The sequence below is a fragment of the Phyllobates terribilis genome, unplaced genomic scaffold (genome assembly GCF_046119375.1).
Source record: "Phyllobates terribilis strain yellow unplaced genomic scaffold, ASM4611937v1 Scaffold_2__4_contigs__length_985480577, whole genome shotgun sequence".
Lineage (NCBI taxonomy): Eukaryota > Metazoa > Chordata > Amphibia > Anura > Dendrobatidae > Phyllobates > Phyllobates terribilis.
In genome coordinates, this window is record NW_027362762.1 from 794,133,151 (window position 1) to 794,277,329 (window position 144,179).

The 144,179-nt window shown below is 44.7% G+C and overlaps 1 protein-coding gene across 1 annotated transcript; it reads right to left on the reverse strand.

Moving 5' to 3' along the window:
- Positions 1 to 12,515: 12,515 nt before the first annotated feature.
- LOC141229129 (organic solute transporter subunit alpha-like) lies at positions 12,516 to 80,736 on the reverse strand. Its single transcript, XM_073667412.1, has 8 exons — positions 80,315 to 80,736; positions 58,386 to 58,537; positions 56,999 to 57,072; positions 55,015 to 55,173; positions 53,972 to 54,083; positions 43,994 to 44,140; positions 30,324 to 30,429; positions 12,516 to 18,102 (listed from the first exon to the last, which is right to left on the reverse strand). The coding sequence occupies exons 1-8, from the start codon at positions 80,433 to 80,435 to the stop codon at positions 17,918 to 17,920; spliced, it is 1,056 nt and encodes a 351-aa protein (XP_073523513.1). The 5' UTR covers positions 80,436 to 80,736; the 3' UTR covers positions 12,516 to 17,917.
- Positions 80,737 to 144,179: the final 63,443 nt, after the last annotated feature.

Genomic DNA, 144,179 nt, shown 5'->3' on the forward strand with positions numbered 1-144,179 from the left:
GGTGGCGTAGTCGACATAAAGAACTTTAGTAACATCAGTAAGGACTGCCACACACTGAGCTTGACACCCTGGGCACGGACCGGGTCACAGCCACTCGGAGACTACAACCCCCATCTGATCCGGCTCCGGGTATCCCCAACAACACTGGCCCAGGGGGCGCGTCATACACCCATGTCTGGGTGTGAAAAGGTGCATGGGAATACACCTCCCAAAAAAAGACACTGGATTTGAGTTTATGTTACGCTGCTATCATTCGGTGGTGTTGAGAAGTCTGGCCCAATCCAGGCGGATGCCCTTATCAGTTATAATTCCACCAACGGCACTAAAAACCCGCTCTGATAAAACTCTAGTGGCAGGGCAGGCCAGGACCTCCAAGGCGTAGAGAGCCAGTTCATTCCACGTGTCCAGCTTGGATACCCAATAATTAAAAGGCACAGAGGAATCACGGAGGACATTGGTACGGTCGGCAAGGTACTCCGTCAGCATCTTCGCAAACTTTGCACAAATTGTGAGAGTACCCCACGCCTCAGGGCCTGTGCAATGGAAGGGGCTGAGAAAACTCTCCCAGAAGTTTGAGAAGTCCAACCAACTGTGACCTCTGCTGCCAACTTTTTTGATGGGAATTTTTTTAATAGTTCCACAACAAGGGCCTTTTGGTACTGCCCCATTTTTGTAGACCTGTCCGCCTCAGGAATAAGAGATATAAAGTTCTCCTTGTAGCTTGGGTCTAGAAGTGTCACTAACCAGTAATGACTGTCACCCAAAATTTTGAGAATGCGAGGGTCACGGGAAAGGTAGCGTAACATAAACTCAACTATGTGTGCCAGACTGCTAACAGGCAAGACTTCCGTGTCCTCACCAAGAGGATGACTGACCATGCTCTCCTCCTCCTTCCTGTCCTCAGGCCATCCACGCTGAACAGACGGTGTGACAGTTGTGCAGGTAGTACCGTCTATAGCGCACAAAACTATCTCCTGTTCCTCCTCCTCTTCCTCATTGTCACCCAATCCACGTTAAAATGAGATGAGGCTGGCCTGTGTGTAATCACCCTGTATGGTTCCTTGCTCCATCTCATCGTGCTACGCCTGCAATACATCCTCTTTGATTGTGAGCAGAGAGCATTTCAGAAGACAAAGAAGCGGGATGGTGACGCTAATTATGGCGTCATCGCCGCTCACCATCTTGGTGGAGTCCTCAAAGTTTTGGAGGATGGTACAGATGTCTGACATCCATGCCCACTCCTGAGGAATTATGTGTGGAGTATGTGTTATGATCTGCTACAAACACTAAGGAAAGAAAGGAGATCTGTCCCTACAATAGAACTAAGCTAGATCCCTACGATGTAACGGGGAACCTGATCCTGCAATCAGACCCGCTAAAGTCCTCGGCTAGTCTGTACGAAGACCTATAGATGCAAGGGAGGGATCCCTACAAGAACTAGAGACTGGGATAAAGTTGGACACCTCCTAGCAGAAATTGTGGCAGAAAAAGACAAACATACAACATAGAACATAAAGGTCCGAAGACCTAGCTAAACTGACTGAGAAAGGTAACTAAGCACCAGGCTAACTTAAGAGTAGAAATTACAATGAAGTCCAGCAAAGCCAGGAGGGCGGAGCAGGATTAAATAGGCAAACAAGGTCATGTGACCAGCAAGATAGAAAAAACCTAACAGGAGAGTTCTAACAGTACCCCCTCTTCTATGGGGATCCTCCGGATCCCCTAGGCCCAGGCTTATCAGGAAACCTCTTGTGAAACGCTCTGACAAGTCTGGAAGCAGAAACATCATCCGCCCTCACCCATATGCAACAAATTGTATGCCCCCCGGAGATCAATTTTAGAGAACCACTTGGCACCCACTAACTGGTTAAACAAATCAGAAATCAATGGCAGTGGGTAAGGATTGCGTACAGTAATTTTATTAATCTCACGAAAAATCCAGACAAGGACGTAAACCGCTGTCCTTTTTTTTAACAAAAAAAAATCCAACAGCCACAGGAGACTTGGAAGGCCTAATGTGACCGGCGGCCAAGCTTGTCTGTATGTATTCCTCCAAAGCCTTTCTCTCAGGAATAGTAAGATTAAATAAACGACTTTTAGGAAGAGTCGCTCCAGGGACAAATTTAATGGTACAATCATAGTCTCTATGGGGAGGCAAGATTTGTGACTCCTCCTCAGAAAAAAACTCTCCAAAAATCCTGAATAGGTACAGGTAATTCCCCTTTTTCCACCGCAGCAATACGTCCGTTACAACACTTGTCATAACACTTAGGGCTCCAGGACTTAATTTCATTGGTAGACCAATCCAGTACAGGATTGTGCAATTTTAACCAGGGTAACCCCAATATTACTGGAGAAGGCAAATTATTTAATACCACCAAATCCAAATTTTCTTGGTGAATACCATTAATAGTGAGGGGAAATTCACAGACCTTGTGAGTAACACTCTTCAAGGGGGAGCCATCGACAGAAACCACAGCAATAGGGGATGACAAAGGTTTGGGTTTTAATTTAAGTTTTTCCAAGAATCCCCCATCAATCACATTCAGAGTAGAACCACAATCCACAAATATCCGAAATTCAATTAATTCTTCCTGAGCAGCAGTAGTAGCAGAAAGAAATACCCCCTTAGAATTTAAACAGGCAATACGGGCGTAACTGACTTTTTTTTTTTCTTTGTTCATACGAAGCACACAGTTCTTAATAAAATGGTCAGATTTCCCGCAATAAAAGCACAAACCTTCAGAAGATCTGCGGTCTTTTTCCTGAGAGCGGGGTGTCATCGCCCCAATCTCCATCTGCTCTCCAATGTCAGTACAGACCCTCTCAAGACTCGGAGCTGACATGGCAGAGGATTTACTATCATTAACCCTTGCACGCAGTCTCCTGTCCACCCGTATAGCTAATTGCATTGCCTCCTGCAAGTTTCCAGGTGTGGGATAAGCAATCAGCAAATCCTTAACCCTTTCACCTAGCCCCGCAAGAATCAAACTTTTCAAAGCTGAATCGTTCCACCCCACCTGGGCAGACCACCGACGGAAGTGAGAACAATATTTTTCCACATTACCTGATCCCTGCCTCAAACGTCTCAATTCAGTCTCAGCTGTTGAGACACGATCAGGATCATCATACAACAAACCCAAAGCAGAAAAAAAAACTATCCACTGATCTAAAGCATGGATCACTAGGTTGGAGAGAAAAGGCCCATCCCTGAGGTTCTTTGCGCAAAAGTGACATTATGAACCCTATGCGCTGTGATTCATCACCAGAGGATCTGGGTCTCAAACGAAAATACAACAAACAAGCATTTTTAAAGGAAAAAAATTCTTCTTGATCACCAAAAAATAAATCAGGCAAACGTACCTTTGGCTCCACAAAATGTGCTCCAGAACAGCTACTCATATGTGTTGTTGGAGCTCGGCCACCTCCAGAGAGAGTCCCTGCAGGCGTTGAGCCAAATCCTGAACCGACACCATGATGGGAACTGGAAGTCTTTCCTTAGAGATATTTTTGGGCTGGACTTACTGTTATGATCTGCTACAAGCACTAAGGAAAGAAAGGAGATCTGTCCCTACAATAGAACTAAGCTAGATCCCTACGATGTAACGGGGAACCTGATCCTGCGATCAGACCCGCTAAAGTCCTCGGCTAGTCTGTACGAAGACCTATAGATGCAAGGGAGGGATCCCTACAAGAACTAGGGACTGGGATACAGTTGGACACCTCCTAGCAGAAATTATAGCAGAAAAAGACAAACACACAACATAAAACATAAAGGTCCGAAGACCTAGCTAAACTGACTGAGAAAGGTAACTAAGCACCAGGCTAACTTAAGAGTAGAAATTACAATGAAGTCCAGCAAGGCCAGGAGGGTGGAGCAGGATTAAATAGGCAAACAAGGTCATGTGACCAGCAAGATAGAAAAAACCTAACAGGAGAGTTCTAACAGTATGAATTGAATACCGAAAGCCTTGTTGATGCTGGTACTCAACAACTGCCCTCTTCTGCTCACAAATTCTTTCCAACATCTGCAGTGTAGAGTTCCAACATGTGGGGACATCACACACCAGTCGGTGAGCCAGAAGCTGCAAACGCTGCTGAAGCACGGCAAGGGTGGAAAAAACTGTAGCTGACTTTCTAAAATGGGCACACAGGCGGCGTATTTTGACAAGCAGATCCGGCAGCTCCAGGTAGGTTTTAAGAAGCCGCTGAACCACGAGGTTAAGCACATGGGCCAGGCATGGTACGTGTGTGAGCTCGCCTCAGAGCCGCCACCAGGTTCCGGCCATTGTCACACACGACCATGCCTGGCTGTAGGTTCAGCGGTGTCAGCCACAGATCTGCCTGCTCTTTCTGAGCTGTCCACAACTCTTCAGCATTGTGCGGGTTGTCACCTAAGCATATTATCTTAGGCACAGCCTGTTGCCACTTGGCTGAGGCTGTGCTGAAGTGCTTCCAGCTTGTGACTGATGTTGTCATTTCGGAGATGGAGGCTGAAGAGGAGGAGGAGGCTGAGGAGGATGAGGTGCAGGAGCTGTAGACTGTGGGGGCAACCCTGATTGACCTAGGGCCCACAATCCTTGGCGTTGGGAGGATGTGTTCTGTCCCAAGGTCCGACTGGGCCCCGGCTTCCACTATGTTACCCCAGTGTGCCGTCAGTGAGATGTACCGTCCGTGCCCACAAGCACTTGTTAGGTGGACTTTCCCTGTAACTGCATTGTTGAGGGACACGTGCTTGTGTTATGTGGGGACGGCACACCTGGAGAAATAGTGGCGTCTGGGGACCGAGTACCGAGGGATGGCTGCCGCCATCAGGTTGTGGAAAGCTTCCATCTCCACGAGCCTAAAAGGCAACATTTCGAGCGCAAGCAGTCGCGAAATGTGGGAATTTAGTAGTGTGGCCTGTGGGGTGTTGGCTGCGTATTTGCGCTTGCGTTCCAATGACTGGGGTATGGACAAGTGAACGCTGCGCTGGGACAAGTACGTGCTTGCTGATGGTGTTAGTTGAGAGTGTGCAATGACAGGTGCAGGGCAGGAGGCATCTTCGCATGCACTATGGACAGGGGATTGGCTTTCACGCACAACAGCGGAAGAAGCAGTGGTGTCGCCCGCAGACACTGTTCCTGGACCCTGGGGTTCGGCCCACAAAGTCGGGTGCTTTGCTGCCATGTGTCTGACCATGCTGGTGGTGGTCAGGTTGGTAGTTTTGCTACCCCTGCTGATGCTGGCCTGGCAGGTGGTGCAAATGGCCTTTTAGGGGTTATCAGCAGAATATTTAACAAACAACCAGACTCGGGAAGACCTAACAGTTGTACTGGCAACTTCTGTTGTGTTGGTGTTATGGGGAATGGTTGCCCGCTCTTGTCTGCGGCCACTACACTGCTTCTTCCTGCCTGTTGGGGTGCTCTGCCTCCCTCCTCATGTGTGCTGCTGTCCTCGCTCTGCATGTCCTCCTGCCAGGTTGGGTCAGTTACTATATCATCCACCACTTCATCTTCCACTTCCGCACCCTGGTCCTCCTCCTGACTTTCTGGCAATTGTGTCTCATCATCGTCCACCTATTGTGACACTTTACCACCGTCGCCTTCTTATGACCGTGGCTGCTCAAATATTTGGACCAGGAGAGAGGCCCGAATCTATAAATGGAAAAGTGAACAGCTCTTTGGAGTGTCCAAGTGTAGAACCAGTTGTCTCTGGGCACTCGGCATGGTGGGAGGAAGGAGGACCAGGGTGAGGAATATGCGGTCCAGACTCACGGCTACTAAGACTTGACCGTGTGGAAGACAGGGTGGTGGTGGTGGTGGCTAAGTGACTGGAAGCAGTATCTGGTATTCAACCAATAACCTTTTCACACTGCTCTGTGTTCAATAGTGGAGTTCTGCGGTCCCCTATTAATTGGGACAGGAAGGTCGAGCTAGAAGATGTGGGTGTTTGTTGTGGCACAATTTCAGCTTGCCCACAGCCTCGGCCTCTGCATGCACCATCACCATCACGTCCAGTTCCCCGTCCCTTGCCACATGCCTTGCCCATTTCAAATGGAGGACAATATCTTCCACACTCACTACAAATGGCTGAATTTGGAGCGAACTTATATGGGATCCGTGTGATGGACAAACCACAGTTTTAAATAGCTGGCCTGAGGGTAACTATTTTTAACAGCAAACTGTCAATAACTTCACTAACACACTGAAACAAAATTTTAACGGAGGCCAGAAATGGCAGAATTTTCATCGCAATTATATGTGATCCGTGTGATGGACAAACCACAGTTTTAAATAGCTGGTCTGTAGGTAACTATTTTTAACAGCACCGACCTCGTGTCAATGAGTTCGCTGACACACTGCAACAAAATTTTAATGGAGGCCAGAAATGGCAATATTTTCAGCACAATTATATGTGATCCGTGTGACGGACAAACCACAGTATTAAATAGCTGGATTTTTAGCTCTATAATATGGAAAGGACCTGGCTGTATTCTGCAGTGCCAACAAGCAAATGGTGCAGAAAAATGGTTTTCTCTGGATTGCTTTTTAAGCAAATAATCCGGATTAAGATAAAAAAAATATTCCTGGCCCCTGATACCTGGATTATTTCTACAAATATCTGTAAAAGCACCAACAGACAGAACTGGAATGGACCCTCTTGCTATGTGCACTGCAGTCTGCTATATACCCTGCCTGCCTACCTAGCACTGATATCTCTGCAGCTGGATTAGTCCTCAGAAGGACTGTTAGTTGAGATGGATATGTGTAGAATATGTTGTGGTATACCTACAGTAACTAGAAACAAGCAAATATCTCCCTAGCTCAGCAGCAGCTCTCCCTACACTGATTCCAGAGTGACTGTGACGAGCATGGCGGCGCCAGGTCTGATATAGACCTAATGACACTGTGCGGCCAGCCAATCATTGTAATGTCACAACAAACATGGCTGCGGCATTACAGTGTGTGGCTGACAATCCCTGCATGTTGATTGGCGATCTAAAGAGGGAGGGGACCCGAGCTCCCGCCGAGCAACACTGGAAATACTCGGCGAGCGCCGAGCATCTCGAGCAGTGAGATGCTCGGGCGAGCACCGAGCACTTGCGAGCATGCTCGCTCATCATAAGTGTTGTACCTTCAATGAACACCATCATGTGAGAGCAATCATTCCCTCAGTGGTGTTCTCTTTAAACAGGTCTGCCCTATTCTGTGTGCTCTGCCCCTCTCTAGAGTTTTTATATCAAAGTATTTGGCACCTAATGAGCTAACCTTTGTTAAGTCCAAGTGGGTGTTATCAGATAGCAACTCATACAGGAAGAAGAAACACTCACCCACAGTGAACTCGGTGAAGTTAACTCATTAGGTGCTAAATACTTTTATTGCTAATATCTCTGCAATGGTGGAGGCAATAGAAAAGGAAACATGTTTTATTCTGCTCTGCAGCCACTAATACGTTGTGTGTCCATCTCAATATGAAAAATTTGGTGAAAGGTTCTGCAACTTGTGGTCATTTAATTACTCAAAACGCCTTCACAATTACATTCTGAATCCACGTGTCTTTCCTGGTGGAGTCAGTGCAATATTTTTGTGGTGACCATGAAATCTTGATGTAGACGCTGGAATTACACTTATCAAACTGTTTATTGCCCTTATATAATAATTGACTAAAATTTGTGTGATCTGAGTGTACTTTGTGTTCTTGGAAGATATCCTTTGAGTCAGCCCCTTCTAAGATTGGCTCTTGGTCACGACTGCTTTTATTATACTTTCCTGGCTCATATTCCTATGTGCTTTTATTTCTTGAATCTTGCACTACATCATTGTTCAGATCAGTCCGTAACAATATCATTACTAAATCCACTGACAAATTTCTAGATTTCAAAAAAAAATATCATAAAAGGAATCCGTCACATTAAACATGCAAAAATTTGAACCTATTAAAAGAAATGGAAATTATGAATTTATATTGAAATTTTTAATTTATATTTAAACATATGTTTCTTAGGTGATGTTCCTAGAAATGTGATAAGTGGGTCACATTATTAAAATAATTCTAACTAAAAGAGATTCATTAAGCAGATTTTTTATTACTCTTTGACAGTTTAGACAGCTTAAAATTAGACTGGATGTGCCACATTTATCACAGTGTCTCATGATGATGATAAATTTGGTGCATCTTTGTGAGTTGTTTTTATACACATATGTATGTGGTTAGTTTATTGGCCACTGGGCCTTTTATCTTTATTATATACAGTGGGTAAGGAAAGTATTCAGACTCCTTTAAATTTTTCACTCTTTGTTTCATTGCAGCCATTTGGTAAATTCTAAAAAGTTAATTTTTTTCTCATTAAAGTACACTCTGCAACCCATCTTGACTGAAAAAAAAACAGAAATGTAGAAATTTTTGCAAATTTATTAAAAAATTCTATTTCAGGCTCACTAAGCCATACATTCATTCTTGTTGAGCAAAGAGCAAAAAAGTGTCTAAAACACTTAATAAATGTGGTTCACTGCATGAACGTCTGAATTCTGGTTTGACATGAGCCACCATTCAAGTATATTTTACATAGTACATTTGATCTGTGATTCTTCTTACTAACTTACCTTATGGACAAACAATACTTTTTCAAATTGTATTCCTGAAAGCTGAGATCATAATTTCTTCTATATGGTCATATTCTGCCTTCTAATATGGAGATTTTGTGGATTCACATAACTATCCAAATCAATGTCCACTTCTGAACAGCCTTGAACAGCACTTGTGTTAACCCCTTCTCCCCCAGCCTGTTTTCAACTTCATGACCAGGCGAAATTTTACAATTCTGACCGGTGTCACTTTATGGCCACGGTCTCACTATCAGTATTTGGTCAGTATTTTTTCTCAGGAATGGGAGCCAAAACCAAGAGTGAGTGATAAATGTAGAATTGGTGACTTGTTTCTATTATACCTTTTCTCTGATTGTTCCTCACCTGGTTTGGCTCCCACTCCTGAGAAAATACTGACCAAATACTTGTAATGCAGGTGCCGGAATGCAACGCACAGAGACACAAGGCAAGGACAGTCGGGGATGATTATAAACAATTTATATATACAGTTATATGAAAAAGTTTGGGCACCCCTATTAATCTTAAGCTTAATGTTTTATAAAAATTGGTGTTTTTGCAACAGCTATTTCAGTTTGATATATGTAATAACTGTTGGACACAGTAATGTTTCTGCCTTGAAATGAGGTTTATTGTACTAACAGAAAATGTGCAATCTGCATTCAAACAAAATTTGACAGGTGCATAAGTATGGGCACCCTTATCATTTTCTTGTTTTAAATACTCCTACCTACTTTTTACTGACTTACTAAAGCACTTTTTTTGGTTTTGTAACCTCATTGAGCTTTGAACTTCATAGCCAGGTGTATGCAATCATGAGAAAAGCTACTTAAAGTGGCCACTTGCAAGTTGTTCTCCTGTTTGAATCTCCTCTGAAGAGTGGCATCATGGGCTTCTCAAAACAACTGTCAAATGATCTGAAAACAAAGATTATCCAACATAGTTGTTCAGGGGAAGGATACAAAAAGCTGTCTCAGCGATTTAACCTGTCAGTTTCCACTGTGAGGAACATAGTAAGGAAATGGAAGAACACAGGGACAGTTCTTGTTAAGGCCAGAAGTGGCAGGCCAAGAAAAACATCAGAAAGGCAGAGAAGAAGAATGGTGAGATCAGTCAAGGACAATCCTCAGACCACCTCCAGAGAGCTGCAGCATCAACTTGCTGCAGATGGTGTCACTGTGCATCGGTCAACGCACTTTGCACAAGGAGAAGCTGTATGGGAGAGTAATGCGAAAGAAGCCGTTTCTGCAAGTACCCACAAACAGAGTCGGCTGAGGTATGCAAAAGCACATTTGGAGAAGCCAATTTCTATTTGGAAGAAGGTCCTGTGGACTGATGAAACCAAGATTGAGTTGTTTGGTCATACAAAAAGGCGTTATTCATGGCGGCAAAAAAACACAGCATTCCAAGAAAAACACTTGCTACCCACAGTAAAATTTGGTGGGGAATCTTGTTAAAGTTGAGGGACGCATGGATTCCACTCAGTATCAGCAGATTCTTGACAATAATGTTCAAGAATCAGTGACAAAGTTGAAGTTACGCAGGGGATGGATCTTTCAGCAAGACAATGATCCAAAACACCGCTCCAAATCTACTCAGGCATTCATGCAGAGGAACAATTGCAATGTTCTGGAATGGCCATCCCAGTCCCCAGACCTGAATATCATTGAACATCTGTGGGATCATTTGAAGAGGGCTGTCCATGCTCGGCGACCATCAAACTTAACTGAACTGGAATTGTTTTGTAAAGAGGAATGGTCAAAAATCCCTTCATCCAGGATCCAGGAAATCATTAAAAGCTACAGGAAGCAACTAGAGGCTGTTATTTTTGCAAAAGGAGGATCTACTAAATATTAATGTCACTTTTCTGGTGAGGTGCCCATACTTATGCACCTGTCAAATTTTGTTTGAATGCAGATTGCACATTTTCTGTTAGTACAATAAACCTCATTTCAAGGGAGAAACATTACTGTGTCCAACAGTTATTACATATATCAAACTGAAATAGCTGTTGCAAAAACACCAACTTTTATAAAACATTAAGCTTAAGATTAATAGGGGTGCCCAAACTTTTTCATATAACTGTATAACAGGTTTTCTGAACAAGGGGATAACAACAAGGGTATTGAACGGCAATTTGAAATATTAGCAAAATACGAAGTCTCTCAAAGTAATGTGGTGCACCCAGCCAGGGAGTCACCGAGTCAGTTCTTTATCTCTGTATATGGCCCTAGCGGGGGTCACCGGTTATTCCCGCTAGGCCAAAAGTCTTTTCCAGACAAAATCAATTAAAGCAAGTTTAGCTTCTTCCACCACAACTGTTCCCCTCCCAACCTGAGTATTTAAACCCAACTGGCCCCGGTACCATGAGTGAACAGTAGAAGTGACGGCCCTGTTCACGTATGCAGCTCTTCTGCTTCCACTGGCGTGACTTTCCTGGCTCAGCAGTCTCCCAACTCCTCTCTTCCTGGCCGTTGGAGGCAGTCTCTCAAGCCATGGATAGGGGGGTCCAGACCTCGTCTGTCGGCGGGCGACGTCGGGTTCCGCGAACTCACTCAGCACCGCAAGCAGGTTCCGGCTCTCCTCAGTAGGCACAGCACTCGGGTCACATCTGTGAGGGATCCGGCGCTCATCCACCGGCGCCCGGCTGTGGCACCTCGCAGGCCTCCGGCTTAGGCCTGCCACGCGGGGCTTCTCAGCACGCAGGGAGCACGTCTGCTCCTCTCTGCTGCTTGGCGCCAACAACTCCTCAGGCTTGGCGCGCTGGCCTCTTATCTCCAGGAACTCCTTCCTGGAAGTCACCTGACCGGGTCCAGCGTCTAAATCTGCTCTCCCTTCAACTTCTCTTGTATATCTTGGTTCCGCTTGACTGTGTCTGGCCAGCAGATGGCAGTCTCTCTCCATCTTTGAAGCATCATGTAAGAGTTCTCTTAAAGGCTCTCTCGCCTCTACTACATACTGACCAATACTGGTAGTGGGGCCGTGGCCTAGGATGTAATAACTCTGGAACGCTTCAACGTATCCCAGTGACTCTGAGAATGTTTTTTCGTGATATATTGTACTGCATGTTAGTGGTAAACTTAGGCCGATATTTTTTGCGATGTTTATTTGTGAAAATATCGGAATTTTGGTGAAAATTTCTCAATTTTCAAACTTTTAATTTTGATGACCTTCAACCAAATGGTTATATCACACAAAATAGTTAATAAATAACATTTACTACATGTTTACTTTACGTCAGAATCATTTTTGAAACATAACTTTTTATTGTTAGGAATTTAGAAGGGTTAAAAGTTGATAAGCATTTCTCAATTTTTCAACAAAATTTACAAAACCAATTTTTGTAGGAACCACAGCACATTTGAAGTGACTGTGAGGAGTCTATATGACAGAAAATACCCAAAACTGACACCATTTTAAAAACAGCAACCCTCAAAGTACTTAAAGCCACATTCAATAAGTTTATTAACCCTTCAGGTGCTTCACAGGAATTAAAGCAATATGGAAGGAAAAAATTAAAATTTTATTTTTTCACTCAAAAATGTTGACTTAGACCCAAATTTTGCATTTTCACAATGGTAAAAGGAAAATGTTAAAAATGGTAATTGTTGTGCAATTTCTCCTGAGTATACCAATACCCTATATGAGGTTGAAAACCACTGTTTGGGCGCATTGCAAGGCTTGGAAGGGAAGGAGCAGACTTTTAAAACGCAAAATTGGCTGGAATAAATAGTGGATGACATGTCACGTTTGCAGAGCCCCTGATGTGCTTAAACAGTGGAAGCCCTCAATAAGTGACCCCATTTTGAAAACTACACCCCTCAAATAATTTATCTAGATGTGTGGTGAGCACCTTGAACCCACAGGTGCTTAACAGAATTTTATAATGTTGAGCTGTGAAAATTAAAAAAATGTTTTCCCGCAAAATAGTTGGTTTTGCCCCAAATTTTTAATTTTCACAATAGTAGCAGGATAAATTGGACCATACAGTTTGTTGTACAATTCCTCCTGAGTACACTGATACCCCATATGTGGTGGAAAACAACTGTAAAGACGTACGGCAGGGCTTGAAAGGGAAGGAGCGTCAACTGAATTCTGGAAAACAATTTTGGCTGGAATAGATTGCAGATGCCATGTCACATTTGAAGAGCCCCTGACATGCCAAAATCGAAGAAAACCCCACAAGTGACCTCATTTTGGAAACTACACCTCTTGAGGAATTCATCTAGGGGTGTAGTGAGCATTTTTAACCTTCAGGCGATTCACAAAATTGCATAACATTAGGCTGAATAAATGGAAAATTATCATTTTTTTCACTAAAATTTTGTTTTGGCCCCAGTTTTTAATTTTCAAAGGGGTTAGTAGGAGAAAATAAACAATACAATTTATTGCACAATTTTTCTTTAGTATGCCAATACTCCATATGTGATCGAAATCTACTTTTAAGGCACAGTGCAAAGCACAGAAGGGAAGAAGCGCCATATTGGAGTTCATATTTTGATGGAATGGTTTGAGGGTGCCATGTCACATTGGCAGAGCCCCTGAGGTGCCAGAACAGCAGAACCCCCCCATAAGTGACCCCATTTTACAAAACTATGCCTCTCAATGAATTCATCTAGGGGTATAGTGATCATAATGACACCACGAGTGTGTTACAGAAACTTATACTGTACCATTGGGCAGTGAAGAAAAAATAATTACATTTTTACTACAAAAAATTATCTAAGCCCCAGATTTTACATTTTCACACAGGAAAATGGGTAAAAATGGCACTAAAATTTCTGCTGAATGTAGAAATACCGCATATGTGGATGTACAGTACTGCTTAGCCACACAGCGAGACTCGGGAGGGATGGAGCGCTATTTGCCTCTAGTAACGCAGATTTTTCTAGAATAGTTTGCAGACTGTATATACAGAGCCGCTAAGTGCCAGAAGAGCAGAATCCCCCCTCAAGTGACCCCATTTTGGAAATTATACCCCTTTGGGAATTTATCTAGAGGTGTAGTGATGATTTGACTCCATGAGTGTTCTCCAGAAACAAGCAGCAGTGGATGTTGCTGAGTGAAAATTGCAAACTGCCGTTGTAGTGCCTGTACATTGTAGTGCCCAGTAAATTGTAGTACCTGTACATTATGCCCAGCTTATGCTTCTAGAGACATGACCCCGTAAATTAAGTGGGCTATCATCGCTACAGAAATACCAAACATGTGGACACTAAATGTGATTTAGGCACACTGTGGGACTCAGAAGAGGGAAAGGGGCATTTGGATTTGGTGGTGCAGAATTTGCTGAATTTCTTTTGGGGACGAGAAGCCATTTCACTTTTCCAGAGCCTTTGTGCTACCAGTAATGTGGAAGCCCCCTATATTTCCGTTAACAGATGACGGACTTGTGGGGGTAGCTTTTTTTGTGGATTGAGTTGAAGCTTTTATTGGGAACATTTGACATAACATTTTGGATCACCTTTATCCTGCTCTACGCTGAGCACTTAGATCGGGGTTTCCATCTATATCTCCGAATGACATGATTCAAATGAAACCCCCAAGGGATCCATTCACTATAATGAGGCAGCAGAGTTACTCTGGACTCCGTCTGGCCTCTGTTCAGCATTGTCCTTTTCAGAAGTGCACAAAACTGTGGCCGACGGCACTTTTAATCATGTTTAAACAGACAGCCACAGTGCCTCCATCTGCTTCGTTATAGGGAATCTTCCACTGGGGGTTCTGTGTGAATCATGTATTTCAGAGATTTACACGGGAACCCAGGTGTAAGCGTTCAGCATAGAGTGCAGGATAAATGTAAGCCAAGCCTTACTGCGATCTTTGGGAGGCAGAATGAACAAATCAACAGCAGGTCAAGAATTGGTTTTATTTCTTTTTTACGCCTTTCCTCTTGCAGTATAAGTGATTAAACATCTTTTTTCTTCGGGTCAGTGCGATTACAGCAATACCAGATTTATATTGTTTTTTTTATGCTTGGCTGATGCCACACACTAAAAGATGTTCCTTTTTTTTTGCAAAAACAACTTTTTGCATCGCTATATTTGAGAGCTGTAATTCTTCTATAGTTCTGCTGACAGAATCATGCGAGACCTTGTTTTTTGCAGGATGAGTTGACGTTTTTATTGGTACCATTTTCGGGCACATACCATTTTTTTATCGCTTTCTATTCCGATTTTTGACAGGCAGAATGAACAAAAACCAGCAATTCAGGAACTGTTTTTTTTTATACCATACCGTGTTTGGTAATATTGATAAAGCAACTTTATTCTTTGGGTCAGTACGCTAACATACCACATTTATATCATTTTTTTATGTTTTACTGCTATTACACAATAAAAACTATTTTATAGAAAAAAGAATTATTTTTGCAACACTGTATTCTGAGAACTATAGCTTTCTCATTTCTCCGCTGATAGAGCTGTAGCGGATTGTTTTTTTCCGACAAGGGATGTTCTAAGTGGCCCCCTTTCAGTGATGCCTCTTTTGCCTGTGGCTTCACTTCAATGCCATGAGCGGTCGCCTCAAGCCACCGTCAATGTCACACAGATGGATTACGGCATGGGACACTATAGATTCTTTCAACTTCGGACAGGTGAGGGGATATTGTTTTGTTGTTTTATTCTTAATTTTACACTTGTAGACAGCAGGGGCTGAATACAACTCTCAACATTGTCCCCTTCTGGCGTTGATCTCAGCGCCAGCAGGGGACAATGATGATAGTTGCGGGGAACAGCGCAAACTGTCATTTGACTGGGTCTACGTGTGTGTCTCCAGTACATGTGAAAACTGTCACCACACGTACTAGAGACACTGACGTGTGAAGGAGGCCTAAGGCAGTTCAAAGAGCTAACATGTGCACAACAATGTCGTTTTTACATTGCTGTGCACTATGTTCATTTTGTTGCAGAAATTTTGTGGCGCTTTTTCAGGCAGGTTCCAGACAGAATCCGCCTGAAAAAGACATCATGTGCACATACCCTTAAATTGTTTTGGAATAGTATATTTCAGAAGCTTTTCTGCAGCCTTTTGATTGAACAGTCTCTAGTTTGGAGAGGATTCCATTAGGAACTGTCAAAGAAGTTTCATGCACTTTCGATTTTTCCACCAGACGTTTTTCAAAATTTAAAGCAGAAAAAAAATGCACAAAACATTGAACATCTGAACGGCAAAGTAGTTTTACAACAGTAATAAAGCATTTTTAAACAGATCTGTTCCAAAACTAAAAATAAATTCATTCTTGTGCACAAGGAAATAGTAAATATTATTTAACCTTTGCCAGAGTCATTATTTAAGGGGGTGATTCTGCTTTAATGTGAATTTATGGAGGGGGTCCTTTTTTTCTTTGTATAGAGTGGGAATAAAGATCATCTTTCACTTTGGAGGACCTGACATGTCCTGAATTGCACAGACAGCCTACTGATTTATAGAAGTACAGTGTCATGCTTCATTTTTCTAGTGATGGAGCTGTACTGAAATTGTACCGGTTTCCTCGCAAATTACATCTGCTCACTGCTGATCACATCACTTGGTAATCATAGAATGTTAGAGTCTGAAGGGACCTCCAGGGTCATCGTGTCCAACCCCCTGCTCAATGCAGGATTCACTAAACCATCTCCGACAGATGTCTGTCCATCCTCTGTTTCAAAACTTCCATTGAAGGAGAACTCGCCACCTCTCGTGGCAGCCTGTTCCACTCATTGATTACCCTCACTGTCATTAAGCTTTTTCTAATATCTTCTCCCTTTCAGTTTCATCCCATTGCTTCTCGTGTTTCCATGGGCAAATGAGAATAAGGCTGCATTCACACATTGCGTATTTCCCTGCGTTTTTTTACGCTGCGTATTTTCCTGCTTTTTTTACCTGCGTTTTTTTAAGCAGGTAAAAAAAGCACCTCCATTCACACACTGCGTAAAAAAGCGCAGCAAAAACGCAGTGTGAAAATGAAGGGTGACATGTGTAATGTCACACTTCATTTCAGTGTGACATGTGTACTGTCTGTGTCTATGTGTCCTGTGTGTCTATGTGTCGTGTGTGTGTCCCTAGCAGTGTATGTACAGACTATGGATACTCACCTACCCGATGGATGAGAGACTCGTCTGCTCCGTCCCGCGCTTGCAGCATCTGCCGTGAAGCGATCAGCAGACTGTCAGCTGACCGGCTTGTAATCAGCTGACCGGCCGGTTACAAGCCGGTTAGCTAACAGCTGATCGGCTCACCGGCAGATGCTGGAAGTGCGGGATTGGAGCGGACCGGACCGGACCCCTCTCCCCTGACATCGAGTAGGTGAGTATCCATCCTGCGCCTCCGTAAAAAAGCGATGGAATTACGCAGTTTGTGAACACCGCTGCGTAATTCCATCGCTTATCATGGGCACAATAGGAGAAAGCGCGGGGCGCAGCTGCGTAGAGAATTGACATGCCAATTCTTTACGCAGCTGCGCTTTCCCGCTGCGTAAAATTACACAGTGTCTGAACGGCAAAGTGAATTTCCCATTCACTTTGCTGGCAGACACAAAGCACATTGCGTATTTTCAAAATGCGCGCGAAAATACGCAATGTGTGAACGCAGCCTTAGGATGTTCCCTCTACACTGTGACATCCCTTCAGATATTTGTAGACAGCTATTAAGTCTCCTCTTAGCCTTCTTTTATGCAAACTAAACATTCTCTTGCGGCAAGGTAGATCTGGTAGATTCTCACCATCCTAATCTTTTATACTAACCTCATTAAAACATTAACATGCTTGATATGAAACCTTAGAATTGAGAAATCAAAACCACAGCACCTATGTTCTAGGTAGAACCTGTTCATATAGTATAGGGTTGAGATAGAAGCATTTGAAATTTAATTAATCTATCTATCTATCTATTTCATATCTATCAAATAGATGACAGATAGAAATGAGATGATAGATAGATAGATAGATAGATAGATAGATAGATATTTGTTTAATGATTCCCGTATAAAAGACAAAAAGACAAAGAATATGAAGTAAAAAGGGTTTGGGATATTAGTAGCTCAAGCTGATGTTATAAATTAATTCAATATATTTATATTACTCTAAATGGGGCCACTAAAACAGAACCAAAAACTGAAATGCACAATTTCGCTTTACAATCTTTAGATTTGATAATGATTATTAGCAGACTATACATAATATATCAAACCTTAATACTATATACACAAATATAAAGTTATGTAAAGGTATTTCCATTAGTCCAACAAAAGTTCAACATAATGAATCATCTGTCTGTACAAGGAGATGACGAAATTCCACAGAATTTCTATGCTTTATTCTGTTAAAAATCCCGTAATTGTTTTGGGGTATCTTTTAAACCTTTTGAAATCCTTCATCAATTGCCTTTCCATTTAGACAAAGTGTACTATTCTGCAGATTATCCTTGGTCCCCTCATCTTCACTAAGTGCAGGTCTCTCGTCGTATCTCCTCCGATAGAGCATTCGGCAGATCACTGTGGTCAGGAACATTTCAATGATTAGAAGTTGCTGATTCATGTCTGAAATAAAAATGACATTCGCACAATATAAGATTTAGGGTGATTTATAGTCAATAGAGGTTTTACTTCTATTTACTGGAACTTAAATTTACGGTAATTTAGCTGCAAATTTAAGTTTAAAACTAACAATTACATTTGCAAACATATTATAAAAAACAAATTCATAATCATTCTCGAGGCAGCTGTAGATATATCTTATATTTAAGATACAAGAAATTGTATGCTTAATCACAATTTCAGGTTGGATAGGCTCACAGGAATGGCCTCCAGGTGACCCCTGTGAGGTGTGGATACCATAGATAAGGAGTGTGTACACCATCTATATTAATGGTACTTGCCCGGGGTAAATCTAAAAAAAGGCTTGGCCCCATAACAAAGTTTTCAAAGGTTGAAGTAAAATCTCCACTAAGGACTAAAAGAATAGGTAAGCGTATGCTGGGCATGCCGAAAAATGGCCTCTGAAGGGAGTGTCGATCATAAGGGTCCCTGGGTCCTCAAGAGGGTAGAGGCCACAAGCTTTCAACCTTATGCCCGCCCTATAATCTAGTGCTGACTCACTGGCCCACCTCCTGCCTTCCACTCTCCTTCTGCAGCTCACCACTCTGCCCCTGCCGGTTCCTGACATTTTAAACAAAAATCGCTAATTGCCCCAGACTCAGGCCAATGGCCATTGCCCAAGACTTCACAACAGTCCTGTTCTGGCCTGAAGCGATGACGTAAATTTAGTTTGTGAGCCTGTTATGATGTGTATGTGTAAGAGTGAGCTATGTGGACATTGCTGCTTTATCAGCCTTCGGCCACCAGAGGTCCCTGTTGCCTCTAAAAGAAAGGAACTTTTTGGTGAACTTGCTGGAGTGAGTCAGCAAAAAGAGGAGCTAGAGAAGAGAGAGGAGAGAGATGGTGGAGCTGCACTCCAAGAGCTTGGTGTGTGCAGCATGCAGAGATTGTGATAGAGCTTTGCCTGAAGGAGAAGCTCTTCCTGTGACTCTGGCCAGAGAAAAGGAGCTACCTTGAAGGGACAACCGTTATTGGATGCAGAGCTGGACACCTGCCCCCGGACATTTGAGAGACCTGAAAGACCCTCTGCTAGCCTTACAGGCTGAAAATGCGCTCCTGTGACAAGTGCAGGACCCTTTCCTCAGACTCCAGCTTCATCAGAGAGCAGTTACCGGCCGAAAGATCTGAGCTCAGATATCACCACAGGATCCTGTTGGTACATGCAAATAGCAGGAAACGTTTGGCACCAAACACCAGTTCTCAAAGACATTGGTTGTAGGCAGGTCTTTGGCAAACCTTAGTTAGAGACTCCCCCCTGTGGTGAGATGGTGTATAGTTAGTATAACTGTATAGTAAACATAGAGATTGGTTAAGTTTGTTAACTCTTGCGCTACACCACTGTACAGGCCGCCTTGTGCACCCATCTGTTTACATCATTCCTCTGGGTAACGCTCGGTTACTGCATTAGGCGGAACCACTGGGTAGGCAAATTATAGTTCTGTTGTTAGTACATCCTGGGCCTGCCGGATGTGTAGCGCAAGGGTCCTAGCTATATTCAGCTAGGCGTGTGTGAGATTTATTGTTGCTCCTTATTTGCATTGCCGGGTCAACCCAGTTCCAGTCTTTAGTAAAAAGGAGTTACCCCAACAAATTGACTCTAGTATCCTTTGTCCTCGGTCCGCTGTGCTCTGTGAGAGACCCCCTCGGTACGTGGCTTATGTATGTACCAACTCAAAATAGTTAAGACCTGGCTTATGTTCTTGACTTCACTAATCTGCTGCTCTCCCTGCCCTCTGCTTGGTCTTCACTAATGACTGATCTGTGCTCCATCTGACTATGATTCCTGCCCTCTGCTATGTAACTGCGGCTTGAAAATGTATTTTTTCTCTGTTCCGCTATCAACCTGGGAATTCCCTGAGTAGGAAAGCCGACACTACCTTGCAGGGATTAAAAGTAAAGAACGCAGAATGCCTTAGACTCCCCTCTCAGGTTAATCTCTAAGCCAAATCTGTTAGTGACTCAGTGGGTAAATGTTTCCAGTTAGACACATTCATTTAGATTGAGATTGGACAATGCTGAGTGGCTGGAGAATAAGGCTTGAAGTGTTGTCATGTGGCCTATTCACATCTTTAAAACATTGTGTAAAAGGCCTGAGAGTTCCTATTTAAGTTTCAATACATGTACTAGCATTGTACCACATGCTCCATATCATCTGCAGTGTGTAGGTAAACTAAAAATTTGAATATATTTAAAGCTAGTCAAAAATGTATTAGAAAATTGTACTTTTATATAGATTTATTATTCTCCCTGTTTCTTTCTTTCTTCCTTCCTTCCTACCTCTCTTCCTACCTCCATCCCTTCCTTTCTACCTTCCCACCTCCATCACTTCCTTCCTTCCTCTGTTCCGTCCTTTCCTTCTTTTCTTTCTTCCTTTCTTTCTACCTCTCTTCCTCCCTCACCTCCCTCCCTACCTCCATCCCTTCCTTTCTACCTTTCCATCTCCATCCCTTCCTTCCTCTCTCCTATTCTTTCTTTCTCTTTCTTTCTTTCTCTAAATTATGCAGACTGTAGCAATTGCTGTAATCCCAGGTCAACATAGTTGTCTTATCACCTCACTCCCATGTTTTGTTGAGGTGATAACTAATCATCGATCACACTTCCAAAGTGCATAGTAGCCCTGTCTGGCTAACCCGCCCACTAATGTCCTGTGTCGGAATGAGTTGATAATAGAGAAAGGACAAGAGCTATACAACAAGTTTGATTGTGTGTCTGACGGCATATTACATGTTTTATAGCTATTGAGGATGGTGTTAAACAAACAATCAACCTCTTCTGTAGTTCCTATTATTAGTATTGTTACACAATGAAACATTTTCCAATTCTCTTTGTTACAAAATATACTGTAGCCTTAATAATAGGTCAACATAATGATACCGCAGACTATCACCTGTGTCTAGGTGACATTTTCCATTTATATTGCCAGACAAATGTTATTTTATTTCTATTTAATTATGTAATTTGCTATTTCTTGGGATTCACTTCTAATTTTTGGTGTATTATCTACACGCTGTATGCATTGTTGTTAGTGAACACAATGAGACGTTAGCAGAACCTGTCTTCTGTGTTATTTGGTTCTGGTTTTGAACGCACAAAGGTTTGAAACTGTGAAATAAACTTAAAAGGGGGGAAGGCACTTAAAAGGGTTGTCTCATTTTGGTGAATGGGTAAATTTTCTTAGTACTTGCAAAAGCAAGGCCCTCTGCAATTTACTTCTTGTTAAAAATTCTCTCCAGTCTCAAGAATGTAGGAATTTTTAATTGTATAGTTTACAACTTGTTGCCTGCTAGTGGCCAGCCTGCCAGGCAAGGAAAGCATGCTTGCTAGCTCTTTGCTGTAGGAGCTTACAACCTCGGCACTGTGATGCAGAGGCAAGGCTGCATTTGGTAGAAGCATTAAAGTGCGGCAGTTCGTGCCGCAGCTCAGCCATTCCACCAGCCTGAAAAGTCAATCTTCAGCAATTCACTGCCCTAGGTAGCAGGGAAGTGGAGGACACTGGCACCATCATTTTTAACTATAGGCACCATGCATTTAGAAAAATTAATCTAGAAAAATGCATGGTACCTACAGTGAAACATGGTGGTGGCAGTGCCCTTATGTGATGCTGCATGAGTGCTGCTGGTGCTACATCATGAATTCACAGATGTACTGCTATGTATTGAGAGAGAAGATGCTGGCATCACTCCGTGTGCTTGGTAGATGTGCACTTTTCCACCATGACAATGATCTAAAATACACATCTATGTATTGAAAGAGAAGATGCTGCCATCAGTGCTTGGTAGACATGAACTTTTCCAACATGACAATGATCCAAAAAACACATCTAAGGCCACTGTTGCATTTTTGAAGGAGAACAGGTTGAAAGACTCGGTGGCCAAATGTGTCTCCTATAATAATAATAATAATATTTTTATTTATATAGCGGCAACATATTCCACTTTACAATTCAGACAATTTACAGACATTATTGGCACTGTCCCCATTGGGGCTCACAATCTACATTCCCTATCAGTATGTCTCTGGAGTGTGGGAGGAAACCGGAGAACCCGGAGGAAACCCATGTAAACCTGTGGAGAACATACAAACTCCTTGCAGATGTTGTCCTTGGTGGGATTTGAACCCAGGACCCCAGTGCTGCAAGGCTGCAGTCCTAACCACTGAGCCACCGTGCTGTCTCCTGATCTGAATGCAATCATACACCTATGGGGAATTCAGAAGAATCAAGTTGAGCATAATATTTAAAGGGGCATATTATCTATATTATCTTATGAATATTAAATATAGATTTCTTAAATAAAACAAAATAGCATCAGGCGATATAAGGAGACTAAGGGAGAAATAGCTAGGATATATATGTGTGTGTGTGTGTGTGTGTGTGTGTATATATATATATATATATATATATATATATATATATATATATATATATATATATATATATATATATATATATATATATATATATATATAGTGCTCAGTGCAAATAGTTTTAATCAATATCTCACTGAACACAGGAATAATTTCCAAAATTTGACAAGACTGAGTTTCATTAACATTTTTAACCCATGACATGAAAGTAAGCTTGAAAATACAGCTTTCAGTACAGAAACTTCAGTTTTACTCAAATTAGTTGATGCAAAAATAAAACTACTACATCTAGGATTTTGTATGACCTCCATGATTTTTAAGGACAGCATTGTCTTCTAGGCATGCAAGGAACAAGTTGGTGACATATTGGAACATCTATCTTTTTCCATTCTTCAAGAATGACTTCTTTTTTGGGTCTGGATGCTGGATGGAGAGCGATGCTCAACTTGTCTCTTCTGAATTCCCCATAGGTGTATGATTGGGTTCAGATCAGGAGACATATACTTTGCCACCGAATCTTTCACCCTGTTCTCTTTCAGGAATTTAATAGTGGTCTTAGATGTGTGTTTAGGGTCATTGTCAAGTTGGAAAAGTGCACATCTACCAAGTGCACATCTATCTTTAATCCATGCTGAGATAAAGCCTTTTAAAGGGACTCTGTCAGCACAGAATGACTGTTTAAAATAAGTCCCGCCGCTCAGTGCTTCATGGCGGAGCCAATCCTTTACATACACCTTCCCATCTGCATGCTTTCCCTCCATCTCCACCCTCCTCTTCTTTAATTGACAAAGTAAAAAAAAAAGTTTAGAAAAATAAACTTTTTTCTATTAAGTCTTTTATTTTTGTAAAAAATGCACATACTTGGCATCATTGCACCTGTAATGTCCCGAACTATAAAAATAAATTGTTTATTAGCTGTCCCAGTGAACACTGTACAAAAAAGTGATAGAAATCCTTTTTTTTTTTTTCTTTTTGTCACGTCGCCTCAAATTTTTTAGAAAAAAATTATCAATAAGTCAAAAGTCCAAAAAATATGCCAACATTTTTATCTTGTAAAAAGCAAACTTTTATACACCCTTATCGGCGAAAAATAGTTATGGCTATCAGAATATGAGGAGTCACAATTTTTTTTTTTTTTTTAAATAGGATTTTATTGTGAGAAGGTAATGAAGGATTTTGTATACTTCTAGTCAAAAGTTTGGACACACCTGTTGATCCAATGGTTTTTCTTGTTCTTATTGGAATATTGTAGAATAAATAAAAATAATTCCTCATTTACTCTGATTGAATGCCAAGGGCTTGTAAAGCGGTCATCAAAGAGGTTCATCAGGTAGTCAGTCGCCTGAACTGAGTTCTAGTGAACAGCTCTGCCTCTTCAAGATTTTGTGGAATCACCGGCCTCCAGAAAGTGTTTGTGACCCTCATTTGTGCTTTGTTGTGGCAGAGTAATACAATGTTCCATACAGTGTTGAGCACTGTTCCACATCTGTTCTATGACAGAATATGGCAAGAACTTCTCCATAAAGTAAAGTGAAATGCCAGTCCTTTATTACTTTAAGACATGAAGATCTGTCAATCTTGAAAATTTATAAAATTTTGACTGTATCCTCTAGTGAAGTCTTGAAAAAGCATCAAAAACCATAACTTTTTGAGATGCAGAAATAGTGAGCAGATGGTTTCTGCATCAGTGGTGCCCATCAGGAGGCAATTGTGGGGGAGGAGTGATGGTCTCAGTGCGCTTTGCTGTTGACACTATTGGTTCTTTATTTCAAATTTCAAGGCACACTTACCCAGCATGGCTACCACAGCATTCTGCCGTGACATGCCATCCCATCTGGTTTGTATTTAGTGGGACCATCATTTGTGTTGACACAGGACAATGATGCAAAACACACCTCCAGGTTATGCTAGGGCTATATTGACCAAAAAAAGACAGGGATGGAGTGTTATATCAGATGGCACTGTCCCCACAATCACCCAAACCTGATAGATTCTTGTTAGCGGAATTGGCTTTTCCTGTTAGGTGTTCTTTGATCCACTTTCTTAGCTTGCAGGTTGTGCAGTCTGCGTATTGTAGGCTGCACCTCCTGCACCAGAGGACGTGCATTTCATATCTGAGTGAAATTGCAATTTATAACTTTCCTTATTTAGTTTATGTATGAACTATAAGTCACCACTACCCTTTTTCTCCCGCTGTATATAGGAACATATTCGCCATTTGGCATACAAACCTTTGTATAAACTCCAGCTAACTAGCCAGGTCTTGGGTGGGTTACTGGTGACAAAAGAATATGAGGATAATATATTACCCAATATTTTGCCCTTTCTATGGAAAAATCTACAACACTGTTTAAGGATATTTCTTGTACTACGACCCTGTTCAAGAATAGGCATATACTTCTGTATTATAACAATTATTTCATTAAAAATAATGAAAATTCTGTCACTGATGTTACTTTAGAACTATTATCTGTCTTGACTTTTGATATACTGTTTTTATTTATTTATTTATTTTTTTTAAAGTCAACTAATTCCCTGCCTAGTTTAGGTGTTAGGAACGCGTTACGTTTGTGCCCAATGTCAGGCGCATATGTGGCGCCCAGCTGCGCTTGGTACCACAGATCCTAGAAGGGTGTATTGATGGAATCCTCCACAAAAGGCCCCCATAAACATTCACACATCTCCACCTTCCACCTCAGACCAGCAGAGGGAGCCCGTTAGGGATATAAATAGGGAAGGTGGAGCTAGGCAGTCTAGTCTAGTCGAGCAGTTCCTCTGAAGAGTTCCTGCAGTAGAGAAGCCTGAGAGAGGTTAGTCTGCAGTGGAGCTCAGTCTAGTTTAGAGAACTCAGCTAATAGTTCAGCAGTGGAGCACGAGGCTCCTGCTAGCTAGATTCAGGGAGCTCAGTTAGAGCTTAGGGTGTGCCGGCGCCATAAGATCGGTGAAGAGCGGCAAGCTGCCGTTAGTGTGAGTAGCCTAGTGAGGGCCCGAGCATGGTCGAAGGCGAGTGGAAAGTGAGTAGCAGTGGGGGCAGAGGAGCTTACACAGCTCACCCCGGAACATATACCGGACACCGGGTCTGAGCTTACCGGGATCTCTACGACCCAGTAAGGCATAACTGGAATCCCTGGAGAACTACAGGTCCCAGGTTCACCAGAAAGCTGATAAGTAACAGAGCCAGGAGACACATAGGCCCCGTAAGCTGAGAGCGTGCACTCCAAGAGAAGGCCCTACCACAACGTCAGCCGGTGCAGGACAGAGATAAAGTTAGGCCTAGCTTCAGGCAGGTCAGAAACTTACTACGCAGAGGCAAGAAACAGGAGGCCCTACACCCGCTCATTGGGGAGGATCCTGATATGCACCCTTCACCCTACAGTGCTCCGGGATGTGCCTGAACTACCACCAGTAAAAGGTACTGAAGTGACTACCGTGTCCGTCCCCGTTCTTGCTCTGACCCGGTTGGGTCTCGCCTGTCCTGCACCTGTGGGGAGCTATACCATCGAGCTGCCTTATCACTGGCCTCAGTGGACTGCCGCAGCGCTGGTGATTCTCACCAGAAAACACAGGTGGCGTCACAAACTTTCATAGAGTTAACAAATAATCCCCTTTTAAAAGCTGACCCCAGGGTACGGGCGCGGGAGCAGACCACCGCGGCATCCCCAAAGGCCAGACAAAGGCCCGGGTACCGAGTCATCCCCATCCCCCTGGGCGTGTCACATACACTCAAAAAGTAAGTAAGTCTGCATGCCAAGGCTTCCATCCACCATTGAGACCCATTGTAAAGGAATGTATACCGTGCCGTACAGCTGAGGAGGTCGCTTTGTGCAACCCCAGTCTGAGTTAGCGCTCTCTGGCTGTGGACTGAAGTTATGTAAATTTCCTGAGCTTCTGGACTCCCCGACAGGACGTTTGATTCACCAGCCTGGCGTGACGTTGTTCATGTGGCACAGGTGACATCTCACCAGCCAGGTTAATCATAAACGGAGCCTGGAATCAAGGAGAGTAAGGAAATTCACGCAGCTCCTGTCCATTGCCAGAGAGCCCTGACCTGGACCATGGACTGGAGATCCACAAGGTTATCTGCTCATTTCTACGGTGTTGTATAGGATTCTTTGCATTCTCCTATATGGATGGCCTCTGCAGTCATCTGTGCTTTCTTGTGCGGTTAATCAGCATGTACACTCGTACCTTTCAGACAGAGGCCAAAAGAACACACTTTTGGACTCTGCCTGATGAATATTCGCCAAAGGCAACGTTAAAGTATGTGTTGGCAGCTTTCACTGTAGGCTGAAGCTTGTTATGCCTATACATATAGCCTAAAACATAACTTTACAGGAACTATCCTCCTCAGGCACAGTCTTGGAAAATAGTGCTTTTCCAAGTTGGTAGAAGGCTCAGTTCAGACTTGCATTACCCACATATTGCATGATAAACCCAGTAACTTATAGAACATGAAGTGTTTTTGCCATTAACCATAATGGAATCTTAAACATATATCAACACAGCCTGAATAAGAAACATTTACATTTAGGGATGCTCTCCTGATGGCATTCTCAAAAATATAAAAATGGAGATAAAATTGTTGTGTACCCTGCAGTCAGTGTATACCCAAGCTTGATAACCTTGAATAATTGCATCCCACTGCACAATAAATGAAGACTCCATTCGATGAGCAAGGTCGTAGAGTTCTTCAGATAGCTGATGTCAGAGATAATAAAATATTATTCTGTATATGAGAGAATAATTTGATTTTTGCAATGACATGTGTATGACCTATGTAATATAGAAATCATCATAACCCTTGGATGCAATAAATAGAACACTATAATATACCACAGGCAGATTAGGGCACAATAGTCAAATCCCTCATGCAAGAAGTATATAATAAAGCCTGTATCACTCAGTTAATTAGTTAATTCAAAGTGTCCAGCTTTAAGTGTGCCCTAAAAACACTCCCTTTTAGGGAGTCCTATCACCTCACCTTGCCAATCTAACTGTTCCTCCATAATCTGGTCCCTTCTATCATCTCTTCTCACCCACCCACTAATCGTTACTCAGACGCTTCCGCTCTGTGCCAGTCATTGCACTGGCTGCCCATGAATTATAGGATCCGATTTAAATTGCTTGTTCTCACCCACAAAGCTCTCCACAGTGTGACACCCCCCTACATCTCTTCCCTCATCTCTGTTTATCGGCCTACCCGTTCTCTACGCTCCGCAAGCGACTTTCGACTAACATCCGCACTAATCCGTACCTCCCACTCCCGGCTTCAAGACTTCTCCCGAGCTGCACCTATTCTTTGGAATGCTTTACCCCAAGAAATTAGGATGAACCACAACTTACACAGTTTTAGGCGCTCCCTAAAAACACATCTGTTTAGGGCGGCCTATCATGTTCCCTAATCAAAGTCCTTTTATATTCTTATAGCCCATTCCTTATTTCTCCAAACACAAGTCTCCACCGAACCAAAAAGCACTACAGATACTGGCTGATGATAAGCTCATGCAGCCTTTATCTATCCCTCATCCCCTCAAGATGGCTGGACCATCCTTGTAAATAAGCCATTGTACTTTGTGTCACCCCCACCTCATTGTAGATTGTAAGCTCTTACGAGCAGGGTCGTCATTATTTTTGCTGTAATTATTGTATTATCTTTAGCTATGTTACTTATGACTGTTGTACATGAACCTGTGAATTGTTAAGCGCTGCGGAATATGTTGGCGCTATATAAATAAAGATTATTATTATTATTATTATCTACCAAAGGCACGGAGTGATGGCAGCATCTTCTCTTTCAGTAAATATACGACCCTAAGACTTGATGGTTCAGACAAGAATGCTTTATATCTCTCTTCTCCACTTAAATAATATGCAGGTTTCACCATGTCCAATGTGAATTTATTGGGAGCAGCAGACTAGTAGGCAGGCAGATAATCTTGCAGCAGATTGCTAACCCAGGTCTATGACCAGCTCTATCTTTTAGTGCCTACTAGAGATTTCAGATCAGATATCCCACATATCTGATCATCTTGTCGCCATAAATGTATGGTTAACAGTTACAAATGTATCTTACCTTTTCTTATCTTATCTATGGTTATCTCAGTCTCTAGGTCAAATCCGCTGTATTCTTGGCACCACTGTATGTACAGTGAATAGTGCAAATACTCAGATGCAGCATTTTGTAAGAGTGTCATATACATGGTGTGTTTTGGTGGAGAAAGTGTCCTTTCTCTTTGGTGTGAAGACAGAAGAGATTTCACTCCATCTTCAGGACAGTCTAGAGCAGCTGTAAGAGCTCCTTAAAGGGGTTGTCCAGTACTTTATAGTGATGGTCTATCCTTAGGAAAGCTCATCAATATTAGATTGGAGCATAGTCAACTGCATAGTGACCGCATCGGTGTATTGCAGATCCACTCATATTTAAATGATAAGACGTGGATCTGCAGTACCCCGCTGTGGCCACTGTACAGTGGATGGAGCTGTGTAGTTCCACTCAGCAACTGAGCACAAGTGGCCGCCGCAGGCACCAGGAACAGATGATCAGCCCATTGATCTGATATTGATGATCTATCCTAAGGGAAAGCCATCAATATAAAGTACTTGACAACCCCTTTAAATAAGTTGTGAGCAATTGCTGGAACTATTGCAAGACTTCTAGAATGGATAATGTGTTTGTTTTGAGGTTTTTAGAACCCCACCCCAACTTCTGATTGGCAGTTTACAGAAAGCTGTAAATCAGTGGTGCGGACAGGGTTATACAGAGCTCAGCATTCAGAGAACTGCTAGATCTGCAGCAGAGAAAACTGTGATTTTATCAGAACTGCAACAAACAGGCCAATAAGTGACAAATCATTGGAATTAGGGCATCTCCCTCTACATTATGCTGCTCTCAGATGGGGTTGCAAAAATCTACTTACAGATTCCCTTTAATATTATTTGCATTGCTTTGCTATGAATGAGTAAATTACGTCCAGTTATTAACAAAAATCCTCTATGTAGCTATGATTCAATGAACCATCAAACCCAGAATCCAAGAGCTATGGAAAGTATATGACTAGATTTATTCTTACCTTTAGTATTTAGTGCACGCTATGATGGCACTGCCCTGCTAATGCTCTTCCCAAGTTAGAACATATGGAATTATAAGTTAGTGAGCGATATCTATAATACAGCTGTAGATCATTGAATGTGTGGGATTTGTGTTTGCTCGTCATTGAAATGCACGGAATAGCAGTAAAAGCCACTACAGTAAATACTTTTATTACAGGTTCCATTTGCATAAGACATTTTAATGGGAAGTGCAGGGAAAAAAAAGGAATAAAAGGAGTGCTGCCATTAAGAGTAACCAGAGGGTCACAAAAAACAAATCGAATTAAAACATGCTATGCATTTCCAAACCGATCCCGTTTCTTTACCAGGTAAGTTCTTTTGCTGCCGAGAACCATGATAGCCTATGTCACTGAGCGAACTGTTATAGATCACTCAGCATGCATCGGTTACTCTGGTCTGCCTGTGTAAACGACCGCCGATCAATACAAATTTACTGATCAGCGATCATATCACGCCGTGGTCGATCCGAGTAAACAGACCTTAAGCCCTATTCAGTTCCAGCAGTCGGATCCCAGAGATTAGCAAGTTGTGGCTAATCTTTTGGATCGGTGATCATTTTCTCAGTTGGGAATATCTATTTATGTAAGTAAAATTCCTTAGTTTAATGTTCCCTTGTATAATCCAAACTTAGAACGTTTATATATTGCTTTAATATGTACAAATATACATATTGACTCATATTTACTCACATGATGCCCTGGATGGACCGGGAAGTGGTGGAACGCAGGAAATAACACGTGTGGAACCAAGAATATTGATGATTGACGTCTGAAGTTGGCTCAAAATAACAATGAACTAAAACAATGGAAATGAAACCGTTACATCAGTTGCCTAAAAGCGGAAAATAATTACACATCATGGCTCGCCTCCTAGAATGTACTAGAACGTGATTGTCATGGGTATATTAGGTGATAGAAATGGAATATAGACATAAACATCTCTCTGGCCTAAATGTGGTTGGTCGTTATTGCATTTATTATTATTATTATTATTATTATTATTTATTATTATAGCGCCATTTATTCCATGGCGCTTTACATGTGATAGGGATATACATAACAAAAGCATTTACATAATCTTAACAAAACGAGTCAGCGACTGGTACAGGAGGAGCGAGGACCCTGCCCGCGAGGGCTCACAGTCTACGAGGGATGGGTGAGGATACAGTAGGTGAGGGTAGAGCTGGTCGTGCAGTGGTGTTTACTGCAGGTTGTAGGCTTGTCGGAAGAGGTGGGTCTTCAGGTTCCTTTACATATAAATCCCAGCATTGTCAGACTGAGGTGCCACGGGCCCACCAGTAACATTGATTCTAGGGGTCCATTCTACAGCTACATGCAAATATTACACAATTTTCCAGCCAACACAGTCACTTTAAACTTACATGGAAAGATGTAGGGAGCCTGGGGGGTCACTATGGGATTCAAATTGGGGGCCAATCCAGACCCGAATCACAGACATTGCTGATTGATCAGGTGTTTCCTATATTTTTTTTCTAGTCAATGTCAGGAAGAAACTGTTAGCTGATGATTGTTCCTTATGGGATTTGTATGTATTACTTTGTAAGAGATAAGCATTGAGTAAAAGAAAGTCTAAAGGTTTGTTGCAAGGTAGGAATATTAGTGCCTTGGTTATGATTTAGTCATGCCAGTTATTGATACAAGAAATAAGTTAATGTCTTAAGGTATTGAATAAAGTTAGAAGATCATCATGGACATGTTATGGTTTATGCATTATTGCATAAATTGAAAGTTGAAGCATCTTTTCTTAGAACTATTTTTTTGTCGTCCTGTGTTATTCCTCCTTAACAGGAACTAACTAAATTCCTCCTGGAACATGAATGAATATGAATTAATAAAACGTACAAACTGCGAATTCTTATCCTCTTTGTCAATATTGTATGATATTGACAGCACTGATTAGATCGTTGCAGACAGTACACTGACATGTCATTGAGAAGGAGAATGGTTAACACCCAGCTGTTAAATTATTCTTATGTTTCCAGGAGGAATATCAGAGTTCCAAGAACAGATGCTATAAAATTGTTATGAATGTTATTAAAATTGTTGATGAAAGTATTTAGGAAAACAGAAAGACCAGAGGAGGTGCCAGGTCCTGTTTAAAGGGAACCACAAGCTCTATGAATCAGATGCTAGATGCATGTTGCAGCCAGGTATATTTTACTCTGAAAGGCTATGGAGTTTCAAAATAGTTTGAAAAGCCAGTCAGCTATATGTCTCAGATGATGAGTCCAAGAGGCGAGTGCCTGGTGGCTTGTCCCTGCCCCCACTCCAGTTGACTAACGGGTCTCCCCCTATGTGTGTTATAGGGAAATATCTGTCAGTCAATGGGATCATGGCTGGGAGAAGCAGCCAATGACCAACCATGTCAGCTGAGACACATAGACCCAGATATATTAAATTATATTTACGCCAGTTTCTCATAAAAAAAATCAAAAAGTCACTGTCACGATTCCGCCACTCGCTGTGTCCTAGGAACTCAGTGACTGACACCGCAGCCACACTATGGATAGCAGGGGCATATCGGGCTGTGAGTGACAGCTGAGTCATCTTATGTATAGCAGGGTGTGTCAGGTTGTCAGTATTGTCTTTCCATTTCCTACAGGTGTTTTCCTTTCCAGATAATTGCCAAGCTATTTAACTGGCTAGCAAAATTAGATCATTGCCAATTGTAGCTTCATCTCAGTGGTGCGCTTACTCTCTGCTCTGTATTTTGATATTTTGATCTTTTGTTGCCGGACCTTGGATTTGCCTTTCGACTACCCGTTTGTATAACCCCTTTTGCCGTTGGCGTATTCTGACTTTAGTTACCAGACCCCGGACATTGCTCCTGACCCTCCATTTGTCTTATCCCTCTGTCTTTGATGTATCTTCCTGGCTTTTGCCCTTGGACCTCTTGACTTCTCTGCCTCACGGCTAGTCCGTGAGTATTGACTAGTGTCACAGCCTCCAAATGTTTTTTGCACAATGCAGAGTTGTGCAAAAATTCAATACATTTTGGCGTCTTCATGCCAGTTTTGTGCAGCTCCATCAAATGGGGTGATGCTGGTGAGGAGCTGGGATAGGTCGTAGTTATTCCCACCCATCAAATTCATCAATATTGGTAGCATTTTTTTTTTGCCAGAAATGTTATTCTATTACCTGACTAGAGTAGCATTTCGGTTGAGGTGCAAGGAGGCCCACGCCTCTGAGAAGATGCGCAATATTCATTAAATGGTGTTCTCCTTTTAATGAATTTGGTGCATCCTTCTCCAAAATACCCACTAATTAAGACTGGTCTCCGCTTATTCCCCACCCGGCTTTTCAAAGTATAATTACTCTCAAAAGCTGCAGTATTTCAGAGTAAAACATTGACGGCCGCATTTGCACAAAAAGTGTGGTTCCCTTTTTGAATGTTTTAGGTCTTTTGAATGTTTTCCCCAGTCAGATGGCTAATTTTGTATATTTTACGAAAATTTTCTTGTGATGTTCCAGAAACTGATTGGCATTCGTGTTTTCTCTCTCAGCTGTAAAATCTCATGAGATCCCTTGTGGGACTTTCCTTTTTTCTTAAGAAATGTGTTTTATTGTTGTTGTTTTTTTTTTACAAAACTCTTAATCAGGGATTCTGGGAAGTGGGTTTGGCACCATGACATATATTATTATCAGTAAGTATTATTTCTGGAAATAGTATTTTCATTTTAGCATGTGTTGTTTAAAGGAACTTGTGAACATTGTAGAATGCATGTTCAGACGCAAAATATATCTGACTGTAGATGGGAATTCAGAGACATGATCAAATGTTAACACATAGTAATAAACATCAAATATTATAAATCCAATTACTTTATTAATAAAATATACAAAAACACAAATTATTGTCCCCTGATAATGTAGCACACGAAATGTGCATTCGGGTTCTGTCCAATGTAATGTTTGGCAGATACGGCTTATGGTTGGCATGGGCCTATATTTTAGAAGGTCAGTTGGTTTAAGGGGTCTGTTTCTATTCATTTATGAATTTGGATTGTCTTGTATGTATAATTTTTTATGAAGTCATCCTGTTGATCTCTCTTACACTTGATACCTTCCATAATATTTACTACCTTCAGAAACTTTATTATTCAAATTGTGTTAAGCCTGTAAACTGATAACTGCACTCTTCAATAAGTTTTAATGGGGTTTTATTTAGCTTTTTTTCTTGACAATTTGTATTTTTCGCATATTGGATTAATAAAATAATTTGACTTATGCTATTTTCATGCTTATTTGTATATGTTTGCAGCCGGAGTATATATAGTTTTTAATTTGCTTTTGTGACTCTTAATTGCTTTTAATTACAAACAAGTGTTTATGATAAGGAATCAGATTCATTTTTTATGTGATTAAATGTTAAGCCTACATATTGCAAGTGCCCAAATTTCCACTGTGTCCACACCAAGTTTCATAGCCTCAGTTGAATATGTACTTTAACCCCTTTCCGACATGATACGTACTAATATGTATCCGCGCCCTGGGCCTTATGGACCTGATACGTATTAGTACGCGCGATCTTTAATGCGCACCGCGATGATCACATTCAATTTCTGGCTCCATCTTACCTCAGGGTAAATGGCGTCAGCATCCCGGGGGGGGTGTCGCCACCCCCCCAAAACCACAATCGCTGCGATTGGTTGTTCAATTCTGAACAGCCAATCACAGCATTTCTCACTATTTCCGGCAATCAGATTTTCGGAAACAGTGATGTGCAGCCTAGGATCGGTGCTCCTAAGAGCACCGATCTTAGGCTGTTACCTAGCAATGCCAGCCCTCTCCCCAACCCGCTCTGATTGGTACAATCGCCGAATACATTGATCGCACCAATCAGAGCGCTGACTGCGAGGTGACCCGTCACCTCCCTGTGACCCCCCTGTAGTGTCTATCCAGGTCCCAGCCAGCTCTGATTGGAACGATCGATGATGACATCGATCGCTCCAATCGGAATGCCTGACCGGGAGGTGACCGGGTGGTGACCGGCCTGTGACCTGGCTGTCACCACCCTATCACCCCCCTGTGACCGCCCTGCAGCTCCTCACACTTGGTGAGGATTAGTACAGCGCGGTCACACTTTTGATGGCTGGTGTGCTGGGCCTTCTGGTGCCACAGAAGCCTCTGTGACACCACAAGACCATCTCTTACCTGCTCCGGTCACTGCTCCTGCTGGGCCTGCTGCAGCTCCGGTCTCCTGCTGCTGCTCCCATCGCTGATCGACTGCTCCGGTCTCCTGCTGCTGGGCTCCTGCTGGTTAGCTGCTCCCGCTGCTGACCCTGCTACAGAGCCTGCTCCTTCTGCTGATCCTGCTCCAAAACCTGAAAGAAGAACAGAGAAGACTTTGGTAAGTCCATCTCTGATCTCCCCTCATCTACCCCCTCTCCCTCCTCTTCTTACCCCCCCATCACCACCTTTTTACACCCCTTCCCACCCCCCAGTTTTTTTTTTCGTGCGGCCAAGCGCTGAACAGTGACTACGTCACTGATCAATGTCCGTGCTCGCTGTTTTCCAGGACTTTTTTTGTCACTGTCCATTTTTCTACCCCCACTCCCCCACACTGTGCACCACCTCCGTGCGCGCATCTAGCAGCCGCCGAGACTTGATCGGTGACGCAAATCACCGATCAGCACTCGCGCACGATACTTTAGACTTTTTTTTCCACTAACCTTTTTTCTTTTGTAGAGGGCGATCACGCTGTCTGATTGTGTGCCATGCTGGGCCTTGAGGAGCCACAGAAGCCTGTGACACCACAATCGCCACTCCTGCTCCAGAAGACATCTTACAGAAAACATCTGACAGACAACAACGGTAAGTAGAATTTTTTGATCCCTCCTCATCCACCCCAATCCCTCTCCCTCTTCCCCGTCCGCCTTTCTGCCACCAAGTGCTGATCATTACTTGATCAGTACTTGATCGCTCGACTTTTGTCCGTTTTTTTTTTCGTGCTTCCTGCAGAGGCCGAGCGCTGATCAGTAACCACAGATCACTGATCCGCACTCGTGTTCGCTATTTTACACTCCCGCCACCTTTGCACCACATCTGTGAGCACATCCAGCAGCCGTCGAGCGCTGATCGGTGACATAGTTCACTGATCTGCACTCGTGCTCGCTGTTTGCACCACCTACGAATTTTCCTTTTTTTTCAGAAAAAAAAAGTTCACACCAAGCACACTGACAGACACACACACACTCTAAATAAAGTACTGACACACTCGTACCACATACATAACAAAAAATGTTCCGCTCATCACAAACTCGCTATTCAGCGGAGGAGGCATACGCTTTTCTTGCCTCCGACACTGACAGCGAGGGCAAGCATCCCACTTTTCTTTATTTTTCCGACTCCTCGTGGTCTTCATCCTCCTCCTCCTCTTCCTCCTCAGGTGCTGCTGGACCACCACACAGTCGCCCCAGAAGAGAAGATGAACCAGCGCCCCCCACTACTGACCCCATATGGACCTCACCCCCCAAAAAAATTATGAGCCATTGATTCCTGATTTCGTGGCAGAATCAGGAATCAAGTTTGACACCATCAGCCTCACAGAACTAGACTTTTTCAAAGTCTTTTTGTCTGAGGATTTTGTAAACCTCATGGTGGGCCAAACTAATTTGTACCCTCATCAATATTTGGAACAAAACCCCTTTTCATCATTTTCTAACTGGTCTCCTGTAGACGTGTAGCGCCCCGAGGGTTTGGCCGCTACAGGGGTATTGCACCTCTGCCAGAGGTGTGGTATTCCACTCCCGGGTAAGGATGGAGTATGGACCAGGGCCCAGTTAGCTGCATACATCACACACACCCCATTTCTGGGGGACAGCTCAACGGTGCTCCCATTAGTACAGTAATGCAGGCACGACAGACCATGTCCCTGGCTGAAGGGGGGAGGAATACCCAGTGATGTAGGAGCAGGAGGGGGCGGTTTCTGAGCATAGGCAGGAGCTCATTGGTTGCTGGTCACCTGAGCTCCCACACTAGGGGAAGGTATATAAGGTGGGCACCATCTTAGTTCTGTGTGCAGAAGGAGAAGTTCAGTCAGTGGAGTGAGAGAAGGAGTTCAGCCAGAGAGGGCTGACAGGGAGCTGTGGCTCAGTCTGGGCCCAGCTCCACGAGGCAGGCCTAGAGTGAAGGCCGGAGCCAGAAGAAAGGAACAGAAACAGAAAGGAACAGCAAAGAAAAGAGAAGTACCCAAAGTGTAGAAGGGCTCAGAAACAAGAAGGCAGAAGGGACCCTGAGAGCCCATTAGAATACCGGGTGAAGGGTCAGGCACATTAAGGGTACCGGATCCCAAGTTGGTGGAGGAGAAACTACACTCAGCCAAAGACCGGAGGTCGTGATCATTTATTGGTGCGACACCTCACCAAACCTGCTAGGAAGGCACCATATAGGACAGCGGGGAACTGTTAGAACTCTCCTGTTAGTTTTTTTCTAGTTTGCTGGTCACATGACCTTTTTTGCCTATTTAATCCGTCTCCGCCCTCCTGGCCTTGCTGGACTTCATTGTAATTTCTACTCTTGAGCTAGCTTGGTGCTCTGTTTCCTTTCTCAATCAGTTTTGCTAGGTCTTCGGACCTCTATGTTCTATGTTGTTTGTTTGTCTTATTTCTGCTACAATTTCTGCTAGGAGGTGTCCATCTTTCTCCCAGTCCCTAGTTCTTGTAGGGATCCCTTCCTCACATCTATAGGTCTTCGTTCAGACTAGCCGAGGACTTTAGCGAGTCTGATCGCAGGATCAGGTTCCCCGTTACATCGTAGGGATCCAGCTTAGTTCTATTGTAGGGACAGATCTCCTGTCTTTCCTTATTGCTTGTAGCAGATCATAACAGGAACGGGGCCCACGTTTACCCGCGCAGATCCGCGGTAGCTGGACAAAATTTGGTCACTGGTGGGGCAGGCCAGAAAAAGGATAGAAGGGGGTCCTGTGCCATATTCCTGAACTGCCTGGGGGTTGACCGAGCCCCTCACCTGGTGGACGCAGCACGGCTCGGGCGGTCATTGCTGACAGAAGTGACTGGGAATATACGAACTGTGAGTAAAAGACCCTGGACTGCAACACGTTGTCTTTGTGCTTTTTGCTTCACCAGCACTAACGGTACTGGGACTGCCTGCACCATCACCCCCACCATCCACTACACTGCCCTGGGGCTGCACTCTTCACGTGGGGAGTTACACTACCTCAGCTGCATACACCATCAGCCTCAGCGGTCTGCCTTGCAGCGGCGGTTCATAATAGCCGCAATCCACGGGTGGCGTAGTCGGACATTACCTACAGCACATAGCGGACTACCACTGGTCTGACCACCCTGAGCCACGGAACCGGGTCGCCACCACTACCCCCCAGCGTCTCCCTACTGCCCGGCTCCGAGTGCCCCACGGCCCAGGGGGCGAGTCAGACGCAGTAGAAATAATGAAGTTTTGGGGAGTGTTGACGATTTGTATAATACTCCAGTGTTCCACATGGATCCGGACACGTTTTGCGGCCATCCACAAGTTCTTGCATTACAACAATAATGCAAGGTGTCCTGCACGTGATGACCTGAACTTTGATTGTCTTTTCAAAGTTCAGCTGGTCATCAAGCTCTTCAGCAATAAGTTTGCTGAAGTGTATGTGCCCCAAAGGGACACCTGCGTGGATGAGTCCTTAATCGATTTTAAGGGGCGGCTTGGCTTCCGGCAGTACCTGCCCCGTAAGAGGGCCAGGTATGGAATCAAGCTGTATAAACTTTGTGAGAGTACCTCAGGGTTTAGAGTTTACGAAGGGAAGGACTCCCGGATTGAACCCCCTAAATGCCCCCCTATTCTAGGAGTGAGAGGGAAAATTGTGTGGGATTTGGTGCACCCACTGCTGGATAAATGTTATCACCTCTACGTGGATAACTTTTATACAAGTATCCCTCTCTTCAAGTCTCCCTCTGCGCGAGGTACGGCAGCCTGCGGTACGGTTTGCAAAAATCAGAGCGTCCTCCCAAAGACGCTAATTGGGCAGCTGCTCAGAAGAGGTGAGAGCCGAGCCCAATGTAGCGACCACCTGCTGGTGATCAAGTACCAGGACAAGAGGGATGTCCTTTTCTTGACCGCCATACTTGGTGATGGCAGCACCCTCAGCACTGTACGAGGTTCCACTACACAGGTCGTCAAACCAGACTGTGTAGTGGGGTACAACAAGTACATGGGGGGAGTTGATTTCTCTGATCAAATCTTCCAGCCGTACAGTGCTTTGAGAAAGGCCAAGGTATGCTATAAGAAGCAAGCCGTGAACATCGTACAGATGGCAATGCACAACGCTTTCCTTCTGTCACAATGTGCAGACCAGACTTCTACGTCGTACCTTCACTTCCAGGAGGTAGTTATCAAGGCCCTGATATTTGGAAGTGGCGACGGAGCGGGCCCCAGTACTTCCGGAACTGAAGGACCTTGAATTGTACCAGGCCAGCATTTCCCTGGGGTGGTCCCTCACAGCGGAAAAAAAGGTAAGTCACAAAAGAGGTGCCGAGTGTGTTATAAAAGGGGAATACGCAAGGACACCATTTATCAATGTGACACCTGCCCCGACAAACCTGGCCTGTGCATGAAAGAATGCTTCAAAAGGTACCATACTTCCATGCACTACTAAATAAATTTCTGACGTATGACAACCTGACGAACACTACACAACTGACGTAGTGTTCGTCAGGTTGTCATACGTCAGCTGTGTAGTGTTCGTCAGGTTGTCCTACACAACAGACATATGACACTACATTATAAAATTCACAAATCGGGTATCAGTTCCAAAAAGGGGGCACTTGTTGGGCATTTGTGTTTAGGCACATCATGGGCTCTGAGAACGTGACATGACGCCCGCTGACCATTCCATCAAAGTCTGCATTCCAAAGCATCACTCCTTCCCTTCCGAGCAATGACGCGCGCCCAAACAGTAGTTTCTCCAACACATGGGGTATCAGCATACTCAGGAGAAATTGCACAACAACTTTTGGAGTCCAATTTCTCCTGTTCCCCTCATGAAAATAAAAAAATTGTGGCTAGAAAATCGTTTTTGTGGAAAAAAAGTGATTTTTTTTTCTCACTCCTCTACGTTATAAATTTTGTGAAACACTTGGGGGTTCAAAGTGCTCATCACACAACTATATAAGTTCCTTAAGGGGTTTAGTTTCCAAAATGGGGTCACTTGTGGGGTGTTTCTACTGTTTAGGCATATCAGGGGCTCTCCAAACGCGACATGGGGTCCGCGGTAAATTCCAGCAAGTTTTGCCTTGAAAACGTCAAAGGGTGCTCCTTTTCTTCCGAGCCCTACCGTGCGCCCAAAAAATGGCTTCCCCCCCACATATGGGATATCAGCGTACTCAGGAGAAATTGTACAACAACTTTTGGAGCCCAATTTCTCCTGTTCACCTCGTGAAAATAAAAAAATTGCGGCTAGAAAATTGTTTTTGTGGAAAAAAAGTGATTTTTTTTTCCACACCTCTGTGTTATAAACTTTTGCGAAACACTTGGGGGTTCAAATTGCTCACCACATATCTAAATAAGTTCCTTAAGGGGTCTAGTTTCCAAAATGGGGTCACTTGTGGGGGGTTTCCACTGTTTAGGCACATCAGGGGCTCTCCAAATGCGACATGGCGTCCGCGGTAAATTCAAGCGAGTTTTGCCTTGAAAACGTCAAAGGGTGCTTCTTCCCTTCCAAGCCCTGCCGTGTGCCCAAACAATGGCTTTCCCCCACATATGGGGTATCAGCATACTCAGGTGAAATTGCACAACAACTTTTGGGTCCAATTTCTCCTGTTACCCTTGTAAAAATAAAAAAATTGGGGTCTAAAGTAAAATTTTAGTGAAAAAAGTTAAATGTTCATTTTTTCCTTTCACATTCGATTAATTCCTGTGAAGCACCTGAAGGGTTAATGAACTTCTTGAATGTGGTTTTGAGCACCTTTAGGGGTGCAGTTTTTAGTATGGTGTCACATTTGGGTATTTTCTGTCATAAAGGCCAAGCAAAGTGACTTCAAATGTGATGTGGTCCCTAAAAAAATGGTTTTGTAAATTTTGTTGTAAAAATGAGAAATTTCTGGTCAACTTTTAACCCTTATAGCTCCCTAATAAAAAAAAATTGGGGTTCCAAAATTGTGCTGATGTAAAGTAGACATGTGGGAAATGTTATTTATTAACTATTTTGTGTGACATACAGTACAGACCAAAAGTTTGGACACACCTTCTCATTTAAAGATTTTTCTGTATTTTCATGACTATGAAAATTGTACATTCTCACTGAAGGCATCAAAACTATGAATTAACACATGTGGAATTATATACTTAACAAAAAAGTGTGAAACAACTGAAAATATGTCTTATATTCTAGGTTCTTCAAAGTAGTCACCTTTTCCTTTGATGACTGCTTTGCACACTCTTGGCATTCTCTTGATGAGCTTCAAGAGGTAGTCACCGGAAATGGTCTTCCAACAATCTTGAAGGAGTTCCCAGAGATGCTTAGCACTTATTGGCCCTTTTGCCTCTGCGGTCCAGCTCACCCCAAATCTCGATTGGGTTCAGGTCTGGTGACTGTGGAGGTCAGTTCATCTGGCGTAGCACCCCATCACTCTCCCTCTTGGTCAAATAGCCCTTACACAGCCTGGAGGTGTGTTTGGGGTCATTGTCCTGTTGGAAAATAAATGATGGTCCAACTAAACGCAAACCGGATGGAATAGCATGACGCTGCAAGATGCTGTGGTAGCCATGCTGGTGCAGTATGCCTTCAATTTTGAATAAATCCCCAACAGTGTCACCAGCAAAGCACCCCCACACCATCACACCTCCTCCTCCATGCTTCATGGTGGGAACCAGGCATGTAGAGTCCATCATTTCACCTTTTCTGCGTCGCACAAAGACACGGTGGTTGGAACCAAAGATCTCAAATTTGGATTTCCACTGGTCTAATGTCCATTCCTTGTGTTCTTTAGCCCAAACAAGTCTTTTCTGCTTGTTGCCTGTCCTTAGCAGTGGTTTCCTAGCAGCTATTTTACCATGAAGGCCTGCTGCACAAAGTCTCCTCTTAACAGTTGTTGAAGAGATGTGTGCTGCTAGAACTCTGTGTGGCATTGACCTGGTCTCTAATCTGAGCTGCTGTTAACCTGCGATTTCTGAGGCTGGTGACTTGGATAAACTTATCCTCAGAAGCAGAGGTGACTCTTGGTCTTGCTTTCCTGGGGCGGTCCTCATGTGAGCCAGTTTCTTTGTAGCGCTTGATGGTTTTTGCAACTGCACTTGGGGACACTTTCAAAGTTTTCCCAATTTTTTCGGACTGACTGACCTTCATTTCTTAAAGTAATGATGGCCACTCGTTTTTCTTTACTTAGCTGCTTTTTTCTTGCCATAATACAAATTCTAACAGTCTATTCAGTAGGACTATCAGCTGTGTACCCACCAGACTTCTGCACAACACAACTGATGGTCCCAACCGCATTTATAAAGCAAGAAATCCCACTTATTAAACCTGACAGGGCACACCTGTGAAGTGAAAACCATTTCCTTTGACTACCTCTTGAAGCTCACAAGAGAATGCCAAGAGTGTGCAAAGCAGTCATCAAAGCAAAAGGTGGCTACTTTGAATAACCTAGAATATAAGACATATTTTCAGTTGTTTCACACTTTTTTGTTAAGTATATAATTCCACATGTGTTAATTCATAGCTTTGATGCCTTCAGTGTGAATGTACAATTTTCATAGTCATTAAAATACAGAAAAATCTTTAAATGAGAAGGTGTGTCCAAACTTTTGGTCTGTACTGTAGCTCTCTGATTTAAGGGCATAACAATTAAAATTTTGAAAATTGCAAAATTTTTAACATTTTCACCAAATTTCATTTCTTTTTCACAAATAAACGCAAGTGATATCGAAGAAACTTTACCACTATCATGAAGTACAATAAGTCATGAAAAAACAGTCTCTGAATCAGTGGGATTCATTGAAGCGTTCCAGAGTAATTGCCTCATAAAGTGACAGTGGTCCGAATAGAATAGTAAAAATTGGCCTGGTCATTAACGTGCATACCACCCTCGGGGGTAAATGGGTTTAAGGACTCATTCAGACATTTGTAGATCTTGATCTCGGAGCACAATGCTTGGACTGCCTGTGAAAGGACTAAGCAGTCTCATAGAAATATATATCCGGTTGGGAGATTCGCGGCCAGTTTGTGCATTGCGGTCTGAGATCAGACCGAGATCTACGGGTGTCTGAATGAGCACTTGGAAAAGCTCCTGATTTATGTGTTAAAAGAAAACTCTTACAGTGGCATCCATCAAACATAGAATTACAAGTAAAAAAAGTATTCATTTAATGTATACTTTTTCTTATTGAGGGATGGGAAATTTAGTCTACAACAGTATTCTATTTTTTTTTTTTTTTTAGAAAATTAACACGTACCAGCTAGACAAAAGCCAATATTTTATTACATCGGGCACGAAAACCCTTTATACACATTTAATGTGTTTGGTGGGAGCTTTACTGGCGTGGACACTAAACGTAAGAAAACGTGTGGTGTGAACATAGCCTTCATCACTCGTAGTATAATCTCGAATGGCATAGTGTTATCAAGCCAAACTCATAGGTCTTTTTTTTTCCATAGGATATTTTAGTATGGCCACATATTAGGTTGCCAATACAGTTTATTAAGGGTTGTCCACTATTCACTTAGGCTAAATTGTCAAGTTTCTCCTAGATTAATTGTAGAATTTAAATAGGTTGGATATTACAATTAACACAAATAGCTAAATAAATACATAGAATGAAAGGGGCTTTTATTTGCATCATGTACCATATTTTGCGAACTGTAAGATGCACCAGACCATAAGATGCACCCCAAATTTTGGAGATGTAAATAGGAAAAAAAAGTTTTAATAAAATGGAGGTCTGTCTAATAGTCCAAATTTACAATAGCTTTCCGGGGGGCGACGGCGGTGGAGCGGGGAGGGACTACCCAGATATCCCTAGAATTGTGCTCTGGAACCCAGGAGTTCTGCAATATGGAGCGGAGGTGGCTTACACTACTCTGCTATTTTCATTGTCTATGGGACTGCTGGAAACAGTCAAGTGCTGTGCTTGGCTTTCTCTGGCAGTCCCATAGTAGATAAATAAAGAGGAGATCGAACATGTGCATCCTTGCTCCATTCAAGGCGGGGCTTTGAAAAACCTGATGCCCATTTCTCAAGATTGCTGCAGGCCCCAGCAGTCGGACCTTCAGTGATCAGTAAATTAAGGGATAGCTAAATATCTTGGAATCAAACCAAATTCAATGTAAGTCTTATGGTCATAGTTTTACAAGTTAAAAAAAGTATAATAATTTGATATCTCACCTGGTAACAAGCAAATTTTGGAATAATATTTCTGTCCACTAAGGAAGGTCTGACAAGATTAAACATGATTCCCACAGCCCAGAGTGCAACAATGGTGATCACACCAACAATCACATTGATATAAATTGTAGAAGATTCTGCGCGTGCCTGCAAAAGACCAGAGAAAAGTTATTTACAGAGTCATGTCGTCCTACATTATCGCATGCTGATATCACATTGATTAAAGTGAATCTGTCAGTAGGTTTTTGCTACCTCATCTGAGAGCTGCATAAGGTAGAGAAAGAGATCCTGATTCCAGCAATGTGTCACTTAGTTTATTGGGTGCAACAGTTGTGAGACAACCAGAGTTTTTAGATATTGCATGTAGCACAGCTCAGAAAGCTAACCTCGCCCATAGCCCTGATTAGCAGCTTCCTGTCCACAATGTATAGTGATAGTAAGCTGCTAATCAGTGCTGGGGGCATGGTTGGACCGGGATGCACCTGACCACCTAGTCCAGCAGTGATAATCTCCTGCTGAGAGAAACCAACCTAATAAGTGACACATCGCTGAAATCAGTGTCTCAGCACCTAACTCATGCTGCCCTAAGATTACATAGAAAAAACCTGGGAGTCTGGACTGAAAAGTAATTTGGTGTGCATGCAAAATGTAAATGCATATTCACATAGGCCATTAGACAGAAAAAAAAAGACAAAAGCACAATACACAAATACCCAAAAGGTAAATGGATAAATCGCAAAGTGCATAAAAAATGCACAATTTTATGCACTTTGCGATTTATCCATTTACCTTTTGGGTATTTGTGTATAGTGCTTTTGTCTTTTGTTTTTTCCTAAGATTACATAGCAAAATCTGCTGACAGATTCCCTTTAAGCTACATCTTTTCTAGAAGGAGCAGTATGCATTGTATAAGTCCATATTAGAGTGCTAATTCAACTATCCATAGACTGAAATAATATGGGTTAGTTTTTTTTTATTGTTTTTTAATAACAGACTGTTATTCTATGATGGGAATTTTAGCGTCTAGTGTGACATTCATGCCGTATTTAATAGAAAAACAATTTTCGAGCATCTCTGAAGAAATCTTAGACAGAGAGTGCAGAGTATGATCATTTAAGAATGCGCTCAATCATCCTAAAGAGGAAATTAAGTTAAAAAAAAAGGAATTAATATATTATAGGTATATCACATTCTCATTACTGAACTTTATTCTCGAACCACCACTGATTTTTAAAATAAAAACTAACCGATCCCGTAATGAGCTAATTAGTGACAGTCAGTACAGAATGACTGCTCAAACCAAGCACAGGCATTTTTAGCACACCTGGCATGGCCAAACAGTTTAGTGCATCTTTCCACCTACTTGTTTTGCATCTATCGCCATCCCCTCTTCCTTAATTGATAGCTCTGTCTGTACAGGAGCCAGAGAACAGCAAAGAAAGATGAAAGACATGAAAGTGGAAGTTGCAATTGACGCGCCCCCTGGGCCGTGGGTGGGGGGATACCCGGAGCCGGGTCTCTGTGTAATGTCAGGGGTTGTAGTCTCCGTGGCGGCGACCCGGTCCCGTGGCTCAGGGTGGTCAAACCAGTGGCGGATCTGTTTACTTGGTTTTTAATGTTTAAATGTCCGACTACGCCACCCGTGGATTGCAGTAACTGAGAACCGCCGCTGCGGGGCAGACCGCTGAGGCTGATGTTGGGTGCGCAGCAGAGGGTAGTATAACTCTCCACAGGAGGAGTATAGCCTCAGGGCAGCGTGTGTAGATGGTGAGGGTTGTGATGCACGGGCGCAGCAGAAATGACTCCGAGTCCGTGCAGTGCGGTTCAGGATCTTTACTGTTGGTAATGAAGAAGGCCCTGCCGGGAGTACTGGCTAACATTAGAGGCCTGGTCAGTCTGTGAGCGAACAAGAGTCCCCTTGGCCCTGTGGAGGTGTAGGCCTTCCCGTCTGACTGCACTCTTCCTGGCTACCCTGCTGTAGTCGTGTAGTAGCCCACGTCCCTGAGTGTACCGTGTGGTGCTCACCCATATGGCTGGTGACTTGGGGCCTTTGGTACCTTCCGCTCCTTGATGGCGGTGCCGGTCCCTTGCGTGTGACTGAGCCTCCGGACTTTCTATGGCCAGAGGACCTGAAATCCCCTGCCAGGTGGTTTCTGCTGCTGGATGTGGATATCCTCACAGCCTCGGACTTTGGTGTCCGGTTCTCTGCGTCTTCGGCCAGGACAAGCTCTGCTAGCTCCAGTCCCTGGCGTTCAGCTCCTGTCTCCTACAGAGCTCCTTGCTGCTCTGTCCCTCTCTCTGGAACTGTTCGACTCGACTTCACTAACCCCGCCCCAGATCCAGTTTATAAAGGGCAGGTTCCTCCCCTCTCTTGACTGGGGCAGGAGGCATTGCATGCAACAGTGCTCCTGACCAGGAAAACCCATGCTCGCTCTCAGACATGGTATTTCTACCACTGTGGCAACCAGACCCCCTGGGGTGCCACACAATGAACTGCTTGGCTAAGTCGCTGGTGCATTTAGTGTATGTTTGAACAGCATTTTTGTGCTGGCAGATTCCTTGTAAGGCCATGTGCCCACGTAACATTTTTGTAGCGTTTTTACAGCTGCGAAAACGCTTGTAAAACAGTCTGCCATGCAAAGCAATGTGAATTCAGTTGTGCTGTGCACATGATGCACTAATTTGCGCACCGAATTTGCATTGCGCTGCAAAACGCAGCATGACCATTTCTATCGCGATTACGCTGCAAATTCGCGGCCATTGAGGAACATTGAAAAGCAGCAAACCCGCAGGTATATGTGGATTTGCTGCATTTCAATTAAATTCAATGGCCGCGAATTTTCAGTGTAATCGCGGTGCGTGTGGTACCCGGGATGAAGAGGAGACTACAACTCCTCTTCATCCTGGCTACCACGTGGTGAAAAAAAGAAATAAAAAAGTTAAAAATAAGCAAAACCTGTATATTCACCTCTCCGGCGGCCCCCCTTCTGCTCCCGGCCACGTCCTCTCTCCTTGGCGTCCCGCGGTGTACTGTCAGGACCTGCGGTGATGTCATTTAGTCACACGATGGTCACGCGACTGCTGACGTCGGCGGTCAGGTGATGGTCGCGTGACCATCAGCTGACTAAATGACGTCACCGCGGGTCCTGACAGTACACTGCAGGACGTCGAAGAGAGATGACGTGGCCGGGAGCAGACTGGAGGAGACCGGAGAGGTGAGTATACAGGTTTTTTTTTATTTTTAACGTTTTAATTCTCTTTTTTTACTATAGATGCAGCATTTAAAGCATCAGTTGTTCACACATTATAAATCCATGCCGGTTGCAGGGATTTATATTGTGTGACCAACTTGTCAAGCACTTTTCCAAGTGATGCTCAAAATCGCTTGGAAAACTGCTTGAAAAAACGCATGCGAAAACGCATGTGTAGCACCCTGAGGATTCGGCTGCTACAGGGGTATTGCACCTCGACCCAGAGGTGTGGTATTCCACTCCCGGGTAAGGATGGAGTGTGGGACTGAGCTCAGTAGGCTGCATGCACTACATACATCCCATTTCCGGGGGACAGAACTACGGTACTCCCACCAGTATATGTGCAGGTACGACAGCGTCTGTCCCTGGCTGGAGTGGGAGGGGGGTGGAACATCCCAGTAGTGTAGGGGCAGATAGGGGGAGTAGTCTGGGTAAAGCTAGGAGCTCATTGGGTGCTAGTCACCTGGGCTCACACATAGAGGGAGTATATATGGTGGGCACCATCTTAGGACAGGGTCTTTTTAGCCTGAGGAGCAGTGCAGAGGAGTTCAGCCAGGAGGGCTGACAGGGAGCTGTGGCTCCGGCTGGGCCCAGCTCCAGAGCCAAGCCTGCAGAGGAGAGAGGAGAAAGAAGGACCCAGAGAGAAAGACAGAGGGAACCCCAAGAACCCAGAAACAGACCAGAAAGGGTGAAGGGTTGGCGGACACGGGTACCGGAACCCGAACTGGTGGAGGCCACTTATCCTCAGCCAGGAACCGGAGGTCGTGGTCAAGATTTGCCACGACCCTCACCAAATCCACCAGAAAGGCACACCAAGTATAGGGTCAGGGAGCCCAGAGGAGGTTTGACCACTAAGAGACCCGAGGGAGCCGGCCAAAGGTGGATCCCTGGTGGGAACGGCCAGAGACAGAGAGAGAGAAGGGAGCTCAGGACCACGCTTCAGAACTGCCTGGGGGTTAGCCGAGTCCAGGACCTGGTGGACGCAGCACAGCTCGGGTGGTCACTCAAGGCCAGAGTGACTGAGAGAACACTTGTGAGTAAAACCCCTGAAACTGCATCTCCTGACTCTGACTCTTCTTACTGACCGTCACAACCCCCATCATCTTCACCTGCTGCCCTGAGGCCATACCCCTCCCGTTGGGGGTTATACCATCATCGCTGCACCCATACCACCGGCCTCAGCGGACTGTTCTGCAGCGGTGGCTGCAAAGCCGTACTCAACGGGTGGCGTAGTCGACATCCAAGTTAACATCTACTGCCATAGACTGCCACTTAGTTTGACACCCTGGGCGCGGACCGGGTCACCGCCACAAGGACTACTACCCCTATCCAGATCCAGCTCCGGGTATCCCCTGAACATGGCCCAGGGGGTGCGTCACATGTAAAAACACTGAAAAAACGCTTCTCTCTGGCAGAAAAAACACATGTAAATCTGCAAAAACGCTCTGCATCAAATCTGCTAAAGTTTTTTTTTAAAGTTATGTAAAACAATTAATACAAAAGAGGACAGTGCAGACCTACAGAGGGATTTGGATAAGCTGGGTAGGTGGAGCATTAAATGGCAAATGAGGTTTAACGAGGAGAAATGTAAGGTCATACATATGGGAAGGAAAAATGGAAGTCACCAGTACTCACTGAATGGGAAATCATTGGGGAATTCAGAGATGGAGAAGGACTTGGGCATCTTGATTGATAGCAAACTAAATTGGAGTGCCCAAAGTCAGGCCGCTGCTGTAAGGGCAAACAGGGTAATGGGATGTATCAGAAGAGGTATAGCTGCAAAGGATGAGAACATTGTTCTTCCACTGTACAAAGCACTGGTCAGACCACACTTGGAATACTGTGCTCAGTTATGGGCCCCAATATATAGAAAGGATATAAATGAGCTTGAAAAGGTACAAAGGAGGGCAACAAAATTAATAAAGGGAATGGAGGGACTGCAATACCCAGAGAGGTTGGCAAAACTAGGACTATTCAGCCTGGAAAAGAGAAGGTTGAGGGGGGACATAATAAATGTGTACAAATATGTTAGGGGACAGTATAGAGATCTTGCCCGGGATTTGTTCAAAAGGAGGGATATTACGGTAACAAGAGGGCATTCACTAAGACTGGAAGAGAAAAGGTTTCAGCACCAGCATAGGAAGGGGTTCTTTACGGTAAGAGCAGTGAGAATATGGAATTCACTGAGTGAGGAGACGGTAATGTCAGATTCACTACACCAGTTCAAGCGGGGACTGGATGCATTTCTAGATACCAGGCAGATTTCAGCATATACTTAAAAATAAAATAAAATAGTAGGTTGATACAGGGATTTATTCTGACTGCTGGTTTCAGAGTCGGGAGGGAATTTTTCCTCAGGTGAAGATTGGCCAAATCATTTGGGGTTTTTGCCCTCCTCTGGATCAACTTTAGCAATTACAGAACTAACAGGTCGAACTTGATGGACGCAAGTCTTTATTCGGCTTTATAAACTATGTTACTATGTTACTATGCTACGTGGGCACATAGCCTAAGAAGTCATTAGCAGGGAAAGCGCATAACAAAGGCCTCATTTGTAAAATCTATCTAAAAGTTAAAGTATTTGTTGCCCATAGCAACCAATCAAACTTGTTGCTATGGGCAACAAAGATGGTCTTACTATTCGCTAGTTTTGATAAATGAGGTCTGATGACTGTCATTGGATTGAATGTTGTGACAGATATTAAAACCCCTTAATAATGGCCCAGGGCGTATTAGTATGCCCCAGTCCATCACCCCCGGTTCAGGGAGGACTCCGGCGCTGAGCCCGCACTGAACCGGGCACATGTCAGCTGATTGTTACAGCTCACATGTGTCCGCAACAGCCGTGGGTGGAATCGCGATCCACCCGCAGCTGTTAACATGTTAAATGCCGCTGTCAATCTCTGACAGCGGCATTTAACTTCACTGCACTGGAAGCACGTCACTTACCCCGCCCATCGGTGATCCCGTCACGTGATCGCAGGTCACCGATGGATGGGCATGACAACCCTGGGTCTGCAGCAGTCTCCAGTGGCTGTCATGTAAAGATTACTATGATCGCCACCTAGTGGTCGGCGCTCATAGCACAGGAGCATTTCTGCTACATAGAAGTGATCTGCTCATCACCTTTATGAAGCTGAGGCGATCAGACAACTGCTGCTTCTAGTCTCCTATGGAGACGATAGAAGCAAGCAAAAAGTTTAAAAAAAAATGTTTTTAAAAATATTTAAAAAATCAAAATATAGAAGTTTAAATCACCCCCCTTTTGCCCAATTCAAAATAAAATAATAAAAAATAAAACCCACATTCACATATTTGGTACCGCCGCGTTCAGAATCGCCCGATCTATCAATATAAAAAAATAATTAATCCGATCGGTAAACGGTGTGACGAGAAAAAGATTCCAAACGCCACAATTATGTTTTTTTGGTCGCTGCAACATTACAATAAAATGCAATAACGGGCGATCAAAACATTGTATCTACCCCAAAATGGTATCAATAAAAACGTCAGCCTGGCGCGCAAAAAATAAGCCCTCACCCGGCCCCAGATCCCAAAAAATGGAGACGCTACGGGGCTTGGAAAATGGCGCCATTTTTTTAGCAAATTTTGGATTTTTTTTTCACCACTTAAATAAAAAGGAACCTATATATGTTTGGTGTCTACGAACTCGTAATGACCTGGAGAATAATCATGGCAGCTCAGTTTTAGCATCCAGTGAACGTGGAAAGAAAAAAAAAAAAACTGTGGAATTGCATTTTTTTTGCAATTTCATCGCACTTGGAATTTTTTTCCCGTCTTCCAGTACACGATATGGTAAAACTAGTAATGGCGTTTAAAAGTACAACTCGTCCCGCAAAAAATAAGCCCTCACACGGCCATATTATTGCCCAAAGAATAAAAACGCTATGGCTCTGGGAACAAGGAGAGCAAAAAACGAAAATGCAAAAACGGAAAATCCCAGGGTTGCGAAGGGGTTAAGCAGCAATAACTGTGCAAAGGCAATTTTCGTTCTTAAAAAAGAGTAGCTTTAGGTCACAGACTCACAAATCTCATCTTTTCAGGTGTATTTGTAATATATGAGAACATTACTTTGTCTGGATTTCTCTTTTATGTGTAATGGCCGACACACGAAAAACATGTTCTGTAGTTTGCAAATGGAAAAGAAAAAAACCTAAATCTTATATCCAAATGTAACTGCTTATTGCACCATAGAAATAGAGCACAATTTGAAGAAAATGTGCTGGCAAGTAGCGAATTACACTGATGAGCAAAAGTGTAACAATGTTTAGGGCTTTTGACTTTCAGGCTCCATATCGCACCACCCACTACTGCTTTGAACGTGAGAGTACCATCCATCATTTTCTAGACAATATTCTTGGCTATCTCATACATAAATTGACTTGCAACTATTTAGCATATAATTAGTTAAGTAGATTCTTGTCATGTCACTACATTGTTCCTGTTTTGCTCCTAAAAATCTCAATTTGAATTTTTATTATTTTATTAGTATTTTGCAAATCCACCTTTGGCTTTCAACACTGCCTGAATCCTTCTGAGCATGCTCTCAATCAGATTCAAACATTCCCAAAGTTGGTGCATACTGGTCAACTCACTTTGGTAGGTATATAGCTTTTTCTTCAACTCTACCCACAAGTGTTTGATTGGGTTGAGGTCTGGGGACTGTGGAGGCCAATCCAACACCTCTACTTCATTGTCATGGAATCATTTCTTCTCCAATCTCGATGTATGCTTCAGGTCGTTGTCCTGCTGGAACACTATGTTTTCCTCTTCATTCCCATAGTACTCAAGTGTACGAAGTAACTCATCTTGTAGGATACTCACATATACCTCAGCATTGAGACCACCATTGATCCTGGTCAAGTATACAACGCCTTTGGCTATGAAACAACCCCATATCATCAGGCTTTCTTCACCAAACTCGACAGTGCCTTCAATTTCTCGATCCATTAGCCTCTTTTTCCCTTGTTTCTTCCCCATCCATTTACATCCATCACAACCTGGTCTACTGACTTTTGTCTCATCGCTCCAAATCACCCGTTTCCAATCTTCTACTGTCGACTTTTCACAGTTTTTTGCAAACTCGGGCCAACGCTTCTTATGACGATATTGAAGTCGAGGCTTAGTCACTTTTTTTCGGGCCACCATTCCAGACTTATGTAATGTGCGTTGCACAGTGCTTGCATCATCATCTGTGATCTCACTCTTACAAAGCATACGAGCCTCCTCCACTGCCGTGTTTGTTGCTCCAGAACTGATAGACCTTGTAATGAACCGACTTGTTGACTCTGATATTTTGCCTGGATGTCCACTTCTTGGGTTTTTATTGGATGGACGGACTTCATTTTGTATTCTTCCAACTGTCATGGCGCTCACATGATGCAGTTTGACAATTTTCTTGGACGAGAGACCAATATCGATGAGCTGGATGATGCTGTTTCTCTTTTATTGGTAAATCTTCTTCTTGGCTTCTCCTCGATTCAAACCAGTGACCTTTCGCTTGGGAATCAACCTAATAACACACTGAGCTATTAGGGAATGTGAGAACAGGTTATAATTTGTAATATGCAGGAAGAAAAAGATTTTTCCACTACCAGGAGAAAAACAGTAACAATGCAGTGAAATGACAAGAATCTGCATAACTAATCATATGCTAAATATTTGTAAGTCAAATTTATGTATGAGATAGTCAAGATGATGGTCTATAAAATGATGGTAGTCTCACGTTCGAAGCAATAGTGCATGGTGAGGTATGGAGCATGAAAGTCAAAAGTTCAAAACATTGTTACCCCTTTGCTCGTCAGTGAATATTCAGTGGGTTTCCCATCTGTTTTTTTCTGATTTTTTGTGATCTGATGTTTGTTTTTTATATTAATTTTTAAAATATTTTATCTGGTTTTATTATGTATTAGCAAATGTAAAAAGTAACATATGGCTAAAAACAATATTTGTCGGTTCAGCTCAGCCTAAAATTCTGTAACCCAATGGAAGGAAACCCCCCATTTTTTCTCTCACTCTTAGGGAAAATTTAACACTACAAAAATGGCATTCAGAAGTAATCCTTAGATCAGTGAACCATATGTAGTAATCTAGTACATACAATTTTTAATATCATTACATTCAACATGGGCATCCAGCCCCCTTTTAAATCTTTAGTGACTTCATCATGACACCTACAAAATAAAGTGACGACTGTATGCTAATTTTCAAAACATCACAGATTGTCTGATTTCACCCATCACCACCTGGACCTGGACAGTCTACGTTTTATGAAGGAAGGTGAGGTACAAGCAGCTCAAGGAGGGCTGCAACATGATAAACAGACACATTTGTCATTGTTCTCATGCACATGGCTTAATCAGACATGTTTATTGCCTTTTGATGGTGCAGGTAGTTGCAAAGAGTTCCTGTTTTCTCTTTTAGAGAACCGCTGCCAAACTCCTTGGAAAGAAGCTTGACTCCATGGAGAACAAAAAGGAGCAGCTCTGGAATTACAATATACCAGGTTCTTCTCTACCCTGACATCATATGTTGGGGGAAGAAAGTCAAGAGGTCCTCATACTCATTATACTGTCAACCAATCCCACCTTATGTTCCTCCTACTTTAGTCTAATGTGCATCACACTGCTCAGTCATACTCTTATTGTGTCCTTTGTCCTAAAGAAGTAGATGAATGTGTTGTATCCAGTAACAGTACAATACTTACATCACCAATGGCGTATGTTCCATTAGTCCAAAGCACAATTGCCAAAAACATAAGTATTGGCCTCAGCAAGGCAAACTGAAAGGTTCCCAACTTCAGGATAAATAAGGTACGACTGAAAAAATTGAAAATAAATCAGAATATATTGTAATATTTAATTTTTTTGTATTATGATGTTTTTTTTTAAGGCTTTCATATTTTATAATTTTACATTGATATCAAGAGAATTTCTGACACATTAAATTTGAATTATTCTATTCTATTTCTATTATACATTGCACACAATATATATATATATATATATATAAATAATACTAATAAATATATGTATATGTATATACAGTATACATATAAATATATATACATGCATATGTATTTATTTATAAAACAGTTAGATTTTTTTATAGGAAAAATGGAGTACTAAACTTTAAAGTCAGTAAAATCACAAAAAAATTCCCAAATATCAGCGTCATCTGTTCAATTTTTCTTATATTTGTTGATAATATCAAGATTTTAACCTCAGATGATTTCAATAGAAAAATACCATTCCAAATTCTGCAATCTGACTCTACTAACTTGTTTTAAGGTGCCCATACAACTTGGACAATCATGTGGCCTACAACTGTTCCTCCTAACGCTACCCCTTCTTCACCCATGTGCATGTTCGCTCAGTTTAAATGAGCGTGCATGTATTCTCAGTGGATAGAAGGGAAGAAGCAGCTTCCAGACACCTGTAGCAGAAGCTTATCTCCCATTGAAACAAAGGATGGCTAATGTTGAGATGCCTTGCCTTCGGGGTAGGCCAACATTTTTCTAACGTGTTTTAGGTCTCCTGCAGAGGGAAGAGTGGTCTACTGATTCCTATCAATGCTGTAAAGGAATCATTGGCTACTAGAAAAACTACCATGCAAAAGCCATGTACACCGTATCACACTAATCAGATAAGATATCAGAATCTATGTGTGTACAGCAGCCGAGCTGATTATCTCCTGTGATAACAGAGCTGTGGAAGGATAGGCATTCTTTCTAACACCTCGTACACCAACCTGTGAATATTTTTTCTCGGAAAGCACACACAGCAGCAGCACAGCGGCCCGGTGGAAAGCTGAAGCTTGGTGTCGGCATACTTTGCGAGGAACGCTCTGCTACCACCACTTTCACTCACCAGCATCAGCTGAAATTTGTGTATGAGGACAGACAGGAACCTAATAGAGAGGAGATAACACAGAAATTGGTGTCTCATTGGGCCATAGTTATTCTAAGCAAGTGCATGTTCAACATTACATCTAGAAATGGTGGCTGCATTAATAAATCTCAGCTATGCAGGGATGTGTTCTTACTAGTGTTGAGCGAGTATGTTCTATTAACCCTTTCGGCGAGTATGCTCAGGCCGAGCTCCAAGTATTTATAGCTGCTCGGTGATATTGTTGAATCGGCTCCCGTGTGCATGATTTGCGACTGTTTGACAGTTTTAATACATGGGAGGAATGTCTATTTCTTACACATTCCTCACATGTAATAAAGCTGTCAAACAGTTGCAAATCATGCACACGGGAGCGATTCAAACATATCACCGAGCAGCTATAAATACTCGGAGCTCGGCCCGAGCATACTCGGACAGAACATACTCGCTCAACACTAGTTCTTACATGACTTGGCTGCACCAAAGAGAAAAGGTTTATGTTCACATGTTCAGTAATGATCCAGCAGCGATCCATTGGCAAAAAAAGTTCTGCAGACACAACTTTTTAGTCCGGTTTTAAAAAACTGATCGCTGCTGAATCCGTTTTTTTAACATTGAAGTCCATGGAAAACGGATCCGTTAATTAGCCATCCATTTTTCTTTCATTTGTAAGGATCCTTTTTTTGCTTACTGGATCCATTACAAATGGAAGAAAATGGATGGCAATAAAGGGTATTGATTACCTGTGATAAGACAACTAGACTGTTCTTAACTCTATATTTTTTCCAATTATCTGTTGCAGACAAACAGAACAGGGAATCCGCATCTTGTAAAAAAAAAAAGCTTAATTCCACAATTTCTTTGTGTGTTTTGTTTTAAGGCATTTGTTGTGCAGTAAAAATAACCTGACAACATGAGGTCAGGTCAATAGGATTACCGCAATGGCAAACTTATAATTATTATTTTTTATATATTTTAAATGGTAAAAAATAATTTGGTTTGTGTCACCATTTTCTGAGACCTGTAACTTTGTATTTTTGGGGGTATTTTTGCACTTATTGGGGAATTGAGGCAACCAAGAATCACTAATTCTCTATTTTGATTTTTTTTCCATTTGGGGTTCACTGTATGGAATAAATATTTCCATTATTTATTAGTTCAAACAGTTACACATGCAGCAGTACTAAATGTTATTTTTCTTTTAACTTTTTATATTTTGCTGTTTACCTTTGGGGAAAGGGCAGTGATTGAAACTATATATATATATATATATATATATATATATATATATATATATATATATATATATGTATATATATATGTATATATATAATTATTTTGTAGATATACTTTTTAATTATTTTTTTCATTTTGTAATTGGTCTACTTAGGGGATTTGAATCTGCGACTTCTTGTTAGCATACTATCACAGTATATTGATGTGAAAAAACGATGATCTCCTATTAACCCTGGTGTTACACTGGGCTTTATAGGAGATCTCACATATCAGACATGAGAGGCCTTCAGAAGGTCCCCAGCTGCCATAAGAACTGATTGGCACCACAAAATCACAAAAAGTGATAGACACCATTTTGAAACCTGTTAAATGCCGTTGTCACACTTGACAGTGCCATTTGACAGATTAAATGGATATGATTGGAGCTAGCTACCTCCAATAGCATCCACTTAATTTCAGGTGCTGTATATAGCACAGCTGGCATCCTCGCTGTATGGAGCGTGCTCAGTTCCTGAGCCTGCACCACACAATAACAGCACAAAGATACCATGTCTGGCGGGCGTCACTAAGGGTTAATTATTAAAATACGTAATAATACTTCTATCACTTACACCGAGGCAGTAAAATCTGTAAACATTGTACTCCTAGGAATCCACATTCCAACACAGCATGTTATCGCAATTACCTATAAGAGAAGAGAATGTTACTAAAATATTCCTGTATTTCTGTTTATTAGTTAATACTGATTTAATGAATATGTTGTCATGTGGATCACAATAACCTGTCATCACTCTGCGTTTCTTAATAAATTACAATTCTGTAACATCTCTTCCTAGAACTTGTAATTGTATCATTCCTCTGTTAATTTTCCTGGAAATGTCTGGCTAAATATCTGGCTGTGTGTTGCCATTTCTATTGTCAACCTTCCTGCCATTCTGACTCTTATACATTGTTTATATCTTTGCCTCGCTCACAGATATTATAGTAGGATTATGGTGGGATTAAACTTGGTTTAGATGTCACTAATGATTTCACAGGACAGCAGAAACACGTTATTACATCTACATACATTTTAGAATAAATTCATTCATTTTAAGGGGAGAGTTACCCGGCTGTATAACTCGGATGAGGATTGTATTGAAACGCTCGGACTGGCCGTTGGCTGTCCTGGACAGCATGGAGTTATCCCAGCGCTACAAGCTCTGCAATTCCAGTGTCCTCCCTGACAGCTATTTGTGTAGATAAACCTAGATAAAGGCCCTAACAGGCCGAAACGTTGATACATTTTTGCGATTGGGAAATAAATCACCATACCTTGCATCATTCTTTTGTGTGTGCCGAAGAATTTTTTCAGGATTGACAGATATTTTTTCTTCTGGGCACCTATTAAGTCAGCATTATTTTATTAAGCATGTATTTCTATGCAGCTATCACGCTCCTGATGAAAGAGCCGACTACCAGTCCGAGCATTGTGTTGCGATCCTCATCTGAGTTATGCGGCCTAAAAACAGCCCTAAAACAGAAAAGCTCAATCTAACACAAGTGCTTTATTCCACATTTTGATGGAGCCCATAGCACTTTCCTATAGGCAGCATGTCATAGAACAGGAGGAAATGAGCAGATTGATCTGTGGGGAACATATAGTATAACTTACACTTTGGAGTCCAGTGGGCGGTCTTAATGATTGACAGCTATCTATTTACAGTATACACAACATACAGGGAAGGCTGTCAATCACTCATTAGGACCTCCCACTGGACTCCTAAGCAGAGAAAGAGTAGTTTCAATAAATAAATCACAAATAATATTGAATATTTTCCCTCTGCTCAGCTCCTGCTCTATGCCATGCTGCCTTCAGATCAGACTCCATCTTCAATATGACATATTCCTTTAGATAAGCTTGAGTAAAGATTCATTTTTCTGAAGTTTATTATAATTTCCCTTTTTACTTCTGAATGATATTGTACTGTTAATAGCACTGATTGTACAAGTACGTACCGGAGCAGCAGAATTTATCCAGATAATTATTGCCTTTTTGGAGCCGGACATTTTCGTGTACATATAGTGCGCTTCTTCTAAGAATACCAGCAAAGTGACTACTGTCATAAATGTTATCATAGCAAACAGCAGCATTCCCGTCACATCCATCTCTGCAGAAACAAATAATAAAACTGATCGTCAGCACAAAGGTAAAGTGATACAACTTGTATCCAAACTGCACAGTCAGACTTTTTACTAGCTAGAATACGATTGCATACTTACACTTATGAGCTGCGGAGAGGTCATTCACACTGTAATCATTTTAGTACCTTGTAAGAATGATGTTACTGTAACATTTTGTAGGCTGCATAACTTTATAGGCATATTCATACTTGACTGGTCTGTTTTATAGAACTACATGAGAGTGCTGTCAAATGTCTACTATGAGAATGAACAGCATCCAAATGGGAATGTAGCACAGAGGCAACGGGCATTGAAAATGACTTATGGCTATAAGAAACCTCAGGTCACATTGGTGACATCTTCTAACCAGCACATGGACAGTCATTGTAACATTAACCAAGAATGGTGGAATGGAAGGGATTACGTAACCCTCCTGTCCTGGGATTGTGGGCTTGTACCCCCCGCACCCCAACACTGCATCTCTACCACTGTCCCCAGTGTTTGTTGACATGGCTGCAGTATTGATGCCACTGCTGAAGGACAAATGCAGTGCTGTAGCAGTAGGGAGTAAGTAAGGCTGACTCTTATTTTTAATACAGCATGTCTGTGGATAAAAACATGAAAGTTAACAATTTCGTTAAGGCCTCATTCAGACTTCCGATATTCTTGAACTAGTGCTATTCGTGGTTTTCACGGATAGCACTTGTACCTGTGATAGTCTTTGGGTCCATTCAAAGTTTTGTGATTTTTCACAGACTGAGAGGTCTGGGGAAAATCGCGGAGGCATGTCCAATTTTCATCCGAAGGTCGGATCAAAGTAGGCAATGCAAGTCTATGAGTCCGCTAAAAAATTGGACTGCACTCGGATGATTTTTTCGGAGTGCCAGAAAGGAGAAGGTGGATAAACTTTTGCTTTCTCAATATTTGAGAAAAACTGATGACACTTGGACCATACTCTGATCAAAGTCTGATTAAAATACACAGTCCATAAGAAAAATAAATTTCTGAATGAGGCCTAATACTGCAGGTGGTGTACCAGTATCTCTCCATACATATGTCAAGTTGATCAGCTGGGTCCCAAATTTATTAATGACTAGGATGTAGGCTCAAGATGTTACCAGGTTGAACCTGGTGTTGTATTCAATTACAGTTTTCTAAACACAAATTTCTTAAATTCAGTAATCCACATTTGGCATGACTCTAAAACCTTTCTCCCTTTATTAAAAAATACTGAAAAAAGTCATATAAATATAATGCTATAATATGCTAATATATATAAAGTGAAGGAACAGAACAAAAATCTAAAGTTAAATCAATATTTGGAGGGACCACCTTTTGCATTCAAAACAGAATCAATTTTCCCAGGTACACTTGCACAAAGTCAGGGATTTTGTAGGATTATAGTCAGATGTATGAGTAACCAGTTATACCAAACAGGTGATAATGATCATCATTTTCATATGTTGGTTGAAATACAGTTATTAACTGAAACAGTAACAGATGTGTAGCAGGCTTAAAACTGTGTGAGAAACGGCCAAACCCTACTACAGGTCACACACCATGCTAGACTGAGCACAGCAACAAGACACAAGGTAGTGATACTGCATCAGCAAGGTCTCTCCCACACAGAGATTTCAAAGCAGACTGGGGTTTCAAGATTTACTTTTTAAGCTGCAGTAATTGACCAAAAAAAATTAGTGCAGCAGATGAAAGACACATCATGCTTCCCTTCAAAATTGGAAGATGTCCAGCAGTGCCATCAGCACAGAACTGGCAGTAACCAGATGCACACATCAACCATTTGCAGATGTCTTTCAAGAAATGCTTTTTATGGAAGAATTGTAGCTAAAGAGTCACTCCTTTGACTCCTCGATTGATTTCAGGTCTGGTGACTGTGGAGGCCAGGTCATCTGGCGTAGCACCCCATCACTCTCCATCTTGGTCAAATAGCCCTTACACAGCCTGGAGGTGTGTTTGGGGTCATTGTCCTGTTGACAAATAAATGATGGTCCAACTAAACGCAAACCGGATGGAATAGCATGCCGCTGCAAGATGCTGTGGTAGACATGCTGGTTCAGTATGCCTTCAATTTTGAATAAATCCCCAACAGTGTCACCAGCAAAGCACCCCCACACCATCACACCTCCTCCTCCATGCTTCACGATGGGAACCAGGCATGTAGAGTCCATCCGTTCACCTTTTCTGCGTCGCACAAAGACACGGTGGTTGGAACTAAAGATCTCAAATTTGGACTCATCAGACCAAAGCACAGATTTCCACTGGTCTAATGTCCATTCCTTGTGTTCTTTAGCCCAAACAAGTCTCTTCTGCTTCTTGCCTGTCCTTAGCAGTGGTTTCCTAGCAGCTATTTTACCATGAAGGCCTGCTGAACAAAGTTTCCTCTTAACAGTTGTTGAAGAGATGTGTCTGCTGCTAGAACTCTGTGTGGCATTGACCTGGTATCTAATCTGAGCTGCTGTTAACCTGCGATTTCTGAGGCTGATGACTCGGATAAACTTATCCTCAGAAGCAGAGGTGACTCTTGGTCTTGCTTTCCTGGGGCGGTCCTCATGTGAGCCAGTTTCTTTGTAGCGCTTGATGGTTTTTGCAACTGCACTTGGGGACACTTTCAAAGTTTTCCCAATTTTTTGGACTGACTGACCTTAATTTCTTAAAGTAATGATGGCCACTCGTTTTTCTTTACTTAGCTGCTTTTTTCTTGCCATAATACAAATTCTAACAGTCTATTCAGTAGGACTATCAGCTGTGTATCCACCTGACTTCTGCACAACACAACTGATGGTCCCAACCCCATTTATAAGGCAAGAAATCCCACTTATTAAACCTGACAGGGCATACCTGTGAAGTGAAAACCATTTCCGGTGACTACCTCTTGAAGTTCATCAAGAGAATGCCAAGAGTGTGCAAAGCAGTCATCAAAGGTGGCTACTTTGAAGAACCTAGATTATAAGACATATTTTCAGTTGTTTCACACTTTTTTGTTAAGTATATACACTGTGTTCCAAATTTTTATGCAAAAAGTGTTTAGGAGTGATAAGGTAAGAACTTTTTTGTTTGTCAGTTAAACTCATTGATGGTGATGTGTGTCAGGGCTCTTTATATCACTGTAAGCAATTGCAGACACCTGTGCTAAATAGTTTGGCAGGTGTGTCCAATGAAAGACAAGACTACTTAAGAAGGCTGTCCCACATTATTAAGCAGCCTACATTTTCTGGCAAAATGGGAAAGAAAAAGGATGTGTCGGCTGCTGAGAAGCAACAAATTGTGGAGTGTTTAGGTCAAGGCATGACTACAATCAACATTGCCAAGACACTTCATCGTGATCATCGCACAATCAAGAAGTATGTAGCTGATTCACAGTACACACATGTGCGTGCTGATAAGGGAAAATTGAGGACTCTTTCCTACAGGCAATTACGTCAGGTTAAAAGAGCAGCGGCAAAAAAGCCTTGTCATAGCAGCAGACAAGTTTTTGAAGCTGCTTGTGCCTCCAACGTCCCCTGAACAACAAGATGCAGGGTCCTTCAGAGGTTTGCAGCTGTGCGGAAGCCATCCTGTCGACCTCCTCTATCCACTGCACCCAAGCAGAAACTGCTCCAGTGGGCCAAACAATACATGAAGACTGACTTCAAAACTGTTTTGTTCACCGATGAGTGCCGTGCAATGCTCGATGGTCCAGATGGATGGAGTGGAGGATGGCTGGTTGATGGACACCCCGTGCAAAGACGGCTACGGCTCCAACAAGGAGGAGGTGGAGTAATGTTTTGGGCTGGAATCATGGGGAGAGGGTATTCTGTCCTCATGCAAAACAAGCAGAAACCATCCAAAACCTGATAAATTCAATGGACGAGAGAGTTCAGAAGCTCCTTTTGAACAAGGGGTCCTATGTGCAAATGTAACATCACCTAGAATAAAGTTTTGAGTTGAAAACCGTTTAATTTCAGTTTGTAATAACCTGCTAATGCTTATAATTTCAAAAATGACCATGCTGTGCATAATAATTTGGAACATGCATTTTGAGTGCAGTTTGAGTGTTTTATTTTTTAAAAAATATACTGTTATCATAGGCAGTTTGTACAAAAACCTTTCAATTGTACTCTTACAATGACTGCAATTCATATAGGTAATTTGGGAAAATCTGAGAAAATATTATTTGCATAATAATTTGGAACACAGTGTAATTCCACATGTGTTAATTCATAGTTTTGATGCCTTCAGTGTGAATGTACAATTTTCATAGTCATGAAAATACAGAAAAATCTTTAAATGAGAAGGTGTGTCCAAACTTTTGGTCTGTACTGTATTTAAAGAGAACCTGTCACCAGAAATAACGCTATTACCTTGCAGATATGCAGTTAACTTGCAGGTTAACAGCGGTATTATGCTGCCTGGCACCTGCACACAGCTGAATGCAGCGGGGAGAAAATGAACTTTATTCTCCTCGCCAGCATTCGGTTTCAGTCATGGGGGTGGGGGGCGCTGCCGGTTCAGTATCGCTCTGAGTATACAGAGCGGTGGCTGTAACCGCGCCCTCGGTCCTGACTGACAGCCGGCCGCAATGCAGAGGGAGTCTCAGTCAGGGCCGGGGACGCGGTTGCAATGGCCGCTTTGTATTCTCAGAGCGATAACTGAACTCGCAGTGCCCCCACCCCCAGGACTGAAAGCAAATGCTGGCAGGGAGAGTAAAGTTAATTTTCTTCCAGCTGTATTCGGCTGCATGCAGGTGCTGGGCAGCATAATAACGCTATTAACCTGCAGATTAACCGCATATCTGCAGGTTAATAGCATTATTTCTTGTGACCGGTTTCCTTTAAGGCAGAGGGTGGTCACACCAAATATTGATTTGATTTAGATTTCTTCTTGTTCATTGACTTAATTGATTAAAATACATTATTAATTCTGAAATTCTATTTTGAAAGTATTCTTACTGTGCAGCGTTTTTTTCACACCAGTCTATAACTTTTTCACAGTACTGTATATTTATCTATAATTCTTCAGGTCTGTCATTTGTTGTGTAAAAAATAGATTAGATTTAGAAACATATTACTTTAATATGCTTTGAGTCAAGCAATTTCACCTAATATCACAGAGTACTAAGCACATTTCAGCATTACATGTATCGAAAAATCTTTGAATATTTATCATGTGTAATAGCCGGTGATTGACGTTGAGTGAAAAGCCTGAGAAAGGTTAAAGTTGAGTTTTGCATGTGTCAATCACCTTTAATAGAGCTGAGAAACACCATAAAGAGGTGTGACAGTGCGTTCTTCTGTCATCACAGGTTATTTACCTTTCTATCTTTCTCCTTAAGTACAGCTAAGTCAGTGCCAACGCAGAATAAAAAATACATCAATCCATAAATTACTTCTGTACTAAACCTGAATGTGGTGAGAACCTAGTGGTTATAAATCTCACACCTCGAGCTTAAAAAGTAACCGTCATTTTAATTTTGTTTCAGAAATCAATTGTACATGTGAAAATAAGAAACTGTGTTATAAATCTTTAAAAAAAATTGCTTCTTACTCCTACTGGACTGATCACTCAGTTTCGAAATTCTCATTTTATGAATAAAATCAATTTCATTGAATACAGACTTTCCCATTACTGAGATAGGACATGGCAGTTAGTGCTCATAAAGTTCTATGGAGTAGAACTTCCATTTAAGGAGAACTTGAATCAGAATGTCTCCTTCCCCCTACTCTTCCCCCTTCATAGAATTTGTAAAGCACCAACTGCCATCTCGTATCTCAGTAATGGGAAAATAAGTTCACTATATAGAGATTTTACAGATTTTAGCCTTGAATTGAGAGTGAAAGCTCAGTACAGGAGGAGAAAGAATCACATTTTTCTGATATGATATATTACAAAGATACTTATTTTCATGTTTATGATTGATTTATCAAATCAAAATTTGAATGAAGGTTACTTATGAAGGTACATGAATAGTTTAAAAAGTTTAAAAAGTAAAATAAAGAAATTTTCTTTATCAAACAAGCTTTAGCTTTAGAGCTTAGAACGGATTTCATTATGGTGTGAGGCTTAAAGGGAACTTGACATCAGAAAATTACCTATAGTATAAAACAATTTTTTGTATTTTTTTTAAACTTTTTGGCAATGTTTTTTGTACCCATATCACCATGTGTATTAGAAAACAAAATGAGTAATATTTCAATTTTCACACTGAACATTTGGAGCTATTTTAGGTTCATACTTCATTTCAAGAAGCATTTCAGCAGGTTCCTTATCATCAGAGGCAGGATTACAGTGTCAGGTAACACAGTTGACAAAACTAGATTCATCATTCACAATAGGTGATGTTACAGCAGACCCTGCTCCTCCTTCCTTTACAATTTCCTTTACACACGCTCATTAGATGCTTCAATACAAAAGATAGGATCAGAGTTTGTTCATTACTGGTAATGTCTATGTGCATTTCCTGAAACAACAGGAGATATAAGTCTTAAATAGCCTCCAAAAAAGAGCTCCAGACTTTAAAAGCCAGAAGTTGCACTGATAATGTGAGTAGTGCATGATCAGTGCAGTTTCCAAAAAGAGTAGAAGGATCTTTTGTGATATCATGATCATGTGAACAAAGGTCCATTAATCTGCAAGAGTATGGAGGGAGTGAAGAAGCGGAGGAAACCAGGAGGAACTAAAAAAGGAGGCAGCCTGGTATATCTACACTATTTGTATATGTGTTCAGTGTGTGTATACATGCAGTGTACATATCTGTGTAACATACAGTATATGTGTAATATGCAGTGAGTGTGTGTGTCTAACACATGCCATTTATGTATCATGAATTTGCATGTGTATGTGACTCACCCAGGGGGATGGGGATTACTTGGGTACCCGGGCCTTTAGCCTGGCCTTGGGGATGTCGCGGTGGTCGGCTCCCGGGCCCGTACCCTGGGGTCACTCTTTAAAAAGGGATTGGTTTTTTATTAGTTTTATTAAAGTTCGTGATGCCACCTGTGGTTTCTGGTGAGATTCACCAGCGCTGCACAGTCCACTGAGGCCGATGATAAGGCAGCTTGATGGAATAGCTCCCCACAGGTGGAGCTAGGCCGCAGGGCAGCGTACTGAAAAGGGGATGCAGGACAGGCGTGACCCAGCCGGGTCAGAGCAAGAACAGGGACAGACACGATAGTCACTTCAGTACCTTTTACTGATGGAAATTCAGGCACGTCCCGGAGCACTGTAGGGTGAAGGGTGCATGTCAGGATCCTCCCCAATGAGCGGGTGTAGGGCCTCCTGTTTCTTACCTCTGCGTATTAAGTTTCTGACCTGCCTGGAGCTAGGCCTAACTTTGTTCCTGTCCTGTGCTAGCTGACCTTGTGGTAGGGCCTTTCCTTGGAGTACACGCTCCTCTGCTTGCGGGGCCTATGTGTCTCCAGGCTCTGTTAAGTATCAGCACTTTAGCGATACTGGGACTTGTAGTTCTCCAGGGATTCCCGTTATATCTTACTGGGTCATAGAGATCACGGTAAGCTTCGGACCCGGTGTCCAGTAAATTCTTCGGGGTGAGCAAGTTAAGCTCCTCTGCCCCCTATGTACTAACTCTCTGTGTCACCCTGGCCTGGATGCCACAAAGTGTAATAAAGCTGTGTCTGAGAGCAAGGGGGAGGTTCTCTAGTCAGGGGAACATTAGCATGCAATGCCTCCTGTCTCAGGCCAGTAGGGGGAGCTGGCTGCCCCTATAAAAGCTGGTACTGGGGGCAGGGTTAGAGAGAACTTGATGGCCTGTCTCAGCACTGAGACTTGTCCCAGAGCAGAGCAGGGACAGACAGTTGCACTGCACCTAAGAGGAAGTGTGGCAGGAGGAGAGCCACAAGCCAGAGACAAGAGGCGAAGCAAGTCTGTCTTGGCAGATAAGAGACTGACTTTACCAGACTTTGGTGTCTGAGGCTGGGAGGATTCTACATCCTCCAGCAGAGAACCAGTCCGCAAGGGACTGTATATTCCTTGGCATAAGAAGCCTGGAGGCCCTGCCACAACCGAAGGGACCAGTAAAGCCGTACAAGGCTGGGAGCAGAAAGGAACCCACGTAGCAGGCCATACAGGCGAGAATACACGGAAAGCTTGGAAACGTGGGCTGTTACCCTATAACGAGGAGATAGCCAGAAGGAGCGCAGAAAGCACGGTAGGCCTACACCCTCACCCTGACCAGGGCCAATTTCCCCATTGCTCTCAGACATCCAGGTCCCCTCCTAGCTGGGACTGTTTATGGGTCAGTTTACCTGTTTCAGTAAAGACCCTGGACTGCAACCTATTGTCTGTGTGCTCCTTCGCGCCTCCAGCACTACCGGTACTGGGACTCTCACCACCATCACTCCCAACATCCATTATACTGCCCTGGGGCCGCACTCTTCCCGTGGGGAGTCACACTACCCTAGCTGCACACCTCATCAGCCCCAGCGGTCTGCATGCAGCGGCGGTTCCTAATAACCGCAATCCACGGGTGGCGTAGTTGGACATAACAGCACATAATGGACTACCACTGGCCTGACCACCCTGAGCCACGGAACCGGGTTGCCACTACTACTCCCATCGATCCCTATTGCCCGGATCCGAGTGCCCCACGGCCCAGGGGGCGAGTCAGCTTTGGCGTAGTCGGCAGGATTTCGTGCCCGCAACCACCGGGTACTGCGTGCCTTCAAAAGACTGTCATACCTGCCGTGGTGAAGGTTCCCGCCATCCGGAGCCGTTTCCCGCCATCTTCAGTCGGTTCCCGCCATCTTCAGCTGTTTTCCCGCCATCCGAAGTCGTTTTCCCGCCGTCGGATGCCATCTTCAGGACGCCGCGCGGGAAGAAGAGGGGCGTGGACGCCGAAAGCGCGCGAGACCCGAAGCTCCGCCCCACGCACCGACGCTGCGCAAGGTCCTGGAAGGGAGAGAGAGCGACGCTGACATCATCAGGACGCGACGCAAGGTCCTCGTCCAGAGCAGCAGCAGCAGAGCCGCGGCCTACAGAAGAGGATCGTCGGAAGGTAGGCCACGCTTAACTAGGGGGGAGGAAGATGTCGGACACAGAGGCGCCCACTACCACCAACGCAGCGGCAACAGCGGTGATGCCCTTTTCCCTGCCCTACATCCCTGGAGCGGCCTGGCTGCCCAAGTACTCAGGGGAGCCCCATGCCCTAACTGACTTTAAGGAAAGGCTGTACAGTTTGTTCCAGGTTTACCCCCTGACAGAGGAACAGAAGGTCAGCATACTAACAGGGCAGTTAACTGGCGCAGCCCAAAGGGAGGTAAAATCATGGCCCACTGAGGAGAAAAGGACTGTGAAGGGTATTCTGGCCCGGCTGCGGGGTACCTTTGACACACGTACCTCCACTGAGATTAAAATGAGGTTCTATGGATGTAAGCAGCGGGCACAGGACAGCATCAGAGACTATGCCCTAAATCTGCAGGAAGCCTTGAGGGCTATTCAACAAACTGACCCTGGCAGTGTGCAGGAAACGGATAAGCTGCTAACAGAACAATTCATAGAAGGTCTGCTGTCTAGCGCCCACAGGGCCCAACTGCGCCTCATGTTCTTTCAGAACCCCGACCTGACCTTTGCCCAATTTAAGGACAGGGCCATAAGGGTGCTCCGTGAATCCGCAACCAGTGGCGCTATAAACCCCCGGCACCCTGCTATCACCTACCACCAGGAGGCGGCGCCCTCCTCTATGGATCCCGTGGGGGCTGATGCACAGGCCCTGAACCAAGCCCCGTCGAAAGACCTGCTCCACCAAGTCCAGGAGCTGACCAGGAGCGTCGCGGCGTTGACCAGGACCGTCCAGGCGTTGCAAGTGGACCCGTCAAGACCCATCGAGCTGGCTTCAAGTCCGGAGGATGTCCCATAGCGTCGACAGAGGAGGATCCCGTCGTTTCGAGGGAGGCCCACAGACCGCTACGCAGAGGATGGACAGCCCATTTGCCGTCGATGCAACCAGCCCGGACACATTTCCAGGTACTGTAATTTAAACGGGTCCAACCTGGGGCAGAGGGCCAACCCCCAGGCATAAGATCACCAGGCCCTTACAATTGGCGTAATAAGTACGTTGGGGGGCGCCCGGTTTTACCCGTGGTGCTGGACGGTATCCCCATGAGCGCCTTACTGGATACTGGGTCGCAAGTAACCACTATCCCTTATGTACTTTTTAAGCAGTATTGACTGATGCTGATATCACGCGGTATCCAGACAGTAACTTGAGCATCATCGCCAGTAATGGCTTGCCCGTGCCGCAGATGGGGTTCAAGGAGATGACCATTAAAATTGGTAAAGTTGAACTGCCGGCACAGGGAGTAATTATTGTGGACATTGACTGTCGTGAAAGTCACCCTAAAATAACTGTGGGTACTAATGTAATTGAAAATTGTCTTTCAGAGGTAATTGTAATCTTACAACAGGTGGCGGTGAATGCTAGTTCCAGCCAACAGAGAGTCCTCAACAAGGAGATAAAAGCCCTGATGAGACGGCAGCTGGTAGAACTGTCTGGTGGTGAGATCGGTAGCGTAAGACTGAGTGACCCATTCCCCATTTCCATGCCTCCCAAAAGTGAAATGATGATCTGGTGTCGGACTGCAATCGGGTTGAGAGGTAGAGACTACCAAGCCATGGTAGAACCCGTGTACTCGGACAGCAGGCCCACCATTTTGACAGCCCGGGGGGTGGTTGATGTCCGTCATGGGAGGGTGCCCGTCCGCATCCTCAACATTGGGGAGAGGGAAGTACACTTACCCAGGTACGCTACACCCGCCAAACTGTTTGTTGTCGAACACAAAGCTATCAGGGCCGTGGAACCCTTGCCTCCATCTCCACAGGCGAAGGGTAATGGCTCCCAGAAACAAAAGGAGGACTGGTGCCAGAAACTCCATGTGGGTGCTGACTCCACTCCCCTGCACGAAAAACAAGGAGTCTACCGGGTGGTACGGGAGTACGAGAGAGTCTTTAGTAAGCACCCGTTAGACTTCGGCAGAGTAAAGGGGATAGAACACCACATCCCCACAGGGGGCCACCCACCAATAAAAGAGAGGCACAGACCTGTACCCGCTGCACATTATCAGAACGCAAAGGGCATGCTAAGAGAGATGAAAGAAGCTGGGGTCATTAGAGACAGCTGTAGCCCCTGGGCAGCCCCCTTGGTTCTGGTCAAAAAGAAAGACGGCACCATGAGAATGTGCGTGGACTATAGACAAATCAACCGTATCACCCACAAAGACGCATATCCGCTGCCTAGAATAGAAGAGTCTTTAGCCGCACTAAAATCAGCTAACTTCTTTTCTACTTTGGACCTTACTAGCGGGTACTGGCAGGTTCCTGTGGCAGAGGCTGACAAGGAGAAGACCGCCTTCACCACCCCGATGGGACTGAGTGAGTTCAACTGTATGCCTTTCGGGCTCTGCAACGCACCAGGGACCTTCCAGCGGCTGATGGAATGCTGTCTAGGGCACCGAAACTTCGAGACGGTCCTCCTTTACCTGGACGACGTGATCGTCTATACGAAAACCTACGAGGACCACCTAAAGCACCTGGCCGAGGTGTTCGAAGCCCTGGCAGGCTATGGCCTGAAGGTGAAACCATCGAAGTGTCACCTGCTGAAACCAAAGGTCCAGTACCTAGGGCACGTGGTAAGCGCGGAAGGAGTGGCCCCCGACCCTGACAAGGTCACGGCAATCAAGAGCTGGCCAAGCCCCTCGAACATCAAAGAGGTGAGACAGTTTCTCGGGTTGGTAGGCTACTACCGAAGGTTCATCCCCGGGTTCACTAGGATGGCAGTTCCTATGCAGGACCTCCTAATCGGACAGTCTAAGTCCAGAAGTCAAAAGCCACCCTTCAAGTGGGATAAACCGGAAGAGGAGTCCTTCTGCCAGTTGAAGATGGCCCTCACGGGGGATGAGATCCTGGCCTACCCTGATTATGGTCAGCCTTTTATTCTCCACACGGACGCCAGTAATGTGGGACTGGGAGCCGTACTGTCCCAAAACCAACAGGGCAGAGAACGGGTGATCGCATACGCCAGCCGGAAGCTGAGGCCCACCGAGAGGAACCCGGAGAATTACAGCTCCTTCAAGCTAGAATTCTTGGCGGTGGTGTGGGTCATGACGGAACGCTTCAAGCATTACCTGGCCTCCGCAAAGTTCACTGTGTACACGGACAACAACCCGTTGACACACCTGGACAATGCAAGACTGGGTGCCCTAGAACAGCGGTGGATGGCCCGTCTCTCCAACTATGACTTCGTGATCAAGTACCGGGCCGGCAAAACCAATGCCAATGCGGACGCCCTATCAAGAATGCCTCACTTACCTGAGGGCGACGAAGACCCAGAAGAGCTGGAGGAGGTAGAACTCCCCGCGTTTCACCAGTATGGAGCCGCTCAACACTCTCACCACGTGAAGGAGGAGGATCTAACAACTGTGATGATCAATCCCCTACCTCACCACAGCTGGGCCGAGACCCAAGATAGTGACCCTGCAGTCTGCCTGGTGAAAGATCTGCTGACACGGGAAGACGCCCGCCTAGATCCAGATGCCCCAGAGGAAGCCAAGCAGCTATGGAAGGAGAAGAGCAAGCTGTTCCTCTACGAAGGCAAGTTGTGCAGAAGGATTGTTAACCACCGGACGCACGAGCTGACCTGGCAAGTCGTGGTCCCAAGGCGGGATGCAGATATGGTCCTGGGGGCTTACCATGACTGAGCGGGACACTTCGGTTGGAAGAAACTGGAGTTCCTGCTAAGAGGAAGGTTCTTTTGGGTCGGCATGAGAGGAGCTGTAGAAAAGTGGTGCAGAGACTGTGGCCCTTGTCACCTGAGGAGGAAGGACCGCACCAGCCAGAAGACACCCTTGAGGCCCATTGTCACCACGCAGCCTCTTGAGCTGGTAGCTCTGGACCACGTCAAATTGGCTCCAAGCCGGTCTGGATACATCTATGCCCTGACAATCGTGGACCACTATTCCCGTTTTCTAGTGGTGGTCCAGGTAAAGGACTTGACAGCCCAAACAGCGGCCAGAGCCTTCCAGCAATATTTCTGCCGTCCACACGGGTATCCGGAACAGGTCCTGGCAGACCAGGGTCCAGCGTTCGAGGCTGAAATCTTCCAGGAGTTCTGCAACCTCTATGGCTGTAAGAAGATTCGTACAACGCCTTACCACCCCCAAACTAACGGGATGTGTGAGAAGATGAACAATATAGTCATTGATCTCCTGAAGACGTTGCCCCTGGAGGAACGCAGCCTGTGGCCAGAAAAACTGCCGGACCTGATAGACCTATACAACAATATCCCGGTGAATGCTACAAACTGCACCCTGGCTTACCTGATGCGAGCTAGACCAGGTAAGCTGCCCGTAGACCTGGAGATGGGAGTCCTAATACCTGAGGACACCTCCCCGGATGCGGACTGGGATACGGAAAGGCAACTGCAGTACAAGAAGGTACAGGAGAGTGTGGATAAGAGCCTGGCCCAGGTGAGAGAGAGGCAAGAAAAACTCTTCAATCAACACGCCCCTGCTGGTCCCCTAGAACCTGGTGAGCAAGTCCTGAAGCGGAAGAGAAGGCTACATAAGTTGGACGACCAGTGGGAAAGGGAACCCTACACCGTACTGCAGTCTGACCACGACAACCCAAAGGTGTGCGTAATCACCAAGGACGGAGGAGAAACCACTAGTGTCGTCTCCAGAGACCACCTCAAAAGGTGCCCCGAGCAACTCCGTAGTGCAGAAGAGGATCAGAGTGACCTTGAACCCGCAGAGGACAAGGAAGAAATGATCAGCACCGTTCTCGGAGAGTTCCCTCAGTCCTGGACTCGCATAAATGATGCCATAGTGGTACCTGTCCTGCATTTCCTGCAACCGGCACAGCAACAACCAACACCAGAGCTGGAAGGTGAAGAGGAGCAAGCGGTTCCAGAGGCAGAAGAGCCTGTACCAGCAGCCCAGGAGAGTCAACCCTCTGCTGACAGTGAGCCTGCCATGCCTGCGGTAAGCCAAAGGACCCGCAGACAGCTGCCTGCCCTACCTGTACACCCAGCTGGTAGCTGTACCCCTAACGCTAGTGGGGAAAGCCAGGTTGGTCCACCACCAGACAGTGGGCTACGTAGGTCAACCAGAAGCACGAAGGGGCAGATACCCGCTCGCTGGAGAATATAGAGTGTACTAAGATTGTAAATAACCCTGTTGCCAAATGTTGAATTGGTTGCAAAGTTACATGCATGTTTGGTAATTCTGTGTTTCAGTTTCTTGCAGCTACCATAAGGACTCAAAGGTTATGGACTTTTTATAACCGGGACATGGTATGGACTGCTTTCGGAGCCTAACCCAGGAATGAACTAAGACTGTGAAGGACTTGGGGTAGGACAGACCCCCACCTGGTTAAGGCTTCCCGTTGTGTTGGTGATATGGACACCCGGTCACAGGCCACACTGTGACCTTAAGAACTCAATCTGTGCGTCGTTTGTCTATTAATGTTTTATGGTTATGCATAGTGTCTTTGTTTATTGTTTAGTCCCGGAGTACTAAATTTCACTAGGGGGGAATGTGTCACCCTGGCCTGGATGCCACAAAGTGTAATAAAGCTGTGTCTGAGAGCAAGGGGGAGGTTCTCTAGTCAGGGGAACATTAGCATGCAATGCCTCCTGTCTCAGGCCAGTAGGGGGAGCTGGCTGCCCCTATAAAAGCTGGTACTGGGGGCAGGGTTAGAGAGAACTTGATGGCCTGTCTCAGCACTGAGACTTGTCCCAGAGCAGAGCAGGGACAGACAGTTGCACTGCACCTAAGAGGAAGTGTGGCAGGAGGAGAGCCACAAGCCAGAGACAAGAGGCGAAGCAAGCCTGTCTTGGCAGATAAGAGACTGACTTTACCAGACTTTGGTGTCTGAGGCTGGGAGGATTCTACATCCTCCAGCAGAGAACCAGTCCGCAAGGGACTGTATATTCCTTGGCCTAAGAAGCCTGGAGGCCCTGCCACAACCGAAGGGACCAGTAAAGCCGTACAAGGCTGGGAGCAGAAAGGAACCCACGTCGCAGGCCATACAGGCGAGAATACACGGAAAGCTTGGAAACGTGGGCTGTTACCCTATAACGAGGAGATAGCCAGAAGGAGCGCAGAAAGCACGGTAGGCCTACACCCTCACCCTGACCAGGGCCAATTTCCCCGTTGCTCTCAGACATCCAGGTCCCCTCCTAGCTGGGACTGTTTATGGGTCAGTTTACCTGTTTCAGTAAAGACCCTGGACTGCAACCTATTGTCTGTGTGCTCCTTCGCGCCTCCAGCACTACCAGTACTGGGACTCTCACCACCATCACTCCCACCATCCACTATACTGCCCTGGGGCCGCACTCTTCCCGTGGGGAGTCACACCATCCCAGCTGCATATATCATCAGCCCCAGCGGTCTGCCCTGCAGCGGCGGTTCCTAATGACCGCAAATCCACGGGTGGCGTAGTCGGACATTATCAGCAGAACATAGCAGACTACCATTGGCCTGACCACCCTGAGCCACGGAACCGGGTCGCCACTACTACCCCCATCGTCTCCCTATTGCCCGGATCCGAGTGCCCCACGGCCCAGGGGGCGAGTCATCTCCACTCGCCTTCGGCCTACTCGGGCCCTCACTAGGCTACTCACACTAACGGCAGCTTGCCGCGCTTCACCGATCTTATGGCGCCGGCACACCTAAAGCTCACTTCTCTGAGCTACACTGAGTCTTGACTGTGCTCCACTGCAGGCTTCTCTACTGCAGGAACTCTCTCAACAGACTTGGTTCTCTGTCGACTCCAGTCTAGACCAACTGACTGCTAGACTCTGACTCAACTACCTAGCTCCACCTTCCCTCTTTATCTCACTAATGGGCTCCCTCTGGTGGTCTGAGGTGGAAGGTGGAGATGTGTGAATGTTGTGGGGACCTCTTGTGCAGGAATCCATCAATGCACTCTTCTAGGTACCAAGCGCAGCTGGGCGTCACATATGCATGTGTAACATGCAGTATGTGTGTAAGACGCAGTGATTGTAACATGCAGTATGTATATAACATGTAGTGTGAGTTTGTAATATGCAGTGTGTATGTAACTTGTGTATGTAACATGCAGTGTGCCTATGTGTGCAAAATGCAGTGTGTTTTTTATGTAACATGCAGGGTTTGTAACATACAGTGTGTGTGTGTGTAATATGCAATGTGTGTAAAATGGAGTGTTTGTTTAACATGGAGTGCGTGTGCAATATACCATGCATGTGTAACATATAGTGTGTGTGTGTAACATATAGTGTGTGTGTGTAACATATAGTGTGTGTTTAAAAATACTGACACTACAGATGAGTGTTTGTGCTTACGCTCACGCATCTGGTAATTGGGCCATTTATGCTGGAACAAAAATCATTGTTTTCGGCAATGCACCACCCGATGTAAACAGGAGATTTGCTGCCAATCACACGATACTATATGGAGACAGAAGGAGCTATTAGCGATTGTTCTAGCCTCATTATTTTTTATCAGCCTGTGTAAAGACACTAGTAAACAAGTGACAAATGACTTGAATATAGTCCATCGGCGCTTGTTTATCGGCCTAAAATTGGCTTATGCAAATGCACTCTAATGGGCAAATACCTAAAAGCATTTAAGACAATTTTTTTCTGGCATAAAACACTTGAAAAAGAGGCAACATTTTTGTGCAAGATAAAGCTGTGCAAATATTTTGTTAATTTCACACCAGTCCCAGCCAGCTTCAGCAAAATTGGTGGTGCTGGAGCCAGACAGGGGCTGACAATGCCTGCCTATTGCATTCATTACCAGACTTGGCTTAAATTACACCAGAAATCTTATTTCAGTCTGTGACCGGAGTAAGATTTCTGGCAAGGCGCATGCCACTTGTAAGATGAGCCTGATTAATTAAGTTGCATATGCCTCTTAATGGGAATCTGTCAGGAGATTTTTGCTATGTAATCTGAGAGCAGCATAATGTTTGAGCAGAGAGCCTGATTCCAGTGATGTGTCACTTACTGGGCTGTATTTTGCTATTTCAATACAATAAGTGTTTTATCAGCTGGAGATATCTCTCATTAATGCTGAGGGTCTGACTTTTGGGAACCCCACTAATCCTGAGTATGATGGGCTTCAGCACATTTTGTACTCTACACAGGAATGCTCTCAGCTGCATCATGACTCCATTCATGGGGCGACGGCCGCAGTCCTGCACAGCCAAGTGGCTGGGAGCTCCGATGTACAGTAATATAGTGGGAGTTACAGAGGTCATTGGGTGATCGCATAACTGTCATGGGTGTGTCAGATGTGACAGACAGTTGCCCTGCAGTTGGTTGCAGAAGATCTCTTTGTTTGGCATTACAGACACCTTCTTAGATCTGTCTCACTCTAGGACCCAGTGGCTACCTCCTTCCTGCTAATTGACACCCAGGCTTGGGTGTTTAAATACTTTCTGTTTGCTATAGGGAGGTGCCGGTGATATTCACATATTCCCTTGTGAAGGCTTGGAGCTATTGCAGTCTGCTTACTTCCTCTCTGGTGCCTAGGAGGATGTTTGGTTTAATCTCTCTTAAATCGACTCAAGCTAAGTTACTTTCCCCCGTGTTTGTCTCCCTTGTTGTCTTTAGTTGTTAGTGGGGACTGACTAGTGCTCACCCCTTCCTTCCCTATCCAGGGCCAAGCTCTAGGGAAATACAGGGTTTAGGTTCCTGTGCGGCGACTGGTGAAGAACCAATATAGGGACGTTAGGGGAGACAGGGTGATATCAGATCAGCCCAGGAGGTCTCCACTCCCCCTTTCCCTAGTTTCTGGGCTCCCTTCCCCTCTTCTCTTCATGTTGCACTTAGTCTTTCCTACACCCTGCGTGACAGTAACCCCTTCTAGCCATCTTTAATCACAGTATTTTCAGACATGTACATGGGGTGAAAAAATGTATAGCCATATTCTTTCCCCTACTCTTCAGGGTGGCACATCATCCTTTTGCTGAACTTGTTCTTTGAATATGGAATTAGGCTAATAACAGTTTATGGTGCTACCGGGAATATTAGTTATCTGCTGTAATCTGTGGAGGAATGTGAGCAAGTGTTTTAGTTACCTTTTTACACCTACACTGGGGAAATGAAGCATTATCTGATTGCCATTGAATTCAATCAATGCCTGTGTAATGTATAGAAATGCTGGGTCCTATGGTGAGAGATGCTCCTTGTAACTTGAGATCACATAGAAGAGATCGCTTTGTCAACATCCTAAAATAGTACTGGCAAATGCGTTTTCTAAATCAGACATCCTCTATAAATGTAGGATGCACAGCTCCCAAATTTATTGCTTTCCATCTGTGCACTTACACTAAACCCTACTAATTGGAAATGCAATTGAGAAGCTCCAAACTGTAATCACTTTTTGTGCAATCTAGGTAAAGACTTGGTACAGTTTTAGGAAATGTTTGACATAGTAATTCTAAAGATTTTGCTGATCAACAAGGGTTTTGAGATTTGGACATTAATATTAGACAAATACTGATGTCCTAGGGATACGTTATCACACATCCTTTCTGTTCCGCACTTGCAGTAATAACCAATGAAATATGGCAGTTTGTATAATGTACAAATTTTAGTATTAACGACCATACATACTGATATTGAATACACTGTAAGAAAATTACTGTTATATAGATGTAAAATGCTATAGATCTTATTGACAGAATGAGATCACATTTATTCTTTAGTCAGATTCCTCTCTATCAATCCGAAGTCACACATACGAGAACAGGTAGAACAATTGTTTAGAAGAGTTCCCGGCCCCTCTACAACAAAAGAGGCTATCAGTACTATTAAAGGGGTTGTCTGGGCAAACAAATATATTGATGACCTATCCTTAGGTTATCAGATTAGTGGGGGTCAAACAACCGACACCCCCCACTGATCAAATGTTACAGGCTCCAGCAGCAGCTGGATGCTAACACATGTAATGGAGCTGCACTATATTCTCCATTCAATGTGTAGTGGCCTCTGCTGAGTACTGTCGAACAGCTCCTATTCTTTCCATGTGTTTACATCGAGCCTCTGTTGTAGCTGGTACCATCAATGATCTGATCAAGTAAGAGAAAACTCAGTGTTTATTGTAACTTTATTCCATACGTGCAAAAACCACTAAACATAGATCCTCAAACATCTGACGCGTTTCGGAAGTAAACTTCCTTATTCATAGCCATTCTGATATTGTCTTATCAGAGAGGTCATCAATATATTTTGATCAGACAACCCTATTTAATAAGTCATAAAAGTTTGGTGTCTATTACAGATTTTTCTTCGAAAAGAATGAGCTTTAGGTTTTGCCTATTAGTGAAAGAATCAAGGGGCTGTTATGCACACCAGGTTGTTATTCTAATGTCTGACTATTTGATAAAATAGCTACCAGCCAAGTATTCATTCCGACTTACAGTGATCCTCCCAAATCCCACAGACATGCACACAGCGTAAATTTTTGACCACACTTATGTTGGAAACCCCTAATTTCCGATCCGTGTTTCCAGTGATGGTGGATGTTATGGGATAGTCAGTTTGCAGCAAAATAGGAAAATCCAGCATCCGCAGGAAGGAGGTGAGTATATTAAAACATTATTATATTAGCAACATAGTCAAAAAAAAGGGAAAAAATAAAAATAAAAGTCATAGTCAGTTTGGCCCATACACGTTACAGTTAGTGAGATATACTGATATTAATCGCATATGTATGGTCAGTGTATATAAGTATTATTCATAAAAATACACAATTAAACAATTCACCCCTTGTTTTTCTTACTTCTTCCTGGTCTCTAGTGGAATCGTAATTGCAATAGATTGGTAAGGAACCAACAGAAAAATAGCTACTAAATGATAATTTTGATTATGATTTGTGCTTCCAACTCTCACATTGTGAAAATTATCAAAAAATAAAAATATATTTCACGTTATATTTACATTTGTATTGTTAGCAATTTCAGATTTCATAAACTACCGTATATCATAATCTGGATAGATCCCCTTGAAAAGGAAGCTTTTGTATCTTTCAAATAAAGGATGTCGTTCAACTTTGAGGCATATCTCATATATGAACCAACACTGATACATATTCCTCTTTTCTACAGTTTAAGCTATTACATAGGGGATGATTATATATAGGTTCTAGCTATGAGCGAGCGTGCTAGTTTAACCCTTTCACCAAGCATGCTCTTGTGCTTACCGAGTAGCTTCGGCGTGCTTGTATATTATGTTAGAGTCCCTGTGTCTGCATGATTTACAGCTGTAAGACAGCCTAACCACATGTGAGGATTCCCTAACAAACAAGCATGTGTTCAGGCTGTCTTACAGTTGTAAATCATGCAGACGCAGGGACTCGAACATAATATACGAGCACGCCGAAGCTACTCGGTAAGCACTCGAGCATGCTCAGTGAAAGGGTTAAACGAGCACGCTCGCTCATCACTAATAGGTTCCTAAAAAGTGATGACAAATAAAGCATATTCCACAGGGTCTCACTCATTTGAACACAAGTCTGAGGGTTTGTTCACACGAGCGTATACATCGGCCGAGTGCTATCTGATGTTTTATCGGATAGCACTCGGCCCAATGTTATAGAATGTGGCAGTGCAGATCTTTTTTTCATGCCAAATTGATCTGTGGAAAAAAATCGCAGCATGCTGCGAGTGGCTCCGCAAATCAGATCACGCGCACCCATTCAAGTCTATGGGTGCTTGTAAAACATTGGACTACGCTTGGATGTCATTCCAGTGCTGTATGATATACATGGACACAGACAATGGAGAAGATGGAGAAATTAAGTTCTCCATCTTCTCCACACCTGTGCTACATTATTCTCATGCGAGAGAATCGACTCACAGTAAACTCACACTTGGCTAACACTCTAAGGCTATGTGCCCACGTTGCGGAAATGAAGCAGAAAATTTCTGCTTCATTTCCGCATGTCCTCTCCCGTAAAAACGCATGCGGAATTCCGCACGCGTTTATCGCGCGTTTTTCACGCGTTTTCGACATGCGGAATTGCCTTGCGTTTTTTCATGCATTGAATAAGGCAATTCCGCATGCGGAAACGCAAAATTAATGAACATGCTGCGGATTTTTGAACGCAGCATAAACGCTGCGGAAAAATCCGCAGCATGGGCATAGAACTTGTGGATTCTCATTGGGGACCATGGGGTGCGGATTAACAAGCGTTTTACAAGCGTTTACGCTGCGGAAAATCCGCATCAAAAACGCTTGTAATCCGCAACGTGGACACGCAGCCTAACAGAGTTTGAGCCAAGTGTCCTTAGCATAATCGGCCTGATTCTCTCGGAAGAGAATCAGCAAGCTCTTCTTGTAAGACTCCATGTACATGACACAAAATTAGGAACAGAGACTTTTCTCCTTCTTCCAATAATCCAGACACGGAAGAAGGAAAAAAAAGCATGATACATAAATGAAACTAGAGTGTAAAGGGATTTTCAGTTTCCATGCCTATATTAATTGTGCAGTCATGTGCGCACGTATGAACTGTCTTCAGCTGAGATAAACTTATCTGCTCGTCTCACTGACTCATCTACTGATATAGTCATTTGTATCCTTGTGAGAATGGAATATCCTTAAGAACAGTGATAGGGTCACCTCGTGGTAACACAAATATAATGTGACTCCAAATCCTGTTTGTCTGGATTAAACGTCTATTAAATGTCAGTTCTAAAATTACATCTAGATATTGCGTGTACTATACCTAAAATCTCATTAAAATGAAATTAACTGTACTTACGTGCAATAATTTCATGTGCATATGGTGCCTGTCTGCTCCTACAGATTGGGTTGAACAGCGGTTGCGTTACATTTGGAGTCTCCGTTGGTGTCACTGCTGGGGTTGCTTTTGTTAAATCCATTTTGTCCTCCACTTGCTGGAGATACTTGACTGGTTTCTCCTTCTTGCTCCTCGCCTTTCTCGTGCTATATCTGACAGTCCAGAGTTCTCTTCTGTGAGACGTCTGACAATAAGACAATGCTGCTCTGACTTCTCTTTGTCTCCTGAGGAAGTCTGTGTTGTACAACAGGCAGATCTGCTAAAGAAATAATGAAAAAAAAAGTTTTCCCAAGTTGGGGCGGATTCTGCTTCTGCTGCTCTGAGCTTCTTATACTTGGCTGTATGAGTCTTAAAGCCAAGGCAAGTTCAGCTAAACATCAACCAGAGGAGATAAAAGGAGGCTGTAAATCAGTTATCCAGGTGTAATACACAAACTTGGGTTGTATCTGACTCACTTAATAGCACTAATAGAAGTTGTAACAGACACAATCACGAGGGGGACTCCGATCACTTCTTCACTTTTACTTTTTTCTCTATTTTGACTTCACTAAAATCCCACCTTACAGCAACAAAAAGGCATATATTTACCCTGGGGTGGACACAGACAGAAGAGGCAGAACAATGTATGGGCCCTTTGCAGTCCAATAAATCATTATAATGCACCATTCCACTTGCTTTGGGGGTGAAAGTGGGCCCCTTACCTCATGGGCCCTGTGTGGCTGCACAGGTTGCACCAATGGTATGTCCACCCCTGTATTTACCCCTTCATACCAGAGGTTAGATCATTATGATAAGACACTTTTATGAGCACGTCTATTGGCTATTATTTTATATTTTTATGCTATTTTAGTGATTTTTGCACCTTCTTTTTCTAGGATAAAGATTTTTTAATCTTTAATGCTTTTTGTGTGTAAATACATACAGTTTTACTGCTTTAATGACTAGAGATGAGCGTTGTTCTACTCGAACTGTTCGCCAATCTCAAATTCGAGCTGTTTTGGGCGGTGTTCGAGCCGGTCGGCGAACACGAACAATTTGAGAAAAATTCGGCTGTTCGAGGTTATGTTCGATAACTGTTCGTGCACCAAAATCATAACTGGATTTTTTCTCAGTAATGATGAAAATTAATGTTAATACGCAGTTTGAGTGTACAGCGGGGTGGGGGGAGGGGCAGGGGATGGATCTCTGCAGGAACAATGAAGATCTCCATTTTTTTTTCTCTTTCCCGCATTTACAGTGGGGAGGTGCAATCTGTCAGCCTATCAGCAGCGCACACACGGAGCGAAGTGCTTTTTTTCACACAAGCAAGGGCATGTGTCATTGGCAGTGTATGTCACATGTCCTTGCCCTATAAGACCAAGCCATTTTCCCCGTCGCCACCATTTTCTCACTGCTGCAGCTGCGTGTTAGACGGCACCGCTGTTGCTGTGTGCGCTATACCTTGTTAATTTCAAGCCAATTTTCGCACAAATCTACAGATAGCTTGGGAGTAGGGAATAGTTGTGATTGCAGTCCTTTTAAGGACTAGGTTACAGCATTTCCTACGACTTTTATCAGGCAGGTCTGTGCTCTTAAATAGATAGATTGTGGGAGTAAAGACTAATTGTAATTGGAGTCCTTTTCAGGACTAGGTTACATCAGTTCCTATCAGTTTTTGCCAGGCAGGTCTGTGCCAGTGCTGTGCAAGTTTTTTTCACAGCATTTGGCTGAATCTAGCAAAGCTAATCCTTTTTGGCCTATTGCAGAGTGTGTTAGTCAGTGGAGTAGCCTATCTGTGTTGCAAGATATACCACCTGTGTATAGAATACCAATTTTTTTACTGCACCTAGTGAAGTAAAATCTTTTGGGCATAGCATCATTCTATTAGTCCATCTATACTGACCTCCATCAGGTTGCAAACTGAATATATTTTTTTCTGCATCTACCTCTGAAAAAATATTGGGCTTCTAGCTGTGTGTGGGACTTGTTGTATTAGTCCATCTATACTGACCTCCATCAGGTTGCAAACTGAATATATTTTTTTCTGCATCTACCTCTGAAAAAATATTGGGCTTCTAGCTGTGTGTGGGACTTGTTCTATTAATCCATCTATACAGACCTCCATCAGGTTGCAAACTGAATATATTTTTTTCTGCATCTACCTCTGAAAAAATATGTGGCCTTCTAGCAGTGTGTGGGACTTTCTCTATTAGTCCATCTATACTGACCTCCATCAGGTTGCAAACTGAATATATTTTTTTTCTGCATCTACCTCTGAAAAAATATTTGGCCTTCTAGCAGTGTGTGGGACTTGTTCTATTAGTCCACCTATACTGACCTCCATCAGGTTGCAAATTCAAAATAATTTTTTGTCTGCATCTAGCTCTGAAAAAATATTTGGCCTTCTAGCAGTGTGTGGGACTTTCTCTATTAGTCCATCTATACTGACCTCCATCAGGTTGCAAACTGAATATATTTTTTTCTGCATCTACCTCTGAAGAAATATTTGGCCTTCTAGCAGTGTGTGGGACTTTCTCTATTAGTCCATCTATACTGACCTCCATCAGGTGGCAAATTAAAAATAATTTTTATCTGCATCTACAGTACCTCTGAAAAAATATTTGGGCTTCTAGCTGTGTGTGGGACTTGTTCTATTAGTCCATCTATACTGACCTCCATCAGGTTGCAAATTGAATATAATTTTTATCTGCATCTAGCTCTGAAAAAATATTTGGCCTTCTAGCAGTGTGTGGGACTTTCTCTATTAGTCCATCTATACTGACCTCCATCAGGTTGCAAACTGAATATAATGTTTATCTGCATCTAGCTCTGAAAAAATATTTGGCCTTCTAGCAGTGTGTGGGACTTTCTCTATTAGTCCATCTATACTGACCTCCATCAGGTTGCAAATTAAAAATAATTTTTATCTGCATCTACCTCTGAAAAAATATTTGGGCTTCTAGCAGTGTGTGGGACTTTCTCTATTAGTCCATCTATACTGACCTCCATCAGGTTGCAAACTGAATATATTTTTTTCTGCATCTACCTCTGAAAAAATATTTGGCCTTCTAGCAGTGTGTGGGACTTTCTCTATTAGTCCATCTATACTGACCTCCATCAGGTGGCAAATTAAAAATAATTTTTATCTGCATCTACAGTACCTCTGAAAAAATATTTGGGCTTCTAGCTGTGTGTGGGACTTGTTCTATTAGTCCATCTATACTGACCTCCATCAGGTTGCAAATTGAATATAATTTTTATCTGCATCTAGCTCTGAAAAAATATTTGGCCTTCTAGCAGTGTGTGGGACTTTCTCTATTAGTCCATCTATACTGACCTCCATCAGGTTGCAAACTGAATATAATTTTTATCTGCATCTAGCTCTGAAAAAATATTTGGCCTTCTAGCAGTGTGTGGGACTTTCTCTATTAGTCCATCTATACTGACCTCCATCAGGTTGCAAATTAAAAATAATTTTTATCTGCATCTACCTCTGAAAAAATATTTGGGCTTCTAGCTGTGTGTGGGACTTGTTCTATTACTCCATCTATACTGACATCCATCAGGTTGCAAACTGAATATATTTTTTTCTGCATCTACCTCTGAAAAAATATTGGGCTTCTAGCTGTGTGTGGGACTTGTTGTATTAGTCCATCTATACTGACCTCCATCAGGTTGCAAATTAAAAATAATTTTTATTTGCATCTACAGTACCTCTGAAAAAATATTTGGGCTTCTAGCTGTGTGTGGGACTTGTTCTATTAGTCCATCTATACTGACCTCCATCAGGTTGCAAATTGAATATAATTTTTATCTGCATCTAGCTCTGAAAAAATATTTGGCCTTCTAGCAGTGTGTGGGACTTTCTCTATTAGTCCATCTATACTGACCTCCATCAGGTTGCAAATTAAAAATAATTTTTATCTGCATCTAGCTCTGAAAAAATATTTGGCCTTCTAGCAGTGTGTGGGACTTTCTCTATTAGTCCATCTATACTGACCTCCATCAGGTTGCAAATTAAAAATAATTTTTATCTGCATCTACAGTACCTCTGAAAAAATATTTGGGCTTCTAGCTGTGTGTGGGACTTGTTCTATTAGTCCATCTATACTGACCTCCATCAGGTTGCAAATTGAATATAATTTTTATCTGCATCTAGCTCTGAAAAAATATTTGGCCTTCTAGCAGTGTGTGGGACTTTCTCTATTAGTCCATCTATACTGACCTCCATCAGGTTGCAAATTAAAAATAATTTTTATCTGCATCTACCTCTGAAAAAATATTTGGGCTTCTAGCTGTGTGTGGGACTTGTTCTATTAGTCCATCTATACTGACCTCCATCAGGTTGCAAACTGAATATATTTTTTTCTGCATCTACCTCTGAAAAAATATTGGGCTTCTAGCTGTGTGTGGGACTTGTTGTATTAGTCCATCTATACTGACCTCCATCAGGTTGCAAATTAAAAATAATTTTTATCTGCATCTACAGTATCTCTGAAAAAATATTTGGGCTTCTAGCTGTGTGTGGGACTTGTTCTATTAGTCCATCTATACTGACCTCCATCAAGTTGCAAATTGAATTTAATTTTTATCTGCATCTAGCTCTGAAAAAATATTTGGCCTTCTAGCAGTGTGTGGGACTTGTTCTATTAGTCCACCTAAACTGACCTCCATCAGGTTGCAAATTCAAAATCATTTTTTGTCTGCATCTAGCTCTGAAAAAATATTTGGCCTTCTAGCAGTGTGTGGGACTTTCTCTATTAGTCCATCTATACTGACCTCCATCAGGTTGCAAACTGAATATATTTTTTTTCGGCATCTACCTCTGAAAAAATATTTGGCCTTCTAGCAGTGTGTGGGACTTTCTCTATTAGTCCATCTATACTGACCTCCATCAGGTTGCAAATTAAAAATAATTTTTATCTGCATCTAGCTCTGAAAAAATATTTGGGCTTCTAGCTGTGTGTGGGACTTGTTCTATTACTCCATCTATACTGACCTCCATCAGGTTGCAAACTGAATATATTTTTTTCTGCATCTACCTCTGAAAAAATATTGGGCTTCTAGCTGTGTGTGGGACTTGTTGTATTAGTCCATCTATACTGACCTCCATCAGGTTGCAAATTAAAAATAATTTTTATCTGCATCTACAGTACCTCTGAAAAAATATTTGGGCTTCTAGCTGTGTGTGGGACTTGTTCTATTAGTCCATCTATACTGACCTCCATCAGGTTGCAAATTGAATATAATTTTTATCTGCATCTAGCTCTGAAAAAATATTTGGCCTTCTAGCAGTCTGTGGGACTTTCTCTATTAGTCCATCTATACTGACCTCCATCAGGTTGCAAATTAAAAATAATTTTTATCTGCATCTACCTCTGAAAAAATATTTGGGCTTCTAGCTGTGTGTGGGACTTGTTCTATTAATCTATCTATACAGACCTCCATCAGGTTGCAAACTGAATATAATTTTTTTCTGCATCTAGCTCTGAAAAAATATTTGGCCTTCTAGCAGTGTGTGGGACTTGTTCTATTAGTCCACCTATACTGACCTCCATCAGGTTGCAAATTCAAAATAATTTTTTGTCTGCATCTAGCTCTGAAAAAATATTTGGCCTTCTAGCAGTGTGTGGGACTTTCTCTATTAGTCCATCTATACTGACCTCCATCAGGTTGCAAACTGAATATATTTTTTTTCTGCATCTACCTCTGAAAAAATATTGGGATTGTAGCTGTGTGTGGGACTTGTTCTATTAATCCATCTATACAGACCTCCATCAGGTTGCAAACTGAATAAAAAAATTTTCTGCATCTACCTCTGAAAAAATATTTGGGCTTCTAGCTGTGTGTGGGACTTGTTCTATTAGTCCATCTATACTGACCTCCATCAGGTTGCAAATTGAATATAATTTTTATCTGCATCTAGCTCTGAAAAAATATTTGGCCTTCTAGCAGTGTGTGGGACTTTCTCTATTAGTCCATCTATACTGACCTCCATCAGGTTGCAAATTAAAAATAATTTTTATCTGCATCTACCTCTGAAAAAATATTTGGGCTTCTAGCTGTGTGTGGGACTTGTTCTATTAATCCATCTATACAGACCTCCATCAGGTTGCAAACTGAATATAATTTTTTTCTGCATCTAGCTCTGAAAAAATATTTGGCCTTCTAGCAGTGTGTGGGACTTGTTCTATTAGTCCACCTATACTGACCTCCATCAGGTTGCAAATTCAAAATAATTTTTTGTCTGCATCTAGCTCTGAAAAAATATTTGGCCTTCTAGCAGTGTGTGGGACTTTCTCTATTAGTCCATCTATACTGACCTCCATCAGGTTGCAAACTGAATATATTTTTTTTCTGCATCTACCTCTGAAAAAATATTGGGATTGTAGCTGTGTGTGGGACTTGTTCTATTAATCCATCTATACAGACCTCCATCAGGTTGCAAACTGAATAAAAAATTTTTCTGCATCTACCTCTGAAAAAATATTTGGGCTTCTAGCTGTGTGTGGGACTTGTTCTATTAGTCCATCTATACTGACCTCCATCAGGTTGCAAATTGAATATAATTTTTATCTGCATCTAGCTCTGAAAAAATATTTGGCCTTCTAGCAGTGTGTGGGACTTTCTCTATTAGTCCATCTATACTGACCTCCATCAGGTTGCAAATTAAAAATAATTTTTATCTGCATCTACCTCTGAAAAAATATTTGGGCTTCTAGCTGTGTGTGGGACTTGTTCTATTAATCCATCTATACAGACCTCCATCAGGTTGCAAACTGAATATAATTTTTTTCTGCATCTAGCTCTGAAAAAATATTTGGCCTTCTAGCAGTGTGTGGGACTTGTTCTATTAGTCCACCTATACTGACCTCCATCAGGTTGCAAATTCAAAATAATTTTTTGTCTGCATCTAGCTCTGAAAAAATATTTGGCCTTCTAGCAGTGTGTGGGACTTTCTCTATTAGTCCATCTATACTGACCTCCATCAGGTTGCAAACTGAATATATTTTTTTTCTGCATCTACCTCTGAAAAAATATTGGGATTGTAGCTGTGTGTGGGACTTGTTCTGTTAATCCATCTATACAGACCTCCATCAGGTTGCAAACTGAATAAAAAAATTTTCTGCATCTACCTCTGAAAAAATATTTGGGCTTCTAGCTGTGTGTGGGACTTGTTCTATTAGTCCATCTATACTGACCTCCATCAGGTTGCAAATTGAATATAATTTTTTTCTGCATCTAACCCAGCCAATAGTTTTGGCCTAATACCACAGTTTGGCCACTCAGCTCTGCTCGGTTCCCATCCATTGTTTTTTTGTGCAAACAACTCCAGAGTTGTGAATTAGTTAACCACCAAAATGAGTGGAAAAAGGCCTGCTGCTGGTGGAAAGGGGAATAGGCGTGTTGGGAAGGGGAAAAAAGGTTGTGTCCGTGGGGTAGGTGTTAAAGCAACAGTAACATCTGCAGAAGAAAGACCATCTTCCAGCCAAACTAAAATGTCTACTTCTTTTAGCGGACAATGTGATAAGATCCCTTTCTTACGGCCACTCCAATCGCTACAAATTCCAGATGAGGCACAAAAACAGCAGGTGCTTCAACGGATATCAAGTGCTCCTTTAAGTGGGCTCTCCTCCACATCAACTTCAACATCACAAATACTCCAGTCCTCAAAGGTGTCACCCCAATCGCACTTGCTTCCTCACAGCTCCCAAATCTCCAGCTGCCCGTCTGAGTATGAGGTAGAACAGATGGTTGAGTCTGCAGAGCTGTTTACTCATACTATAGCCTGGGAATCAGAGGTCGACTCCAGCGCTTCTGTGAATCCAGACGAGGAAATGATCTGCACTGATGCCCAGAATCTTTATGAGTCGGATCCAGGACCAGACGCAGAAGGTTCTGACCATAATGTAGACCCTCATTCCCAAACTGTAACTCCTGTTGGTGGAGACAATGAGGAAGACGATGATAAGACTCAAATACCTGATTGGAGCGACAACTTTAGTTTTTTGTCAGGGCAGGAACAAGTTGGCTCTGAGGACGACGGGTGTGATAACGCACAGGGTGATGATGATGAGGTTGGAGATCCCACTTACTGTCAACCCACAGTCAGCCAAGAGATGAGGTCAGCAGAGGAGGTGGAGGAAGATGCTAGTGACGACGAGGTCAGGTTGCGCCTTCCTGGACAGAGACGTAGTACTGGAAGCACGTCAACAACTGCATCCTCAAATACAACTCTGCCTCTCACCACAAGTCGTGGTGGCTCTTCAGGTCGCATGGGTGCTAAGCCTTGCATAGCCTGGGCATTTTTTCAGATCGATAAAGATGACCCAACTCGTGTTATCTGTAACATTTGTCAGCAAAAGCTAAGTAGAGGCCAAAAAATACATAGTTTGAGTACTTCATGCATGAACCGGCACATGGACATGAAGCATAAGTTGCATTGGGAAGCTCAGTGTGCTACAATGCGGCCTAGCCGGCCGGGCCAACCACCGTCTGCCATATTTTGTGCATCCGCGGCCTCTTCATCCTCTGTGACTGGGGGGACAGCAGTCACACCTGTTTTGGGGCGCAGACCTGCCACCTCTTTACCCGCAACAGCCAGCGTGATTGGCAGGTCATCATTTTCTCCTCCAGGGGAGGAGTCCTGAGGAGATAATTTGCATATTCCCACTGCATTTTGGGGTAAGTGAAGAGTCTCCGCGAGCTCAAAGAACACTGGATTTTTGCTGTTGAAGCTGAAAAGAGGACATCGGTAAACCAGGGGAGGAGTCCTGTGGAGATAATTTGCATATTCCCACTGCATTTTGGGGTAAGTGAAGAGTCTCCGCGAGCTCAAAGAACACTGGATTTTTGCTGTTGGAGCTGAAAAGAGGACATCGGTAAACCAGGGGAGGAGTCCTGAGGAGATAATTTGCATATTCCCACTGCATTTTGGGGTAAGTGAAGAGTCTCCGCGAGCTCAAAGAACACTGGATTTTTGCTGTTGGAGCTGAAAAGAGGACATCGGTAAACCGCGCGCCGGTAGGCGCGCGCATTTTGAAGCATTTTTTTTAAGCTTTTTTCACTGTTTTCAGAACATTAACAATAAGAACATGGGAGAGTCCAGGAGCCATTTGGTGAGCTGCATATCCTGCTACATGTTCACAGACTTGCCAGTGGAAAAGCCAAACTTCACATGCCAGAAATGCAAGCTTGTGTCCCTGTTGGAGGAAAAGTTGCGAAATCTAGAAGAGAGGTTAACTACCTTGAAAATCATTAAGGAAGGTGAAGAGTTCTTAGACAGAGCAGAATTATCTCTTCATGATTCAGAAAGAGAAGAAATTCGAACTGCACCTGATGAAACAGAGGAATGGAAGCATGTGACCCAGAGAAGCAGGAGGATCGAGAGGCAGTCAGCACCCATACTGCTCAGGAACCAGTACCAGGCTCTCACGCAGGAGAACCATGAAGAAATACAGCAAAATAAGACTTTGCCAACAATGAAGAACCTTGTAAGCCCTCAGAATCCTCCTGGATGGAGAAAGAAGAATGTTGTGAAGAAAAAACGGAGAGTGGTGGTCATGGGGGATTCCCTGTTAAGAGGAACAGAGGCCGCTATCTGCAGACCAGACATAACCTCAAGAGAAATGTGCTGTCTTCCAGGAGCAAAAATTAAAGATGTGTCTGACAGGATATCAAGACTCTTCAGACCTACAGATCACTACCCATTCCTGCTAATACATGTGGGGACAAATGACACCGCAAGAAAGGACCTGGAAACCATCTGCAGTGACTTTGAAGACTTAGGCAAGAAAGTGAAAGAATTGGGAGCGCAGGTGGTCTTCTCATCCATCCTCCCAGTGGATGGCCATGGAACAATGAGGTGGAATAAGATTCTACAGGTGAACAACTGGCTACATCGATGGTGCCGTCAACAAGGATTTGGATTTCTGGATCACGGAATGAATTACCTATACGATGGACTACTTGCTAGAGATGGGGTGCACCTTACGAAGACTGGAAAACATGTATTTGGAAGTCGCCTTGCTACACTCATCAGAAGAGCTTTAAACTAGAACAATGTGGGAAGGGAAGCAAAAGGCCAGAAAAAGCCATACAGCTGACAAATACTATTGAGATCTCTGCTACTGGAAGTGGAAAGGAAGAACAAAGACAAAATAATTTAAATAATAAAAATATGGGAGGAAGAGAAACCAATCGCAAACTAAAATGTTTTTATACAAATGCACAAAGCATGGGCAACAAACAAGGAGAATTGGAACTACTAATGCAGGAAAAGGAATATGATGTCATTGGAATCACTGAAACTTGGTGGGACGATACACATGATTGGAATAAAAGGCTAAAAGGCTACAACTTATTTGCAAGAAACAGACTTGATAAACGAGGAGGAGGTGTTGCATTGTATGTTAGAAAAGCGTATATCTGCACAGAGATTGAAGCTTCAGAGACTGGGAGTTCTGTGGAAACTGTTTGGGTAAGAATACAAGGAGAGAACAACGGAAAGGACACCATTGTAGGCATTTACTACAGGCCACCTGGGCAAGCTGAAGATATGGATGAACTCTTTATGTATCAAATGACCAAGTTCTCCAAAAAATATGACGTAGTGGTCATGGGAGATTTCAACTATCCAGACATTTTTTGGGAATCTCTCTCAAGTAAAACTAACAGGTCAAGCAAATTCTTATCCTCTCTTGCTGACAACTTTATCTTCCAAAAGGTAGGGGAGAAAACAAGGGGATCTGCTACTTTGGATCTAATCCTTATAAACAGGGAGGAAATGGTTGAGGAGGTAAAGGTGGCTGGGACCCTAGGAGGCAGCGATCATGCTATTATAGAATTTTGGATAACTAGAGGAGGAAGACATGTGAAGACTCAAACTTCAAGGTTAGATTTTAGAAAGGCAGATTTTAAGAGACTCAGAAAGAGAATAGGAGGGATCCAATGGCTGGATGTCCTTAAGGACAAAAATGTCCAGGAAGGATGGGAAATTTTTAAAAATGAGATTCTCAAAGCACAATCGTTAACAATCCCGAAAAGTAGGAAGAATGGGAAGCATTTAAGGAAACCAGGATGGATGAACACAGAACTTAAACACATGCTAAAAAGAAAGAAAGAAATGTTTATTAAATGGAAAGAGGGAGGCATATCTAAAGAAGATTATAATGCAGTCTGCAGATCCTGCAGGGCACGTATCAGGTTAGCTAAAGCTGACAATGAATTAAGGCTTGCAAGAGATGTCAAAAGCAATAAAAAAGGGTTTTGGGGGTATGTCAAAAGTAAAAGAAAAGTCAAAGATGCTATAGGATTTTTACAGGATGAAAATGGAGAAATGGTAAGAGAGGATGTTGAGAAGGCCGAACTTTTTAATTCCTATTTTGCATCTGTTTTCTCTCAGAAAGAAAATGTAACATCAACTGATCTTCACTGTCCTTTTAAAGGAATAGAGGAATCCAAGTTATCTGTAAACAGAAAGATTGTGAGGGAATATTTAGCTAACATAAATGAGTTCAAGTCTCCAGGTCCAGATGAATTACACCCCAGAGTACTGAAGGAGATCGTAGAAGAAATTTTAGAACCACTCTCCATAATCTTTGAAAATTCTTGGAGAACAGGAGAAGTCCCAGAAGACTGGAGAAGAGCAAATGTTGTTCCTATCTTCAAAAAGGGGAAGAAGGTGGACCCAGGGAACTATAGGCCGATGAGTCTGACTTCTATACCAGGAAAGATCTTTGAACAAATTATTAAACAACATGTATGTAAGTACATGGATAAGAATGAAGTGATTAACCAGAGTCAGCATGGGTTTGTAACTAACAAGTCATGTCAGACTAACTTAATTTCCTTCTATGACAGAATCACTGACTGGGTGGATCAGGGAAATGCTGTAGATATAGTATATCTTGACTTCAGCAAAGCATTTGACAAAGTATCTCACACCATCCTTATTGAAAAAATGACCAAGTATGCAATGGACCAGGCAACTGTTAGGTGGATTCATAACTGGCTTAGTGATCGGACTCAAAGGGTGGTTGTAAATGGCTTCACATCCAGCTGGATGAATGTCTCAAGTGGGGTACCACAGGGCTCCGTCCTGGGACCTGTATTGTTCAACATCTTTATCAATGATTTAGATGAAGGAATTGAGGGTAAACTGATTAAATTTGCTGATGACACAAAGCTAGGAGGGATAGCTAATACTAGAGAAGAGAGAGAGAGGATTCAAAAAGACCTAAATAAACTGGAGCAGTGGGCAGCAACCAACAGAATGGTTTTTAACAGGGAAAAATGCAAAGTACTACATCTGGGCAATAAAAATGAAAAAAGCATATACAGAATGGGAGGAATAGAGCTAAGCAACAGTACATGTGAAAAAGACTTAGGTATACTAATAGATCATAGACTGAACATGAGTCAACAGTGTGATGCAGCAGCAAAAAAGGCAAATACAATTCTGGGATGTATTAACAGAAGCATACAGTCTAGATCACGTGAAGTCATTATCGGTCTTTACTCCTCTTTGGTCAGACCTCATCTGGAATACTGTGTACAGTTTTGGGCACCACATTTTAAAAAAGACATAGACAAACTGGAGCAAGTTCAGAGAAGAGCGACCAGAATGGTGACTGGTCTGCAAACCATGTCCTATGAGGAACGGTTGCAGGATTTGGGAATGTTTAGCTTGCAAAAAAGAAGACTGAGAGGAGACTTAATAGCTGTCTACAAATATGTCAAGGGCTGTCACATTGTAGAAGGATCATCTTTATTCTCATTTGCACAAGGAAAGACTAGAAGCAATGGGATGAAACTAAATGGGAGGAGACACAGATTAGATATTAGAAAAAACTTTTTGACAGTTAGGGTGATTAATGAGTGGAACAGGCTGCCACGAGAGGTGGTGAGTTCCCCTTCAATGGACGTCTTCAAACAGAGGCTGGACAGACATCTGTCTGAGATGATCTAGTGAATCCTGCTTTGAGCAGGGGGTTGGACCAGATGACCCAGGAGGTCCCTTCCAACTCTACCATTCTATGATTCTATGATTCTATGATTCTTTGGAGGTGGTAACACCAGCTGGTGTTGAGCGCTGTCCGACATCGATAGCACCACCTTTGGATCAAGGCAACCTAACATGTCCGCCTGCATCTTCCTCACAGACCGGCAGTTTGCCGGGGACACCCTTATCAACCCCGTCTAAGCACAATAGCCAGCCCTCGGTCCCTCAGATGTGGACAAGTAAAAGACCATTTCCTCCTAGCCATGAGAAAGCTAAGAGGTTGAATTTCACCATCTGCAAGCTCTTGGCTACAGAAATGCTGCCTTTCCGCCTGGTGGACACAGAGGATTTTCGAGACCTTATGTCCGTCGCAGTGCCCCAGTACCAGATGCCCAGTCGGCACTACTTCTCAAAGAAAGGTGTGCCTGCGCTCCACCAGCATGTCGCACACAACATCACCGCTTCTTTGAGAAACTCTGTGTGTGACAGGGTGCATTTCACCACAGACACTTGGACGAGTAGGCATGGACAGGGGTGTTACATGTCGCTGACTGGGCACTGGGTAACTGTGGTGACAGCAGGACAAGGGGCTGCTGTCCAAGTCTTGCCGTCCCCACGAGTTGTGCGTCAATCCTCTTTATGTCAAAGTTCCTCCACTGCTTCTGCCTCCTCAACCTCCACTCGGTCTTCCACCTGCACCCAAAGCCTGTCTGGTCATGCCACAAGCTTTCTAACTGCGCAGAAGGGATCCTGCACACCTCCTTACTATGCTGGCAGTAGGGCTCAACGTCATCAGGCGGTTTTTACATTGAAATGTCTGGGAAATGTGAGTCACACAGCTGAGGAGTTGTGGTCAGCTCTGGAGAACCAATTTCATGAATGGTTGTCTCCACTGGACCTGAAACCAGGGAAGGCCGTGTGCGACAATGCTGCAAACCTGGGTGCGGCCCTTCGCCGGGGCAATGTCACACACGTGCCTTGTATGGCTCACGTGTTGAACCTGGTTGTCCAGCAATTTTTAGCCCACTATCCCAGACTAGATGGCCTTCTGCAGAGGGCACGGTCGCTGTGTGCTCACTTCCGCCGTTCGCATCCCGCAGCTCAGCGACTTACATCTCTACAGAAGTCGTTGGGCCTGCCACTTCACCGGCTAAAATGCGATGTGCCTACCCGGTGGAATTCAACTCTGCACATGTTGCAGCGACTGTGGCAGCACCGACAAGCCCTGGTGCAATACGTTCTGACGTATAGCCTGGGCCAACGAGATCCAGAGGTGGGGCAAATCACGCTGGAGGAGTGGTCTCAGATCAGGGACCTATGCACCCTTCTGCACAGTTTTGAAATGGCGACGAAGATGTTTAGTGCTGACGATGCCATTATCAGCATGACTATTCCGGTGATTTACATGCTGGAGCACATGTTAAACAGAATTCGGAGTCAGGTGGTGGCACAAGAGGAGGTGGAGGAAGTAGAGGAGGAGGAGTTGTATGCGGAAGGGCTAACATCTGCAAGGTCCAGACGGTCGGCAGCACCAAGGCGGCAGGCATGTGAGGGTGGGGGAGATGGTTTTACCAGGGCGCATGGTAGCAGCCAAACTAGTGAGGAAGGTGCAGGAGCCCAGGAAGAAGTGGAGGACGAACTGATGGAAGACTCATCAGATGAGGGAGACCTTGATCACATTTCTGTTGTGCGAGGTTGGGGGGAGAGGACAGAGGAAGGAAGCATGATTGTTACCTCGCCACCAACACAACAGGGACTTGGTGCTCCTGGATGTGCAACACACATGAGTGCCTTCTTGCTGCACTACCTGCAACATGACCCTCGAATTGTGAGAATTAGAAATAATCCTGACTACTGGGTTGCCACACTGTTAGATCCCCGGTACAAAAGTAAATTTGCAGAAATTATTCCTGCCATAGAAAAGGATGCACGCATGCAGGAGTATCAGCAGAGACTGTTGCAGAATCTTACATGTGCTTTTCCACAAAATACCAGTGGTGCACGTAGTGAATCTCACAGTTCCAACTTGCCAACCGTGGGACCGTCAAGTGTTCAGCACTCAAACCGTAACAGAACCACAGTATCTGCTAGTAACATCAATTTTGCGGAATCATTTCACCACTTTTTTAGCCCATCCTTTGCAAGGCCACAGGAGACAAGAAGTCTGACACATAGTCAACGCCTAGAGACGATGGTACAGGAGTATCTCCAAGTAAACATTGAAGCCATGACTGTGTCACTGGACCCTTGCTCTTTTTGGGCTTCCAATCTGGATAAATGGCCGGAGCTAGCCACTCACGCCTTGAAGATCTTGTCATGCCCCGCAGCCAGCGTTCTGTCTGAACGTGTGTTCAGCGCTGCTGGTGGTGTGCTGACAGATAAGCGCACGCGGCTCTCCACTGATAATGTAGACAGACTCACGTTCATAAAGATGAACAAATCATGGATCCGAAACGACTTTTCTACCCCTGTGTCATCCTGGGGAGAGTAAAAGATTGATGATTGGTTAAAATCACCCTACCAACCGTTTTAAGCTTTCAAAGTACTAATCATGTTTATCTGTATCTTGGCTGGAAAATAATTTGGGCTTTGTAGCAGTGTGCAGCACTAATTCTATTAGGCCATCTATAATAAGCTCCACCAGATTTAAAATTACTAATCATGTTTATCTGTATCTTGACTGGAAAATAATTTGGGCTTTGTAGCAGTGTGCAGCACTGATCCTATTAGGCCATCTATACTAAAGCTTCACCAGATTTAAAATTAATAATAATTTTTAGCTGCATCTAGCCCGGAAAATAATTTTGGGGCTCCGAGATGCGCAAGACACATAAGTGCCTTCTTGCTGCACTACCTGCAGCATGACCCTCATATTGTCAGAATTCGAAGTAATCATGACTACTGGGTTGCCACACTCTTAGATCCCCCAAACTTTTCGATCAACCTTTTCATTTTAATAAAGCCCAAAAAAATGGTCATTTTTGAAATTATAAGCATTAGCAGGTTGTTAGAAACTGAAATCAAACAGTTTTCAACTCAAAACTTTATTCTAGGTGATGTTACATTTTCACATAGGACCCCTTGTTCGAAAGGAGCTTCTGAACTCTCTCGTCCATTGAATTTGTCAGGTTTTGGATGGTTTCTGCTTCAATTGTTTTGCATGAGGACAGAATACCCTCCCAGAGCTGTTGCTTAGATGTGAACTGCCTCCCGCCATCATAGACACTCCTTTTAATGATGCTCCAAAGGTTCTGAATGGGGTAGAGGTCAGGGGAGCATGGGGGTCACACCATAAGTTTGTCCCCTTTTATGCACATATCAGCCAGAGATGCAGATGTTTTATGTGCAGCATGAGATGGTGCATTATCATGCAAAAAAATGATCTTGCTGTGAAATACACGGTTCTTCTTCTTGAACCATGGCAGGAAGTGCTGTTTGGGAAAATCCACATACATTATGGAGTTCATCTTTAGCGCCTTCAGGGATCCTAAAAGGGCCGACAATCTCTCTCCCCATGATTCCAGCCCAAAACATTACTCCACCTCCTCCTTGTTGGCGCTGTAGCCGTGTTTGCGTGGGGTGTCCATCAACCAGCCATCCTCCACTCCATCCATCTGGACCATCGAGCGCTGCACGGCACTCATCCGTGAACAAAACAGTTTTGAAATCAGTCTTCATGTAATGTTTGGCCCACTGGAGCCGTTTCTGCTTGTGTGAAGTGGATAGAGGAGGTCGACAGGATGGCGTATGCACAACTGCAAACCTCTGAAGGACCCTGCATCTTGTTGTTCGGGGGACGTTGGAGGCACCAGCAGCTTCAAAAACTTGTCTGCTGCTATGACAAGGCTTTTTGCCGCTGCTCTTTCAACCTGACGTAATTGCCTGTAGGAAAGAGTCCTCAATTTGCCCTTATCAGCACGCACATGTGTGTACTGTGAATCAGCTACATACTTCTTGATTGCCAAGACACTTCATCCTGATCATCGCACAATGTTGATTGTAGTCATGCCTTGACCTAAACACTCCACAATTTGTTGCTTCTCAGCAGCCGACACATCCTTTTTCTTTCCCATTTTGGCAGAAAATGTAGGCTGCTTAATAATGTGAGACAGCCTTCTTAAGTAGTCTTGCCTTTCATTGGATACACCTGCCAAACTAATTAGCACAGGTGTCTGCAATTGCTTACAGTGATATAAAGAGCCCTGACACACATCACCATCAATGAGTTTAACTGACAAACAAACAAATTCTTCCCTTATCACTCCTAAACACTTTTTGCATAGTAATTTGGAACACAGTGTACATGTGCTTTTCCACAAAACACCAGTGGTTCACGTAGTGAATCTTACAGTTCTAACTTGCCAACCGTGGTCTGTATGGAGTTGTTCAATAAAGGGCCCAAAATTAAGATAACATAGATGGGAGAGGTCTCTATGAATAGGAATTCCTAAGTATTTTATACCCTGTGAAGGCCAGGCAAAGGGAAAGTTGGACTGGATGGAATCCTATATGGATTTGGGGAGGGAGACATCGAGGGCCTCAGACTTCGCTGCATTGATTTTAAAATTTGACCATGTAACAAAGTGATCTATTTCAGCCATAACAGCATGGATGGATATATGTGATTGAGTGATATATACTAGGACATCATCAGCAAATAGAGAGCACTTGTACTCGGTGCCTCCCACCTCAATCCACCTAATATTGGGGTTATGGCGAATTGATGAGAGCAGGTGCTCCGTCACTAGGATGTATAAGAGAGGGGACAGAGAACATCCCTGCCTTGTCCCATTGGTGATTGTGAAAGGTGATGAAAATGTTCTGACGCGCCCCCTGGGCCTTGGGACACCCGGAGCCGGACCCTTTTTGGTGGATGCTGGTGGTTGTAGTCTCCGTGGCGGCGACCCGGTTCCGTGGCTCAGGGCGGTCAAACCAGTGGCGGAACTATTTATGTGGTTTTGATGTTTAAATGTCCGACTACGCCACCCGTGGATTGCGGTCAGAGTGAACCGCCGCTCCAGGGCAGACCGCTGAGGCTGGTGTTGTGGGTGCAGCAGAGCGTAGCATAACTCCCCACGGGAGGAGTATAGCCTCAGGGCAGTGTATGCGGAGGATGGGGGTGATGGTGCAGGGCAGCAGCAGTAACGACACGGAGTCAGTGATGCAGTCCAGGGCCTTTACTCACAGTTCTTATTATCCAGACCACGTCTGCAGGTAATGACTGCCCACGTCGTACTGTGCTCACCAGGTGAGGGGCTCAGACAACTCCCAGATAACTTTGGAGCGCTTCACAGGACCCCCTTTGTGTGTCCTTTGTCTGGCCTTTCTTACCAACCCTTCTGTCCGGCTGCCTCGGGCCTCCTCTTGGTAAACTTGGCGCCAGTTTCCCTGACCCTATGTGGTGCCTTCCTAGCGGGTGTAGCGAGGGGCTGCGCCACATAAAATGTCACAGCCTCCTGTTTCTAGCTGAGGGTCGTTTCCTGCCTCCACTAGTTTCGGGGACCGGTCTCCCCCTTTGGCCTGACCCCTCCACGCAGGTGGATTCGGGCGTGCGGTGGCGACTCGCCCGTCCGCACCCCTGGGATCCCTTCGTTCCTCGTTCCTGGAGCCTTCTCCGCTCCTCTTCCTTCCTTCTCCCTCTTCCAGGCCTGGGCCTCTGTTACTAGGCCCGCCTCCGGAGCAGAGCCCATGCAGAACCCCTGCTCCCTGCCACTTCTGCTCAGACTTCTCTGCACTGAACTAAGATGGTGCCCACCTTTTATACTCCCTTCTCAATGCACCCAGGAACTGCTTCCTCCCTGCTCCTGCACTACAGGGTTCCCCTTCCTCAGTGTTCCCTCCCCCCACTCCAGCCAGGGACAGGGACTGTCGTGCCCATCTCAGGGGCATATTGGTCGCCCTGCCCCACGGCAATGTGGTGTAATGCATGCAAGTGTCGGGTCCTGATCCACACTACATCCTTACCTGAGAGTGAGATATCACACCTCTGGGTGAGGTGCAATACCTCTGTAGCAACCGAGCCCTCAGGGTGCTACAGTTCCATTAATCTTCAGCCTAGGTGACGTATTGCGATACAGGGCCGTGATTTTGGCTATAAAAGGGTCCCCTAGACCCCTACCCCAAGCTTTTTAAGAGAATCATATATGGCGTGCCAGGAGACTCTATGGAATGCTTTCTCAGCATCCAACGAGAGTATCTAATTACAAATTTTTAACTGCATCTAGCCCAGGAAATACTTTGCGCCTAGTAGCAGTGTCTGCTAGTCAGCGGATTATCCCAGCTGTTAAGCAAGCTACACCACCTGTAGTTTGGACACTTAATTTTTTCAAAGGAAATGCTTCGGGACCACGGGATACTCAGTGAAGAGCATCAGGAGGCACCCCAAGGCATAGGGGCTGGGACTGGCAGTAGGATGCCTTGCGGTGGACAGCCGAGCTCGATCCTTATAAAAGCTTTTTAACTGCAGCAGCTTTAGTGGACGCTACTGGAGCTGGAATTACGCGGCTGCTGGCATGAGACTTGCCCTCCAATAGATCCTTGTAAATGGATTTAAAGTGTATTCATTCAAATTAGAGAGACAATTTAAATTAAAAAGCTTAGAGCTGCCTCCACCACAGGGGGGCTCGCTCGACCCACCAGCGGACAGGCACCAGTATTGGGAGAGGGGGGCTGGCCGTCAGGGTTCACCGCGGCTCTGGCACAAACCCGGCGACGCGGAGGTGGCACGGGCAGGAGCGGACTGAACATGTCGGCTTCTCACTTTTTGGATTTTAGAAGGGCATGACATGCCTATATCTGTGTCTCCCCCTCCTTTTACTCCTCCACCTCTTTTCTTTTCGCATGACTATATGTACTTGTCACTTTTCCATGTGCTAGTTGTGTCTTCTGAGCAGTTTGTCAGCTTTTGGACACCTTTGAAGGTGTTTTCTATGTGTTTCTATGTGTTTTTGTTTGCCTGCCATTGGTTTTAACGGTGTTCGAAGGTGTTCGACGAACAGTTCGACGAACAGTTCGGCGAACACACTGGTGTTCGACGAACCGAACCGAACTCGAACACTACGGGGGTGGCTCAACACTATTAAAGACATGAATACGCTCCAAACTAGTATTTTATTAGGGTCAACCATCACCTACCTTCGTTTAATATATCTCTAAGCTGCTTTGGTGCCATGTCTCTATAGTTGGGTAGTGGAAAGCGTTTTTTTTATTGTTATTTGAAACCCAATTATGAAGAGTGTACTTTCTTACAGCAGCCTCTTTGCCAGTGGAGCTTACCATCTACAGTGCTGCTCACCATTATTGACACCCCTTCATTTTTTTCATAGACTGTACAATATCTTCAGAAATAAATGGAAATATACCAAAGTTATATCTTCAGGATTTATTAATTAGTAGTCCAAAGTAATGCAACAATGAAACATTTTTTTTCAATTTCCATGTTGCAATTTAAAAGAAAAAACAAAATAAACAGCATGTGCAGCAATAAAGTCTATAATTAATACTTACTTAGTTGTACACCCTTTGGCATTGCTGACAGCCTCCAAACGTTTATTGTAGCCATCTATTCGCTTCTTGCACTTTTCAGCTGGAATTTTCTCCCACTCTTTCTTTGCAGTTTGTCCAAGCTCTTGAATGTTTGCAGGGTTCTTTTTCTCAATGGCATGTTTCAGCTCACCACAAAGATTTTCAATGGGATTGAGGTCAGGACTCATTGCTGGCCTTTTTAAAACAGTCCATTTTTTCTTTTTCAACCATTCCTGTGTACTTTTGGATGTGTGCTTTGGGTCATTGTCTTGCTGGAGGACCCATGATCTTCGACTCAAACTAAGTTTTCTTACACTGGGTAGGACATTTCCCTCTACAATCTCTTGATAATGCTCTGATTTCATGATTCCTGTGATACGGTCAAGGCCTCCAGTACCGGGTGCAGCAAAGCAGCCCCACAGCATTATAGATCCTCCACCATGCTTAACTATTGGTAAGGTGTTCTTTTCCTTATAAGCTTCATCGTGCCATCTGTAAACAAACTGTTGCTTTGCATTGCCAAAAAGCTCTATTTTTGTTTCAAATGTCTACAGAACATTTTCCCAGAAGGATTGTGGTTTGTCAAGGTACTCTTTGGCAAAGATCAGTTGTTCCTTTTTATGATTTTTCTTCGCCCATAAAGCTCTGCTTGGTTTAGTGTGCAGCATATTATACTTGTTGAAACCATGACACTAGACTGTTCCAGGTTGGCCTTCAAGTCTTTGGATGTTTGACATGGTGTTTTTTCCACAATTCGCACCAACCTTCGAAGACATCTCTTGTCAATTTTCCTCTTTCCCTCACATCCAGGGACGTTCTTCATGGTTCCATGCTTGGCAAACTTCTTAATAACATTGCGCACTGTTGAAACTGGGATACCAAGGTGTTTGGAGATGGCCTTATACCCTTTGGAAGTCTAGTGTTTGCTAATTATAGCAGTCCTAATGTCCTCAGACAGCTCCTTTGTCGTCACCATTGTGACAAAGGAACAGGGCCTACCATGTGGCTTTTTAAAACACTGAAGACATCATTCATTGGCTAATTCATGTCACATAGGCACCGACAATTAATCACAGGTAAATCTCTTTTGTGATTTACCAGAAGTGAGTCAAAATATGTTTCCATACCAAATTAATGTAAAGGGTGCCAATACCAGAGACACAGTAAGCTTTAAGTTTTTCTAATTTTCCCTCTCAATGTTTTTTATTTTAAATTATTGTTTAATATTTGCTCTTTTGTATTTAACGTGAGTGCTATATACAAAAAAACAGTTTCACTTGAGATAGTCCACGGTTCGTACTTAAACTTCATGGGTGCCAATAACGATAAGCAGGACTGTACCTTTATATCTGTCTCTGTTTATCCAAATTATATGGCCATTGTAGCCAATTACCGTATTTTTCGAACTATAAAACGCACTTTTTTCCTCCAAAATTTTGAAGGAAAGTGGGGGGTGCGTCTTATAGTCCGACATACATAAAAACTGTGGCTGTGGGTGGTGGGGGATGTGGGGGAAGCGGCAGCGGAGGAGTAGTGGGGCACAGGAGGCAGCAGCCGCCTGCTGCGGCCTACACTGTGCCCGCTACTAAATAAAATGAATGAATGAACCATGGGTGTGGTGAATATTCATGGACTTTAATAGCGGGCACGCTGACAGCCGAGCGCAGCAGGAGCCACGCTGCGGCTACAGTGTGCTCGCTATTAGGGAGAATGAATGGTCACTGCTCCCCACTAACGCAGTCCCGGCGTGGGGAGTAGTGACTACACCGCGTGCAGAATTATTAGGCAAATGAGTATTTTGATCACATGATATTTTTTATACATGTTGTCCTACTTCAAGCTGCATAGGCTTGAGAACCAACTACCAATTAAGTAAATCTGGTGATGTGCATCTCTGTAATGAGGAGGGCTGTTGACTAATGACATCAACACCCTAAATAAGGTGTGCTTAATTATTAGACAACTTCCTTTCCTTTGGCAAAATGGGTCAGAAGAGAGATTTGACGGGCTCTGAAAAGTCCAAAATTGTGAGATGTATTGCAGAGGGATGCAGCAGTCTTGAAATTTCCAAACTTTTGAAGCGTGATCACTGAACAATCAAGCGTTTCATGGCAAATAGACAACAGGGTCGCAAGAAGCGTGTTGGACAAGAAAGGCGCAAAATAACTGCCCATGAATTGAGGAAAATCAAGCGTGAAGCTGCCAAGATGCCATTCGCCACCAGTTTTGCCATATTTCAGAGCTGCAACATTACTGGAGTATCAAAAAGCACAAGGTGTGCGATACTCAGGGACATGGCCAAGGTAAGGAAGGCTGAAAAACGACCACCTTTGAATAAGAAACATAAGATAAAATGTCAAGAATGGGACAAGAAATATCTTAAGACTGATTTTTCAAAGGTTTTATGGACTAATGAAATGAGAGTGTGTAACGGGTCTGGGAGGCGGAACCTCTGAGCAACTATACAAGGGGGCGGTCCTTGTAAGGAAGCGGGTGGCTCCCAGGGAAGACGGGCAGGTAGTCACGGCAAGTGACAGGGACAGTTTCTGAGTAGAAGGGCAGGTAGTTACAGCAAGTGACAGGGACAGTCTCTGGGTAGAAGGGCAGGTAGTCACGGCAAGTGACAGGGACAGTCTCTGAGTAGAAGGACGGGTACTCACGGCAAGTGACAGGGACAGTCTCTGGGTAGAAGGACAGCAGGCAGGTAGCTGGTGAGCGCTCCCAGGTGAGCGGGCGAGAGTCTTTGGACAGGCAGGTGGTCACGGCAAGTGACGGCAGAGCCTCCAGGTAGGCTAGCAGGCAGGTAGCAGGTGAGCGCTCCCAGGTGAGCGGGCAAGAGTCTCTGGACGGGCAGGTGATCACGGCAAGTGACGGCAGAGCCTCCAGGTAGGCTAGCAGACAGGTAGTAGGTGAGCGCTCCCAGGTGAGCAGGCAAGAGTCTCTGGACAGTCAGGTGGTCACGGCAAGTAACGGCGGAGCCTCCAGGTAGGCTAGCAGGCAGGTAGCAGATGAGCGCTCCCAGGTGAGCGGGCAAGCTGGTCCATAGACAGACTGACAGGTGTCGAAAGGCAGACCGTCGGACCGCAGGCTTGCAAGCAGGTAAACAGATATCAGGCAGGTATCAAGCAGGAATCTGGCAGGTGACTGGCAGGAAACAGGCAGGAATCTGGCAGGTGACTGGCAGGTAACAAGCAGGAATCTGGCAGGTGACTGGCAGGTAACAGGCAACGGGACCTGAGGGCTGAAGCAGAGTGAAGGCTTTGCAACAACATTGCTCCGGCACCTCCATTTTGGAGGAGGTGCCTAATATATGGTGAAGTCCTCCGGCCATTGGCCGGGGACTCCTTAGGACGGCGCGCGCGGCCCCTTTAAGAGAGGGGGAGCGCGCGCGCCCTAAGCACCGTGGCCGGGAAGCAGCGCTCTGCCAGCAGGGCGGGAGGAAGAAGCCGGGCATGGAGCGGAGAGGTGAGGGGAACAGCGTCCCTGCCTAGCAGGAGGCAGGGACGCCGACGCTACAGAGTGACTCTTGATGGGCCAGATGGATTGGCCAGAGGCTGGATCAGTAAAGGGCAGAGAGCTCCACTCCGACTCAGATGCCAGCAAGGTGGAGGTGCGGTACTGGTATGGACTGGTATCATCAAAGATGAACTTGTGGGACCTTTTCGGTTTGAGGATGGAGTGGAGCTCAACTGCTAGACCTACTGCCAGTTTCTGGAAGACAACTTCTTCAAGCAGTTGTACAGGAAGAAGTCGGTATCGTTCAAGAAAAACATGATTTTCATGCAGGACAATGCTCCATCACATGCATCCAACTACTCCACAGCGTGGCTGGCCAGTAAAGGTCTAAAAGAAGAAAAAATAATGACATGGCCCCCTTGTTCACCTGATCTGAACCACATAGAGAACCTGTGGTCCATCATAAAATGTGAGATCTACAGGGAGGGAAAACAGTACACCGCTCGGAACAGTGTCTGGGAGGCTGTGGTGGCTGCTGCACGCAATGTTAATTGAAAACAGATCAAGCAACTGACAGAATCTATGGATGGAAGGCTGTTGAGTGTCATCGTAAAGAAAGGTGGCTATATTCATCACTAATTTTTTTTGTTTTTGTTTTTGCATGTCAGAAATGTTTATTTCTAAATTTTGTGCACTGATATTGGTTTACCTGGTGAAAATAAACAAGTGAGATGGGATTATATTTGGTTTTTATTAAGTTGCCTAATAATTCTGCTCAGTAATAGTTACCTGCACAAACAGATATCCTCCTAAGATAGCCAAATCGAAAAAAAGCCCACTCCAACTTCCAAAAATATTAAGCTTGGATATTTATGAGTCTTTTGGGTTGATTGAGAACATAGTTGTTGATCAATAATAAAAATAATCCTCTAAAATACAACTTGCCTAATAATTCTGCACACAGTGTATTCCGGCACAGAGTGGGACACAGCGCTGGAGGAGAAAGGAGGTGAGTATAATTGTTTATTTTTTTCTGAGCGGCGCGACGGGGATCAGGTGGTGCCAAGCATACCAGGATGAGGGGGGCCATACATACAGGGATTAAGGGTGCCATACATACCAGGAAGAGGGATGAGGGGGGCCATACATAGAGGGATGAGGGGGGCCATACATAGAGGGATGAGGCATGAGGGGGGGCATACATACAGGGATGAAGGGTGCAATACATACCAGGATGAGGAGGGCCATACATGCAGGGATGTAGAGTACCATACATACCAGGAAGAGGAATGAAGGTGCCATACATACCAGGATGAAGGGTGCCATACATACCAGGAAGACGGATGAGGCGGGCTATGCATACCAGGATGGGGGATTAGGGTGCTATGCATACCAGGATGGTGGATTGGGGTGCCATGCATATCAGAATGAGGATGAGGACCACGTATAACAGGAAGAAGGGGGCCATATATACCAGGATGGGGGATATTAACAGATTTGGGGAACATTACCCCTATAACAGTGTCAGCAGCAGACCCCCTCCCCCTTAACAGGGCATCATGACCACATTTTTTGCTTACATTTTTTGTTTTCTATTTTCCTCCTCCAAATCCTACGTGCGTCTTATGATCCGGTGCGTCTCATAGTCCGAAAAATACGGTATATGTTTTTGAAGTGTGGCGGAAAACCATTGAATGCAGGGGAAACCCTTAGACTGTGTGCCTATGGTAAGTTTTTTTTATGTTGCAGATTTTCTGCACCATTTCTGCACCTATTAAGTAAATTAGGTCACTTGTGTTTTTCTTCATTGCATTTTTTTTAATGGGCTTTTTATATACACAGCCTTATCCACGGAACATATATAATATTCTTACAAATGCTGGATTTGAAGCAATTGGCAAAAAGCTGCATAAAAGCAGCACTACCACATTGCGATCAGTTTACAAGCTATGTACACATTCATATACAAAAAATTTTATGGTTGCTTTGTTACCTAAATGTCAAGTTGAGCAGCTTTCTAAGTAGCCTTTATTAAAATGTTTCTATCATTGTGCTGCAGTATGTCTGTGAGTCCTGGGTATGACAAGTTATGGTCAATTCGTTCTAAACAAACTTCCCCCCATTTATTAACTTCACGACTCAGTTCCTTCTAAACTGAAATAACACACACAGGAGGCTTTGTTTGGATTAAATCGGCAACAGCAGACATTTATTAACAAATAATAACAATATCTCAATATTTGACATGAAATCATAATAAACCTTTCCCATTTTAGGTCAATTAGGATTACCATCATTTTTAATATTTGCCAAATGCCAGAATAATGAGAGAGAGAATGTTTTAAGGCATTTTTATTACTTACTGCAAAGTCAAAAGTTTACATACACACATACACTAAGATTACTTTGCCTTTAAACAGTTCTGGACTGCCCATATGATGATGTCATGTGTTTGGACACTTCTGATCGTTTTTTTGGCAACATCTGAGTTAATTAGAGACATACCTGCGGATGTATTTTAATGCACACCTGAAACACACTGCTTCTTTGTGTAGCATCATGGGGAAGTCTAAAGAAATCAGCCAAGATATCAGGAAGAGAATTGTGGACTTGCACAAGTCTGTCTCATCCTTGGGTACAATTTCAAGATACCTGAAGGTGCCTCGTTCATCTGTACAAACAATTATACACAAGTACAAACAAGATGGGAGTGTCCAGCCATCATACCGCTCAGGAAGGAGACGGGTTCTGTGTCCCAGAGATGAACTGCTTTGGTCTGACATGTGCATATCAACCCAAGGACAAAAGAAAAAAACTTTGTGAAGATGATGGCGGAAGCTGGTAAGATTGTGTCAATAACCACAGTAAAACGAGTACTGTATCAACATGGACCAGGAAGAAGCTATTACTCCAAAAGAAACATAAAAAAGTCAGATTAATGTTTGCAAATGCACACAGGAATAAAGACCTTATTTTTTGGAGACATGTCCTGTGGTCTGAGGAAACTAAAATTGAACTTTTTGGGCATAATGATCATCATTACGTTTGAAGGAAAAAGGGAGAAGCTTTAAAGCTTAAAAACACCATCCCAACTGTGAAACACAGGGCTGGCAGCATCATGTTGTGGGGTTGTTTTGCTGCAGGAAGGACTGGTGCACTTCACAAAATAGATGGCATCATGAGAAAAGAAGATTATGTGGCAATACTGAAGCAACATCTCAAGACATCAACCAGGAAGTTAAATCTTGGGCGGAAATGGGTATTCCAAATGGACAATGACCCGAAGAATACTGCCAAAATGGTATAAAAGTGGCTTAAGGATAACAAAGTCAATGTTTTGGAGTGGCCATCACAAAGCTCTGATCTCAGTCCTATTGAAAATTTATGGGCAAAGCTGAAAAGACAGGTGCGAGCAAGGCGACCTACAAACCTGGATCAGTTACTCCAGTTTTGTCAGGAGGAATGGGCCCAAATTCTGACCAACTATTGTGAGAAGCTTGTGGAAGGATATCACAAACGTTTGACCCAAGTCGTTCAGTTTAAGAGCAATGGTACCAAATACTAAGGAAATGTATGTAAACTTTTGACTTTGCAGTAAGTAATAAAAATGCCTTAAAATATTCTCTCTCATTATTCTGGAATTTGGCAAATATTACAGATTGTGATAATCCTAATTGACCTAAAATGGGAAAGTTTTATTCTGATTTCATTGTCAGATATTGAGAAAAACATGCATATGTGTCTTTTTATATAGTGTATGTAAACTTCTGGTTTCAACTGTATGTCTAAAAAACTGCTAGGTGGCTTTAGAAATATATTATAAATAATCACAATGAAAGCTCCATTCACCTGTTAGGAGAAAGATCCTAATACATGTGTGTATTACAGGTTGGGAAGGCCTATGCGGTCTTTGGAGGTCTACCAGTTTTTCTGCAGCTTTAGCTCCCCATTTCCCATGTTTCTGAGCAGTTGAATTGTTGACCTGACACTTGAGCCCACTACCCTGCTTTCCAGAATTGCTTGTGCTATTGCTATGCCTATGAAATGTCCCCTATGCTGTTTAATCAATTAGGAACTATTCCAATCTCATCAGCTGGATTGACTGACTCCTGATTTATCCTTGAACTACAATGGATTCCATTTCTGGTCTGGATGTATTCATGTCTTATTTTGTACAGACAATCCCACGTACTCATCCCTATTGTATGTCCTTGTTACACCCCCCCCCCCCCCCCAACACTTTTCCCTGTCATCTCATTTGTTTTTCTTTGCAAATTCACACATCCTCTTATTAACCCCATCAGATTCTCATGGAGATCAGTGTCCAGCCCATAGCTCATAGCCCACAGCCCTAAACAGCTCATTTACCTATAAAAAAACATGGATATTCCTGGAATAAGACATCAGATCGCAGATATCAACGTATCATTTTATTCAGCTTCCTACGACCTAAAATCCCATATAGACGGCTTAGGAGGGTTGATCCTACTGACAGATTCCCTTTACCAATCCTGTCATTTTCATAATTCCATGGATTTTTTCTTCTTCAGTGTTACAATTTCAATGTTGAGTAGTGTACAATAAAAGTCATCTTTCTTGACATCTTAATCGGTCATCCAATTAATAATCAATTTGATATCTTTTAATAAATAATTTTCCATGAAAATCCTAGACATTGAGATGTCTTGAGAGCTGACTGTGAGTCCATACTTGGCACCTCTCAATTCCAATAGGGCATATCAAGGCCCCATTCATAGAACTGGTGGGGTCTCAGAGATAAAACCATCTGCAGCCAGTACTGTGTCACCTATCCTGCCTTTATGGTTCACCTGTTGAGGTGGATTTGCTAAATCGTAGATCAGGGTGAGCAGCATAGACCAGGGGCGTTGATGATGTAGCCAGTAGGTACAGCAGAGCTGAGTGTGTGGACAGCACCAGGAAGTGGCACAGAAAGCTATAGTCAGGCATCTTGGTACAGCAGAGCCGAGTATGCGGAACACACTTTGAGCATCAGGGCAATTTATGTAGTCAAGCAAATTGTTACAGCACATTTGAGTGTGCAGACACCACCTTAGAACTGTAAAAACATGTAGAAGATACAGTAGACACCAAGGAGTCACAGATCTTAGACAGGTGACGTTGATGTATCAGAGTGAAGTTTGTGACCTGCATCCTTGAACACCAGAGTTGAGTTGGCAGTCAGGTGATGCGCCCCCTGGGCCGTGGGGTTCCCGGTGCCGGGCCGGTCGATGTTGGGGGGATGTGGCAGTGACCCAGTACGTGACCCAGGGCGGTCAGTAAAAAGGGGGATAGATTTATAGGGGATTTGGAAAGTTCGTGACGCCACCTGTGGAATGTGGCTAAGGGGAGCCGCCGCTGCGGAGCAGTCCTCTGGAGCTGGTGATACGGCAGCAGGGATGGTGTGGCTCTCCACAGGTAGAGATAGCTCCAGGGCAGCGTGGGGTGTAATGGATGGTGGTGCAGGGGAGAGACGGCAGGACGATCCCGGAGGAAAGACGGACACTCACATGGGGGTAAGCTTTAGTACCTTTACTGGTGATGTTGCAGGCACGGTCCAGGGTACTCCGGACGAAGGGAGCACTTCTGGACTCTCCCCAGTGAGCGGGTATAGGGCCTTCTGATCCGTGGCTTTACTCTCTAAGCTTCTGACCTGCCTGGAGCTAGGCCTAGCTTAGTTACTGTCTCTCTCTTGCACCTGCTGACCTGGTGGTAGGGCCTTCTCTTTGGAGATCACTCTCCCTGGATGCTGGGGCCTCCGTGACTCCTAGCCCTGGTACTTTAGTCAGCGTTTGGTGAACCTGGGACCCGTAGTCCTCTAGGGGTTCCGGTGGTTCCTACTGGGCATTAAGGGTCCTTGTAGGCGCGGACCCGGTGTCCGGTGTATATATCGGGGTGAGCCAGGTATGCTCCTCTGCCCCCTCGCTACTTCTTCCTTCGCCTCTCGCCTTCGGCCACACTCAGGCCCTCACTAGACTTTCACTTGTGCTGTAGGCCTTGGCTCGCCTAAGCACGGCAGCCAGTGTGCTGCCTCTTCGCTGCTCTCTGAGCGTCAACACGCTATCAGACTCTCTCTCAGTCTGCCTGCTCTCTCAAACTCACTGAGCACTGAACTGAGCTGCCTGGCTCCACCCTCCCTATATAAATCCCTAACGGGCTCCCTCTGCTGGTCTGAGGTGGTAGGGTGGAGGTGTGTGAATGTGTGAGGGCCTCTTGTGGAGAAGTCCATCCATGCACCCTTCTGGGTTCTGTGGCACCAATGCGCAGCAGGGTGCCACTCAGGCACCTCGATGATATAGTGAGTGTGAGGATAGCACCTTGGAACATCAAAGCTAAGCTGTCAGTCAGGAAACTAGACGTAGCAGAGCAGGGTGTGTGAACAGCACATTGTACAGCAGAGCCCAGCCAAAGCAGAGCTGGGTTAGCCCAGTGGTAGTACAGAGAGCAGACACGTGATAGCAGTATGTGCCTACTAAGGTCAGCTAAGTAACACCTGAAGATAGGTGATAACTTATAAGATAGGAATTACCATTATTGTGTATGGGGGACTTAAAGCGCACCTGTCAGCAGGATTGTGCTTAGTAAACCACATACATTGCAGGTGGGCGCCCTTACACTGAGTAAAATGATACCTTTTTTGATGAAATCCGTCCTGTGGTTCTTTTATAATCTTTATTTTTATTTCTGACATAATGTGATGCTCGTGCTTCGGGGCAGCCTTTGGGGAGGGGCTGTATCTGGTGCTCTCATTATGTATTCCTATCTCTGGCCTCTGACAGGTCACTGTGCTTTTGACGCGCCCCTGGGCCTGTGCCGTGGTGCAGCGTTGCGCACGCGGGGAATACCCGGATCTGTTGGGGGTAGTAGTCCTCGTGGCGGTGACCCGGTCCGTGCCCAGGGTGTCAAACTAAATGGCAGTCTTTAGCAGTAGATGTTAGAGTGTTCGACTACGCCACCCGTTGAATGCGGCTATGAAGCCGCCGCTGCAGGGCAGACCGCTGAGGCCGGTGGTACGGATGTGCAGCGTGGATGGTATAACCCCCAACGGGAGGGGTATGGCCTCAGGGCAGCCGACGTGAATGATGGGGTTAGCAGAGTTGCACGCAGGCACCAGGAACCACTCAGAGACGGTGCGGTGTAGTTCAGGGTCTTTACTGGTGGCAAAGGTAGACCCTCCCGGAGTACTGGCTAGCGATCGGGGCCTGGTCAGTCTGTGAGCAGATAGGATCTCCCCTGGCCAGGCGGAGTTGTAGGCCTCCCCAACTAATTGTACTCTTCTGGCTACCTTGCTAGAGGCGGGTAAAAGTAGCCCACGTCCCTGAGTGTACCGTGTGGTGCTCACCCGTATGGCCGGTGACTCGGGGCCTTTTGGTAGCTTCCGCTCCACGTCGCGGTGCTGGTCCCTTGCGTGTGACCGTGCCTTCGGGTTTCTTGGCCAGAGGACCTGAAATCCCCTGCCGGGCGGTTTCTGCTGCGGGGTAAGGATTAGTCCCCACAGCCTCGGACTCCGGGTCCGGTAAGAACTCTTCAATCAGGGCGAGCTCTACAGCTTCCAGCCCCTGATCTCTTTTCAGCACTGCTCCCACTGAGCTCCTGATCTTTCTTTTTCCTAAAGCTGCTCCACTCCAGACCAGACTGTGTCTCTGTCTGTGTTCTCTGCTCTTTCTCCCTAACCCTGCCTCAGCCCCAGCTTTATATAGGGGAAGTTCTTCCCCTCCCAGGACTGGGCAGGAGGTGTGGCATGCATAGGATGTCTGACCAGGAAACCTCCCACCTGCTCACAGACGTAATATTGCTATTACTGTGGGAACCAGACCCCTGGGGTGCCACATTCCCCCCTAGTGAAATTTAGTACTCCGGGACTAAACATATTTTTGTAAAACATAACAAGTAAAAACAGAAACAGTACAATAAAGAAAAACACATTATGATGGTCACGGCGTGTCCGCAACCGGGTGCAGTTTTTAAAGAAAACAAAGGTGTCCATTTCACCAAGAGACCGGGAGCCGTAACCAGGTAGGGGTCTGCCCTACCCCGAGTCTTTAACAGTCTTAGTCCTTTCCTGGGTTACGCTCCAAACATATGTACAAAGGATTCCGGATAATCCTTAAACGACACCTATAAAATAACTAAAAATACACAATTATTTACAGGCAACAATAAACAGGTAAATACAAATAAACAGTCTAAACACTTAGATCCTCCAACGTACGGGTAACTGGCCTCTAGTGGCTCTAGTGGACCTACGGAGCTGACTGACTGGTCCTGAGCTACGGGGTGTAGGAGCTGTCAAAGGTAAACTGGGCAGCTGTCTACGGGCTCTTTGGCTCACTAGGGGTACGGCAGGCTCACTATAAGCAGAGGGTTGATCCTCCTGGTCTGCTTGTGTGGGGTTTTCTGCCTCCTGGACCGGCTGCTCTTCCAGCTCTACCTGTTTCTCCGTAGGTACTTGAGATGCTGGTTGGAGGAAGGTGAGGACGGGTACCACAACTGCGCCATTGACTTGAGTCCAAGACCGAGGGAAGTCTCCGAGCACAGTACTAACCATATCTTCCCTTTCCTCTGCGGGTCGAGGGTCTTCTTGTTCTTCTTCAGGGCTTCGCAGCTGTTCGGGACACTTCTTCAGGTGATCTCGGGATACAATGGCTGTGGTTTCTCCTCCATCCTTACTGATTATGCAGACTTTCGGGTTCTCATGGCTTGAGGGCAGTATGGTGTACGGGTCCTTCTCCCACTGGTCATCCAACTTGTGGAGGCGTCTCTTCCTCTTCAAGACCTGCTCTCCAGGTACCAGGGGAACAGCGGGAGCATACTGGTTGTAAGTCTTCTCCTGTCTTTCTCTAGCTTGACAGAGACTTCGCTCCACGCTCTCCTGTACTTTCCGGTACTGCTGCTGCCTTTCTGTGTCCCAGTCTGCTTCTGGTGAAGTGTCCTCGGGTGTCAGGACTCCCATCTCCAGATCAACAGGAAGCTTACCAGGTCTTGCTCTCATTAGGTAAGCCGGGGTACAGTTGGTAGAACCTACCGGGATGTGGTTGTATAGGTCCACCAGATCAGGCAGTTTCTCAGGCCACAGACTGCGTTCCTCCAGGGGCAATGTTTTCAGAAGATCTATCACCACCTGGTTCATTTTCTCGCAGAGCCCATTGGTTTGCGGATGATAGGGTGTTGTTCTTATCTTCCGGCAGCCATACAGAGTACAGAACTCCTGGAAGACTTCCGCTTCAAAGGCAGGTCCCTGGTCCGTCAGCACCTGCTCCGGGTATCCGTGTGGACGGCAGAAGTGCTGCTGGAAGGCTCTAGCTGCTGTTTGAGCCGTTAAGTCCTTGACCGGGACCACCACCAGGAACCGGGAGTAATGATCTACGATTGTGAGGGCGTAGACATACCCAGATCTGCTTGGAGCCAGTTTCACATGGTCCAGGGCTACCAGTTCCAGTGGCTGTCGGGTGATGATGGGCTGCAAGGGAGTCTTCTGGCTGGCACGGTCCTTCCTTCTTAGGTGGCACGGGCCACAGTCTCTGCACCACCTCTCGATGGTTCCCCTCATGCCTACCCAGTGGAACCGCCCACGCAGCAGGAACTCCAGCTTCTTCCATCCGAAGTGCCCAGCTCCGTCGTGGTATGCCTCCAGTACCATAGCCGCGTCTCTTCTTGGCACCACTACTTGCCAGATCAGTTCATGCGTCCGGGAGTTAACCATTCTGCGGCACAACTTCCCCTTGTAAAGGAACAGTCGACTCTTCTCAATCCACAGTTGCTTGGCCTCCTCCGGAGCGTCTGGGTCAAGGCGGGCATCTGGCTGAGTCAGCATCTCCTTCACCAGTCGGACGGCGGGGTCACTGTCTTGCGTTTCCGCCCAGTTGTAATGAGGTAAGGGGTTGAACGTAGCGGATTGCTTACTCCTTACCCGGTGGGAATACTGGATAGTCCCATGCCGGTGGAACGCGTGAAGTTCAACCTCTTCCAGTTCCTCTGGATCTTCCCCCACGTCCGGTAGGTTTGGCATTCTGGACAAGGCATCCGCGTTGGTATTGGAGCGTCCTGCCCGGTATTTGATTGTGAACTCAAAGTTGGACAGGCGGGCCATCCATCTCTGCTCCAGGGCACCGAGTCTTGCTGTGTCCAGGTGTGTCAACGGGTTGTTATCCGTGTACACGGTGAACCGGGAAGAGGCGAGGTAGTGATTAAAGCGTTCGGTGACTGCCCACACCACTGCCAGGAACTCTAGCTTGAATGAGCTGTAATTCTCAGGGTTTCTTTCGGTGGGTCGCAGTTTTCGGCTGGCGTAAGCAATTACTCGTTCTTTCCCCTCCTGGATCTGGGACAGTACGGCTCCTAGCCCGATGTTACTTGCGTCGGTGTAGAGGATAAAGGGCTGGCTGTAATCCGGGTACGCCAGGATTTCATCCCCCGTGACGGCCATCTTCAGCTGGCGGAAGGACTCTTCTTCCAGCTTCTCCCATCTGAAGGGCGGCTTCTGGTTCTTGGCCTTCCTGGACTGGCCTATCAGGAGGTCCTGCATAGGAGCTGCCTTTTTTGGTGAAACCTGGAATGAATCTTCGGTAGTAGCCTACCAACCCGAGGAACTGCCGCACTTCCTTTACGCTGGAGGGGCTTGGCCATTCCTTAATTGCGGTGATCTTATCAGGGTCGGGAGCCACTCCGTCAGCACTCACCACGTGTCCCAGGTACTGCACCTTTGGTTTCAGGAGGTGACACTTGGAGGGTTTCACCTTTAGGCCGTAGTTTGCCAGGGCTTCGAACACTTCTGCCAGGTGTTTCAGGTGGTCCTCGTAGGTCTTGGAGTAGACGATGACATCGTCCAGGTATAACAGGACCGTCTCGAAGTTTCGGTGTCCCAGACAGCATTCCATCAACCGTTGGAAGGTTCCGGGTGCGTTGCAGAGTCCGAACGGCATGCAGGTAAACTCGCTAAGTCCCATCGGGGTGGTGAATGCGGTCTTCTCCCGGTCCGCCTCTGCTACAGGAACCTGCCAGTACCCGCTAGTGAGATCCAAAGTAGAGAAGAAGTTAGCAGATTTTAAAGCAGCCAAAGACTCCTCTATCCTTGGTAAGGGGTACGCATCTTTGTGTGTGATACGGTTGATTTTCCGGTAATCTACACACATTCTCATGGTGTTGTCTTTCTTTTTAACCAAGACTAGTGGAGCTGCCCAGGGGCTACAGCTATCCCTGATTACCCCAGCCTCCTTCATGTCTCTAAGCATCCCCTTGGCGTGTTGGTAGTGTGCAGGGGGTACGGGTCGGTATCTCTCCTTTATGGGAGGATGGTCTCCCGTGGGGATGTGGTGTTCTACCCCCTTTACTCGCCCGAAGTCTAACGGGTGTTTACTAAACACTCTCTCGTACTCTTGAACCACCCGATAGACTCCCTGTTTCTGGTGTGAGGGAGTGGAGTCAGTACCCAAATGTAGTTGCTGACACCAGTCCTCTATTGTTTTCTTAGAGCCGTTACCTTCCTCTGGTTGAGATGGAGGCAAGGGTTCCACGGACTGTACAGAATTCTGGTTTATGGTGAACAATTTAGCTAGCGTGGCATACCGGGGCAGGTGTACTTCTCTCTTCCCGATGTTTATTATGCGAACGGGCACCCTCCCATGGCGTACATCAACCACCCCCCGTGCTGTCAAAATGGTGGGCCTACTGTCTGAGTAGACGGGTTCTACCATTGCTTGGTAGTCTCTACCTCTTAGACCAATAGCTGCCCGGCACCAAATCATCATTTCACTTTTTGGGGGCATGGCAATAGGGAAAGGGTCACACATTCTCACGCTTCCAATCTCACCACCGGAGAGTTCCACCTGTTGCCGTCGCATCAGTGCCCGGATCTCTTTTTGGAGCACTCGCTGCTGGCCGGAGCTGGCGTTCTTGGCAACCTGCTGTAAAATGAAAATCACCTCTGCAAGACAATTTTCAATCACATTAGTTCCTAGCGTTATCTTTGGGTGACTCTCGCGCTTGTCAATGTCTACAATGATCAGTCCCTGTGCTGCCAGTTCGACTCTACCGATTTTAATGGTCATCTCTTTGAATCCGATCTGTGGCACGGGTTGACCATTGCTGGCAATGATACTCAAGTCGTCGTCAGGGTAGCGGGTTATATCCGAGTCATTCCAGTATTGCTTGAAGAGCACGTACGGGATGGTGGTGACCTGTGACCCAGTGTCAAGTAGGGCACTCATAGGAATGCCATCCAGTACCACAGGCAAGACTGGACGTCCTCCCACATATTTGTCACGCCAGTTCGATGGGCCTGGTGATCTTATTCCTGGGGGTTGGCCCTCTACCCCAGGTTGTGCCAGTTTAAAGGACAGTACCTTGCCATATGTCCGGGTTGATTGCAGCGGCGGCAGATGGGTTGTCCGTCCTCGTTGTATCGGTCGCTGGGTCTTCCTCTGGCCGGTGGGGTCCTCCTTGGTCGACGCCACGGGATGTCCTCCGGTCCGGATGCCAGCTGGATCTTCCCTGGAGCAGAAACCTGTAACGACTGCACAGTTCGGGTTAGCGCAGCAACGCTTTTAGCTAGCTCTTGGACCTGATGGTGCAGGTCTGGAGCCGGGTCATTGTTCAAAGCCTGCGCATCAGCCCCCACAGGCCCTGCCGACAAGGGCGCCGCCTCCTGGTGGTAAGCGGTAGTAGGGCGCCTGTGGGTCACAACGCCACCCGGTGCCGGTTCTCGGAGCACCCGGATGGCTCTGTCCTTGAACTGTGCAAAGTCCAGATGAGGATCCTGTAAGGCCATTGCCCGCAACTGGGTTCGGTGGGCATTGCAATATAGTCCCTCTATAAATTGTTCGGTCAACAGCCTGTCCTCGTTTCCCACGCCGTCAGGGTCGGTCTGCTTAATGGCTCTCAGGGCCTCTTGTAGGTTTAAAGCATAGTCTCTTATACTCTCATGTGCTCGCTGTTTGCACCCGTAGAATCTAAGCTTAATCTCGGCTGAGGTGCGGGTATCAAAGGTGTCTTTCAGCCGGGTTAATATCCCTGCGACAGTCCTCCTCCCAGGTGGCCAGGACTTTACCTCCCTTTGGGCTGCCCCGGTTAGTTGGGCCACCAGGATGCTCACTTTTTGCTCTTCTGTGAGGGGGTACACCTGGAAGAGGCTATCCAGCTTTTCTCTAAAGTCATTCAGGGTATGTGACTCCCCTGAGTACTGGGTAGCCAGGCTGCCCCCGGGATATAGGGCATAGTGAAAGGCATGACCGCAGCAGCGGTGGCGCTGGCGGTGGCTGCGGCAGTGAAGCTCTCCTCCGTATCCGACATCTTCCTCCCCCCTAGTGGACTGTGGCCTACCTTGCGATGATCCTCTTCCGTAGGCCGCGGCTCCGCAGTGGATCGTCAGGGTCGAGGACCTTCCGTTGCGCTCCTGTGACGTCGGCATCTGCTGGGCTCCTTCCAGGACCTTACGCAACGTCTGGACGTGAGGCGGGGCTTCAGTTCTCGCGGGCTTTTCGGAGTCCACGCCCCTCTTCTTCCCACGCGGCGCCCTCAAGATGGCGCCCAATGGCGGGAAAACTCCACGGATGGCGGGAAGAAGGCAGAAGATGGCGTCCAACGGCGGGAAAACTCCACGGATGGCGGGAAGAAGGTAGAAGATGGCGTCGGATGGCGGGAATCTTCACCACAGGTAAGTTTAAAAGTCTCTTTTTCAGGCACGCAGTACCCGGTGGTTGCGGGCACGAAATCCTGCCGACTACGCCAAAAGTTGACGCGCCCCTGGGCCTGTGCTGTGGTGCAGCGTTGCGCACGCGGGGAATACCCGGAGCCGGATCTGTTGGGGGTAGTAGTCCTCGTGGCGGTGACCCGGTCCGTGCCCAGGGTGTCAAACTAAATGGCAGTCTTTAGCAGTAGATGTTAGAGTGTTCGACTACGCCACCCGTTGAATGCGGCTATGAAGCCGCCGCTGCAGGGCAGACCGCTGAGGCCGGTGGTACGGATGTGCAGCGTGGATGGTATAACCCCCAACGGGAGGGGTATGGCCTCAGGGCAGCCGACGTGAATGATGGGGTTAGCAGAGTTGCACGCAGGCACCAGGAACCACTCAGAGACGGTGCGGTGTAGTTCAGGGTCTTTACTGGTGGCAAAGGTAGACCCTCCCGGAGTACTGGCTAGCGATCGGGGCCTGGTCAGTCTGTGAGCAGATAGGATCTCCCCTGGCCAGGCGGAGTTGTAGGCCTCCCCAACTAATTGTACTCTTCTGGCTACCTTGCTAGAGGCGGGTAAAAGTAGCCCACGTCCCTGAGTGTACCGTGTGGTGCTCACCCGTATGGCCGGTGACTCGGGGCCTTTTGGTAGCTTCCGCTCCACGTCGCGGTGCTGGTCCCTTGCGTGTGACCGTGCCTTCGGGTTTCTTGGCCAGAGGACCTGAAATCCCCTGCCGGGCGGTTTCTGCTGCGGGGTAAGGATTAGTCCCCACAGCCTCGGACTCCGGGTCCGGTAAGAACTCTTCAATCAGGGCGAGCTCTACAGCTTCCAGCCCCTGATCTCTTTTTAGCACTGCTCCCACTGAGCTCCTGATCTTTCTTTTTCCTAAAGCTGCTCCACTCCAGACCAGACTGTGTCTCTGTCTGTGTTCTCTGCTCTTTCTCCCTAACCCTGCCTCAGCCCCAGCTTTATATAGGGGAAGTTCTTCCCCTCCCAGGACTGGGCAGGAGGTGTGGCATGCATAGGATGTCTGACCAGGAAACCTCCCACCTGCTCACAGATGTAATATTGCTATTACTGTGGGAACCAGACCCCTGGGGTGCCACACTTTCAGTGACCTGCTTACTATTTTACATACTGCCTTTGTAATTTGTGTGCCACACTTGAAATTTGCCTGCACCAATATGGCCCCCACCACCCGCACATGCACAGTAGCATCTCTCGGTTGCCAAGAGATGCTACTGCGCACGAGTGAGCGCCATTTTGCTGGAGTAAATAGAATTTGCCTGCAGCAATATGGCGCCGCGTGCCACGCATGCACAGTAGCATCTCTCGGCAACCGAGAAATGCTACTGCGCAATCGCGGCGGCGCGGGCCATATTGCTGCGCAGGCAAATTTCTTTTTCCTCCAGCAAAATAGCACCTCTAGTGTGCTTGCGCAGTAGCACCTCTCGGCAACCGAGAAATTCTACTGTGTGTGCGCGGGCAGTGGGGGCCATATTGGTGCAGGCAAATTTCATGTGTGGCACACAAATTACAAAGGCAGTATGTAAAATAGTAAGCAGGTCACTGTGCTTTCAGTGACCTGTCAGAGGCCAGAGATAGGAATACATAATGAGAGCACCAGATACAGCCCCTCCCCAAAGGCCTCTCCTAATCACGAGCATCTTATTATGTCAGAAATTAAAATAAAGATTGTAAAAGAACCACAGGACGGATTTCATCAAAAAAGGTATCATTTTACTCAGTGTAATGGCGCCCACCTGCCAGTATATGTGGTTTACTAAGCACAATCCTGCTGACAGATGCGCTTTAAGGTTTTAGGCTTGTATCTTCAAGTGATCATATCTCAACTTAGGAGTAAGATACACTCAGACATGGTGGGAGAATGAACTGCTTTACTTAGGACATAGAAGAACCATTCTCTGTATCATCACAACATGGAGGATTACAGGATGAAACTTAGACAAACTTTGCTTTCAAAGTCCACACTCTCAAATTGAACCAATCTGAACGTCCGCAAAAAAAACTAAAGGGGTATTGTCTTATGTGATATTTATGGCATATCAAAAGTAAATAGCATCAATTCTACTTACAGAACTCTGACATTCACCGGTCTTAACTCTAACTGTACATTGTTGCAGAGTATTTTAATGAGTATTTAGGGCAGACCTGCACCACTTGACAATAAGTAGGAGAAGAAATTAAAACAGACTAAACTATTTTGGTTTGCATATAGGTTTTTAGCAGTTCATTTTATGAGAGTGTTTTCGCACTGAGTTTGTGGAGCAGAAATTGTGAAAAAACTTTCCAAATCCTTCTCAAAAATTGTGTTTTTCAGGAGGATTTGGAAAGTTTTTACTTAGTTTCTGCTCCATAAACTCAATATGGACACACCCTAACTTACAAATTGTCCCCCACACTGCTCCACTCCATACTGTCCTCCCACACTTTCTACACTGCAATGTCTTTCACACTTTTCCCTCCTATGCTCACTGCCCCATCACACTGTGCCCTTACACTAACATCTCCCCGGCTCTATTAAAAGTCCCTACAATCTTCGGCTCCTTAGAGCACTTACTTTTCCCACTGACTTTGCCGCCTCATCAGTACAATAGTTATGGCAGCAATATGATGAGGTTAGTTAGGATCTGATTAGCGCTCCTCTGCCCATGTCCTGGCACTAACATCTTCAACTGTATTCACGTCTGATAAATGCAGATACAGTTAAATGCAGAAAAAGGGAATCAGCCTTCTACTGGTTCTCAGAGAGGGCCATCAGAAATCCTTTGGTGAGCTGCACGTAGCCTATGTGCCATTTGTTGAGCAGGTGGGTTTTAGAGAAACTTCATGCATTTAATAAAACTATAACAGTTAACACATCACCATCTTCTGTCTGCTCAAGATGGTCCTTCCACCACATAAGCCTTCTGCTGTTGTATACTAAAAGACCATATACTTTGGTTAGGTCTCCTTTAAACCTATGAGCTGAATTCTCCACAAATCTGGATATGTTCCTCAGTTGGCTGCAGATAAACAGATATTTGAGCCTGGTAACATTTATGTGGATAATCAAAGTGTCTATTGTCACAAAACAATAACTTCTGATGAGCAGACATTTAGTGCATTAGTGGAATATTATTCGACTTGTGTATATTTTTTGTCTCAACACATTATCATTATTTCTATAGTTGTGATGTTTAATGATAATCAGCAGAAAATGTACTGTTCTATTATATTGAATCTTTCATGCCAATGACATGATGTTTTATGGTGGATGTTCTGATCACATCGAAATATCACAAAACTTGTTATAGCCGAGTCGCTTTGGACAGAATTTTAGCTTAACAAGGTTGTTCCTTCAGATTCAGTGATCAACTGGTCTCCTTCAGTTGATGTTCCCTAATCCACAGCGATCAGTTGTTATTGCCTAGGTAAGCTCCATGCAAATTTTCCTGAACTTTTACACGTTACTCGTTTAAATGAATTTGTAACTTTGTAATAAATGACATGTGAGTCTACCAGAGTTGGACTTGACCTTTCCAATAGTTTGCAGCTCTGGCTCATATAGGGGAGTACGAAGCATCCTATGACATCCATATTCTCTTACGAGGCATTAGCAAAGAAGTTGTCTATGTAATACAACTCTTTTAGCACATTAAAACAAGGTAGTGTTTTTTTTTTCTTTCAATAAAATTGCCTGCCTAGCTAATTCAGCACAATATTCAGCTGTCCAAACTCTACTAGAACTTATAGGGAACCTGCCATGTAAATAAAAATGCTATTAATCTGCTGATATGGGGTTAATCTACAGGTTAATGGTGTTCTAAAGCTGCCACCACACTGAAAGCCCAGCTATCTGGAGGAAATTAACTTTATTTCTTCTGGCAGCCTCTGGCTTTCAGTCATAGAGGCATGGCCTTCAGTCACCGCTCAGTACACAGTAGTGGCAGCTAACCTCACCATTGACAACCAGCTCTGCATCGGTAATGAGCCATCTGTCAGTCATTACGGGGCATTTTTACAGCCACCATTCACTGTGTACTGATTGGTGATTGAATCCGTGAAGCACGACGGCCTCTATGACTGAAAGCCGAAGACTGCCAGGGGGAATAAAGTTAATTTCCTCTTGGTAGCCAGGCTTTCAGTGCAGCGGTCGAGTAGTACTTTGAAAGCTATTAACCTGTAGATTAACCTCATATCTGCAGGTTAATAGTGTTTTTTTTACATGACAGGTTCCTTTTAAAAGGTGTAACACAAATTATTGTATTAAGTTGAACTATTTTGTTATAAGCCCAGCAAAGCTCTCGTGTCCAATCTACTTTTTCTAGAACTGTTTTCCCCTACCATACAGCACTGTCATGCCATTACTATAACTTAATTCTACACAACATGTTAGGAACCAGTAAAAAATTACATTCTGAAGCAATGAATTATCACTGAGCTCCAGACATGTGGGATTAAAGATTTCACAAATGGGCTGGACTGAAATTCATTTTGGGAAGCTTTGTTAACTTTGGAAACTTTCAAAACAGGTTGATAAGGCAGTCCAGGGAAAATGTGCAAAACACATGTCCAAATATAAAGTCTGCACCTAGGGATTACTTAAAACTCTCTCATTAAATAGTTATTTTACAATACTAGGATATTCCCTGTAAAGTCATTGTAGTACTGTCACTTATAGGTGGCCGGGATGCAGGAAAGTAGCTGGGATTAACAGGATGTCTCTGCATTTTTAAAGACCTGTTCCAGGAAAGGTCGTTTCTTTGAAGCCTTTTATCAATTGTAAATCTGAGTTGAATTGTCCTTTTTTACTGGTGAATAAATCAAAATTATTCAATGATATGCAACATTTAATGTTTCATAAGTCTAGGCTTTACATGTTTTGATAATGTGTGCATTTAGTGACTTGACTGCTTGTTTAACCATGACACTGGTATTGTCGATGATCCGTTTAACCAAACCATCTAATATTAATACCCATCTTCCCATGAAACTCCTTTACTTAACTAAAATAAGACCAAAACACCATATACTTTGGGAAAAACTGGCCACAGCAGCCTTTATTTAAACAAAATTACATAGATAAGTTAATAAATTAACACACAATGGTAGGAGGGTCCTTGAAGCTCCAAAGATCTGGTGATTAACATAAACCAACAATTAACACCAACTTGCCCCCAGCCGATACCCACTGGCTCGAGAGCACCACAACCCCACATGGGTTCCAAAAATTACTTCCACTTCCCGGGCTCCGACATTCCCTGCCGTGAGACCCCCAAAACCAGATCAGCAATCAACGCTTTCCAATTAAGGAATCCATACCCAAATGGACCCCTTATACCAATTTAAAACCAACTTCAAGGACCCCCAACCGCCACAACGAGGGCGCTTTGAATTTCTCAAATGCCCGAGACACCCCCGAACGAAAAGCTATGGCCCTCTCAATGCCCTCTTGTAACCCCAAAGCCCACATGTCAATACCTACTGCGTTCAAATGCACCCCATCTGCCAACCAAAATTCACCCTCTCCTTTCTCTAACTCAAAGTGCCGCACAGCTATCCCCCCATTCCTAGTAACAAAACTAGAGACTGCCCTATTAACTTTAATCCTGGCTTTATTGATTTTCTCCACTGACCTAGCCCTACGCCAATATCTTCGAGGAACAATCTCCGACCAAACAATAAACAAGCCTGGAAATGCCACCCACAAACGCAACAAATCATGTTTAACATCCCTTATCAACTCTCTAAAAGGGCGTGAACCTAGGTCGTTCCCCCCCACGTACAACACCAAAATGTCAGGTGACCTATCTAAATGCGCACTGTGATGTACCTCCTGCAGCACTCTGCACCAACTCATGCCTCTAAAGCCCAACCACCTAATCACAGCTGTTTCTCTGTCAAAACCGAGCTGCCTTCCTGCAGGCCTTATATCTGCCCTCAGTGCTCCCCAGTGCACGTAGGAGTGTCCCAGAATCCATACCAACGCGGAATTGGAACCTGCAGAAAATACAAACAAACTTGAACAACTCTCGCAATAACAACACCTGCCGTAAATCTAACATTAAAGTTGTATTTTACCCTGAGCCTGAGGCCTGATATAACTCCGATAACGCCTCGATTCCCAACGCCCAATGCGCTGTATAGTCTCCCCACTAAGACCACCCGCAGCCGCTTCCGTTGCTGCTCCAATCCGAAACGAGTGGGACCCAAAACGGGATGCATCTAACCCTAATGAATTTAAACACTTCCTAAATACCGCTATGAACTGATATCTGGACAAGAAGGAACCGTCCTCATGACACAATAACGGACCACCCTGCTTTGGTTCGGACTCCCTAAACAGTTGCAAGCATCTTAGCGGACACATAATGGAATTCCCAATTGCTCTCAAAACTACACGCCTCCCTTTTCCCAACTGGTCCGTTTTAGATTTCCTGATCCAAAATTCCACACCTCCTGAGGTACCAATCACATCTGCTGACAAAAGCCCCCCGCCCACTGACCTGCTGGGTGACACGATATCACCCAACCTCAACGCTCCAAAGAAGGCCAGGGAGAAGGCCAATCTAAAAAGACAGATTTCAAACCCGGAGCAACACACAGAAGGTAACATCCCCCAATCTTTTCCAAAATGCCAAATGAAACCGGTCTCCTGGAGTCCACTTGCCCTTTCCCTTTCCGAAACCCCTTCAAAGCCTGTTTGATCAAAAAACTTTTTGTCAAATCTCTCTGACCATGAAACTTGAAACCAAAAGCCAAAGCCGCCATAGTCCGAGAGATTTTTGCTACCGACCAACCCTCCCCAGACCCTTGACTAATCCATGACAATAGTGCGCCTAACTGTTCGTCATCCTGAGCCATAAGCCCGACTGTATTAAGCAACCGATCTTCCCATAAATGCCAAATAGACTGATACGCTTCCCAAGTTCCCCCCGCCAACGATGACCTAATCAGCGACTCAGCGGCCCGCATACCACCTTCCAAAGCTCCGGAGGGCACTCCAGCCCCTTGTCTGCCGCCTCTGGTGCCATCTGCCGGAAGTGCTCCCACTGAAAACGAGAAAGTGAGTCAGCAATGGCATTCTGGACTCCCGGTACGTGAGACGCTGTCACATAAGCATTCATGGAAAGGCAAGTCAGCACTAACTGTCGTAGAACCCTAATCACTGGAGGTGAAGATGCTGTAATGTTATTAATTGCAAACACAACCCCCATGTTGTCGCAATTAAACCTCACCCTCTTATTTTGCAGTTCCCCCTTCCACAAATATATTGCCACCAAAATGGGAAAAATCTCTAATAGGGCTATGTTCTTTACCAATCCTGATGTTACCCACTCCTTAAGCCAACTGGATTCGCACCATCGACCTCTAAAGTACGCCCCAAAACCTGAACTTCCCACCGCATCCGTGTACAACTCCAAAGCACAGTTATCCTGTACTTCCTCCATGAGCAATGAGCGTCCATTATATTGCTCCAAAAATTTCTCCCACACTACCAAATCGTCTCTGTGTTCAGCTGACAAACGCATGTAATGATGCGGCAATTTTAGACCAGCCGTAGCGCTGGCTAACCGGCGAGAAAAAATTCTCCCCATAGGAATAATGCGACATGCAAAATTAAGTTTCCCAAGAAGAGACTGCATTTCTCTCAAAGTCATCTTCTTTAACTTCCTAGCCCGTGCGACCTCTTCCTTCAAAGTCTTCACTTTCTACTCAGGCAACCTAAATTCCCAATTCACTGAATCAATTACAATTCCTAAAAAACAAATGGTGGTAGTTGGACCTTCGGTCTTTTCTGGAGCCAAAGGCACTCCGAAACGCTCTGCTACCCACTGAGTCGCTCTCAGCAAAATTTCACAACATGAAGAATCGCCCGAACCGATGCACAGAAAATCATCCAGGTAATGTATAATGGATTCGAGCCCTGTCACATCCTGTACGACCCATTCCAAAAATGTGCTGAAAGCCTCAAACAAGGAGCAGGATAAAGAACATCCCATGGGCAAACATCTATCTACGAAAAACTCGCCCTCCCAGTAACAACCCAACAACCTAACACTTTCACGATGAACGGGCAACAACCAAAACGCTGATTCCACATCCGTCTTAGCCAGCAATGCCCCTTTACCACACTGTCTGACTCACCGAGCCGCCTCATCAAATGATGTATAAACCACGGAACATAGTTCCGGATCAATCCCATCATTCACTGACTTTCCCCGCGGATAGGAAAGATGGTGAATGAGCCTAAACTTATTAGGCTCCTTTTTGGGCACCACCCCCAATGGCGATACTACTAAATTCGAAAAAGGAGGATCGGAAAAAGGACCCGCCATACGCCCCAAAGCTACCTCCTTTTGTAACTTAGCAGAAACCACCTCCGCATATTGATCTGCTGATCTAAGATTTTCAACACCCGGGGAATCTCGAATGGAGGTGGAGGAATTTTAAAACCGTCAGCAAAACCTGATACTAACACTGCAGCTTTTTCCCTATCGGGAAACCTACTTAGATAAGGGAGCATCGCGGTTAGTTTCACCGGTGTCTCCCCCTTGGGAATTGTTGGCCCCTGGTTTAGCCTTCTTTTTGAAACATCTGGCAGCACCGTGTGATGATCCACTGCAGTGCGAGCAAAGATGCTTGAACCTGCAGTTAGCCCCAAATTTGCACTGGCCGTCGTTGAACTGCCAGCATAAGCCCGGTTTCTGTGTTCCCGCTTGCCTTGACGTGCCTCCGCTCCCCTGCGTACTTGATTGACCCCCGGAATGGCCGGCAAAACCGGCCCCTCCATGAAAGGAATGCCCTAATCTAGAAGGAGCCATCACCCGTAACCAAAGGCCAATGTATTTCTGATCCCATCTTATGGTAGGACGAAAAGCTTTCCTCTGACAAAACTGCTCGACATAACGAAGCCATGCTTGTCCCCCATAAGTTCTGTGAGCCTCCCCAATAGCATCCATATAGCAAAACAAGGGAGAGCAATTCTCCGGTGCTTTTTCACCTATTACGCTCGCCAAAATGGCGAATGCCTGCAGCCAATTAGTAAAAGTCTGCGGGATTAAGTGCCACCTTTTCTTTTCCTCCTCCTCCTTCTTACTATCATCCTTCTTACTTTTTTCCAGGTTAAATTTCACCAGAGGCAAAAGAGAAAAAATTTTGACGTACTCATCTTTCCAAATTTTTTCCCTCACCTCCTTCTTTAGGTGTGCACCCAACGGACCCTCAAAACACACGTAAACCTCGCCGTGAGACCTATCATCCAAATGAATTCTACACTCTTTTTCTTTCTCTGTCTGGACTGACACCGAAACGGGCTCAGGCAATTGGCTCGCGCCCCCAAATCTATTACCTAAGCTCCTCAGCCCGCCCCATTGCGGGCTCACCCATGCGGCTAAATGGCCCGAAACAGCACTACTACCCCTTTCCAAACGCAACAATAACTCCCTCACATTTGCTAAAACCTCACTCACACTCTCCCCAACCTGTTCCTGACTTGTACTCCCAGCCACTGACCCCCGATTAGCACTTAAACCTGGGGATAAAAAATTCTGGGATAACAAACAAGACATAGAACCCAACTCACCGGGCTGCGAAGGAGCTGTGGTCCCCCCAGCCGATAATCCCGACTCCAGCCGTCCATCCCGACTTCCAACTCTTCCCATTGGACCCTCTATCTCTTGGGGCCCGAGCACCGCCGATGCACTGGATCCCGCCGACGCGGCCCTGTAAGGCCGAAAGTTACTGACATGCACTGGAGTTGAAGAAGGACCAAAGGGTTGTGTATGTGGGGACATATTAATATCACCCGACCCCCTGTCCGCTCTACCCACTGCCCGCAAGGTCTGTGTATTGGCATCCGGTCCTGAATTTAACGCTGTCCAGAGACCATCTGTAAGGGCCGGTAACAACACTTGCCTGTTATCACCGCCCGATTGCTTCCCATCGTGGATAATCCTGCCGTCTACTGTGTCTGAGGAGGCGGGCCGCCCGACCGGAGCATCGCCGATGCGACCCCCCGTGACGTCACTGGTGTTGCGAGGACTGGCTCGTGTAGGCCCCTACCCATGCGCAGGCTGCGGCCTACTAACCGCCGCGTGTGACACGCGCTGGCAAGCGGATTCCTCCCAGACCGGGGCCTGCTGCTGCGCTTCCTAACCGGCATCCGGCCTGGAGGATCCCCGGAGGGGCTCCTGCGCCTGCGCTGTGTCTGGGGAGCTAAATCAGACGACAGCCTGGCAGGAGGCTGCGCCCGACGGGAACGCCGCTCAGGCTGCGCTGACACTGCCACCGTCCCCGCTCCCCTTCCAACGATCGCCGCTACCTGCTCTTTCAGCCAGCCCGCAGGGTGCGACTCTGCAGCCGCCCTCAGGGACTCAAACAGCTGCGCCGTGGACGCCATGAGGTACGCAGCACGATGTGGGGGAGACAACTCACCACCCTTGTGAGCGGGAAAATGTGACGCCCCTCCCCTCCCTGACACTTAAACCCCCCGTTAAACCCCTCCCAATGCTAATAGCCTTAGCCACTCCCTCCAACCCATTGTCATGCAGGCCTGCGTCCAAGCCTGCGGGGGAGGGGGTGGCTGTACTCCGGCCTGTCCTTAGCATGTGATTGGAAGAGTATAGCCCATCTCATCTTAGATGATTCTACTTGTTCAATATAGTTGAAATAGTACTCACAAGGTAAAGAAGCACTTAGAGAAGCCAAAATTGTCCAAACCCTTGCATGATCGTACAATCAAAAATTTTCATTTGTTATTTCTGTAATATTAAGTAGTCACCTGTTCGTCTTCATACACAAACACTTTATAAGATGATTGCAATGGACTGTCGAAATTAGTAAAAAATTTCCAAATTATATTCATGGTCAAAGAGTGTAAAGTCACCCCAAAACTAGTTACATAACCATGATTCGCAGCACAGTATTCTCCTAGTAGTTTCTTTGCCATGTACCTCTTAAAATGCCTTTAAGGGAATCTGTCAGCAGGTTTTTGTTATGTTATTTGAAGACAGCAGGAGATAGAGGCTAAAACACAGACTTCAGGGATGTGTCACTTGCTAAAGTGTGTGTTGTTGTTTACTAACTGTGAAGGATTTATCACTAAGAGATTAACATTACCAGACTAGTCTGGCAACGCCCCCTCCTGTGATAGGCAGCTCACTGTCTATGGACATTGCATATACACAGCCTGGTGTGGGCGGGATTAGCTTACTCAGCTCAGCTTCATGCTAAATCTAAAAACTCTGATTGCGTCAAAACCGCTGCACCCAGTAAACTAAGTGATACTTTATTGGATTCAGCTTCTCTTTGCTTACTTCATGTTGCTCTCAGATGAGGCAGCAAAACTGCTGACAGATTCGCTTTAGTTTCCAGACTTTAAAATGATTACAATGATGATGCGTGCTATTAAATGCAGAGGCCATTACTTATTTAAAATAAATATATAAAGGGTTCTTAAGTCTATATTTAGAATGTGAAAAACATTTTTTAAACATTTACTTTCAAGCAATGTTCACATCACATTTTACCTTATGTTCAGTGTCTGTCTCACGGCTTTAGTCCAATCACCCACAAAATGGTATTTGGGCATATGTGCTGATGGGGCCATTGACAGTAATGATACAGATGGAGTCTAGACCCTCCATTTTTAGTGAAGGGTAATGTTAATGCTCCAATATATACAGTATTTAAAACAATTGCCACTTTCCTTGATTTCTACAGATTTGATACATAAATACAGTATATTGGCAAATACCGGATTTTCCATAATTAAACTTTTTATTTATAGAACAATTACATTTTTTTAACTTTTTGTTTTTTGGAATCAATAAATTTTTTATTTATTTATTTAATATTTATCCACCAGTTATTACAAAGTATGAATCTTTGTACTACACTTCATTACCTTATTTTGCTACTTTCTCTCCCAAACAGTGTGCTGTAGTCACACAGTCTGTGTACGGGAATTTCCATCTGAGCCTCTTTGCTCCCAACCAGGTATTCAGACAGGGCAATTTCCATACGTTGATTGTTTAAATATAGTATCTTACAGAGCGACAGTTGAAAGGAGCTTCTAAAGGAGCATGAACTAGATATTGAGACAGCATTGCAGCATAGAAACAAAATATGGTAATGAAGTACAGTTGTGCTCAAAAGTTTAAATACCCCAGCAGAATTTTTCCTTTCTTGGCCTTGTTTCAGGGAATATAAATGATAACAAGAGAACTTTTTCTCCACTCATAGTTATTGGTTGGGTGAAGCCATTTATTTTCAAACTACTGTGTTTTCTCTTTTTAAATCTTAATGACAACTAAAAACATCCAAGTGACCCTGATCAAAAGTTCACATACCCCAGTTCTTAATACCATGTATTTCCCCCTCTAACATCAATGACTGCTTGAATTCTTTTGTGGTAGTTGTGGATGAGGTTCTTTATTTTCTCAGATGGTTAAGCTGCCCATTCTTCTTGGCAAAAAAGCCTCCAGTTCCTGTAAATTCCTGGGCTGTCTAGCATGGACTGCGCGCTTGAGATCTCCCCTGAGTGGCTCAATGACAATGAGGTCTGGAGACTGAGATGGCCACTCCAGAGCCTTCACGTTGTTCTGCTGTAGCCAATGACAGGTTGATTTGGCCTTGTGTTTTGGATCATTGTCATGTTGGAACGTCCAAGTACGTCCCATGCGCAGCTTCCGGGCTGCTGAGTGCAAATTTACCTCCAGTATTTGTTGATAACATGCAGCATTCATCTTTCCTTCAACTTTTACCAAGTTTCCTGTGCCTTTGTAGCGCCCAAAACATCAGTGATTCACCTCGTGCTTTACTGTAGGAATGGTGTTCCTTTCATCATAGGCCTTGTTGACCTTTCGCCAAATGTAACGTTTATGGTTGTGGCCAAAAAGTAACATTTTGGTCTCATCACTCCAAATTACCTTGTTCCAGAAGTTTTGAGGCTTGTCTCCGTGCTGTTTGGCATATTGTAGGCTAGATATTTTGTGGCATTTGTGCAGTAATGGCTTTCTTCTGACAACTTGACCATGCAGCTCATTTTTCTTCAAGTGCCTCCTTATTGTGCATCTTGAAACAGCCGCACCGCTAGTTTTCAGAGAGTCCTAAATTTCATCTGATGTTGTTTGTTGGTTTTTCTTTGCATCCCGAACAATTTTCCTGACAGTTGTGGACGAAGTTCTTGTTGGTCTACCTGACCGTGGTTGGGTTTTTACAGAACGCCTGATTTTCCATTTGTTAATCACAGTTTGAAATCTGCTGACTGGCATTATCAATGCAGATGTGTTATGTGCAGCATGAGACGGGGCATTATCATGCATGAAATGATCTCGATGGTCCAGATGGATGGAGTGGAGGATGGCTGGTTGATGGACACCCCATGCAAACACGGCTACGGCGCTAACAAGGAGGAAGTGGAGTAATGTTTTGGGCTGGAATCATGGGGAGAGAGATTGTCGGCCCTTTTAGGATCCCTGAAGGGGTAAAGATGAACTCCATAATGTATGTTGAGTTTCTCAAACAGCACTTCCTTCCATGGTTCAAGAAGAAGAACCGTGTATTCCGCAGCAAGATCATTTTCATGCATGATAATGCCCCGTCTCATGCTGCACATAACACATCTGCATCTCTGGCTGCTATGGGCATAAAAGGGGACAAACTTATGGTGTGGCACCCATGCTCCCCTGACCTCAACCTCATTGAGAACCTCTGGCGCATCATCAAAAGGAGTGTCTATGATGGCGGGAGGCAGTTCACATCTAAGCAACAACTCTGGGAGGGTATTCTGTCCTCATGCAAAACAATTAAAGCAGAAACCATCCAAAACCTGACAAATTCAATGGACGAGAGAGTTCAGAAGCTCCTTTCGAACAAGGGGTCCTATGTGCAAATGTAACATCACCTAGAATAAAGTTTTGAGTTGAAAACTGTTTGATTTCAGTTTGTAATAACCTGCTAATGCTTATCATTTCAAAAATGACCATTTTTTTGTTCTTTATTAAAATGAAAATGTTGAAAACTCTGCTGTGCATAATAATTTGGAAGATGCATTTTGAGTGCAGTTTGAGTTTTTTATTTTTTTAAAAATATACTGTTATCATAGGCAGTTTGTACAAAAACCTTTCAATTGTACTCTAATAGTTATTTGACAGGAAAATTACAATGACTGCAATTCATATAGGTAATTTGGGAAAATCTGAGAAAATATTATTTGCATAATAATTTGGAACACAGTGTAGATGGCACCGTGCAGCCCCCTGCTGTGTATAGATGGCACCATGCGGCCCGCTGCTGTGCATAGATGGCACCGTGCGGTCCCCTGCTGTGTATAGATGGCATCGTGCGGCCTCCTGCTGTGTATATATGGCTACGTGCGGCCCCCTGCTGTGTATAGATGGCACCGTGCGGCCCCCTGCTGTGTATAGATGGCACCGTGCGGCCTCCTGCTGTGTGTAGATGGCACCGTGCGGCCTCCTGCTGTGTATAGATGGCGCCATGCGGCCTCCTGCTGTGTATAGATGGCTACGTGCGGCCCCCTGCTGTGTATAGATGGCACAGTGCGGCCCCCTGCTGTGTATAGATGGCACTGTGTGGCCCCCTGCTGTGTATAGAAGGTACCGTGCGGCCCGCTGCTGTGTATAGATGGCACCGTGCCGCCCCCTGCTGTGTATAGATGGCACCATGCGTCCTCCTGCTGTGTATAGATGGCTTCGTACGGACTCCTGATGTGTATAGATGGCTACATGCGGCCTCCCGCTGTGTATAGATGGCTATGTGCGGCCTCCTGCTGGGTATAGATGGCTATGTGCGGCCTCCCACTGTGTATAGATAGCTACGTGCGGCCTCCTGCTTTGTATAAATGGCTACGTGTGCTCCATATTGAGTCATACAATTAATGTAAGGTTATGTGCCCACGATGCAGAAATGCTCCAGATTTTTTTTGAGCGTTTCTGCATCTCCCTGGCAGAAAAAATGCATGCGGATTGTACATGCGGATTGTACATGCGTTTTTCCTGCCAGGGACAAGCGGAAGTGAAGCGTTCTTCACATGCATTTCTGCATGCGGGTTGACAAGCGCTTTCCAAGCGATTTTAGCATCACTTGGAAAGTGCTTGACAACTTGGTCACACTATATAAATCCATGCAACCAGCATGGATTTATATAGTGTGACCGTAAAAGAATGGTAGAATGGTAAAGAATGGTAAAAAATATAAAATATATACTTACCTTCTGATGGCCTGCCGACGTCAGCGGTCGCGTGACCCGTCACATGACTAAATGACGTCACGGCAGGTCCTTTTCAGACCATCGCGAGCTGCCGGCAAGCCAGGATGCATCGGATAAAGACACCGGGGGCCATCAGAAGGTAAGTATAATATTTTTTTTTTATTTTATTCTTTTTTTACAGGTTCTATGGTACCCGGGTCCGGAGGAGAGTCTCCTCTTCTCCAAACCCGGGTACCATCCGCACATTGAAACGCATGGATTCTGCATGTACAGATGCAGTGATGCGGATTCCATGCGTTCCAATGCAAGTCAATGGCGGCGAAAACGCCACGCTTCCGCAAAATAATTGCATGTGGATTATCGCTGGGGAACAAGACAGACCTACTACCAAGGGTTTTTTAAGTGTTTCTGCAGCGGAATTGCCGCTGCGGAAATGCTTAAAAAACGCATAGTGGGCACACAGCCCAAAAAAAATTAATATAATTAATATTGTGCCAAATTAATTTCACGTGAACTATCACATGATCTATCACAGGGGATCATGTGACATGTGATACATCAGGTGTCTGTGTGTGTGTGTGTGTGTGGGGGCCCGTGCCTTCTAAACTGCCCGGGGCCCTTGCTACTCTTAATCCACCCCTGCATGCTGGTATGTGCTGCCCCCCTCCTGGTATTTGTGCTGCCCCCATCCTGTCCCCACCATCCTATCCTGGTATGCATAACACCCCTCACCCCCAATCCTGGTATGCATGGCACCCCTCACCCCAATCCCGGTATGCATGACACCCCTCATCCCCAATGCCGGTATGCATGGCACCCTTCACCCCCAATCCCGGTATGCATGGCACCCCTCACCCCCATCCCGGTATGCATGGCACCCCTCATCCCCAATCCCGGTATGCATGGCACCTCTCACCCCAATTCTGGTATGTATGGCCTGCTCATCCCAGAAACCTGGTATGCATGATACCCCTCACCCCCCAATCCTGGTATGCATAGTACCCCATCCCTCATCCCTATCCTGGTATGTATGGTATCCCTCATCCTGGTATGCATGGCCCCACTCATCCCCAATCCCGGTATGCATGGCCCCCCTCATCCCCAATCCCGGTATGCATGGCACCCCTCATCCCGGTATGCATGGCACCCCTCATCCCCAATCCCGGTATGCATGGCACCCCTCATCCCCAATCCCGATATACATGGCACCCCTCATCCCCAATCCCGGTATGCGTGGCACCCCTCATCTCCAATCCCGGTATGCGTGGCACCCCTCATCCCCAATCCCGGTATGCATGGCACCTCTCATCCCCCCAATCCCGGTATGCGTGGCACCCCTCATCCTCCCAATCCCGGCATGCGTGGCACCCCTCATCCCCCAATCCCGGTATGCTTGACACCCCTCATCCCCCCAATCCCGGTATGCGTGGCACCCCTCATCCCCCAATCCCGGTATGCGTGGCACCCCCATCCTCCCAATCTCGGTATGCGTGGCACTCCTCATCCCCCAATCCCGGTATGCGTGGCACCCCTCATCCTCCCAATCCCAGTATGCGTGGCACCCCTCATCCCCCCAATCCTGATATGTGTGGCACCCCTCATCCCCCAATCCTGGTATGCGTGGCACCCCTCATCCCCCCAATCCCGGTATGCGTGGCACCCCTCATCCCCCAATCCTGGTATACGTGGCACCCCTCATCCCCCCAATCCCGGTATGTGTGGCACCCCTCATCCCCCCAATCCTGGTATGCATGGCACCCCTCACCCCCCCCAATCCCGGTATGAGTGGCACCCGTCATCCTCCAATCCCGGGAAGCGTGGCACCCCTCATCCCCCCAATCCCGGTATGCATGGCACCCCTCATCCCCCCAATCCCGGTATGCGTGGTATCCCTCATCCCCCCAATCCCGGTATGCGTGGTACCCGTCATACCCCCCAATCCCGGTATGCGTGGTACCCCTCATCCCCCCAATCCCGGTATGCATGGTACCCCTCATCCCCCCAATCCCGATATGCATGGTACCCCTCATCCCCCAATCCTGGTATGCGTGGTACCCCTCATCCCCCCAATCTTGGTATGCATCGTACCCCTCATCCCCCCAATCCTGGTATGCGTGGTACCCCTCATCCCCCCAATCCTGGTATGCATGGTACCCCTCATCCCCCCAATCCTGGTATGCATGACACCCCTCACCCCCAATCCCACCAATCCTGGTATGTGTGGTACCCCTCATCCTCCCAATTCTGGTATGTGTGGTACCCCCTCATCTCCCCCAATCCTGGTATGTGTGGTACCCCCTCATCCCCCCAATCCCGGTATGTGTGGTACCCCTCATCCCCGGTATGCGTGGTACCCCTCATCCCCCAAATCCCGGTATGTGTGGTACCCATCATCCCCCCAATCCTGGTATGCGTGGTACCATTCATCCCCCCAATCCTGGTATGTGTGGTACCCCTCATCCCCCAAATTCTGGTATGCGTGGTACCCCTCACCCTCCAATCCTGGTATATGCATGGTCCCCTCACCTAACAATCCTGGTATATACATGGTCCCCTCACACCACAATCCTGGTATGTGTGGCCCCCTCATCACTTTCACACTGTACACACATACCAAAAAAAATAAACAGTTATACTCACCTTTCTTCTCTGTACTCCAGCGCTGCTGCGTCCTGTTCTGCCGGAGGCTGGGGGAGGAGTGCGGCGCCGGAGCACCGCGCTGTCCGGCGCCATTTTGCTGAAGACGCACTGTAAATATGTCTTCAGTAAAATGGAGCCGGATTGCGCTATGCGCATGCGCCGATCCGACACCTCACTCCTGCCCTGATCTCCAGCGAAGAGAGGCGCCGCGACAATGCTCCTCCTGGTCAGGTAAGTATGCAAGTATGGCGCCGGAGATTGCAGTATGCGTTCAGTGCCTACGCATACCGTGATTTCCAGCGCCATACACCTCCTCTTACCTGTAACGGCTGGATGCCTGATTCTGTCTGGAGCCAGACTGCGCGTCGCGCATGCGCAGTCTATCGAGGCTTCAGACAGAGGGACGCATCCCCCGTTATATTATAGATTGTAAAAAAGCAGCAAGATCTACAGACATGAATGAACATTTTTTATCCTACTGTCAAGACACATGGCTCATAACTGAACAGGAAATATTTGCACATGTAAGTATATGTTAACATCAAAGTGAACCAAAAACTATTGTAGTACAGTAAATGTGTCCGGACATGGCTGGCAGGCAGGAATGCCATGCTCCTCCTGTACGTACTCCTATGCTTAATAAAAGTCTAAAATATGTAAAATGTGTTTAAATCTATTTTAATAGTTAATGGTAAAAATAATGCTGCTAATTTCTTTTAGAAAATACAAATTGCAAAAACTATATTTGCGTTACCATGCGAGGTTGTTAAATGCAAAGCATTGTAAAAAAATTAATAATAATCAAAACATCATCATAAACTTTACTCCAGTTTCCTCCTCTTCCTTCAAGTCACATAGCTGCACAAAAATCTTGCTACCTTTGGTGTTTTTATAAAAGCATGGCCCTTTTTTTTAAATGCAAGCTGGACTTAGCAGAAGGGGCAGGGACACAAATGCTCAACAGATTCACTACAATTTACAAAAATAGAAGTCCTGGATTCCAGCTCACAGCTGCAGTAGATTTGGAACTATGGAGCATGCGCAACCCCTTAATGAATTAGGTGCACTGCTCCAGTGGTTTAGTTGAATCCCCTCTACTCCAAGATTTTATAAGTAAACATACTGCTACATATAATTTAACCCCTTTACCCCCGAGGGTGGTTTGCACGTTAATGACCAGGCCAATTTTTACAATTCTGACCACTTTCACTTTATGATGTAATTACTCTGGAACACTTTAACGGATCCCGCTGAGTCATGTTTTTTCATGACTTATTGTACTTCATGATAGTGGTAAAATTTCTTCGATATCACATGCGTTTATTTGTGAAAAAATCGGAAATTTGGCGAAAATTTTAATTTTTATGCCCTTAAATCAGAGAGATATGTTACACAAAATAGTTAATAAATAACATTTCCCACATGTCTACTTTACATCAGCACAATTTTGGAACCAAAATTTTTTTTAGTAGTTATAAGGGTTAAAAGTTGATCAGCGATTTCTCATTTTTACAACAAAATTTACAAAAACATTTTTTTAGAGACCACATCACATTTGACGTGACTTTGAGGGGCCTTTATGACAGAAAATACCAAAAAGTGACACCATTCTAAAAACTGCACCCCTCAAGGTGCTCAAAACCACATTCAAGAAGTTTATTAACCCTTCAGGTGTTTCACAGGACTTTTCGGAATGTGGAAGAAAAAAATTAACATTTACATTTTTTCACAAAAATGTTATTTTAGAGCCAAATTTTTTTATTTTCGCAGGGGTAATAGGAAAAAATGGACCCCAAAATTTGTCGTGCAATTTCCCCTGAGCACGCAGATACCCCATATGTGAGGAAAACCACTGTTTGGGCGCACGGCAGGGCTCGGAAGGGAAGGAGCGCCATTTGACTTTTTGAATGAAAAATTTGCTTGAATAATTAGCGGAAGCCATGTTGCGTTTGGGGAGTCCCAGATGTGCCTAAATAGTGGAAACCCCGCCCCCCTCCCCCAGTGACTCCATTTTGGAAACTACACCCCTCCAGGATTTTATCAAGGGGTATAGTAAACATTTTGAACCCAGAGGTACGACACAGAATTTGATAACATTAGGTCATCATATTGAATAAGTTGTCATTAGACAAAAAAAATCCGAACCCCAACCCTAACCTTAGCCCAACCCTAACCCTAGCCCAACCCTTGCCCAATTCTAACCCTAGCCTAACCCTAACCTAACCATAACTTTAGCCTAACCCTAGCCTAACCCTAGCCCAACCCTAACCCTAGCCCAACCCTAATCCTAGCACAACCCTAACCGTACCCCAACCCTAACCCTAGCCCAACCCTAACCCAATCCTAACCCTAGCCCAACCCTAACCCTAACCCTTGCCCAACCCTAACCATAGCCCAACCCTAACCCTAGCTCAACCCTAACCCTAACACAACCGTAACCCTAGCACAACCCTAACCCTAAAGTTTATTTTTTTACGCCGTTCCTCATGCGGTATAAGTGATTAGACATCTTTATTTTTCGGGTCGGTGCAATTACAGCGATGCCAGATTCATATTGGGTTTCTATGATTGACAGCTGTCACACACTAAAAGACGCATTTTTTTGCAAAGACTAGTTTTTGCATCGCCGTATTTTGAGAGCTATAATTTTTCCATATTTCGGCCGACAGAGTCATCTGGCAGCTTGTTTTTTGCGGGACATGTTGACGTTTTTATTGGTACCATTTTCGAGCACGTGACATTTTTGATCGCTTTCTATTCTGATTTTTAGAAGGCAGAATAAACAAAAAACAACAATTCAGGAATTGTTTTTTTTTGTTGTTTTTTTTATGCCGTTCTGCATGTGGCAAAATTGATAAGACAGCTTTATTCTTTGGGTCAGTACATTTACAGCGGTACCACATTTATTTATTTTTTTATATTTTGTCGCTTTTACACAATAAAAACTATTTTATAGAAAAAAGAATTGTTTTTGCATCGCTTTATTCTGAGAGCTATAACTTTTTTATTTTTCAGTTGTTGGAGCTGTATGGCAGCTTGTTTTTTGCGGGACAAGATGACGTTTTCAGCGGTACCATTTTTATTTACATTCGTGTTTTTGATCGCATTTTATTCCATTTTTTGCTTGGCGTTATGATGATAAAACATCGTTTTATGTTTTTTTTTTTTTTTTTTTTTTTACCGTGTTCACTACAGGGGTTAACTAGCAGGACAGTTTTATAGGTCAGGTTCCGGACGCGGTGATACCAAATATGTGTACTTTTATTGGTTTATTTTTTTTTTCATAAGATTATTTATTTATGGGTACAATATATTTTTATTTATTTACTTTTCTTTTTTTTTTAAAATATTTTTACAATTTTTTTAAAACATTTTTTTCACTTTCTGACATTTTTATTACTTTTACACTTTGTCCCTCTCTGGGACTTTTACTTTTTGCAGCCTGATCGGCTGTATAGCACAGGAATGCAGAACCATCCCTGTGCTATGCAGCCTGTCAGCGCTGCACAGGGAGAACTTACTTTGGTTGTGCACTGCGCATGACCAAAGCAACTTCCTGCCTCCTGGTGACCCGGATGTTGTCATGATGACATTGGGTCACTATGGCAACATCCGGGACCGGACTCAGACGCCGTGGGACGCCAGCAGAGAAGATAAGTATAGCGCTTACCTCCTCTTGCCACCGGAATGCTGCGATCGATTTTGATCGCAGCATTTTGGGGGTTAATGTGCAGGGAGCGGTGACAATCAGATGACACCCGACGGCGATCTCACCAGCACCGCTTGTGTGCAGGTGAAATCGCCAAGGCGTACTAATACGCATCAGGCCCATAAGGCCCAGGGCACAGATATGTATTAGTACGCCCTGGGCCAGAAAGGGGTTAAATAAGTTGTCCACTACTTTTTTGAATTGCCTCAATGTATTTAGCATGTGGCCATAAGTTTTTTTGTAAATACTTTTAGTTGTATGTATTGCCTGTGAGCCGCGCTATCACCGGCCGTTCACAGGCATCATGTGACCCTGGATTTTTCTTCCGCTGATGTCACGTCAAGTGAGGCGTGACATCTGTGTCACGGTCCCCGCGGTGGATGCTGGCCTGTGGGCGGGGTTACCCCGCGCGTCACACCCAGCATCCACGGCGCGCTTTCCCAATAAATGAGGAGAGGGAAAGTGCACAGTGGATGCTAGGTGTGACTCGCTGGGTAACCCCGCCCACAGCCCAGCGTCCACCTTGGAACACAGCACTGAGTCACGCCCAGCTGCAGCTGGAACTTGACGTGACATCAGCAGATGTCAGAGCCGGCCGCAGCCGGGGTCACATGATGCCTGTGAGTGGCCAGTGATAGCGCATATAGTATCTACATATAGTATGTGCCACAAAGTGGTGAAGAATGTGAAGGGGCAACTAGATGGCTGCCCCAGGTGTCAAATTCTGTTGAGGCACAAAATTTCCCCCCATCCCCAGTTCCGCTTCTTTGTGGAGTGTTGCAGAGGTGCACTAGGAGCCTACCCAGAGGCCGGTGAACCAGATGTTTTTTTAGATCTAGGTAAGTGACACAGGTTCTTATGCAGAGCGCAGCAGTCAAAATTAGCTTGTTATTAGTTGCTGCTCTCTGTCTAGGTCAGTGTTTCCCAAACTCCAGTCCTCATGGCCCCCACAGGTCATGTTTTCAGGATCTCCTTAGTATTGCATAGGTGAGAGAATTCCTGATGCCTTGATAGTAATTCCATCAACTGTGCAATACTAAGGAGATCCTGAAAACATGACCTGTGGGGGCCATGAGGACAGGAGTTTGGGAAACACTGGTCTAGGTGGTGACTGAGATGGCAGCTCTAAGAATGATGAAGTAAGCTTACTGTCATGGCTGAGTTTGGGGATTCAATCTGCTGACCTGTTGCTGCGTGGTCAGTTCCCCTGTCTGCTGAGCTATTGCCTTTTCTTCCCTGTCCAAATGCAAATGGTTCAAATTGTCTTTTTTTCTTGGTTTGCTCCACTCCAGGTGTTTCCATTTTCCCGTTTTGGTCTGTCCTATCGCATTCTGGGTTGGATTTTATATATTTTCCCTTCTCTGCACTTCCTTGCTGGCTATATCTCTAGGTGGACTTGGGTTTAGGAGTTCCAGCTCTTTAGATAAGGAGTTTATCTTGCATGGTAAACACTAGTTGAATTCAGGCAGTGAATCTGTTTTCCTTCCCAGTTCCTCTTCCTTTCACCCCTTTAGGTTTCTGTGAGGTTATAATTGTTCTGTTTACTTTGGCTCTCCTTAGCTTTCCCTCTCTACCCTATATGAATGTGTTTTAATTTTCTCACCTGGGTTTTTGTATCTTCCTGCACACTTTCCTTTCCTCTTTTTGGCAGTGTGTTGTGGCCTCTCCTCTGGTTCCTCAGGAGGTACGAGAAACCCTTCAATGGCCTTTTAGAAAGCCAGGTCCGATGTGGTGTTTTTGAGTTGTGCGGCTAGGGTCATTCTAGTCTGTATAGGGACCAGTTGTGTGTGGGTGCGGCATCTCCCTGAAGTAGGTCTTTCCTTTTTCCGTTACCCGTGATTGAGTGTTTGTTACGTTTATAACATTAAGTAAGTAAAATCTTGTCTCCAACTGTTAGGCTGTGTTCACACATCATGGTTTTTTCAGCGTTTTTGATGCAAATTTTCAGCTGCATTTAACAGTACCAACAAAGTCTATGAGATTCCAGAAATGTCATGCACACATCATGTTTTTTTTATCAGGATTTTGTGCTTTGCATGTTTTTTTGCAAAATAGAGCATGTCACTTCTTTCAGCGTTTTTACAGCGTTTTTTCACCCATTGGAAGTAATAGGTGTTGAAAAAAACACTGAAAAAACACGCACCAAAAATGCAGGTGTCAGGTTTTTCAGCGTTTTTTCAGCATTTTTTGTGCCAAAACCAGAATGAGATTTTTTTTTTCACTGAACTTTATGTACATGCATAAAAGAGACAAAAGGACAGTGAAAAAAACGCTGAATAAAGCACCAAAAAAAACAAGCAAAAAAGCAGTAAAAATCCTGAACAACCTCCTGGTAAGAGATCAGGTTTTGCTGCAGAAAAAAAAAACGCTGAAAAAACCATGATTATTATTATTTTTATTATTTATTATTATAGCGCCATTTATTCCATGGCGCATTACATGTGAGAAAGGGGTATACATACAAGAACAATTACAATAATCTTGAACAAAACATGACGGCACTGGTACAGGAGGAGCGAGAACCCTGCCCGCGAGAGCTCACAGTCTTCAAGGAATGGGTGAGGATACAGTAGGTGAGGTTAGAGCTGGTCGTGCAGCGGTATGGTGGAGCGAGGGTTACTGCAGGTTGTACGCTTGTCGGAAGAGGTGGGTCCTCAGGTTCCTTTTGAAGGTTTCCACGGTAGCTGAGAGTCTGATATGTTGGGGTAGAGAGTTCCAGAGTAGGGTGGATGCACGGGAGAAATCTTGTATGCGATTGTGGGAAGAGGAGATAAGAGGGGAGTAGAGAAGGAGATCTTGTGAGGATCGGAGGTTGCGTGCAGGTATGTATTGTGAGACTAGGTCACAGATGTATGGAGGAGACAGGTTGTGGATGGCTTTGTATGCCCTGGTTAGGGTTTTGAACTGGAATCTCTGGGCAATGGGGAGCTAGTGAAGGGATTGACAGAGAGGAGAGGCTGGGGAATAGCGGAGGACAGGTGGATTAGTCAGGCAGCAGAGTTTAGGATAGATTGGAGGGGTGCAAGAGTGTTGGAAGGGAAGCCACAGAGCAGGAGGTTGCAGTGGTTGAGGCAGTAGATGATGAGGGCGTGCACTAGTGTTTTTGCAGATTCATGGCTGAGGAATGTGCGGATCTGGGAAATATTTTTGAGTTAGAGTCGGCAGGAAGTGGAAAGGGCTTTGATATGTGGTGTGAAAGAGAGATCAAAGTCCAGGATTACCCTGAGGCAGCAAGCTTGTGGGACTGGGGAGAGTGGGCTGCCATTAACTATGATAGATAGGTCAGGTGGGGGGGATGAATGAGATGGTGGAAAAATGATGAATTCTGTTTTGTCCATGTTAAGTTTTAGAAATCTATCAGAGAAGAAGGATGAAATAACGGACAGACATTGTGGAATTTTGGTTAGTAGGGGGTAGATGTCGGGTCCAGAGAGGTAGATCTGTGTGTCATCAGCATAGAGGTGATACTGAAGGCCGTGAGACTCTATGAGCTGGCCCAAACCAAAGGTGTAGATGGAGAAGAGGCAGGGTCCTAGGACTGAACCTTGGGGGACACCGACAGATAGGGGGCGAGATGAGGAGGTGGTGTGCGAGTGAGAGACACTGAATGTCCTGTCTGTTAGGTATGAAGAGATCCAAGATAGGGCCAAGTCTGTGATGCCAAGAGATGAGAGAGTCTGTAGTAAGAGGGAATGGTCCACTGTGTCGAAGGCAGATGACAGGTCTAGGAAGAGGAGGACAGCATAGTGTCGCTTGGATTTGGCGGTTAGTAGGTCATTGATGACTTTAGTCAGGGCAGTTTCAGTAGAATGGTGCATTCGGAAGTCAGATTGGAGGTGGTCAAAGAGAAAGCAGGAGGAGAGGTGGGAGGACAGTTCAAAGTGGACATGTTGTTCCAGTAGTTTTGAGGCATAGGGGAGAAGTGATATGGGGCGATAGCTAGTCAGAGAGGATGGGTCATGGGAGAGCTTTTTGAGGATGGGTGTGATTGAGGCATTTTTGAAGCATGAGGGGAAGACACCAGTTGATAGTGACAGGTTGAAAAGGTGGGTTAGGATGAAGATAGTGGTAAGGTTGGGAATGAGGTGGGACGGGATTGGGTCAAGTTCACAGGTGGTGAGGTATGATTTGGAGAGTAAAGAGGAAAGTTGATCTTCTGTAATGGTGGAGAAGCTGGTTTTGGAGGAGGAGGATTAAATAGGTGTGAGGTGGGGCTGGGGGGACTTTAGGCAAAAACTTTGCCTTATGGTGTCAATCTTCTGCTTGAAGAATGAGGCAAAGTCTTCGGCTGAGATGAGAGGAGAGGGAAGAGGTGCTGGGGGTCAGAGGAGAGAATTTAATGTGTTGAATAGTTGTTTGGGGTTGTGAGACAGGGAGGATATGAGAGATGAGAAGTATGTTTGTTTTGCTGTAGTGTGGTCTTGAAGGTAATGAGGGACTGTTTGAATGCGTTGAAGTGCTCATTGGAGTGGGACCTTTTCCATCTATGCTCAGCAACCATGGAGGCCAGTCTTAGTTCCTTGGTTAGGCTGGTGTGCCAGGGTTGCCTGTTGATTGTGCGAGCTTTGGTATGTGTGAGGTATGTTGTGTA

Bases quoted from the DNA above. Each gene is read 5' to 3' on its own strand.
- LOC141229129 (XM_073667412.1), bottom strand. From the start codon at position 80,435: ATGGATTTAACAAAAGCAACCCCAGCAGTGACACCAACGGAGACTCCA. The intron at 58,538-80,314 runs GTAAGTACAGTT...TTGTTTCTGCAG, and splicing joins TGCACATGAAATTATTGCAC to AGATGGATGTGACGGGAATG. The intron at 54,084-55,014 runs GTTGGTGTACGA...CAATTTTTTCAG, and splicing joins CCGAGAAAAAATATTCACAG to TCGTACCTTATTTATCCTGA.